This window comes from Crocuta crocuta, unplaced genomic scaffold (assembly GCF_008692635.1).
Source record: "Crocuta crocuta isolate KB4526 unplaced genomic scaffold, BGI_CrCroc_1.0 scaffold153, whole genome shotgun sequence".
NCBI lineage: Eukaryota > Metazoa > Chordata > Mammalia > Carnivora > Hyaenidae > Crocuta > Crocuta crocuta.
Window position 1 is genome coordinate 963785 of NW_027529525.1, and position 133622 is coordinate 1097406.

Consider the following 133622-nt stretch of genomic DNA (forward strand, 5'->3'; position numbering starts at 1 on the left):
CTAAGTGGATGTTGTACTGGTTGAATTTATATTCTATTTCTCTTATCTTCTCCATCATTTTATTCATCTTTATATTTCTGTTCTGAGAGATTTCCTCACTTTTATTTCCTAAAACCTGTAGTGAATATTTTGTTAAGTTTATTTATTTATCCATTTTGAGAGAGAGAGAGAGAGAGAGAGAGAGAGAATCCCAATCAGGCTCTGGACCATCAGCACAGAGCCCAGTGCAGGCCTTCAACTCATGAACCATGAGATCATGACCTGAGCCAAAACCAAGAGTCTGATGCTTAACTGCCTGAACCACCCTGGCACCCCTATAATGATTTTTTTAATTTGGCAATTATATTTTCAATATGTAAGGGTTTGTTTGAGCGTTACTTTTTCATAAACTGGTGTCTGAATTGTAGCAATATCCATCTGAATCTCACTGAGGATGCTAATTCAAGCTTTTTAATTTTTTTATTTGTTTTTCATTTTAACTTTATTGAGGTATAAATGACAAGTAAAATTGTAAGATATTTAAACTGTACATCATGGTGATTTGATATTCATGTACATTGTGGAAGGAGTCCTTCTATCTAGTTAATTAATGCATCCATCACCTCATTTCTCTTTTAGTGTGTGTTTGAGAACATTTAAATTCTACTCCTAGCAAATTTCAATTGATCCTCAGACCTTATTTAGCATGTAGCTGAAAGTTTGTACTCTTTACCAGCCTCTCCCTATGTCCCCGCAGCAACCACTTTTCTGTTCTGTTTCTAGGAGTTTGACTCTTTTTCCTCTTATTTTTTCCTTTGAGCCTTTACATACAAGTGATACTGTGCAGTATTTGTTTTTCTTTTCCTAGCTTATTTCACTTAGCATAATGCCCTAAAAGTGCATCCATATTTTTGCAAATGGCAGCGTTCCTTCTTTTTTATTGTTGAATTATACTCCCCTGTACATATATAACACAATGGCTTAACCATTAGTCCCTTGATGAACACTTAGGTTGTTTCCACATCTTAGCTATTGTAAATAATGCTGCAATGTACTGGGAGTGCAGATATCTCTTCAGTATATGTAGATACTGCATATGTAGCCAGAAGTGTGATTTCTGAATACAAGCTGTTTTTTAATGGTTCTCTTCTGCTCTCAGAATTATATCTATGGTCACTTTTTTTCTACTTTCCTTGACTGTCTTTTTTTCCTATTTATTTTTCTTAGTGTGTTTACTTTTTCTTGTATGCTTTAGGGTTTTGATTCTTCTTTTTTTAAAAAAAGATATTATTCTTGTCTACTGATTCTTTTTTTATATAACAGATGTAAGAACAAGGTAAGAATGGAGAAACCCTACTATTCAGGCAGGGCTTATTGGCTGGTGGGTTTGTTTACAGAAAAGAGGTCAGGAAGCCAATAAGCTGGAGGACTGGATCTGCTCTGTTGCACTAACTCCCAGTTAGTGCCTTTAGTACCCTCCATTAGTAGTTTAATATCTCTTAAAATTAAATCTCCTGTTGGGTCTCCTATTGGCTCAGTTGTTTAAGTGTCTGACTTCAGCTCAGGTCATGATCTCACAGTTTGTGAGTTCGAACCCAGGGTTGGGCTCTGTGCTGACACCTCAGAGCCCAGAGCCTGCTTCAGATTCTGTGTCTCCCTCTCTCTCCACCCATCCCCCACTCACACTTTGTCTCTCTGTCTCTCAAAAACAAATAAACATTAAAACAAATAAACCTATTTTTTGCCAGGACTAAATGCTCAGCTTCAGAATTGTTCTACATCTGGAGGTGAAGAGTCTATCTATCAATGTTCAAATTGTACCCTTTGTTGTAGCCCCATTTCTCTCTCCAACCTGAAGGGTAAATGCTATCTTAATTTTTGAACTATTTCCTGGAAGTTCCTTTCTAGGCGTGTCCAAGCAGTTGCTATTTCTTTTCTGTTTCATCCACTGATGATACTGTCTCCGTTCCCTCCATTATAGCATGTCTTATCCTTTCTTCCCTTTATAATCAGTCTAATGGAGTTTCAAAAGCAAAGAAATTAATGCATATGTTCAGCCTACCATCTTGAATTGGAAATTTCTTCAACTCTTTTCTAAAGTGTTTAGAATGTGACTCGGGATATTTCTCTCCTCTCCTCAAGTATTACCATAATTTGAGGTAAATTAAGCTCTCAGATAGATATGCCAAATGACACCATACTTTTTTTTTGCCAACTACTTCTCCAGTTATTTCTCTCCTTTCCTCGACCTTAGCCACCCACCTCTGTATCCACACAAGAATATAGGTCCTTGTCAGCACCTTGAACTGAATTCTTAAATGGAAACATTCTGCTTTCTGGTAACAACTTTTATTTTGCTTCCCACCCTATCACTCCATACCTGCTTTTGGCCTCATCAGTGTATGTGGCTTAGTGGCCCATTTAATTTCTTCCCTCTGTTTCACCTCCTCCTAGATCCAGCCTTGATTACACATCCCATCACTGTACCTATATATACTCTTCTGTCAGAATCTTAAACATGAACCCATCAAATTGTGTTATGGGTTCATGTCCCATCTCTACTGCCCACATAGAGCACATGGTCATAAACTGTGTGACTTTGGAGAAGTTGCCTAAATTTTCTGTGCACCCATGTTCTCTTCCTTAAAATGAGGGAAATGATAGTACTGATGTTCTGAGGATGAGAGATAACTCTCTGAAAGTTCATGGCATAAGTATTGCCCTAATTATCATATTTAGAACGTCTGACATCTAATTATAACATCTATTAAGGTAGTAGTTACCAATTATAAACTGGGAGGCATATTGCCTCATACTCTCCTGTATATAACAATTGTGGTTTTAGGAAATAGGCCAGATCCAAAAAGTGATTTAAACTCTGGCATTTCTCATTGATGCTATTATGCCGATGCTTTCAAATCTACAGTTATGGATAGTTACTATGAGCTTGGAAGATCTCAGGAATCTTTTAGCTTGGATTTCAAGATATCTTTGATGATGGGATTCTGATGAATCCCTTAATTTTAGCAGGTCCCTGAAGGAAGACCTTTCAGTGTCAGGCAATAATTATTGCTTTGATTACTAGATCTCCATTGTAACAAAACTCTAACCAAATTTATATCTTGGACACTATCGCTGTAGAGTGAGACTATGGCTTTTTAAGACATGCATAACAGTGTCCTCTAAAGATGTAAGGATTGTGCACATTTTAATGATAATGATTCTACTATCATACTCTTAATATATTTCTGAATAAAAATCAGTGAGATGTCAATTAAATTAAAAATATATTTATCACTACTGAATCCACTTCAGGGGTATTTTAAAAAGCTATGTAATATGTTGACACTGGGTCCTGTTGGAATCTTGGGTAAGTTAACTAATTTATCTGGGCTCCATTTCCTAGTCAGTAAAATGAGTTTTGATTATGAGTTAAATACAATTATGTATTAAAGCTCTTTCCATACACCACTGAACTAGAAATACTTATTGAATCTAAGGAATCAGATGGGTAGCGTGGCCTTCTTAAGAGAAAATTTTTATTTTATAAAAATCAAGGCTTATGTTGACCCCACCCTTGCCCTCATATCCCTTATTTATCATTTGCCCTTAAATGATCTGTCTTCGGTTTTGGTTAATGAATGTATCTTTCTTTTTCTTCCTACCCCGAAATAAAATGACAGCATCTCTATTTATGCCTTTGCCATGGTCTTACTGCCATTCACAGTCTACAAGTGTATCATGGGATGTGTTTTCTAGGAAAACATCTACATCAGAATCATTTTTGGGAGATGCACAGTGGCTACTGCTAAACAGGTCAATAAATCTGTCTTAGTAAGCTAACGGTTTACGTTACAGTCAACTTTCCCAGTGGGCTTATCAGAAGGTAGCTGTATTCCAAATTAAGCCTCAGAAGGCCCATCTTTGGGAAAAGCTCATTTGAGCCTCTATTATTCTAAGTCTTGCCCTAAGTTTTTTTATCAGCCAAAGTCATACTTTCCATTTTTGTCACATTTGAATGGATCCAGAGTCACTTTCTGAAAGAAGAAACAGTCTTGACAAAAACTAGACTAACTTTAAGGATGACAAACGTGGTGTGTGGACTTTCTGACTCTCCTCCTGGGTCTATGTGGAAGTCAACAGCCCATTCGGGATCTCTTTACTACGAAGCACAAACCCAGCCTGAGGCTCATTCTCAGCAAGAGCTCCAGAAAGGAAAAAGAAACAAATATTTAATAACTTGCCTGTCCTGTTTGTACTAGAAAGTTAACTCCCTGAGGACAAAGACCGTGGCTTATTCATACATGTCTTCCCGACAAATATGCTGACTGGATGTTAACTCACTGCATAAAATAAGATTTGTAGTCAGTTTCACTAATATTTAAAAAACGGTTAGCATAGGTGTTTTCACATTCACTCTAAAGAAGAAAAAGCCCATAAAGATGTTATAATACTAAAAGGATCCAAGTTTTGTGAAAGCATCTGGATGAAAGCAAGAACACTTACACAGTATCTCAAAGGGATGGACATGCGCAGTTCTGTTAAAGCAATATGTCCCTAACCCATGGATAGAATCACATGGGAAAAACTCTTGACATCTTTACTTCTTTAGTTGGGCTCATTTTTCTAAAAACAGTTTAAGCCGGTAAGAATCTTCCGGAAGTTGCAGTTTGAATCACCAACTTTCCAAGGAAAAAATAAACAAAACTAAATAAACATCTCAGCCTCATAATTCCCACCCACTAACAGTTTCAACTTAAATTTGTTCCTCTCAAAGCACCCCGATTTCTCCATAGAACCTACCAAATGGGTCTCTTGTGGATGCCTACCCCTGACTATAACCTTAAGTGGTACTCAGACTAGACAGATGTCAGTGCATTTTTAATTGCTAAAGCGAATAGTTTCCATTTTAATTACACCCTAATCATTTATGACAGTCAGTCTTCAGAATGTAAAGTCTTGGAAATAACACACTAAAAAGTACTTGTGGACTCTGGGACTTTGGCAGGCTGGAACAGAACTTCTGAGAACATGTTGTGTGAATTTTCCAAAGGAGGCAATCACAGAGGACCCACACGGGAGCTGTTCATTTGGAACCTAGCTGGTGGCTTTTATCTCAGATTTGAGGATCTCACAATCAAAGGACATGCTTGCAACTATAGAGCATAACCTGGATATTACTCTGAATCCTTGCTTCTGTTGGTAAAGGGCTCGCCCCATCAACTGCAAAAGAGGGCGGCTCGTCTAGAATCCGGGTGGCTACATCTCTCTGCCAGTAAGTGCTTAATGACTCATTTTCCTCAACAGAATTTTCATAAGACTGGAATTCAGGGAGGGATGTCTGGAGAATGTCTGAAAGGAAGTTCACAAGCCACTGTCCTGCTGTTTGCTGGAGAAAGCTTCCCATGGTAGCCAGGCCAGTTGACTAAAGCAAACAGCAACAGATTTCAGTATTGTTCCCTCATTACCTTTCATGAACAACCCATGAAATGTCACCATGAAGTTCGTTTGAGACAGGTTGAGAACATTATAAATTTCCAGAGAAGAAAATCATTAGTGGGAGTGGGAAAAAAGACACAGTAGGTTAACAACTGTGCTTACGTGGAACCATGGAATCTATCCGAATGGACTGCACTGAGCCAGCCAGAATACTCCAAGCAACTGTTGTATGTATGCATTTTTTAAAAATTCAGTCAACCATCTTTCTGATCTATTTGACCAGTTGCTTTGGAATTACATGGATTCAGCCAAAATGAAATTGTACTTAGGACATACTTCTATTTTCAAATGCTTTTTTATTTGTTTTAGAGGCTTTATAATTACTAAATGGTCTTCTCTCTCAGAATATATTCTGAGATGGAAGCAAAAATATCACTTTTGCAAAGCCATTTCCATTCTTCCAAAGGTCTGCTGGTAAATTATTCTTACTGATCTTTCCATCTTTCTGGCCTGTGCATACACACCTAACCCATACTAAATTTCACCAGATGGCATTTTATTTCTTTAAAGTAAAGCAGTCGTGGGTTTAGACAGTTGAATTTTTAAACTTCTGTATTTACTGAAAGTGCATATGGTGCTATATGGACAAAGAAATTGTGCTGAAAGAAAAACATTTCTGTCCGCAAGTACCTCATAATCTCCCAGAGGAAGAAAAATGTGCAGTTATGTGGTGTTTGTCTCACAAAATCTTATGTGGCTTTAATTTTCTTTCACTGCTAAAAAAAAAATAGATACATGTATATTGTGTGTACCTGGAAGTTATACTATTTTAAGTTCTTTTGGTTGCAAATTAAAAGGTTATACTTGCCAAAGTGATCCGTGAGTGATTTCTAGAAGAAAATGAAACATAAATCCAAACTTGTTAAAAAAAAAAAAAGAGCAACTAAAACCTCTGTATGTCAACGTAAGCAGATGTTGGTGTAGAATTTACAAGTATGAGAAGGCTATAAAACCTCCCTTGAGCCACTCACAGTTCATTTCAAGGCCAAGAACGCCCCCAAAATCTGTTTCTAATTTTACAGAAATCTTTTGAAATTTGGCACGGTATTCAAAAGTCCGTGGAAAGAAAAAAAAACCTTGTTTTAGCTTCAGCTTCCAACTCTGAAGACAGACTTGCTGCTTTTCAACGGTTTTCACAGATCTGGTGACCCACGCTGTGAAGTCAGCTAACTTTCAGAAACATCTGGAAAAATGAAGGTTAGTATATGCAGCCTCAGGTATTGCTAAAGAATGAGGACTGGCTGGGTTCAGTTCGATCAGAGTTTTCTGTTGTTTAGACGGTAAGGATTTATACATAAGTATGCACTTCCTGGAGTGGGTTGGGAAAGGGGAGATTGTTCTGAATATATTGTAGAAACATTTGTCCTGGCTGAGCTGGACAAATTCCAGCAATTATAGCCAGATCAGTGGAAAACAATCAAAAGCTTTGTGGGGAGTGAGAACTAGGATTTAGGTGTAAGCAAAATCTTGCCATTTCTACTACTTAGCAGAAACTGTGTATCTGTCAATTTTCTTTATTTTATGTAGATATGGTTAAAAATTGTATTTGGAATTGCCACCTCTGCCGTGCTTGCTTTGCTGGTGATGTGCATTGTCTTACGTCCTTCAAGAGGTAAGAATTTTCTCTGGTTTGCTTTCTCTCTGCCAAAGATAGCTCAGAAAGTGCACTAATGCATGGTCGCAAGCGATTGAACATTTCCTAAGTGCTTATTTCCCAAAGTAAGTCTGTTATTTCGAAGAAGACATGTAAGCTCACAGGGATGTTGTTGAGTAACCAGAAATACTGAGGAATTTAAGGCACGAGTAGGAAGGGATTTCCAGTATTACTTCAGCAATAGCAAAACCTAAGCACTATTCCGTATCACCCCCCCACACACACACCCGCCAACAATATATGCTAAGTTACAAGTTTGGACAGGCCTTTAGAGAAAATATTTTTAACTAACATTGCTTTTCATTATTGGATTGGCTTATGGAAAGTAAAGTAAGAACGGAAAAGTCAAAACAGAGCCTATGGTGTTTTGTATTATGAATCGTTCTAAAAATCTAGGGAGGCAGTGGAAAATAGATGTCCCAAGAATAGCTGTATAGAAAAGGTGAAATTGTTGCTCTGGATACAGTGGCAATGAGAAATCAGGTTAGAAGCCTATCATCAGGGGGAGCATTATGTTTAGTGATAAACTGATCCTTTTAAAAGATTAACAGTGATCTCAATTTGCTGTAAGTTGGAAGATACTGTGAACTGATATCGGGGCTAGTATGAATTTAAATTAAATTTAAATTAAAACTCTGTCTACACATAATCCAGTGATATTAGGGGAATAGGTTTTTATGAAACAATTGCTGAAGAGAAGCTCAAATTCTAAAACGGGAAAAAATCGCAGCAACAGCAGGTCTTAAGCCTGAGGATCTCAGGAAGGGAGAAAAGTGTGTACTAATAAATATTAAAAGCTTGTGATAGCTAAGGTGGGAAGTATTTTTGGTTACAGAGTAACTGACAATAGATGAAGACCCATGGTAAGCCTTTAGCTAAAAAAAAAATCTGTAGCTTTAAAAAAACCCAAAATACAGAAAAATATTTTGAAGAATTCAAAATGCTACTGGGATTTTCACAGAATTACAAAATGAAGAAGACAATCAACAAGATGAAAGCAGTGTTCTTAGGTCTTCGGTGTTAATCTCTAGTCCTTATCCCTGCTATCTGTTGGCACTTGATCATTCTTAGGCTGCTGAGATGTGTGTGTGGATCCATATTTTTCATATGTTTTTTCAAATTAAAATTGTTTTCAGAGCAGTGTCTCTCCTAAAAAGGTTTCGGGCCATATTTCCCTCATACTATTAATTGTCAGGTGGTGGATAGGGTCCAAGTGACCTGGTGAATGCTAATCCATTCAAAATTAACTCCTTATTTTGGAAGAAACTCACCAGTACTTGAAATCAATACTTTGCTCCCTCAAAATTTAGTGTTCTGAGAACAAAAGTGTGTGAATATTATTGTGAGCTTGCCGCCATGTCACAGGCAAGATTGGATCGCATTGGCACTTTGCAGTTTAAGCGATAATTTTTAATAACAAACGTACTATAGTGACACACTTATAAAAAGTATACAACACATAGACATCTGTGTAGTTGTATATGCTCTCAATCATTACCTTCTTCCCAAGGTTAGACATGTATGTTATACACATAAATATATGTTATAAACGACACATATATTTGAACTCCTATCACTTAAGACATAGTTTTCTATTTCGAACAAGATTAGTATCAGAGCAAAGTAATTTCTTGAAAGTGAAATAATCAAATTAAACCTCAGATGAAATTCTATTACACATTCAGCAACAGAAAAAATCACAAAAAAGCCGAGAACTGTATCGTTTACATCCATGATACCATCTCTTTCTATTCGAAGTTGGCTGAAGAACTTCTCAGAATTGCCACCTCAGTCACTTGTACGTGGGGTGACTCGTTGCCTTGCTTTTCTGAGCAGGACCAGGTTTGAAGTCTTCCTTCCCTCAAGTCAGTGTATAGGCAGCCCTGATGCTAAGCACATCCTTCTGACCTCCCTCCTGTCTTCTCACCTCACTCCTTAATCATCCCAGATCCAGAACTTCTCTCCCACGTCTGCCCAGTGCCTCGTGAGAATAGCATCTAAGGTAATAAGGCAGGAGTGGAAGAGAAGGAGGGACAGCAAATCCAATGCCAAGTAAGCTTCCAGTTAGCCTTCTCACACTTCCTCAGAAATCCCATTACCTCACATCGGCCTCAGGTGCCCTCGTATTCTTAGCCCAGGATTTCTGTGCCAGTATGAGAACAGTCTTCTTTTGAGAAACTTAAACACCCACTTAAGAAACGTTGGCTCGCTTATTTATTTATTACTGACTTGAGTCCCACCAATGACCTGCCCATCATTTTGCCAGTGGCTGGGGAAACAAAGATGCAGTGGTTTAGATTTCTTTCTGAAATGCAAGGTAAAATTTCACTGTGGATGCATAGCCATCACCACCAGAGGGGATTTCTGCCAATCCCCACCAGACCTCGGTGCAAGAAGGAGAGAGATGGGCTTTTCTACACAGGGAGGAGGTTCCAGGAACACCAACCTCAGTTCTAAAAGAGCTGTGGAGTAATTAGGCAGGATTTTAGGAACAAATAGAAAGTGTAGTAGTGAAATGAAAAAGATCCATTCAGATCACTCACATAATAATAAAAACAAGGGATAACATTTTTGGAACTTTCAAAATTTCCCATTTTTACTTTCACCAAATAGGAAACCCATATGGGTTTCTATCCCTTAGTCAAAGGCTATCCCTCTTGGCCTCAGCTGACTCTCCTTCCAGCGATGCCCTTCCCCCTTGGCCTCAGCTGACTCCCCTCCCTCCCCTTCTTCTCTCTTCTTCCCAAGCATTGCTCCACTTCTGTGAAGATGCAACAAGGCCAAGAATGGAAACTAACCACCACACCTTCTCCCCGTTTTTGCCAACTCCAAAGACAAATGCACAGACCTTGTTACAAGAGATTTCAGGAGATAAACACAAACCCACAGAAAACTAGAATTGGAAAGTGATAGAGGTTCCAGAATCCCAAAAGTAAATTCTATATGGCCTTGCCTCATGATTTGCAATCTCTGAATTCTTGTGCTTGAATTGTGAAAATCGTGTGTGAAAGGAAAGGTGGGCATGAACTGTCCCTCCCCTAAAACTTCTAATAAGTGTAGAGTTCCCCACATGATAAGGAGCAAATGGTCCATAAATATTAGCTATTATTTTTTGTCTATGATTTTAATGTAGTATAGCTACTAAAATAGTGACAGCTAGAATTTTATTGTGTTCTTCATCCTAATATGCACATAACACAAAGATAGCAAGTAGGCTATTGATGTATTCCAATTTCAACAGTGTTCCCAGTACTGAGAGTAGGGAGTCTACCCCTGGGTACCATCCCTGTTCTTATCCCTCACCTCCTTGAATGAAACACAAATATTTTCCAGAAATTTTTGGGTGAAATGCACTCATCTAGGACACTAGTAGCATTGACACAAAAGCAAAAAGAAAAAAAGGAAGAAGATAAAAGAAATTGGAATGAGGGTGGAGAATAAAACTGAGCCAAGAAGAGGAGAGGGGAATGCAGTGTGGAGAAATTGGAAGTTCTCCTGGGCAGTTCCTCCAGGATCCCTCAGAGAAAGGAGAACCACTGGAAGTCCAGCCTGAGATATCCCTGAAATCCTCTGTCTACCTTTAAAAATTTTGTCCTTTTTTTGTTTTTTGGCTTTGCAGTGTTTTCTACAAATTTGTATATGTCGCCAATTTTTTAAAATCAGAAGAATTCACATCAAAATCTTAGATTTTATACTCCACTTTAAATATTAGATCTGGCAACATTGGGCCCATGGTAATCGTCAGTTGAAAAGTAGGTGCTATCTTTAGACGGGCGATGCATTCTCCAGTCTGCCACAGACTCTACAACGTCCTATTTTATTGTGCTGTTCCTACAGCCTCCTGACTGATCTTCCGGCTTACCATATTCATTTTAATATCTTCCTGACTTCTGAAAACAGTTGGATTTCTAACCCTTGGACTGATTGAGGCATATGATTCCTCCTAGGATTAAAAATAACACTCTACAAGGAGCCTGGGTGGCTCAGTTGGTTAAGCATCAGACTCGTGGTTTTGGCTCAGGTATTTATCTCATGGTTCGTGAGTTCAAGCCCCACATCGGGCTTTGAGCTAACAACGCAGAGCCTGCTTGGGATTCTTTCCCTCCCTCTCTCTCTGTCAATCCCCTGCTCACTCTCCGTCTCTCTCTCAAAATAAATAAATAAACCTAAATTAAAAAAACCAATCTACTAAATATGAAAAACCTGCGATTAGCAGCCTACAGTTATCCAATATCCACAATGTCCAGTCCACTGTGGCTCCCTGACATGTTGATTATTTGTCCAGCAATTATTTGTTAAACACCTTCCAAATACTCACTACTAGTCTAAGGCATGAATGACAAGAAATCCATGCTTAAAAAAGAGCAGTCTGATAATAAGCAAATAAATATACACGATAGTTCAATTTCTTAAAAGTGTTCGCTAGAACAATTAGACTGAAGGCTGTATCAACATCTAGGGCTGCCATAACAAAATACCACAGATTGGGTGGCTTCAAAAACAGAACTTTTGTCACAGTTCTGGTGGCTGTAAGTGCAGGATCAAGGTGCAGACAGGTTTGGTTTCTTTGGAAGCTTTCCTTTGCTTATAGATGGCTGCCTTCTGGCTGTGTCCTCACATGGCATTTCCTGTATGCACACACGGTCCTGGTGTCTCTTCCTCTTCTTATAAGGACACCAGTTATATTGGATTAGGGCTCCACCATTATGATTTTATATAACTTTGATTACATACCTCTTTAAGGGCGCTGTCTCCAAATACAGTCACATAAAGGGTTAGAGCTTCAGTCTTTGAATTTTGGGGGACACAATTCAGTCTGTAATGAAGGTCATCAATGAGCCTCCTCTGAGACGATATTTGAGCTGCGATCTTATGGACCTGTTTGGGGGTTGGGGGGTGGTTACAGTCCTCAAGGCAGGCATAAATCCACAATGCAGAGGGAAATGCAGGCACAAAGTCCCTGAAGCATGAAAGTGTTTAAGAAATTCAAGGAACCAAAAAGAGAATGATAGCTGTGAAGGTCAAGTTGTGTAAACAAGATAGCACAGGAAGATATGTATATACATATATGTTTACAATTATACACTGACCTATGTCAAATTTATAATATTTGCTTATTTACCTAGGTAAAGCCTAATATAATTCATTTCAGAAGATATCTGAAGCCATAGACAATTTAGAAAGAACAGAAATCAATATTTTACGAAAGGAAATATAATTTAGGATGTCTACATTTTAGGCAAAAATCCACAGTTGGTATTATTACTATTACTACTACTATAACCTCTGTCATCACTGTTTGTAAAATCAGATACATGTGAGACAAAACCATCTTCAAAGGAGATGTGAATGTGTTTTTAGGGCTTGAAATTTTCCCAGTATCAACATTCAGAACTGTGAAACAGACTCCCTCAAACATCTAAGAGTTTTAAGCTTATTTTCACTGTTCTTTTGGAGGAAATATGGGCAAGTCTGAAGGGTTGAGGTAAAGGTTCATAAAGTTCATGGACATAAAAGAGCTTTTGAGTTGAGTGTAAATAAATCAACTTTGCAGATTACATTTCTGTAATTTACACTTGGATTTTTAAATCACAGAAGATGAATCTTGGCAAACTTTCAATGAGTTTTGCCAAATTCTAGATAATATAGAAAATAATCCGTATTTGGATGAGTCCCATCATGCAGAGTTTACCTGTCTCTGATTTCCAAAGCGAATTGTGTTACAACTTACACAAGAACATCTAGTCACAAATATACTAGGGGAAAAAAACCATTCTAAAGCTCAAATCAGATATGTGTATTTTGGGATAAAAGATTTTAAGAACCAGAGACAGTCAAACTGAGTCTTAAAATATATTGTAATAATTAGCACAGTAGACACAAATGGAAATAATTTTCCATAGGATAATCAAATACTAATCAGTCTTTTGTTTAAAATTTATTCTCTATATGTTAAGCAAAGAACTTATTTTTCACTTCAGTGAATTAACAAAAATTATGTAGTAAAAACAGAATAACTGACAACTCTTATTAACCTTTATTTCTATTAATCATAAAAAGAATATGATTGCTTAGTAGCTAAATTAAATTTTTTCATACAGTTTATGGTTTTATACTTGGTAGAAAAACTGATGTGACAGAATCTTTAAAGGGACCAGATAGAAAGACTGTATGTCAACAAATAGGATGACATATATGAAATAGAAAAATTTCTAAAAAGATACAAACTACCATAATTTACTCAAAAATAAATAGAAATATGAATAGAACTATAAAAACTAAACAGATTGATTTAATAATTTTAAAATTTCCACCAAAGAAAACCCCAGGCCCAGATGGCTTCACTGGTAAATGCTACCAAACATTTAAAAAAGAATTATTACCAGTCCTTCACAAACTCTTCCAGAAATAGAAAAGAATGCCTCTCAATTCATTCCCAAGGCCAGTATTAACATGACACCAAAACCCATACAAAGATGTCACAAGAAAAAAAGTTACAGACCAATATCTCTTAAGAATATAGAAGGAAAACTTCTCAACAAAATACTAGAAAACCAAATTCAGTGATATTTAAAGGGTTATACACCATTACCAAGTGGAATTTATCCCAAGAAAAATCAATTACTACAATAAACTGTATTAATGAAAAAAAAAAGACAAAAACCACGTGATTATCTCAATGGACACAGAAAAAGTTTAAGGGAATCTAGCACCCTTTCACGACAAAAACACTTACTAAACTAAAGATAGGACGAATTTCCTCTGTCTGGTAAAAGTCATCTACAAAACATTCACAGCTAACATCACAGTGATATAAGATTCAGTGCTTTCCCACTAAGATCAAGAACAACATAGCATGTCTTCTCTCACCACTTCTGTTCAATATTAATTGATGGTAGTAACCAGGTCAATTAAGGAAAAGAAACACAAAGTGTCCAGACTGGAAAGGAAGAAGTAAAATTACCTCTATTTGCAGATGACATAATATAGTTTACAGAAAATCTCAAGGAAGTCACCAAAAAATCTATTCAAACTAATAACAACTTTAGAAAAGTTGCAAGATACAAGATCAGTATATAAAAATCAATTGTATGTTAGCAATAAACATACATTAGCAATAAACAGTACAAAAAGATCCAAATAAATGGAAAGGCATCCTACATAAACTTTATATAGATCAGAAAACTAAATATTTTTAAGATGGCAATACTCACTAAATTTATCTACAGATTAAATGTAATTCCTATCCAAATCCCAGATAACTTGCAGAAATTGACAAGCTGAAAACTAAAATTCATATGGAAATGCAAAAGACCCAGAATAGTTATCTTGAAAAAGAACAAAGTTGGAGGAATCATACTTCCTTATTTCAAAACTTAGTACAAAACTTACACAGTCACAACAGTGTGCTGCCTGCATAAGGACACACATATAGATCAATGGAATACGATTTTGAGTCCAAAACTAAAGCCTTATCTATATGATTCATTGATTTTTTTTTGCAAGGGTGCCATAACAATTTAATGGGGAAAATGTTTCAACAAATGGTGTTTGGAGAACTGGGTATCCACATTGAAAAAAGATATTGGATTTCTTACCTCACACACACAAAAGAATTAACTCACAATGGATGAGAACTTAAATGTAAAAGACTTAAATGTAAGGGCTAAAACTATGTAAGTCTTAAAACAAAACATAGGAATGAATCTTTATTGTCTTGAATTAGTCAATGGTTTCATAGATACAAGCAACCAAAGGATAAGTACATAAATTGAATTTCATTGAAATTTAATGCTTTGGGGTTACAAAGGACTCCATCAAGAAAGTGAAAATACTACCCACAAGATGGGAAAAATATTTTCAAATCATATATCTGATTTGAATCCAGAATAAAGAACGCTTAAAAATCAATAATAAAATGGCAAATAAACCAATTTAAAAATAGACAAAAGATAGATATATCCCCCGCCCAAAGAAAGGTATGCAAATGACCAATAAGTACATGAAGAGATGCTCAACATCATTGGTCATTAGAAAAAATGTAAATCAAAATCTGAATGAAAAACCAGGAATGAAGTTACAGGTGGAGAAATTAGTGTCCATTATAGTGTACTAGTGAGAAATGGCTTGGTCTTGAGGGTGCAGTAGAAAGGGAGAAAAGCAGACAGAGTAGAAAGAGATTTTGGAGACAGAGTCATTAGGTTTAGATGTTGGACAAAGGTAGTGAGGGAAGAGGGAAGTCGAGGATAATTCCCAGGTATTTGAATTGAGGAACTACATGGATGGTAGTGTCACTAACTTGTAGGAGTCTGGAGCAGCAGCATGGAATTCTTTTATTCTTAGCTCTCAACATATTGATTTTGAAATACCTGAGAGGTGTGCAAGTGGAGATGCTAAGGAGGAAGGTTTGGTTTTTTTTTTTTTAAGTTTATTTATTCATTTTGAGAGAGAGAGAGAGAGAGAGAGAGAGAGTGTGTGTGTGTGTATGCACATGGGTGGGGAGGGGCAGAGAGAGAGGGGAAAAAGAGAGAATCCCAAGCAAGCTCTCCACTGCCAGCACAGAGCCCCACATGGGGCTCGAACCTACGAACCATGAGACCTGAGCCAAAACCAAGAGTCAGATGCTTAACTGACTGAGTCACCCAGGCTCCCCAAGGAAAAGGTTTAATATACAGGTCTGGAATCCAGAGAATAAATCTAATGGGGGCAGGTGTGGCAGTGGTGGTGGAGGAGAGTCAGCCCAATGATACGTAATAGAATCCTAAAATAAAATGGCTGAGGAAAGTGGCTCTCCTCAGACCCCAAGGAACACCAGTAGGTGCCACTCCAAAATCTAAAGCAGATATTAGAGAAAGATGAGCCGGCAAAGGAGACTGACTAAATGAACCTTCAAAAACAGACAAGGTATGCTTTCACCTTTAAGGTCTCCCAAATGGCACTTACTGTTCCTGCTCTTATGCATTATGTTACCATATCCTCTGGTCCTCAAAGCTTTAGAGATCATGGGAAAAATGCCCTAATTAAAATAACATAGCACAATAATGACATAATACACAAACAGGCTTTAAAAACTGACAATTCCTTTGACTTATGTTGTTTAGTGTTTGTTATTTGTAGCGAACATTGTGGAAAATTGCTTTCAGAACCGCGAACTACTACATTCTTCAGTGAGACAGTAAGACGTTTCTAGCGACCTCTTTGCTTTGACGAAGCTCAAATTGCCTCATTTTCTCTTAACCTACGTTTTGAGGTGTAATTATTCTACGCTCTTGTGTGTGGCTTGGATCTTGACCTTATTTTTGTGTTTGTTTTGTTCTGTTGTTGTTTTAACATGTGCTTTCACTTTAAATCACAGTATAGTAATAAAATGCCAGCCTCCAAGATCAGAGAGAACTAGATTTAAACTCCATCTCTGCTATGTATTAGGCAAGTTACTTTATCTCTCTAATTTCCATTTCCTAATCTGTAAAATGGTGTTAATAATAGTACTTATGTCTGAGAGTTGCTGTAAATATTTAATGGGACCAATGCGTGTAGTGTACTTAGTATTTATAAGAACCTAGTATTTTATTACTTGTCTAAAGCTGCCTCTGTTCTTTTTTTTTTTTTTTTTTCAGAGTTATCAGCCTTTCTTCAAATACAATGTTAGTCTGTGAATAGTATACTTCTCACCCTAGTATTTCCTACACTACCTTTGTGGCACTCACTCCAGAAACAAGCATGACATGATGTGATGGCTGAAAGTGACACTTCCTCATAGACAGTATCCCTTCAGAGCCCACAGAAACACAGGTGTGGTGTACGTGGGAGCCCAGGTCACTTCTCCTGAGGTGACTCATAAGATTGCTTCCAAATCAAGTTCAAAAGCAAGAACAAAATGACCCACTAGCCTTTTGTGTGCCCACTAAATAAACCATATTTTCTCATTTAGTTTATGATGAATATTACAGCTAACATCAGATGTCTCTACTCCAACACTTACACTCAGTTTTTCAGGACTGGAAAATTAAATGGCAGAAATAGAAACAGAATCCTGATAAAGAATACACAAAGTTTTAAGAAAGAATTAAGAAAATAGTGAATCATTACTTGTGAATCATTTCTGTGAATTGTAATTTCTTGGATTTGTAATTGAAGTAATTTTCAGCTTTGCTTTAATAAGTTGAAAATGCAAATAATTAAAGTACAGTTAATTAGAGTGTTTAAGCAATGTATGAGTAACTTGTGCTAAAGACGGGCCAAATTGAATTTAAGGGCACTATCAGGAATTAGGTGTTAATCAAGTGAGTGTCAGATATGTATAGAAGAGAGATACGCTTTCAGAATTCATTTGTGCTTCTGTTCAACTATTTAAAGTTTAAGAATTATGGATGCCAAAACTAAACTTCTAAAATAATCAAAATGTTATATTTCAAAATTAAAATGTTATTTGGAAAAGGGGATGAAAATCTATTTATTCATTCAGTAACTATTAGTGGAATATTTTTCAAGTGGCTGGAACTTGTTTAGTGTGAATGATGCCACAGAATTGCACTTTACACTTATTTACACACACACACACACACACACACACACACACCTTGCCTTTTCTCCATTCTTCAAAGATCAGCATAGGGAATGTACCTAAAGAGGAGTCCATTTAGACATAGCCTCAAAAGACAATGAGCAAGAGGACTGCATCGGGGCATAGACATTAAAGGAGACCATTAATATTTTGAAATCCACGATTAACACTCAGTTATAGAGTATCTTTATCTAGGAAGCATGGATTGCTATGCAGACCAGGAATTTATAGGCAAGGAGCGATTCCACTGATAGGCCCAGGAGTACATTGAATCAAGCAGATTCAATGAAATCACTAAATTTGGATTCTTTGCAGAAGCATCAACTGCAGGATTTGGTAAAAATGAAAGTTACCAGGGCCCCATGGCCTAGAGATTCTGAATCAGTAGGTTTGAGACAAGTACTAGGAATCTATTTTTCAAAAAGCAGTCCAAGTGACTCCAAGGACAAAATTTTTACACATTCTGTCAGTGAAGACATGTCCAGGGAGAAGATTGTACATGTGAAATTCACAACATGGGCAAGAGGGTAAAGAGTAAGGAGATGCAAACCTTTGAGGAAGAATTAATAAGAATAAGTTGACAGTGTAGTAAAACATAACTATGTTTCTGGTCTTTCAAGATGTACAAAGAACCAAAGCTTGGATTGGAAATTCTGAGTAGACTTCATGTTTCATAACTCATGTTATGTGACCTAATGCAGCTTCTCGGAACAGATCACTGCATTTGTGAACATGTGGTCCTTTTCAGCAGAAAGAAAAGAATGTCTAATTTAAATTCTTCCCATTGGATTTGGTAATCCTCTGAGCCCAGCCTGACTCTGGCATAATCACACCTTCTGAGCCTGGGCTGTACCCCAGCTAAGGTTAAGAGCAGTAGCCTACCCTAAATCTGTGCTGTGAACTTTATTTCCACACTAATATAGCTGGCTCCTCTGGACGTGTTTTTCGTGCATCCACTCAGCACTTCTTGGGTACTGGTAGGGCTTTTTACCATTATGCTGATCAGCAGCCTAATTAATACATGTTTAAAATTGCTTTTCAGATATTTTGAGTCATAATAGGACATATGCTAAGTTCTCTATGTAGATCATTGGCATTTATAGCTACTATATACCTATTTTAAAAAATGGCTAACTAAGGAGTAGTATGAAATACACTTTCATGTAACTTTCCTGAATAATCTGAATTAGAGGTTCTAAAAAAGTAAATAATGAATCCTTAAAATCTTTTTGAGAAATCTGACAAGGATCAGCATGATTGTTAAGGATATGAAAAGTAAAATGGGTAGGTATTTTAAAAATAATTTGCAACTTTTTAAATATAAATTTTGTTTATCCATGTATGTGATACTAGTACTAACTGTATTTATGATCATGATGGTGATATTTCAGTTGTGAAGCAGAAGGAGGACCAAAATGTTCCAAGCACAACTGAGAGACTTCATTATATTAAAATAAAAGTGAACATTAATTGTATATACTGATAGTCTAATCTGAAACTGCATTTCCCATCTGTGGTTTTAGTACATATTCAAAAACAAAGCAAAACAAAAACAGTGCCAGTGGTCAAATCAGTTTGGAAAACACTGATTGAGAATATTTATTTGGTAAGAGGTTGGGCACCATGGGTGAAAGGGAGTGGGAGATACAGGCTTCCAGTGAGAGAATGAATAAGTCACAGGAATAAAAGGCACAGCATAAGGAACATAGTCAGTGATATTGTAATAGCGATATAACAGGACAGATGGTAGCTACGCTTGTGGAGAACATAGCATAATGACTGTATAAACTTGCTGAATCACTATGTTGTACACCTGAAACTAACGTAACATTGTGTGTCAACTACACTCAAATTTTTTAAAAAGAAAAAAATGTTTAAAGAATACAGATACGTTAATAGCAAAAGCTAACATTTATTCACTGATTACCATGTTCCAAGCACAGAGCTAAGTATTTCATTTCAATTAGCTCACTTAATTTAACCTTCTACCGAAATGAAAATTAACTGTAGCTATGAATTTATCAATTAAGCATAATTGCAAGTAAGGAAAATTATATGCAAGGATATTTAAACAGGAAAATCTATTATGTAAGGCATTAACCATAATCAAAGCATTACTTATGCTAGACAGAAAAGTAAATAAATAGAAGTAAACAAATAAACTACCAACGTTATATTTATTTATTGAATTTATATCAAAAAAAGTTTTTTACAAAGCAATTATCTAGGGCTTTTTTTGGTAACCACAATAAAGGGATTCACTGAATTGGAAATGTATTCATCCATAGGTTCAGGATCATGTAGACACAAATTAAATGCATCTCAAAAACGAAAGTAATTTCCACTCCAAATAGTGTTAGAATTTCCCCTTGACTATATTAGAAACAGATTGCAGTTTGCTTTTAAAAAATTTAAGTAAAATTTAATTAAAATACTTAGCAAGTATTCTAATGTTATTGTAGTAAAATAGTCTTTGATTCATTGAATAGGAATTATAAAATCAGTGCTATAAATTTTAAGCAAGACATTTAATTAAATAGAATAATTTTATTATGAATAACTATCTGGCTTATAATTCAAGAAGAATGTAAGAAGATGAATATTTAAAATTTTTTTCAAAATGTTTATTTATTTTTGAGACACGGAAAGACAGAGTGCTAGCAGGGGAGGGGCAGAGAGAGAGGGAGGCACAGAATCTGAAACAGGCTCCAGGCTCTGAGCTGTCAGCACAGGACCCAATGCAGGGCTAGAACCCACAAACCGAAAGATCATGACCTGAGCTGAAGTCGGACGCTTAACCAACTGAGCCACCCAGGCACTCCAAAGATGAATATTTTAAAAAACAGAATAACTTAGTGTTATTATTTAGGGTCTACTTGCAAAAGGGTTCACCAGCCACCTGTTGTTCTTATAGCCACCAGCATAATTTTTAGTAAATTAAGAAAAGAATTCAGGGTCCTAATTAAGCATATGGAGCATACCTACATCAGTGTGAGTCAGTTAAAATAGCAGAAGGTGATATTATCCAGTTGGTCAATTAACTCTTATCACATGACAGTGTCAAATTTCAAAAGTTAGTGTGGTAGAAATATTATCAACATTTTCTAGCCCAGTTCTTTGTAATATTTTGGGTGAGCAAGTTATGATGCCAGAGATTCACTTACCAAAGCCATACAGGAAATTAGTAGTAGAATGATTCTGTGAAAAAGAGGGCATAGGTCTCATCCATCCATCCATCCATCCACTCATCCATTCTTCATTTCAGGTATTCATCCATTAAACAAACATTTATGAAATGCCTATTAAATTCTAGATTCAAGGGATGTGATGGTGAGCAAAACTAGAAACTGACTAGTTTAACTGATCTGAGCAAAACTAGCATAACTGACCTTACGGTGACTGTTTGAGAATATGGTAGAAGGTAAAGAAATAATAATAAAATAATCACTCAAATACATACATGATTACAAATCAAGACAAATGTTTTCAGACAAAAGAACATGGTCTATGATAATATAAAACAAGGGAACCAGATCTAAACCAGGGGTCAGAAGGGACTTCTCAGAGGAAGTAGCCTTTATATTAAGCAGTCAAGCCTGAATGAAAGCTATGGGAGAGGAGAAGGTGGAAAGAAGTGCAGAGTCCTGGAGAAAGAAATGAGTATTTGAAGAACAGAAAGCTCAGTGTGTTTGACATCTAAAAAAGTAATGACAGAGAGGCAAGAAGGGACTGGAAGGCCATCCCAGACCACGTAGGGCCAATAGTTTGGACTAACATTTTTGGTCCTTATCCTAAGAATTATGGAAAGCTATGAGACAGTTTAGCAGGAGGATAAAGTTATAGCTCTTATCTTCGACAGTTTTATTTTTACATGGGCAAATACCAGATTCACAAATGCTATTCAAGGTATAGGACATTTTTCTAAGTTTTGGTTCTGTAAGTGATGGCCTGGAGAAGGGGTAGGGTGGGAGGGATAGAGAATGGCAATATGGATATGAAGGAGGGCTGGAAGATGGTTGCCATACTATCCATCTGGAGTAGCTGACTGTTTAGGAGCTCTATAATGAATGTGTTCTGAGAATAGAGTCGTGTTTGAGAAACACAATTGTTTTGGAAGATTCAAATGTAGGTGAAATTTTCTTGTGGTTTGTCAGCTACCTTAGGTGAGGTTTTCTATGGAAATCCTCTACTTCTGGAATTTTTAAGATCATTTGTATAGATGACGTGGGTTTGGTTGTTGTTGTTGTTGTCGTTGTTTTTTCTTGCCCTACTTTCTGTTTATAAAAGTCCCAGTCAGGATAAGAAATTATCTACTTTCATTAATGCATTCTCTCTTGAGATGTCTGAAGGTAAGGATTTTGGCTGATCTTTTCTGACCAAATGGGATGCTAAAATATGTCCTTGACAAACCCATAGTAATCTAATCCAAGCATCTGTGACGAAATACAGTGAACTACTTAAAAGACAAGGTTGAGTTTTTTTTTTTTTAAGTTTATGTTGAGAGAGAGAGCGTGCACGTGTGCGCACATGAGCAGAGGAGGGGCAGAAAAAGAGGGAAAGAAGTTCTGCCCTGTCAGCACAGAGCCCCATGCAGGGGGGTCAAACCCACAAATCTTGAGATCATGACCTGAGCTGAAACCAAGAGTCAGGTGTTTGAGCCACCCAGGCGCCCAAAAGACGAAGTTTTTAAGCTAGGTCTGCAATCCCAGCTTTGCAAGGTTTAGAGTTGTTGAAAGATCATCTCATCTTTTTTTAAAGATATATTTTTTTAATGTTTATTTTTGAGAGAGAGAGCGCGCGCGCGCGCACAGGCGCGTCCGCGCGATTGGGGGAGGGGCAGAGAAAGAGGGAAACCGCATCGGAAGCAGCCTCCAGGCTCTGGGCTGTCAGCACAGAGCCCGACACGGGGCTCAGACCCACAAACTGTGAGATCCTGACCTGAACTGAACTGGATGCTTAACCGTCTGAGCCACCCAGGCGCCCCAGGTCATCTGTCATCTCATCTTCTATTAAAAACCTCTGACAACCCTGTGCAGCCTGAATAGCGTTCTTACTACTCAGCATGGCCCTCCTGGGCACCCATCGTCCTTCTTCCAGGAGTGCCTACTGCCTCTCTAGGCCTTGATTAGCCTGTCTATCAAGGAGATAACACTCACAGCTCTTAACAGGAGTCAAACAAGTGTTTAGCAATGGAAGGTCTTTTCATTACAGGAGACAGAACAGATGAGAGACAGGCGCAGAATTTATTTGAGTTATTAATCATCTTTTTAGTGATAATGTTTCCGTCTCTCCCAAAGTTCATGGCTCTGAAGGAAGTACAACAAGAACACTCACGCTGAAGGATATTTTAAATGGGACATTTTCCTATAAAACATTTTTTCCAAACTGGATTTCAGGTAAGTGGATTGTTTTTCTACTTTTTGGGGTTTTTAAAAATACGTGTATTTTGTTTTTATTTTTAGTGCCAATACATCTCAATGATAACAGAGGCCAAGAGTGTTTATTTAGATAAGTCAGTGGGAACCAAAGCACCTTTGACAGAACCATTTGGACCACATTTGCCCAATAATAATGATGCCAGTTAGATTTTCAGTAAAGAAGTGAAAGTTGAGAGTACATTGTTAGAATAATCTGAGCGTATTGTATGTCTCTTCGGAATATGCACCTAAGAGAGTCCATAAGAATTTTACCAACAGAGAAATTTCATTGCTAATCTAGATAATCTGAGAAATGGACAAATCCCGTCCTGACCAAAAAAAAAAAACAAAAACAAAAACAAAACCAAAAAAACCCCTCATAGGTCATAAAATTGATATTTGCATATATGTTTTCTAAATAAGATATTATCAAATAAGTCCAAACAAATAGTAAGGTCAACTAAATTATTTATGGTACTATATTTGTATCTAAAGTGTGACTAAACAAATCTAAATATTCTAAATTTTCTCTTTAAAATATTAAATGCACGTCAAATGAGTTTTAAACTAAAAGGCAACAAACAACTGTATTTTTTATTGCAAAACAAACACACCATTTTAAACTGGTTTATCCTCTTGGTAACACAGAGAAAACCCAATTTTATTCCCAAACACCCTGAACTGGTCATAATAGGGCAGCCTACTAGTGAAGGTGGCATTTTTGTGGAAAATAGAAACGAGGACCCTTTCCTCTCTTCCACTGTCAACTTATTATTTTAAATCTGACAAAACAATGTCCTGGACAGGGAAGAAAACCAAAGCAAATCTGTGAAGAAAGAAAGGTTTCTCTTTCTTATAAATGCATTTCCTACTAAGGGGGATCATTTCAAGTTTGTTTTCCTTCTTGTTTAAAGGACAAGAATATCTTCATCAGTCTACAAATAATGATATAGTATATTACAATATTGAAACAGGAGAGTCATATACCATTTTGAGTAATACCACCATGGTATGTATCCAGCTTCACCTTCCTCCTCAAACCTTTGCCACCTCTTCACTGACCGAGGAACAGAGTCTAAACTCTCAGCACTTGACCTGGACCCAACCTGCCTTCTTGGCTCCATCCCCCACTGAATTCTCCAATTCTCTCTTCTAGTCACACTATACTACTGCCTTTGCCTCCTCTCAACCACCTAGCATCTTTCTTTCCGTGAGAAACAAGTGCGGTAAGAGATAAGAGTTGAAAAATCAGTTCTTAAAACAGGCAAACTGAGGCTCAGATCTGGGTTCTGTCACTTCCTGGTTATGGAAAGTTAAGATTCCATACCACACCAGCCACCTTGTGCCTCATTTTCTCTCTCTGAAGAGTAGGAAGAATAATACCTGTCTGAGATTCTAGAAGAGGTAAGTAGTGTAACATTTGAATGTGGGAGGACAGCACTTAACATGGAATACATGGTTGACAAACAAGAACTATGAAATGTAGATGCCTACTCCTCTCTCTTCCTAGGCAATTCCCACTTTCTCCACTCTCAAAAGCCTACTAATGTTTTAAAGTCAAGCTCAAATAATACTCTCTTCCTCATGCAACCAATGATCCTCTCAACTGGATTTAATCACTTCTTTTAAATGCTTTTGCAACGCTAGATTTATATTTCTTTAATAGACCTTTCTAATTTGCAATATGTTACTTATTTTCAAGTTTTACATATTAAGCTTCCTGAAATCACAAAGTATACCTTATGTATCACATCTTCCTATCGTAGTGTTAATGAATTTGTTTGTATACAGTAAGTACCATGTAAACATTTTTTCAAATTGCATAGAAAGTGTATGTACATAGGCGTATATCAATTATGCCTAGGAGTATATCAATTATCCTTTTAGAAGTACACATTTACATGGCTATGGTTTTTCTTCTGTATTCTAATCGACTTTATAATTTCAGAAAAGCGTGAATGCTTCAAATTATGGCTTATCACCTGATCGGCAATTTGCCTATCTAGAAAGTGATTATTCGAAGGTATGGACTGTTTAATTTGGGTATATCTGTTTCTATCTGCTGCTAATTCACAGTTTGGTTTATAAATGTAAAAGGAAGTGAGAGTATATTTTTATCTCCAAATATTGAAGAAGTTAATGTGGGTTCTAGATGAGCCCAAAAAACATAACTGAAACACATACACATAATTCAGAATTTGGTGTACTTGTTGAGTTATCATCCAATAGTAGAAACCACTTTCCTCTGGAGAAGGTGGACTTCATTTGGGGGCACTGATATTTATCAGAAATGGAAGAATTACACTTATATTTCTAAAACTATTTGACTTCATAAGTCATTAGTTAATTTTCACATATTTTAACCTCATGGAAGTTTATCATTCTTGCAAATGGAAAAATCAAGGTGTAGCTTATTTAACTCACTTGCTCAAGCAAGGTAATATACAGTCAGTGGTAGACCAGAGTTTAAATCTGTGGCTTCAAAAAATTGAGCTAGGAGTATCCCACCAAACCAGATCATTTACCTTTACTTAGTTTCCCCTTCTTCAACAAAGTTGTAGAGGGAAGTTAATTATCTTATTTTTTCTACTTCTACAACTTCAAGATAATTATTTTTGGGAAGAAGGCAAAATAACTTATTATCAAATTAAACTTCTAGTGATTACCTTTAGAGAGAGAACCTTTTTACTGCCATTTTTTATATTCTATGTGAGATATAAAACAGAATGAATAGTTAATCTTGCCCCTCCCTAGTTGTTCAGTTTGCTGATTATTTTCCAGTAGACCAGGTCCTGGTCGCTAGCAGTCTTCAGGACGACATGTTTTAACCAGCTAGGGTTTCTTTGCCAAGAGTTTGAAAGCTCTTTTAAGAAACAAAATCCAAAATAATATTTGTATTATTCACTCACCACAGAACAAATACACTTAATGAGAAAAAGAGCAGTGTTTTTCTGGAGGAATTATAAACTATGTATCTTCTATTTATTTTTCAATTTCCATTATTTTCAAAATGTATTATATTTTTAAAAAGGCAAACATTTTATACCAAACTCTGTGTTGAATAAAATTCTCTATGTAATTTTAGAGGGTATCATTGTAATGAACTACACAGGTTCAGGTAATTCTTATGGCCATGGAGATCATAGTGGTTTTACTTCAAATCAAGGTAAAGCATTAAGGAAAAATTTTTAGGATAGAGTGTGTCAAAGAAAAGCTTTTTATATTAAGAAATGTCTTCGGATATGCTTTTTATGGAGTGAGGGTTGAATCACTGCTGAGATTAGTTCTGGAACTTAGACAAACAGCACAAAAGTCCACAGTAAAACTCTTTAAATGAAGTCTCTTTTGGAATTGAAACATATTCTTCCTAGTGCTTTGTGAAAATAGTCCTTTTATAATTCTGAAGCTTGAATTGAATCACTTGTTATTATACATTATTGATATAAGCTTTTTGAGAATCATAATTTGTCTCTGCCTCTCTTCTTTCTGACAGCTTTGGAGATACTCTTACACAGCAACATATCACATCTATGACCTCAATACTGGGTAAAACTTCATATCTATGTATTGACACTACTTATATCGACTATAGTTTTTAAGTCCACACTTTGGTTTAAGGTTAGGACTACATTATCTTGTTACCGATCTTAGTTTCTTCTTTACAGTATATGTGAACCCATACAAATTGAGAGATTTAGGAAAACACTTTTATGAAACATTTACCTTTTTTTTATTTCAATAATGTTTTGTATTTTCATTTAAAAGGCAGTTTTATTTTCCCTACTTTAGGACCAAATTATAAATATGCCATTTATGGACGTAAACCTATGTGCTGAAAGTACAAACATGCCCATGACAATGACACACTACTTAAAAGAGGGTGGCTGCTTCAGTGGAAGGAGACATAAGGGCAGAGGATGCGAATCTCCTTCAACTGTATCTGAACACAGATTCCATCAATTGATTTTAAGTTAATTGTTACCAGAATTGCAAAATGTTAACATTTCTTAAATCTGGGTTATAGATAAATTGTCATCTATCATATTACTTTCTTTCTTTATTTGTATGTTTCACTATTTGAAATATTTCAATTTAAATGAAAAAAAAAAAAAAAAGAATGAATAGGTAGGCAAAACACCTAGTGAGGGAATTCCTGGCAGAAGGAATAATCTGTAAAGGCTCCAAGGGAAGGGAGAGCATGGAGTGTTCCGGAAACTCAAAATAGGTCAGGTGAGTTGAAATTGGAGGAGGACATGCCAACTAGTGAGAGGTGGTGTAAGATTGGGAAGGAGTTGGGGCCAGGAAGCAGGGGCCAAATAATCATGAGGAAACCATTTAGAAGAGTTTAGATGTCGTTCTGATGACAATAGGGAATCAGATTTGCACTTTACAAAATCACTCTGACTCACTAGGGACAATGAATTGGTTTAGTTACTCATCTTAATGTGATATCCTATTTTCTGTTATATAAAAGGGAAAAATAATTATATGGGTTGAAGAGGCATTGAAAAATTTTATGGTCTATTTCCTCTTTTGTCTGGTAAGAACACGAAAATTCAAAAAAAAATCTACTTGTTTTAAGTGTACAGAAAAGAATGATTCTGATCTTAAACTGTCAATTTAGGAAATATGAACTACTATACTAAGTAGAAACTGAACTCATCTTAATATACTCTGGGTCTTTCTCTTCTCTGTATCCACATCATCATGAAATTCAAACATATTTTTTTCTCTTTTAAAGTTTATTTATTTATTATTTTGAAAGAGAGAGAGAGAGAGAGTAGGGGAAGGGCAGAGAGATGGAGAGAAAGAATCCCAAGGAGGCTCCACACTATCTGCTCAGAGCCCAACATGGGGCTTGAACTCACGAACCATGAGATCATGACCTGACCTGAAATCAAGTCAGACACTTGACCAACTGAGCCACCCAGGAGCCCCTCAAAAAGAATTTATTGAACACATATTATGTGAAAAGCATATGGAGGAGATACAAATGAACTTGAGGTACTGACCCTGCTCTCAAGAAAACTTTAAATTGGTGAAGTAAAAGCCTAACTTTTTCAGCACAATTTCTTAAGGCTTTAATCAATTTCTTATTTTTCTTTTAATTGTTTTGAAAATCTCCACATCCTACCTTAAGGTTCAACAAATTAAACAGCATTCCAAAAGAAAATGACAATACTAATATTTTATTTATGGCTTGTATAAGCCTTATGGCCTAGAATCATTTTAAATATTTAGCTTTTTACAGTGAATTTAGTCAAGCCACTGCTTGCTTCCTTGCTTGCTTGCTTGCTCTCTCTCTTTCTTGTCTTTTCTTATCTTATCTAAACAACTATCTAATTTGCCAAATTGTGTTTTTGTCAGGTAAATATAGCATAATTTAGGAAATGAGGGATGATGAATTTGTTGAGATTCAAAGCAAGACCAAATACCACTAATTCCAAGTTTTCTATGTGCTTCTGAAGGGTCTATAAAAATCTACCACAGAGCAAGTGAAGATAGTTCTGGTTTCAAGCATGGGGAGGAATACTGAGAGGAGATGACAGCCTTTGTAAGCAGCCTCCTCCACTTTCTCTCATAGTGTTAGTTATTTAGAAAACATAGAAAATGGCAGCTGTGGTGACTTGCCAGTCATGAAGAGACTCTGTGCTGAAATTTTCAGCTTGGCGCTGTCTGCACGCTTGCATAGATGATTCCACAGCATATGGAAACCTAAGACAGCGTTACAATGTCAAAGGTAACGCTGGCTTGAGATAGAAATGCCTTTTCTTCTGGATCATTCTTTTGCCTGTGCCTTCACATGTGTTTCAATATATTGTGGACCTTCCTGGCACCTGCTGCTCATATACTGCCCCCTGGCAGGCAGGCTTCTCACTGCTTCCCCAGTAGTCTCTCTCTTCCAAGGCCATTACTCTTTCTCCAGTCAAAGCTGATCTGCCTATGTTCCTCACAGTTTGCTAGGCCTCAGGCCGCATGATCTAATAAGGTACATCAAAGTAAAATGGTTACAATTCTTTACTAGTTCTAACTTTAAGAGAATGAGAAACGTAGAAATGTCAGACATTTTAGGTCCAGGTTGGAGTTAGTTTTTTGAGGGCAAGGACAAAGAGTCTTTCTTCTGGCTCCTCAGTTTATTCTTTGGAGGCAAGTCTTGTTTTGTGTCTCTACAAAAGCAGCCTTGATGGAACTATTTATGTAATCCTCACGAAGATAATAGTCAAAACTTAAGCATGGCATCCTATGACTCCTTAGCACTTATAAAAATCTGAACACATTCTTGCTGAAGAACTACAAAAGCCCCACAGTGCAAGTTAGTCAATTGAGTATTGCAGGGTGACTCTAGGCACCAAAGTGAGATTTTTGGCCAATAAGATATTTGAAATTTCCCCATGGGTGGAGAACTTTGCAAGCTTAAGGCATACTGCCCAGTGTATGATCTGTTTTTCAGTTTAGCTTGAGATCAGATGTTCCTTTCCTTTTCTGATTTCAAGTCAGATCCCTGGGGAGATTGTCAAATGGCATCTTATTTTCAAAAATTTGAAATGCATATGCATTCACAGAGATGGGGGTTGTAAATGAGAATGTGGAAGAGTACATACTAAACTTCAGCACAGCTATAGCATTTTAGAGCTGGAAGGCACTTCATCAACCATCTCAGCCTGAGGTGTACAAATTTTACAGTCCTGAGGGTTAGGAGACTTGAGTTTAATTAGGGGTCGGCCAAGAACCAACGATGTGATTTTCAAAAGTCTTATCTCTCTAACCTCACGTTTATTTTATTTTATTTTTTATAAAATGAGAGTGTTCCATCAGATAACTTCTAGATAGTCTCACTTTCACAGTCTATAAATCTTTAATAAACCTTTAATTCACTTCACTATAAGGGTCAAAACACTGAGACCCAGAGAAGTTAAGTGATTTAAGTAACTGGTGAAGAACTGCTACCGGAACCCGAAGTCTCTAATGCCGGGTTGTCACATTCTTTCTGTTAGGTTTGAGGAAGCTGACTATGATCCTTCATTTTTATTATTTATTTTTTATGTTTATAAAGATGGGTTTTTTCCCTTGAACAGCAAGATTTATTATTATTTTTTCTTTCTTTCTTCTTTTTTTTTTTTTTCCTTCTAGACAGTTTGTAAGAAGAAATGAGCTTCCCCGTCCAATTCAGTATTTATGCTGGTCGCCTGTTGGGAGTAAATTAGTAAGTGTTTAAATTATAGAAGTGTTTAATCATTTAAATAAAAGAGGAGCCATTTGATTTTGGCCTTTGTTAAATTTCCCTGCCTGAAAGGGAAAAAAAAATTCATGACTATTTTAGTGGTTAAAAACGGGAAGAGTTTTGATAAATTGAAACTCATCTGAGAATTCCGCAAAATCTCGAGCTCATGGATAGACTTCTTTAAATATCGCAGTCAAAAACTTTATCCTCATACTCAGCCAGAATGCGTTGTGCCAGAAAGCTGAGGAAAAATATGGTTTTCACAAGTTTCCCAGACTAGCTTCAGACAACATGAAATTTTGTCCAAGCTCTTATTTAAGGACTCTAAATAAAGATTAGATCTGGCTAGCTATTAATATTCAAAGATTTATTTGACTTTCTGTTAATATACACAATTATTTATTTGAGTAATAAAGCAATGAATATAATAGTAAACTTTATGCTTTATTTGATAGACTTTAAAAATCTTAATTGATGTTAATGGGAGTTGGTAGGTTTTTTGACCTATTAAAATACTTTAGTTGTGAGTCTTTTTTGCATCTGGATTACTACGCACTTTGAAGGTATTAGGTAAATAATTAACACAAATTTCAGACTTTATTGTATTTCTTGTGGAATTCTCCTTATTAACTAACTTACCACCACTTCTAGGCATATGTCTATCAAAACAATGTCTATTTGAAACAAAGGCCAGAAGACCCACCTTTTCAAATAACATATAATGGAAGAGAAAATAAAATATTCAATGGAATCCCAGACTGGGTTTATGAAGGTAAGCTGTCTTCTTTTTCTACCATTGCTGTTTTAGGCTTTTAATCGAAAATAATTGCATATATTTAGTAAAATGTAGATGAGTGGTATGTTACTGAGATGAATGGTGGCATTTCTGAAAGCTGTTATCAGGTTATGAACAGGATGTGCATGTTCTGAAAGAACAAAATCTAATGATCAGCCTGGTCGAGTTTATTTTCATAAGTGTTATAAAGTGGTAGTAATAATTTACATTTCAAGAAGTTTATGGTCCTCAGATGCTTTGTTAGTACATTTCCTCAGGTTTTCTTTTTTCTTGAGAAATAATCTTTCTTCCAAAACTAAACAACTGTCTTTATAATTGTGCAGAGAAATATTCTTAGTTTTTGATACTTTAATGAATTGTGCCCTATTTGTAGGCCATGTAGGATTCAGAACCTAGCCGGACTTTAAAAGGTCTTATAGTTCTTGCCTTTATTAAAAAATATATAACTGAACTGTTGTTGTTTTTTAAATATTCCTAGGAGAAAAAGTCAACACCTAACATTTATGTCACTGTTATAGTATAATTCCTTATTTGGGCTATATTAGGTGACTATAAAAACCAGAAGCTGTCCCAAGGGTAAAATTATTTATTGTTGAAATGTTTAATTAATTTACTTAAATAATTATATTTCTGATTAATATCAATTCCTAAGAAAACAGATTGATGTTTGATATGAAGTATAAGTTTAAGCTATTTCTTTAAACTCAGGTTATTTATCTATATTAATAACCAAGTTTTGACATACGTCACATCCACATTAAATAAATTATTGCAGTCAATAAATGCCTAATACAATATATTTTGAAAAATTTACAATGATTTTAAGAGTAGGCCATAACAGTTATTTATATACTTGTGATTATATTTCAGAGGAAATGCTTGCTACAAAATATGCTCTCTGGTGGTCTCCTAATGGAAAATTTTTGGCATATGCAGAATTTAATGATACGGAGATACCAGTTATCGCCTATTCCTATTATGGGGATGAACAATATCCTAGAACAATAAATATTCCATACCCAAAGGTATGTTGAGTACTTTTAGCAGATGCTTCCATTTCTCTGGTGTCAAAATGAGCAACCAACACCATGAATAGAGGTGGGATCAACAAGTTTGGAGAGCTTCTTATCCTTGTGCATTGTAAGGCAAACATTGTACTGTGCTCTATTATTTATGTGGACATCTGTTGCTTTGGACATCTGGTTGTGCTGGATGAAGTAGTCTTTGCAAAATCCATCGCAGAATCTTTGAAAAACATATGGTCTAGATTATGGAGGAAAAACAAGCTTAACTTAATTTTAATTTTTCATCTTTCATGCTCCAAATTCAGGGTAAAGTTCTGCTTTGCAATTCCTTCTTGAATTCTCATGTAAATGCAAACTAGAATGGAAAATACAAATGTGGAACTTGATGTTCCTGTCAGGTAGAAGCGGGCATGAGTTATGATCTTTTCCGGACATATAAGGTAGGTTAAGGGTGTGAACCTAGTGTCTTCCTTGAGGAAATTAGACATGGAATGAACCCAACATTTCTTGTATAACCATTCTAGAATTCTGAGTGAAACACTTTTCATTCAGTTTGAAGAGAGGGCTCCTGTATGTGTGGTAGGAGAACAGGAAGGTCATAGTGGAGAAGCAACATATCCTAGTTTGATTTAGGATATGAAAAAATCTGAAAGAGAATGAAATAATAAAGTCTCCTCTTTTACAAGGAACGGAAGTGGTTGTAGAAAATAGTTCTTTGTTCTTTGGTCCCTATTGTGTTTACTTGCCAAAGAGAACACAGTTACGGATGGACCTAGTGGGTCCTTTTATGGATATGCGTACAAATAAGTGGTTTCTGATGTAATTCAAAGTGGGTATAGTTAGAGAACTAGAAATTCCAGACAGTCTAAAATTTATGTTAAAAGTCATATGAGAAAAGACAATGGATAGGATATGCATGTTTAGGTAGGAGACCCCTCAGTGACTGTATATAAAGTCTGAAAGACTGGAGATGTTTGGAAGCGAGAGATGTGGCACTTGGGATCCAAGGTGTAAAAGAACTTTGATCGTCAGGAGAGCGCAAGGGAGCAGGAAGAAATGGAGGAACCCAGAGATGAGGACTAACTGACACTGACAGAGAAGTTGGGACCCAAAAAATTTTCATGTTTCCTTGAAGACTGGAGTTGTTGAAACATTTACACCAGGCTGAGAGGTGAGACAACTCAAAAGAAGCAAGAAGTCCCAGCTAAGCTTCATAGTGAAACAGGAGGTCAGAGAAGAGCCTGGACAGTTCTTTAGATAAATCCAAATGGCATGGAGTCATTTAAGGCTGTGAACTTAAACTTTATGGACTTAAATTGTTTAACAATTATAAGACTCTCTTTTTCTGTGTTAAAATAACAGGAACTCTAAGAAGCTGTCTGGGTGTGAACTACACTGTCATGTAAATTTAGGGTGTATAATAGCACAGAAAGTACAAAACAAGAAAAGTGCAAATTCAACGGGCACTTTATTTGGAGGTGACATTTCCCTAATTTGGGGGGATGATAACAGTAGTAATGAAACCAGCCAGGAGACCGAGTAGTGAATGTCCTAGACCATATTATAGGGCAAAAAGCAAAGAGTATCTTCCATTATTTATTCTTTACACTGTTCTCCCTTCTGCACTCCTTCTAGCACATGGAGAAGCGATTATAATAATTATCCTAATAATAATAGGAAATACCTGTCTTGAAAGTCAGAAAAGAGAATGTCAGTTATGGCACTGCATTTTCATATCCAAAAGATTTTTCCCCTATGAATCAAAGCTCTCTCATTAATCATTTAAAATATGTGTTTACCCTCTGGTTAACATAATATTTGTAATTGCCCTGCAAGTAAAATCGAATTGAAATTCCTGGTCATGTTATAATTAGAATGTTTTCAACAGTGATATACTTAATATTGTAAGCTTATAAAAAATGCCTAAATTTGTAAAGTGTCTTTAATACTTTGATCATAATTAAAATTTTATGAACATATGATCTCCATTTCTTTGGCAGGCTGGAGCTAAGAATCCTGTTGTGCGGTTATTCATTATCGACGCCACTCACCCTGAGCATATAGGTCCCATAGAAGTACCAGTTCCAGCAATGATAGCATCAAGGTAGAGTGAGCTCAGACGCTTTCCTTCCACCTTAACCTGAATTTTAACACTTAAATTTCTTAGCTGAGATTGACACTTCTTTTCTAGTGAGTTTATGATATGTATACTCGAGGCAGAAAAAAATAAATAAAATTGGCATGTAAACCTAAATATGTAACCAAATTAAAAACTACCTGTCTGAAATTGATTTTAAAGTATTGGCCTCTTTCACACCTATAAGGATGATCAGAGTGGTCAATCTAAGTGATACTCCCTCAGATGTGTGAATGTAAACTTGGGATCAGCAGGCAAATAATACAATTCATGTATGTTTTCAGCCTGGCTTCTCTCAAGTCTGGTCTACTTTCCCTTGAACCCAGGTTTCATAGATCCTGGTTGATCACATATGCATGACTAACAAGAGGCCAACCCTCTCCAAATATTAGCATTTTTTACTAGGATGCAGTCCATTCACAATTATCTGGTTGTACGGTTATCTGTTTGGGATTAACTCTAGGTAGACAGGGACATGAATCAGTCTCACTCCCTCAGTGTGGTGTTCTGTGTAGATCCTGTCTGATTAGTCCTGATGATAGCAACCCTCCAACCTTCCATCAGTTCTCCCTGGTCATTTTGGTTGAAGCAGATAAAGGTAAGAGGTCCCCTACACTCTGCCTGGTGGGCCTCCTCACTACTCCCCAAACGCTAACAGGCCAGGGCCTGCTGTCCCATGCAGGAGAGTCAGCCAGGGCCAAATGATTGGTCACTGACAGGGAAAAGAACCTAAGCAGAGGCCTCCACGGGGCTTTGCCAGGGTGAATCTACTCTTGGATAATTTAAAATGGCTTTATTTGGGATACTTACTTCCCCCAACTACTACCAATCTAGTTGATGGAAACTTTACTAAATACAACTTTCTTTCTTTTCTTTCCTCTTTTCTTTCTTTCTTTTCTTTTCTTTCTTTCTTTTCTTTTCTTTTCTTTCTTTTCTTTTCTTTTCTTTTCTTTTCTTTTCTTTCTTTCTTTCTTTCTTTCTTTCTTTCTTTTCTTTCTTTTCTTTCTTTCTTTCACTGTCATTCTCCTTAGGAGCCAAATAGAATGGTAGAAAGGGGTTGTTGGAGCATCTGTAAAATACTAACAATTTAATAATAATAGCTAACATTTTCTCAGCACTAACCATGGAGCAGGGAGAATTCTCACAAACTTTAAGCATGCTCAACAAATTCTACAGCAAGCTTTAATTTGGTAATACTATTATTCCCACTTTATAAAGAAACAGGGGCAAAGATATGTTAAGTAAGTCACTTTAAATAGTATAACTGGTAAGAGGTAAGACCAGAGTCTGAGCCAGAGACCCTTCCAGTTCTGTGATTTCTTGTATATCAAAGATTCTGTGGTTTATTTACATTGATGTTTTCCATCTAAAGGTTCATTCTTAGAGCCAAGTAATAATTGCTGCCATTTCATTGACACCAACTATGCACCGAGTACTAATAGAGTTACTTAGTGTACATCATCTCTGATTATGATACTAAACCTGAATTTCAACCCTTGACCCTGAATTTCAACCCTTGACCCTGGTCACAGTTAAAATATGGCTTCTGGCACAAACCTGCCTGGAAAGAAAGATAGGCGTTTATCATACTTGGCTCTCTCTCAACCACTTAAAAAGTGAAAAATTGAGTTTACCCATGCAAAATAGCCAGTTTAATGCTTTTTTTCCCTTCTAGATTGACCAATAGCTTTGGCTTCATGTCTTAACGTTTTTCCTAAGATATAAAAGTCCAAAATCAGGAGAAAGCTCAAATATAAAATAATTCCATTAGATGAATGAACTCTCTTATAGATATTCCTCAGAGGTCAGCAAGTATATTGAAACTTTCTCTGTAGAGAAGGGAAAGTTTTACCTTCCATATTTATGGAATAAATATTTTATAATAACAAAATACATCCTTGAGAAAACAGAATTGAGAAATTAGTTGATGTGATACTGGTTTATGGTAGTGACTGTCTGCTTTGGTTTATTTGCAGTGATTATTATTTCAGTTGGCTCACATGGGTTACTGATAAACGAATATGTTTCCAGTGGTTGAAAAGAATCCAGAATGTTTCAGTTCTGTCTATATGTGATTTCATGGAAGGCTGGCAGACATGGGATTGTCCAAAGGTAAGTCATGTTAAACCCACAGAAGTGTATTTCTGAAGAAGAAAGTATATGAGACGGGACTTATTTATCACTAACACTTTGTATTACAAAGCCAGAATTACTGCATTCAACTCCTGACTGCTTTGCAAAAAAAACTCCCCTTTATTCACAGTCCATTATTTAAAAAAATTAAATAAGTAGGACACCCCTTGTTTTCTTGAATGAGTTTAGCAGTAAAACTGAATGGAGAAAAAGACTAAATGAAACAATGTAATATTGGGAAAATAAGGTATCTGGTTCTGAGTTAGGATGAAAATCCACCCTTTTGAGAATATAAGATTGGCAGTCAAAAAAATCCAAAATAATGAAATGAGAACATAAATGGGTCTTTAGGGAAATAAATATAGTCTATTAAAAAATATAGAAAAATGCAAATGGTGGTATGTTCTATTCAATGTAAAAATAAAAAATAAATAGTTTGAAGGAAATTAATATTAAAAGAAAGCCAAACATTTCCATTTTAAAATTTAAAGTAGGTAATTGAGAATATGACATGAAATACCAGATCAAACTATCTTGCTATCCTGGTATCTTCCAGTAATTCAGTGGGTTAATACTGAATAGAAACATTGTGCTTATTTTAGGGAGGAAAAAAACTTGAAAATTAGGCACAGATTTATTGTTGGGTTTTAATCGTTTCTGTTGTTCATATCCAAACATAATCTGTTAAACTAATGAGTTAGAAAAGTACTTCATCAATCTAAAAGCTTTAAAATGAGCCTGTTCATAAGTACTCCTATTAGAGACCAAGACATAGAAAATGTTTTCTTTAAATAGGAAATTTGATGGATACATTTCATAAGGCTTCTAATTATGAAGACATGTTTAATTAAACCAAATATAGAATAAACCTTTTTTTTATCAAGTAAGAAAAAAAGCACAGAGGAATCAAAGCAAATCACTGAATTCCATCTTGAAATTAGGACACTATGTTTTGCAAGAAAGAGTCATATGAATCTATTTGGAAATATATCAGGACTATTATAGTCAACATTACTCGGGCTAAAAATATGTTTTTAAATCACTACTCTGTTAGAAGCTTGACTAATTTTGATGGAATATGCTAGAAGCCTTTTTTATATCTTATTTATATTTTGCTATACAAAACAGAAAGATTTTGGCTTCAATGCAGTACCATAGAGGGAAAAAAGGAATAAACTTGATAGTGGTAGTTAATTAGAAAATCAGTTTGGGATGAATATATCCACATTGTTTATACTGAATCTAGGTATTCAGAATTATTGATTTAATTTTATTAGTTCAAAACCATAAGGTCAGTCATTTAGACTAAGTTTTTAGTTCTAAAACCTAGGCATTAAAAACAGCAATTGCTTTGGAATCTGAAATTCAATTTATAAAAATCAGGGTCAACTTTAATCCAAACTGATAGAATATAAAAAATGTTTATTCAAGGAGATGTGGAATTCCTTGGAATATCAACTTTAAGTTTACGGCCCAAAAAACAGTGATCAAATTTAGAATACCAGGTAACCTTAAGATTTCAAAGCAACTTTGGTTTCAAAATAATTTGATAAATACATGGAACACGTTTTCAGATTTAAGAACAACAGTGTGCTGTTAAACAATAAAGCTGTGCCTTAAAATTTATTATTCCCTTGCTTTTTATGACACTGCCTTCTCTTATGGTTCTCTTTCTACTTCACTGACTTTTTGTTTCCAGCGCTTCTTTCTCAGATTTCTCTAGAAATCTTACTATTCTCCATATTAATGTACTTGCAAGGTAGGCTAACTGCTATGACAGCAATAAGACCCTTCCAGTAATTCAGTGGTTAATATAATAGAGATTTTGGGCAGTGCCTGGGTGGCTCAGTTAGTTAAGCATCTGACTTCGATTCAGGTCATGATCTCATGGCTTGTGGGTTCAAGCCCTACAACCAGCTCTGCACTGACAGCTCAGAGCTTAGAGCATGCTTCAGATTCTGTGTTTCCTTCTCTCTATGCCCCTCCCCCACTTGTGTTTTCTGTCTCTCTCTTTCTCTCTCTCTCAAAAATAAATGAATAAAATTTTTAAAAAAGAAGAAAGAAATTTTTTACACAATCACATAAACACCTAATACTGAGTCCAGGTCAGTGGGGAATTTTAATTGTTGGGATGCTCTGCTCTGCACAGTCACTCTAGGATCCTGGTTGATGGCATTTGTGGTGTCTTCATCTAGTGACTTCCAAAGCTAGTCCAAGGTTATTCAAACCTGATCACCAAAATCCCACTGGGGGATGGAAAAGAGAATGGAGGATCAGTATAAGAGGTTTTTATAGGTCAGGCCTAGATGTAGAATGAGTCACTTCTGCTCAGACACCATTGGTTAGAACTTATCACATGCCCACATCCTACTGGAAGTGGGCCTAGGAAATGTAGCCTAGCTACAGTCCTAGCAAACAGAGAAAATGATTACTAATAATCTTATAGTCTCTACCACAACTCACAACTTACTCTTTAGCCAATTTTTACATACCAGAGGATTTGGTTACCATTTGCCCTCAAATTTATTTTGAGGATTTGAACCTTTAAAAATCTCTGGCTACATCTTCTCTGGTTCATACTCACTATCCATAGTTAGAATAAGGCCTTTATCATCCTTTTTCCAAACATTACAAAAGCCTTCCAATTGAGCTCTCTTTCTCTTTCTGTCTTACTGACTTATAATCTGTTCGCTGTATCATGTTTGCAATTATATTTTCCATATCGTGATTTTTAACTCCTTCAAAGGATTTATGTAGAGCGGGGATCTAAACTTCCTGGGGTGACATAAAGTTTCTCCAAGATCATTCTGACACTCATACATCATCCCTCCTCTTGAACTCTTTTCCATTGTCACCCTCCACTCAGCCATTTGGAACCACTCTTGTGGTCTACCTCACTGGCCTGGTCTCGGTGTTGTTCATTTCACCTAGAATGATCTTTCTCTAATTATTTGTCTAGAAAAGCCTATTCATCCATTTAGGCTCACTAAATTTTGGTCAACAAATGATTGTACTATGCTAAAATATACACTAAAATAAGATTCATTGCACATTTTAAGATTCCTACCTACTTAATAAGATTAAGAAAATAAATTAGCCTAAACTCCACTGTGAAATGTCTTTTTTTTTTTAATGTTTATATGTTTAATTTTTGAAAAACATAGAGTAAGAGAGGGCATGTGAGTGGAAAAAGGGCAGACAAATTGATAGAGAGAGAGAAATCCCAAGCCAGGCTCTGCTTTGTCAGCACAGAGCCTGATGCGGGGCTTGAACTCACAAACCATGGGGGATCACAGTCTGAGCTGAAACCAAAAGTCAGACACTTAACTGACTGAGCCATCCAGACACCACTGAAATGTCTTTTTCTACATGACACCAATTGCTTGGGTTGTGCTAGGCTATTTATGGAAAGAAATGAAATAATTCTAGGCACTGCCTCATGGAAAATTAAACCAGAATTATTAAAGGTTTTCAGTAAGATCCATCCCTTAGATTACAAATATATATGCAACAGTGCTGATGTTTAGATTTTGAATATGGACACCTTAAATTCAAGTGTGAGGTTAGTCTATTAGCAATAGTACACCCTGAGTGGGCAGCTTAACAGGTTCAAATGCCCAGATTATGTTTAGGAAAAACTGTTCTCCTAATAGCATATTTGATGTGATCTTTCTTTCTTTTAGACCCAGGAGCATATAGAAGAAAGCAGAACTGGATGGGCTGGTGGAGTATGATTTTGCTATCTTTTCCTTATATTTTAATGACACTTGACAGATTCTCAGCCATCAAAGGAGTATTTTAAATCTATCCAAACTGACACTACTTGTTTCATAGAAAAAAAATCAAGGTGAAAAAACAAAACGGTAGGATCCTTTCAGCAATTTCATGCCAGACAATTAATGCTATATATTTAAAATTCTGTTGAGAAGAAATCATAGTCCTCAGGTAACAACCTTAACTTTTGCAACTGACTCTCTGATATTCATAGTTAATATTCTTATTAAACAAAAAAAGACTTTTTCAAAAGCAACTACCATTTCTGATAGACTTAAAATAATACTTACTAGCCAGTTGAATCAGAAAAACCAAATACATTGGGTATTCACAGTAATTTAAACACAATCTGCCTCTTATTTAGTTTCATATAAACTGAAATGAATAAATGAATTGTGTATTCGTTTCCCATTTTTAAGTAGTATCAAATAGGAAATTGTATATTTTGTTATGGTTTTTGATCACTAGATTTTTTTTGGATAGGTTTATTTAATGATTTGTGAGAATGTTCAGTGTAAAAACTCATGATTTACAAAATTATCAATTGTGTCCAATGTTCTATTTGAAGAATACAAAATAGAACAGAGTATAGTGAATGTTGCATGGATACTGTCACATATTACAAATGATGTGTGATTGAATTCAACTAGCATTTGGGTTTAAAAAAAAAAACAAACAGTTTCTCTGAGTAGCACAAACAAAGAAAAAGAAGACTCTTAGGACCTGACCTAACACATTAACCATGATACAAGGACAATAAAGAATTCAGAGTCAATTGTAAGATAATAATACATAAAAATTCAAAGTTAAAATGGGCATAAAGAAGGTAAATTGCAAAGCAAAAATCCTCGGATGTCAAAAACTCCTTGTACATTTTTCTGGAGTTAGCAATTTTAGCTTAAGTATATTTACTCTGTCTTTAGTAAAAGATATTTCTGTTCTAAATGACATAAGAACTCTACCACTGTACTAAATAACATAAGAAAAATCGGCAGTATTTGGTTAAAGGACAGAATTTTTTAAAGTTTTAGAACCTTGGTCAATCCATAGCTCATCTTCCAAAAAGACAATTCCTAGATCATTGTTTGAAAACTCGAGGAAAGGGGAAGTTAATCTATGAGTTCACTCTCATTATAAAATTTCCAGTAAAGATTTAGGCAAGGAATACTTGAAGATTTCCTTTGCTTGTATTCTCCATGATGATAATATAGCTAGAGTTACTACAGAATAATACGAGTGATATTATTTTACAAATAGGTAAACAATGATCCAACAATCTTCTCAAAGACATGATCTTAGGAATCCATACACATTTATTCTGAAAATACTGCATGCATTCAAAACACTCTGAAAAATTTTAGAATGCATCTTTTGAAATCTCTTAATTTATAAGTAACTTGGAGTCAACATTTATATCTTATCAATTTTTACAATCTGTATAGCACCAACCTTTTAATCTCAGCACACATTAGCTGAGTGGATTAATTAATTTATTAATGAAATGCCTTCTAAAGCTGTAGAACATTGTTTAAATACCCTCAGTGGAGCCACATACATACCCTTTGAGGGAAGATGAGATCCTTACATTAAATCAAAAATGATGCCAAAGTAAATCTTGTGAATATGTATTATTTATCTGCAAGCTATGATTTTGTGCTAGATCATTTTAACATCTGTAGCTTTGGAATTCTACTGGGAAAAGTCATTTTTTAATGTATCCATCTCAATCTCTTAAAATTTAAAATAGGCAGTAAAGTTTCTAAATACCCAAAGGGGTATTGTCAAAAATTTTTGTAGTGATAGCTTTCAAGAGTAAGTTCACATTCTCCCAAGGCAGCTGCTTTGAAGAAGTCATTAGATTTTACAACTTTTGACATGTTTTTTGAAAGTCAGACCAAGCTTTATATGCTTATAATTCATATGTCATAATATGCTGGATAGCTTCCTTTGACCTATAATCAAATCAGGGACTTAATAGAATTACCCAGAAATAACCTAGAAGAAATATGTATGTCTTTCAGACATTTGTTCAAGTAATATTTATGAACTTTTTAGAGAAACTGTACAGACTAGTCATATCAGTGTAAATTTAAAGAGTGATGGTAGAGAAATTATTCCTTTGGATTTCATTAAGGAGATTTAAACTGAAAAACACCTTTGGAAATCACCTGTGAATCAGAAAAGATTGAATGACTTGCTTAAAGCAATGGACCTGTTAGGTGCAGGCACAGAACTAGCAAATAGAAATTTACCTATCCCTCTCCGTCCTCCAGCATGAGCTACTCAGTGTCTTAACTTGGGGGATATAGCCTAACATCTCCTTTGGTAATTGATCAGAAAAATAACGACCATGAGTTCACTTTAAACAAATTTCTTTTTGCCGTGTAGGAAACCAACAAAAAGAACCATTTAATCGAAGAACCTAGTATTGAATCAGTAAACTTTGTAGAACAAACACTAAAAGCATAAAGCATAGACTACAAAGCTGCATTTGAATTATTTTAAAATAATTAAGGAATACATGGCCCCTCCCTTAGCTATTGGTAAAACCCCTTTTTTCAGAAAAATGGGGCTGTGGATGTCTTTGACTTTTAAGTAAGCCTTTCTTTCCTTGTTTCACAAATAAGCGTGGCTGACTTGGTTGCCAGAAAAATGAGTTTTCTCTCAGAAAAACGAGTTTGGTGCTTGGAAGTCTGCTTTTCATCCAATGTGGACTCAGCTTAGGCATCAGCCTCTGATAACTAGCACCTCGGGTTGTTTACCAGCCATGGGAAGAAATTATCGGGTGGTAAATAATCTCACCTTCCAAGTAAAACATTTTAAATGGCTTTGCACATAGAGGTGAGTAAATTATCAGAAAATCTAAGCATGATAAAGGGGCTGTGAAGAGGCCTTGTTAAAATTGAGGACCACCTCATTACGTGTGCTTTCTAGGGTCCAGGTGTGACTTACTGCAAGACACACTTAACTCAGGATGCATTATGGAGCCAGCTCTGGGAAAGTGAATGCGGAAATATTTCACACCCTCTTTAGCTCACCCAAGTTACCTGTTCATCCAAAGCAGGTGTCCTCAATGTGAGCAATGAAAGGGAAGAAGATAACAGTCTTTGCTTAGCAGAGATAGTCTTCCTGTTTGCCTGATTCTAATATCTTCAAATGGAACACTCTGCCCTGTTATTTTTTTTCCAATGAAAATGAAAGTTTTAAGTTTTAACCCAGAACAAAACCTTTTGTAAAGTTCCTTACTAACCAGAGGCATGAGGAGAATATGTTTTTACTCTGTCATCTTAAAACATTCCATGACCCTGGTTCCATTTTAGTGGTAAAAACAACACAGAGCTAGTTTATGTCTTTCACCCTAAGGAGTAAGAGGGAGGCGTTGGAAAGTGATTACTAGTAAGCAAGTATATCATCATTTGCCCAAGAAGGCAAAGCTTCATTCTCAAATGAAAGAATGGCTTGTCAGACTTATACTAACAAAATCCCATCCACAAAATGACAAACCAGAATTTCTTTTCCCTGGGCCTCTTTTTCACTCAATTCACTCTTAATTTTATTTAGAGGCACAAGTCTCAATACACAGAATCCTACCGAGGCTGGACTTATTATTAGTGAAACTCATAAAGGAACCATGCCAGGAGATAGCAGTTTCTCCTTATCCCATTTTTTATTTTGTGAAAGGCATCCATTCTTGGACATTCTTACCACTGTCCAAAGTGATAAGACTTAGGGCACAGTATTAGCTTCCTGGGACTGATATGACAAATTACCACAAACTTGGTGGCTTCAAACAACAGAAATCCATTGTGTCCCCATCCTGGAGGCTGTAAGTCCAAAGTCAATGTGTCAGCATGGTCCTGCTCTCTCTGAAGCCTCCAAAGGAGACTTCCTCTCTTTCACCTTTTGGTGGCTCTTGGCAGGACTCTGTTGGCTTGTAGCTACATCTCCCCAGTTTCTGCTCCCACTTCCATGTACCCTGCTACCTTGTGTCCCTCTGTGTTTCTTGGTATCCTCTCTTTTTTATAAGGACACCATTCATTGGACTTAGGGCCCACTCAAAGTCAGTATGATCACATCTCGATTCTTACTTTGATTATATCTGCAAATGGGGTCATCATCTTCCTTCATTTGGGCTGCTAAACAAAGTACCATAGACTGAGTGGCTTAAAAACCGCAGAAGTTGGGGGTGCCTGGGTGGCTCAGTCAGTTAAGCATCCGACTTTGGCTCAGGTCATGATCTCGCTGCTTGTAGGTTTGAGCCCCATGTCGGGCTCTGTGCTGACTGTGAGCTCAGAGTCTGTAGCCTGTTTCAGATTCTGTGTCTCCTTCTCTCTCTGACCCTCCCCTGCTCACACGGTCTCTCTCTCAGAAATAAATAAAACATTTAAAAAATTAAAAAAAAAAAACCAGCAGAAGTTGATTTCTCACACTTCTGGAGGCTGGAGGTCTTAGACCAGGGTGCCAGCATGGTTGGATTCTAGTGAGAGTTCTCATCTGGGTTGAAGACCACCAACTTCTTGTACCCTCATGTGGTGGAGAGCATAGCAAGGGAAGCAAGCTCTCTGGTGATTCTTATAGGGCACTAATCCCATAAAGCTCTACCCTTATGACCTCATCTAATCCTAATTACCTGCCCAAAGTTCCACTTCCTGACACCAACCTTAATTTATATGAGGGGTTCAAAATATGAATTTTAAGGAGATACACACATTTGGCCCATAATAGTCACATTCTGAGGTTCTGGGTTCAAATGAATTTTGGAGAACCCTATCCAAACCACTACAGATGCCACATCAAATAAGTTACATTTTAATCGCTTCTCAGCCTTTTGGCTAAGATCAAGTGAAGTTACATTTTATTTTATTTTATTATTTTACTATTTTTTTATTTATTTCTAGGAGAGAGAGAGAGAGAGAGACAGCGTGAGCAGGGAAGGGTCAGAGAGAGAGGGAGATACAGACTCTGAAATAGGCTCCAGGCTCTGAGCTGGCAGTCAGCACAGAGCCCGACGCGGGGCCTGAACCCACAAACTGCGAGATTATGACCTAAGCGAAAGTCGGACGCTTAACCGACTAAGCCACCCAGGCGCCCCAATGAAGTTACATTATAATAGCATGTAATCATAACCACCAATTTTTTCGAAAAGTATCAATTATCAAATCACACCTAGAGCCATCACTAAAAAGGTCTACAGCAACTAAAAGATAATGATAGTTTGGTTGTTGCTTGGTCAGTTCTGAAGGAGTTGAACATCTTGCTTCCTTGTTGTGTGGAAGCACTTCCAGCCAGAGAGAGCTGGTTTGGGATTATTTGTGGGAATATCTACTGGCTGTGATGTAGAGTAGCTCTATCCTCACATAGCTATTTTACCATTTTACCTTTCTTTTATAACCCAATGACCAGGGAAAAAAGCCAACAAATGTAAGATAAAGCTATTTTTTAAAATTTTTATGTTTATTTATTTTTGAGAGACAGAGAAACAAAGAGAGAGAGAGAGACAGAGAGAGAAAGAGGATCCGAAGTGGGCTCCACCCTGACAGCAGGGAGCCGGACATGGGGCTCGAACTCGTGAAATGAACGTGAGATCATGACCTGAGCAGAAGTCAGGGGCTTAACCAACTGAACCACCCAGGTGCCCCAAGACTATTTTTTTTAATGGGAGAAACTAGTAGCTAAAATTTGGTATAAAGACATTTGCAGGATTTTAGTTATCTGTATCATGAAGGATATAGGGTTATGGTTTGCTCTGTTCCAGGGCACACAAGAGCTGAATGTCAGGGCCTCCTTAGGTCATTCACCAGTTCCCAGTAAGCGGCCAGCGGGGGCCCTGGGAAGAGGTCACAGATGGGCAGTAAGGTCTGCTTCACTCCTTGAGTTCCAGGAGCAAACCCCCCACTTGTCCTGGGTCTAGAAATTTCTTTCCACCAGGAAAAACTGTGGCTAGCAGGGCATGACATTTTCATCTTTAAAATGTCTTCACTGAATCATTGGCATTAGCTGTTTGGCATCTGACAAATCAAAACTCAAAAAATCTATCAGCGTTCATGAGTCACTCTTTGGTCAAATGCCACGTTTTGAAGTTTGACTTGGCTACATAAATAACAACATTCATTTGTGATTCTCTTAACTCTATTTCAAACCACATTATCTCCAAGCATAGACATTCAATCAAATTAAACATTATAAACACAGGGGCATGCAATAGCAATTAAGCAGCAGTTGAAATGGGCAAATGTCTGTTAGAATTACTAGAAAAGCTGTCTAACTGAAAGAATGGCATTTCAGATGTGGTTGACGGATGGTAGGAGAGGCAAGGCATTCTGGTTCCGATAATCATGAACTATCCACTGCTTCTAAAAAATTCTATAGTTTTAGTTTGGTTTGTCTTTTGAACATAACCTCTGTTCATTTCTTTCAGTTCTTTGTTTCAACACCAGTTTTCAGCTATGATGCCATTTCGTACTACAAAATATTTAGCGACAAGGATGGCTACAAACATATTCACTATATCAAAGACACTGTGGTATGTTCCTTCCAAGATTTATCTCCTCAGAGATCATTCAGTTGAGGTTGCTCAAATAACGCTCAGCTTCACACAACATAATGTTTGTCTTTTTATAGGAAAATGCTATTCAAATTACAAGTGGCAAGTGGGAGGCCATAAATATATTCAGAGTAACACAGGATTCACTGTAAGTATTGCATGAAGCATGATGCACCATTCAGGTTTTAATTGGCACTGATGGACCCACAAATGATACTGTACCACCTCTTAGTTAAAAGCATTTTTTGTTACATACTCTGTAGTTTAGTTCAGATAGCTGTGGTTTCATTAAGATTGTGTGTTCTCTAATAGCTAGCTAACATGCTTTCTTTTAGGAAAGAACATTCAGTAAGCGGTTACTTCTCTTCTGATACCTGGCAGATAATTACATTAAAAGTATAAAATTTGACAAATAATAACTAGTTTTAGACACAAATTTTACTCTTTAGTACTTGAAATGAGCAAGCTTCAAAATTCCATGAAGGGCAGCCCATAGATACAGAATTTTTTTATAGCGATTCACTGTTATATAAGTTTAAGATTATTATATACAAGAGCTATCTTTTTAAAAAGTTTATTTATTTTGAGAGAGAGAGAAAGAAGAGAGTGGGAGCCAGTGGGGGAGGGGCAGAGAGAGAGTGAAAATCCCAAGCAGGCTCCGTGCTCTCAGTGCAGAGAGCCCCAACGTGGGGCTCGAATTCAAGAACCATGAGATCCTGACCTGAGCCAAAATCAAGAGTCAGACGCTTAACTAACTGAGCCACCCAGACTCCCCAGCTATTGTTTTTTGAGCAATTACTTCGTACCACATTCTGTAAAGTAGAAACAATTATCCTGGTTATACAGATGAGAAAGCTGACCCCTGGAAATTAACGTGGTCAACACCACATATTTAATTAGCAGCAGAACAAGGATTCAAACCTAAAACACATTAAATCGAAGGTTCTTAATCTTTTCTCAACATGGGACTTCTTCCTTCTAATTCTTTCCTCTTCACTCCATCCTGTGTACTATATAAATAAATCATCTTAAAATAATCATTTATGATCAAACTTCTGTAATCAAGAATGTACAGGTCCTTTCCCTTGCTTCTAATAAAGTCCAAATCCAGGGTACTTCCTTACAACCTGCCGATCATTACCCATAATTCTAAGAGCAAAGGAGGGGGATCATTAGTCCAGGCTCACTGCATAAAAACCTGCCAGAAACCAATTGCCAATTTAGGGCACTCTTGGAACATTTGACAAAGGAGTTTGGACATTGTATGGAGCAGTCATCACAGTCACCAGTGCTAAGAAGAATGACGAGATAAAGGCGGATGGGAAATTTCAGACATAATAAGGTTAGGACTTTGGGGGAAACCGAAGGCAGGAAGACCCAGCTATGGTCATAATCTAGGCCTGCAATGACAGAGGCCTGAACTAGAACAGTGGCAATAAAATATGGACTCTGAGGGAAGAGCTATGCCTCCTTTCTTTGTGTGTCCTTAGCACTTGACATAGTACCTGACACATAGCTGGAATTCGGTAAATATTTGTTAAGTGAATGAGAGGGAAGGTAGATAGACCATAAAGACAGATGGAGGGCGAACAAGACTGGTGACTTCATGGCCGTGAAGGAAAAGGGAAAGGCAAGGCAAAGTGGAGGCTGTTACAAGTGTGAGATGAAGGCAATCAATAGTGAAGCCTTTGACAGAATAAGAAAGCTGTGGGGTTGGGGGTAGGGGGTGATGGCTGTTTGGAAAAGATACTGAGTACTTTATTCACTGGTAGCTTGAGATTATGTGGGGGAAGGCAAGTGCAAGTGCCCATCAATCTATCAGAGTCCCGTGAAGTTAGTAAAGGCATGAAGAAGAATGCTGGGTTGAGACACATTTAATCCTGGGTGTGATTTGCATTCTGTAACCTTTTCTTTTTAAATGCGGATAACAGGGTTTTTATGACAGTGAACACATAGTAGTACCTGAGCCCCTGAACAATCTCAAGAATTAAAAATTGGTAATCAAACCTAACTTTCTACAGTCTATTATGCTCTTCCTGAAGGAGAAAAAAAAAGCAGTTACTTCGTGATATTCAGACGAACTCACAGAGGAGTGAAAATCATGCCACTAAATTGGATTTCCCACTTCATGGCTATATTAAGACAGGTTAGAACTGGGACCCAGATACTTAAGTAACAAGTATGTTCTCTTGTGACTTCTTTTGCATCTGGGTAAATTAACATGCCCCTTTGTGTGGTGTCGTAGTATGGATAAGTTTCTGGATTTGTAACAAACTTCTCTGTCAGGGCTTCTGTAAAACAAATTCAAAATATCTTCAGAATGACAGACAGAATTAAATAATATAACATAGAAAAACCAGTTAACTGGTTATCATGAGTAAGAAAGGGGGTGATATTAATCAATATCCTAGCTTATTTTGTATAACTCATAAATAATGAATCAGAATATAATATATCTATAATAAAAAAAGAGTATTTGGCACAATTCAATCCTTCTCCTATGATTTGAAAGTCAGAGAAAATATATAAAATTCAGTGTTATAAACAATGATCGGGGCACCTGGGTGGTTCAGTCAATTAAACATCCAACTTTGCCTCAGGTCGTGATCTCATGGTTTGTGAGTTCAAGCCCCACATTGGGCTCTGTGCTGACAGCACAAAGCCCACTTCAGATCCTCTATGCCCCTCTGTCTGCCCCTCCCCCACTTGTTCTCCTTCTCTCTCTCAAAAATAGACATTTAAAACTAAGTTAATAAAAAGCAATGATTTATCTACATTAGTTCCAATTAATATAGTTTCATTAGATGAACATTGGACTATATCGTTTACCCTATTAGTACTAAAAATTCTATCACCATTTAGTTATCAATATTTACTTAATTATCAATATTTATTTAATAACTTCTGAATGTGTTTTCAGGTTTTATTCTAGCAATGAATTTGAAGGCTACCCTGGAAGAAGAAATATCTATAGGTAATTTATGTCAATTCTAGTATTTGTATATATTAATATTTGAATGAAAATCTGTCAGAGTCCTTTAGATATATAGAATACTTTTAAAGCAGAAATGTAATAAAAATAATATACAAATTAAGGTAAAACATTTAGAGCATACTCTACACAACACCAGTATAAAACATACATCCCCAGAATACTAACTCACTCAAAATGTCTTCAGAAAGAAAAGCCAAGGAATTCTTATGTTGATAAAAACATGATGCTAAATACTTCAACTGGATTTAGAGGCAATTGAGGATGTTCATTCACTTAGCAGACACTAACTAAGCCTCTATATTGTACCAGGTATTGCTTTACTCCCATATTATGTAATTTCTTTTAACATAGTTCACCTTGGCATAAGCCTGTTATGATTGGAGAGAATTCCTCTCTGTTCCCAAATTAGTGTTTAAGTTAGTCCAGTTGTCCCCTTGGCAATTGGAATGGTGCCCTCACCCCACTAAACATTAAAAAAAGGGTGGGGGGAGAAGAATGGTGCCCTCAGCAGCCCTTTCTGAATATAGAAGTAAAAGTTATAGCTGCCATGGGCTGATACTCTGTTATATGCCAGGCACATTTTTATCCACTTTACATATGTAATTTCATTTAATCCCTACAACTTCAGGAGGTAGGCAATATTGCTACAGCCAGAATTTGTACCTGGGTATGCTGACCTAGCCCCCTTACTATTAACTGCCTTCCTAATGCTTCCAAGATTGTACCAAAATGTGAACATGAATGTGGACTGTAACCAAGGAAATCAGAAATTTTCCCTCTGCTGCATTCCTCTGCTCCCTCCTGGATCATGACTTATCTGTTGGGGAGAATCTCTCTATGACGCCAGAAATGTCTCTGGCTCATGCCCAAGGCCAGATCAAGGGCAGTAGCAGAAAGAATACTGCAGCAGCCACAGATTATTTTACCAGTTGCAACAGATTCTGACCCTGACCCATGTTGGCATCATACCATCTAGTCTGCCCCAAGTGAGATTCTGATTCTGAAAGTTTGGGGTAAGGTTTGGGAGTTTGTATATTAAAACCAACCACCTCCTTCAGGAGCCACACAGAAGGCTCTACTGGGGAGAGGGTGGTCCCAACCTGGTAGGTAAGTGTTGGCTTGTGTGGGAAAGCTGCTGGGGAAGCATTCCCAGGAAGAGCTTCTCTGAACCCAAACTCCCTTCTGAAAGGAATGAAGGGCATGGGAGGCACATAAAAACTGTGTTGTTGTTTTTTTTAAATTTCCAATTTGCCTATTACTGATTTGCCCATCCTGATATATGATAAGAACAGCGACCCTTTTCTTGGTGAGACTGCCAGATTTCCTTGCCTGTTTTACATGGGAGTACAAAAAGAGATGGGAAGATGAAGAACTATGCATTGCCAACCACTTTGTAAGATGTGAGAGATGAATGGCTATGAGAAGTGGTTACCTCCCTCCCATTCAAGGTGTCAGATATTTCTCCCACCCCAGAGAAACCAGAGGGCTTCTCCCTCAAGCCTTGTGCCTCTTCAAGCAAAGATGATTGAAAATCAGGCTACATCAAAATACTGTAATTCCCCTTCACTTTAAATGATATTGGCAAGAGAAAAATAGAGTGGGTTTGATGTCAATATGTAAATTAGTCATTTTACATGGAGTAGTACATTTTGATAAATACAATCTCAAAATTTCAGCTTAGTTTTATTTTCATTTTCCTCTAGAATTAGCATTGGAAGCTATCCTCCAAGCAAAAAGTGCATTACTTGCCATCTAAGGAAAGAAAGGTGCCAATATTACACAGCAAGTTTCAGTGACTACGCCAAGTACTATGCACTTGTCTGCTATGGTAGGTAATGGACCTAACACAAGCTCTGTCTACCAATGCCAATGTCGCCCTCATCACCACTATGCTATGATCAATTCTAACTACAAGTTATTGAGTACCTTTTATATGTGGGGATCTTACCTATGTTATCTTACCTGATGCTTATGGGGAAAAAATGAAAAGAAGATCAGAGAGCATTATTATCTCTATTTTTGCAGTTGAGGAAATAGAATAATTTGCAAAAGGTCCACACTGCTGGCAAGCATTAGAGTTAGGATGGGACCAAGGATCTAAATTACTAGATCTAAAGGACTGTAAATCCCAAGTTCTTACCTGCCACCTGCCACAGCACCATAATGTTATATACAAAAACCATCTACAAGCTACCACGGCAGGCCTCGAGCAATAGTATTAAAAGAAGCATTCTCTGTTAAAGTGGTTGCTGGACTTCGGTCCCATTTGCCTGGAAAACTGTGAAACTTCTATAGCCAGGAGGAAGAATACCATCCTAGAAACCTGGGCTCCTTCCCTTGGAGGCCAATAATTCTTTGAATTATAGTTTCAGTGAGAATGGAAAATAAAATTTTGTCACCTAGAATGTCCTTTCTAAATTTGGGAAACATAAGAATTCATTCAAATATTAAAAAGTCATAGGTAATAAAATACACCAATTACTTCCTGGTTTTTTAGGCCATGTGTTACATTTGGCTAATAATTTCTATCCAAAATATTTTATTTTATGAACAACATCTTATCTATACCCTGAACATCTGACCAGCACTGAAACAGATCAGGTCGGGCATCAGTAGATCAAAGAAATATGTTGGGGTCTTGGTAGGCATCATGGAGATTTGGAAAATTGACTTGAGAAATACCTACTTTTCCATTCTCTGTCCCATCCCCACAATTAATCCCAGAGTTGCCTGGTGGGGAACAGCAAACAAAAGATCTTATTACAAAATACATACCACTCTATTGTGTCTGGCATCCACTCCTTGAGGAAGGCAGCTCAGAGAACAAAAGGAATCTTTGCCTGATGGAGAACCTGAGCAGAAGACCCCAGGTTCTTTACCTCCTAGAAGAAAGGCTGCCCTGATACGCCATTTTCCTCATCCTGAACCAGAGCCGCAGCTCATCTGACTGCGGAAATGAATAAGCATCTTACCCCAAATACTCCCTTTATGATGGCACAAGATGTTGGTTTGATACAACTATTTTCACAAAATGTTGGGTCAGTGACATCTTTGAAAAGCCAAGAGATTTGTTGTTCATAATTGTATGTGCTGAATGTGGTTATGGTACTTAAAGGCATATATTAAATGTCCTTCTCAAATTATAACATTTTTCAACCCAAGCTATGTATTTATGCAGAACATATCAAATGTTTACATGCCAGGCATGTAATTCAATCAATGTCATTGAATTAACTCTACTGAGTCATGTTTGTCTTTCTCTCCTGATGGCGGAGGCTGCTTTCCTTTAACCTTTACATTCATAAGGCCAAGAAAAATGGCTAATGCATAATAATTACGTATAATATATAATGCATAATTGTTGAATGAACATAGGTCCTAAAGAAGAGCCAAGCATTACTGCCTTTTGCAAAGTCTAACAAAAAACTTTTTCTTATGCTTATTAGCATATTTATGGATAAAGCCATCAGTGACCCTACACTTGCATACACTCATTTGTGATTAAATGCATTCTGCGTTTGTATAACGCTTCAACCCTTTCTGAAGGCAGTATACCCCTTTTTATATCACTTTGTCTTCCTAATGTTTGCTCCAGTCTGAGTGCCCACTGAAAAGATAAGGAAGCAAAGATTAAGCTCTCCTCAAAAGTTGGTGGAAGAGTCCTTTCTAGAACTTGAATCGCCTGACTTTTCCACACTCACTCTTGCTCGGCAGTATGGTAATTTCCCATTTAGCAAAAAATATACTGTGTGGGAAGCATCACATCGTCTGGTGTTTTTGAAGCTCCAGTAAAATGAGTCACTGAGCCATCATAAGAAAAACCTTGAAATCTTTCCCTTTAGGACTAAGAGTAAAGCCTCATTATGTAACTTCAAACTCTCCAAGAGAGATGGTGAGTAAATCCCAGATAATAGGATTAAATAGGTGAAAATCCTCTTCATGATGCTGATGGAACGAAAGTAATGCAAAGGGGGGATTCCAGACAATTGATGCTTTTATGCCACTGTGACCACATGCACAGGACATTTGTATTTAGGGCAGTAAGTTATTAGTTAGTGTCATAATTTGGCCAGAAAAGATATGCTAGTTGTCACTACTGGCGCAGCATACCGTGAAAATTCCATAGGATGGATGCCAGTTGGGTCAAGTCAACAAATTTGGATTCGTATTTGTTTCCTTACATTCTGACCAAAAATATGATATGCCTTTGTCCCTTCTAATAACCTTGAGGAAAAGCTGGCCAAAATTACAATCTCTGAAATTAAATTCTATAAAATTGTGGTACTCCACACAATAAAGAACAATTGTTTTGGGATTTTTATTTTGAGGGAGTCTAATAAAGAATATCCCTTCTCCTCACTCTCAAGTTAGACTGAAGGGTTGAGAAGGAAATTAAAATATTTAGCTTTATTACTTGTAAAGGTTAATTGGAAGATGCGGTTAAATGTGTACAGTTTCCTAATGCTGTACCTCAGAATTACAATTACACAAATATGGGTATGACTGGACAGCCATTGGCTGCCCCCACGGGACCCGGCACTATCCTATTTAGAACACTGCAGACCAAACAAGAGCAGGCAGAATGATGCCAGGAACAAAGCAGAAGAAGGAGTTACTTAAATCTAGGTCTTCTCAGAACTCATCAGAAAGGTCACCCCCTCCTCTGCTTGCCTGGGATCTAGGGTGCTGCCCTGATGATGTTCCACACAAAAGGAAAAAGCATCAGAAGTGCAAACAAAGCTCTACTTCCAACCTCCATGTTGTTTCTTTTAACACATTAACTGCCTGAGCAAATTTATCCTTTAAAAGTATATTTCCAGTTATTATTTTATCCTATAGTTCAAGTAAGTGAGAGAAAATTAGTATTTAGTTGTTTGTTGGTCTTGTTAAAATGGCCGGTTTCTGCACAGAGGCCCTGAGTACCATGCTGGAATATGTGGTGGACACTGGTGTGCCACCTAGAACCTCCCACTTCAGGACTGAGCCCCTCATCCTGCCAGCTGCTGAGAGAGCCGGTGGCTGACATCTCACAGCCGAGCTCCTACCCTGGGATGCACCTCGCCACACCCAATGGCCACTCCATCCTGGGATGTAAAAGCCAGCCCCGCCAGTACTTGGGGACAACTCTGCAGGCCATCCAGCTCCAGAGCTCCCTGTGGGGTCGGCTGAGTTCTGTGTTTTGACCGCATCAAAGCCCACATTCCCTCAATGGCTCACACCCCTCCCTAGGTCTCCCCCAGAAGTGTGCATCCTAATACTACCTTCAGAAAAGCTTCTGCCCCACAAAACTCCTGCTGGGTCTGTTTCCCAGGGAATGTGACCTGCCACAGCACATTTGAACAGGCTGTACATAAATTGAACAGATTGTATATAAATTTATTTCTGCATTTATTAATTATATGGGGCGAAAGGGGGGCTGAGTTCTACCCACCAAAAAAAACTGAACACTGAACCAAGAAGCCAGACTGAAAGTATCATCTGGGTACTAGTGAAGGTTATTGGCTAATAAAGCCATAGCTAAGGCTAGCCCGTACAGCATGATGTCTTCTCAGAAAACCATTTGTCACAGCAGTTTCTGCAGTCCATTCCTGTAACTAGATTCGGACTATTCAGGATCACTCCTGGTAAAGTGCACCGGTGACTCTTCTTTCACATCTCTTCTTTGGGCTCTGATTTCTTATGTCACTTAAACTTAAAAGGTGATGTTTTCTTCTCTTTGGGGAAAAAAAATAGCTATAGAATTAAATGATATAGTTGAGCTTGACACTAACCACAAATATGACCAGCAGTACTTATTGGAAACTTAATGTTTATTGTAAAGCTAAAGCATTTTTTCATTTTCATCTTGTGCACAGGCCCAGGCCTCCCCATTTCCACCCTTCATGATGGCCGCACTGATCAAGGTATGCTCTTTTACATGCTGCTGTCTAAAGAAACCCTGAACTCTCAGTGACATCACACTAGAGGAAGCAAGATAGTTTCCCCATACCAACTAGGGGGACTGTGATGGACTCCTGTTATCATAAAGCTTATTGTTACATAGATTTGGATATTCCTTGAGTTAAACCAGACTCTGCAATTTAACAATTATTTGCAGTAAGAACCTGGCATAACATGGATGGGCTATATCACAGGGATTCATCCTGCCTTCCCCACTCAGCCTCATAAAAAACACAGCAGCTTAGCATTGGAAGGAAACTTAGGATATTTAGCACAACCTCCCTCCCAAATCAGAATTCCTGCTTTTTTTGTAACACCCCAAGCTGGAGACAAATTCCAGATATAAGTCCAGTTCAAAGCAGAGGGTGACTATCACGCTGGCTTTTTTGTTTTAACAGCTACATCACAGTGTTGCTACGTATGAAAGCCCTGAAATTCAGAGGCTTTTCCCATTTTCAACTATGATCAAGATAGTCCTCCTCCATCCCGTATTTGTGGTATAAGTTAAAAATAGTTCACAGACCAAAGATGACCGTCTTCACTCTTGGCAGAGTTATCCAAGTGTGTGATTGCCCCGTGCTCTCCTGGCCATTCCCCGTTGTCTTTCTGATTTACTATTAAAGGATATTTTAGGTTGAAGTTGACGGAGACGAGGGACAATGAGGGACTTGAGCACTCGTGCCCGCAATCCTAATCCCTGAACAGCTTTGATGACAAGTCAGAAGACTGCTTGGCCTTAGTCTGGCTGCAGCACAATGACTCAAGTATAATAAGTGAAAATAAGGTAATGAGGAAAAACAGAGCCAATGCAGGAGCTCTGGACAGGACAGGCATTGTAATGCAGGGACTATGAATTTAGTTTAATTTTGAATTTTTTTACAACCTTATGATTAATAATGAAATACTTTTAAGAATAAGCAATTGTATTTCTCAATATGGCTCAACCGTAAGTAAGAGACATTTTAAAGCAATACTACATTCAAGTCTGTAATTTTTTGCTTTCATGGAAATTCCCATAAATGTATAATTTCCATTTTATCATGACTGCTGAAGGTCAGCTTCCCTTTTTTCAGAGCATGAATTTCCACTCTCTTGTTATCCTTCTCCTATTCCTGCTGGATACTGACTTCTGTACTGCATACAAAAGTGTTATTACTTCACCCACTACTTACAAAACAGGTGCAGTAGTCATGTCATTCTCATTGGTCATATGTACTATATGTTTTCTAACTCTCTTAATAGAACACAAAATTTTTTAGAGCACAGTTATGCAAACTTGCCTAGTGATGAAATTCTTCAGACATATTTATCATAAACACAGTTCCTCAGGCCATCCCCAGAAATTCCACTTCAGACATCTTTGATGGGGCTAGAGAATCTGTATCTTTAATAAATTCCCAGATATGTTTTGAGCTGCTTTTTAGAACTGATGCCGTGTCTTCTATTCATTTGTAGTTTTTGTTTTGTTTTGTTGTGTTTTTAGCCGTTTTCCATTGCGTTTGGTGCCAGATATCTTTATTCAACATATATTTATTAAGCACCTATCCAGGCAGTGTGCTGGTTACTAGACACTAAAAATGAAGAGACACTGGAGTAGATATGGTGCCCTTCTTCAAGGAAATTAAAGATCAGTGGGGAATGCAAACATGTGAATGGGCAATACCCTCTAGTGCAGTAGAGGATTCAACTAGGGGAAATAGAGAGTGAATGCAGATAAACAGGGCACTGTATCTGGGTTTCGGAGGTTGCCAAATGTCTCGTAAAGATAGGTACGTCAAACTGGAAACCCACAAATATGCAGGAGGTATTAATGCTGCTTGGATGTGTGGCTTGTTCAGATGGACTGATATTGATGTTTTTTACTGGAAGAGGGATTCACAGCAGAGAGAATGTTTTTGTGGAGATGATGACTTTTATTTTCTTAATGTTGAGCTTGAGGCACTGTGATGATATCCAAATGGAGCTGTCTGGAGTGATAGAGTTTTGGATCTGGACACCGCGGGATCAGTTTGGACTGAAGATGAGGAACACAAAGTCATTACTTTGTGAAATATATGGTTATTAAGGCCATGGAAGTGGATGAGACCGCAGAGTAGGAAAGATTAGGGTGGGCGGAGGGAGTAGAAAGCGAGCCTATAATAAAACTATGCAGAGGGGCGCCTGGGTGGCTTAGTCGGTTAAGCGTCCAACTTTCGCTTAGGTCATGATCTCGCGGTTCGTGGGTTCGAGCCCCGCGTCGGGCTCTGTGCTGACTGCCGGCTCGGAGCCTGGAGCCTGTTTCAGTCTGTGACTCCCTCTCTCTCTGACCCTCCCCTGCTCACGCTGTCTCTCTCTCCTAGAAATAAATAAAACATTTAAAAAAAAAAAATAAAATAAAACTATGCAGAATACCAACACAAGAAATGGGAAGAGAAAAAGGAGCCTGTAAAGGAGACAGAGAGGGACTAGAAGGAGGACAACCTTGAGAACATGGTATCACAGAAGACAGGGAGGAGAGGACCTCAGGAAAGAGGGAGTGCTCACCTGCATCAAGTGCTGCAGAAAGTGAAGTGAGACCTGCTCTAAATCAATGAATTTAGCAAGAAGGGAATTAGCATTGTCTTGGTCAGAGCTCTTTCAGAAGGACAGTGGAGGTGGCAGCCAGAATAAAGCAAGTTTAGGCCTGCATAGGAGGTAAGTAAAAAGACAGTATTTTCAATAGGTCTGACTGAGGAGAGGAGGAAAGGGGTGGGGGTGGGGGTGATGGCTAGAAGCAGTTGATAGAGGTTTAATTTTGTCTTTGAAAGATAATAAACATTTGAGCATGATTAAATGCTGATGGAAGAAATTACGAGACCAAAGAGGTTGAAGGCATAAAGGAGGGGAGTCCCCAAGAAGTTGGGAAAAGATGGAGTCCAGAGACAGATGAAGAGATTCATCTCTGGCATTGTGCTGAACAAGAAAGAATGAAGAATTAATAATGAGATTGTATGAAAGTCTGTAGACGTTGCTGAAAACAGTGCAATGGCTTCGTTTTATCTGCAAAGTGGGGGAGAGACTTTTGAAAATAACATAATACCTGAACCATGTGCTTTAGGAACCCAGAAGAGTTGGCCTTTGATGTAGTCCAGTTGAGACTTAGTTGCCTCGGGCATAGCAGGTTACCCAACTGACTGAAGGACCTCACTTACAAGCTTTCCTGCAGATTCTTCACATAATTTAATTAAGGAGCAACAGTTAGTAGTTAATGCCATTGAAACAAAAATTTCTTACATGATCCATCCTTTTTCTGTTTTTTTTTATTTCATCATAATGAAGAGTCCACAAATAAATAGAGAGCACATCCCACATACCTATCATGTACTAGGCACTGCGTATACAGTGATGAGTGAAGTAAGTTTGAAAGGTGCAGTCTGGACTGTAGCACTCCTCCCCCGTTACCGGCTTTTAATGCAAAGCCACACAGAGAAGCCCAGTCGGCACCCTCCAACCACAGTCCTATGAAATCCCATTTTGCTCCAAGGGGTGGGAAAATTGCCAAGTTACCATATGTACAAATGCTTCTCTGCACTAGGGAGCATTAATAATCTTATAAATTAAATTTGGCATTCGGTAAGTCTTGAATCAGGAACGTTCAATAGCTAGGCAACAGTCTAACCAACTTGGCAACACTTGTGTATGGTCTTCCCGTACCTGTTGGTAAAATGATAAAAATAAATAGGCAAATAATAAATATAATAGTAACTAAGATGTAAAAAGAAATAAATAAGCAATTATAACACAGTCACCCTGTGACTCCACACAGGATTCCCTTTATCCACATACAGAACCCACACAAAGAGAATGAAGAGTTGACTCCATTGTACTTAGACTCCTATATTTGTTTTTTGGTTTTTTTGGTTTTTGGGGTTTTTTTTGTTTTTTTTAGTTTTAGCTTTTAAGATGCCACAAGTATTTCTTTCTTGATGGATTATCCAAAGTTAAAATGAAATTTATTATGTATCTTATACAACTCATACCAAAACATCTATACTTGTTCTAAGATTAAATATAACATGTTGGAACAAAATGCCATGAGTATATGAAAACTGAGAGTTACAAGGGAAGTGGTTTGGCAAACTTAGTGTAGTTACAAGTACTCCTCCAGTTCCCTATCTTCAAGGACCACTTTTTAAAAATGCACAAAAACAAGAAGTTCACAGGATGTCTTTTGTAATAACTGCCATCTCAGAAGTCATCCAGACCTTCTTTTAAGAAATAAATCTACAAACTCCACATGCTATATGAAAGTCTAACTTTTCTCTAGAAGATAGCTAGTATCAACTCCAGTTCAAAATAAAACTTGCAAAAAGCCCTCTATTGCTAGAAACCCATTTGCATATGCCACCAAACTACAGCTTCAGGAGATCAATGGATTGTTCAAAGATTCAAGTGTGAAACATAATTAATCTCACATATAAACAGCAGTTTTTAAGAAGATCCCTTAAGGTGAAAGACAGAAAGAGATCATACTGTTTATATACTGTTATTTTACTTAGGTGTATAATCACCTTGAGGGAAATGATCTGCAGGAATATAATGTGTAATAGTTCAATTACAAAAAAAGGAATAAGATCATATATTAATTAAGCAGAGCAGGAAGAGATTAAAGATAAACACATATTTAAAAAATCACAGAAATAATATTTGATTTTACACACTGAAAATTCTAAAAACAAAACTTTGTAACATATAATTATTTTAATTTGAAATTTCAGCAATATAGATTTTACTTCTACTTTTTTTTTCTTAGTAGACGATAAAAAAGTCACCTTCTCAGATCATACACAGTTTCATGTTAGAAAAGTTGGAGATGGGAAAATATGGTGAATAAATATTTCTGCCCGTGGGATTCTGCTCAAAATGTGTTGAGATGCCATAAGCATCAGTACAGAAGACAAGGACTGATGTCCTCATAGACTCATACCTGCTTCAAAGGCTGAGTTAAAAATATGCTTGTCAATATGAAACATCATACAGCTCCTTATACAGTTTCAGTTTCATCCATATTAAAACCAAAGGAATTTTAAGAAAGGTATTTTCTTATGGAAATGCTCTTCATTAAAAATGAACATTTCGTTTTTTAAGAAATTAAAATCCTGGAAGAAAACAAGGAATTGGAAAATGCTTTGAAAAATATCCAGCTGCCTAAAGAAGAAATTAAGAAACTTGAAGTGGATGAAATTAGTAAGATCTTTTAAAAATTTCTCATTTACAAATATGAAGCTGAACACTTACTTGCTTTAAAAAATATGTAGGGTAAATATTATAGTCCCAACACTACAATATTAACAGATTTTAATTCAAACAGTCTTACTACTATAATAGAGTTTCATAAAATGTCTTTAATATGTTTGTAAATAGAGTTGATCTTATACTTTTCTATAGCTCCATTTCAACACTGATATTTTTAAAAAGTTTATCTAATTTTAATTTTGCTATGTGTGCTTCTAGATAAGCAAGGAGCCAAGATTTCTAGTAATTTATAAACTTGACTAAAATACGTAATAAAAATCAGTTTAAAGCATATTCTTGACTCTTTACAGTTTACTAGTTATGAATTGATTTTATGTTTTGTTGTAATTAAGGAAAATAAATAATGACATATAGTAGAATAAAGGTTTTTCTTTCCTTTTTCCAAGCTTTATGGTACAAGATGATTCTTCCTCCTCAATTTGACAGATCAAAGAAGTATCCCTTGCTAATTCAAGTGTATGTAATATTTTCTTTGGTGTAAAAACTATTTACTGAAAATATGTTAAATTAAATACACATTTATGAGATAGAATGAACCATTCTCCTTGGTAACAGTTCCTATTGATGCTGTTTTTATATATTCCTCAACTAATCAGAGTAAATAAAATATGGCTATTTAAAATAGATTGAGGAAGTTTGGGGATTTTAGATGGACTGGCTTGCATTTGCTGTCTTGAATTTCCTTTGTATGGCAAATTGCCGAATGTGTCAGAATACCTTTGAGATAGAGAAATTGCAGCCAAAAAATATTGTAAATCATCTTAATGTCTTATGTAAGTGAGTTAGAAATGAAATAAGGGAATGGAATACATTTAGTGGAATCACACCCAAAATCAGTGCTGACCTACACACAATTTGCTTAAAACACCATGCATTTTTTTAGTATATCTTATGCCTGCTTTTAGCAAGTGGCAGGTGGCAGAAATGACGAAAAACCCACACATATTCCTTGAAATGCCAACCCTAGATGTATCCGTTTTGGGGAATAGGAGAGGCTGTGTCCCAAAACAACTTCCTTGTAGCAAACCTCTGGGAAAAGCCTGGTCCTCTCTTGATTTTGAGCCAGTTCTAATGCCACTGTTATTGAAATTTTATCATACAAATGTACTGGGAAATACTAAAGGCAATTCTTAGCTACGATGAGAAGTTGAGTTTTACAAAGGAATCCAAGATTCTTTTTTTTTTTTTCTTCCTTTAGGTATGGTGGTCCCTGTAGTCAGAGCGTAAGGTCTATATTCGCTATTAGTTGGATTTCTTATCTTGCAAGTAAGGAAGGGATAGTCATTGCCTTGGTGGATGGCCGAGGAACAGCTTTCCAAGGGGACAAACTCCTGTATGCAGTGTATCGAAAGCTGGGTGTTTATGAAGTTGAGGACCAGATCACAGCTGTCAGGTGAGCACCTTCTCATTCAAACAGAAATTGGTGTGCAACAAAAGTCATGCAATCACTGTTGGGTTTCTCCCTCTTTGATTATTTAATTCTTTTATCTGTTTTCCTAACTTCCTCTCAAGTTAACATTAATCTTAAAGAGATATTTTTGCCCAATAAGAGGAAAAAATACTGATAGACAAGAGCTAATAAATGTGTAGAAACATGATTTATAGTGATACATGACAAATACTCTGAGTGGTTCAGTCGTTCTGATATCCTTCGTTTATTCACTCGGCTCACAGCTAGCAAAAAAAAAAAAAAAAATTGTATAACTCTAGAGATGGTCTATCGGAAGCCAAACATCTGAATTTGTTCAAGCATTGTGGATTCTATCTCATACATTTAGAAATGTCTCAAGATTTTCTCAACACTCTACACTTATAGATACTGGGCATTCTTTTGTAATTAAGCTAGCTGTGAAGCTTAGCTGTGTTAGCATGAAAGTGTTTTCTTATTTTCATTTGACAAAAAAATCATTTTATGTAATACAAATTATACTATGAAAACATTCATGGGGAAGGCAGACCCATAATCTGGGTTCTTCCCACCTACATCCTCAACCATAATTTATGTCTCCATCATCGTTTCTGAAACAAAAAGAATATAGTCATCAAAAATTGTTGTTTATTTGGAAGCACTGTGCAGGAATCATTCAGGATATTTCTCTATAGTTGTTGGGTTTGTGTTATTATGTTGTGAGTATGTGAAGTTAGAGAACAGTTGTTCATAAATGTAAAAGCCAACACAGGCCAGTGGCATCCTTAGTCGTGGATGTATATGAGTACATAGTAGCTTAAGGTCAGACATTGTTTCACAACAAAGAGCAATTTAGAAAATTCATTAGTACATTCCCCTTATCATCTTACTGTTACTGATAGTTCCTGATTTCAATATAGCACACACAATGAAGATTGTATTTAACAGCAAGGAGGCAGGCCCAGACAACACTTTTCTGTGTTTTTGTCTCTAATCAAAGCAGAAGAGTTTAGACTCACAAGTAATTATTTTTAAAAATAGAAAAGTAATCATAACCCATATGTTTTCAAATTTCCCTTCCATTCTGTGAACAGTAATATACACACACTTCTATAATACAAAATATTCAATTAAAAACGGTCTATTTGAATAAAATCTGACAAACGAATAAGTACATTATTACATAACACTATGCAACCTGTAGGCGTTTTTCACACCCAGTTTCTAGGAAGCTCCATCTCTCTTGCAAATCCAGATTATTAGGCCTGACTGCTCTTAACCTATTTAGGATAATCTTCTGCCTGATGGAGAGACATAGAAGAGAGGGCTCAAAAAAAGTCCACCACGAGAACAGTTTCTCACATAAAGACGGTGGTGTGCCTCGATGGAAATATGAACACCACTGTCAGACCTAATTCTTTGAGGATTTTTTTTTTTTTTGGCACTGCAGGTCACATCTATTTTTATTTAAACCATGCAATAAACACCAAGGATGTGCAACAATGGGACCACATCAAAAGACAGATGTAGATTATACCTCATCTGTAATTCAATTAGATCTTTTCCAAAGCTGGTAGAGCTAAACAGTGGTTGTTTGGGCACTGGTTGAAACACAAACTCAGCAGCAGCAGCAGCTCATCATCCCAATCTATTGATAACAACAAAATGCATCATTATGGTTTTTGTACTTATTTACCACCAGAACTACAGCATTCGTATTTAAGAATACTTCAAGAAACAGAGCAGATAGCTTCTTATCATGTTTCTTGGATGAAATGAAAATTTAAACCTGAATCCCATGTACAGGCCTTAACAAAAATTGTTACTTCTGCTGTTCAATATATAGGACGTGAAGCCACAAATTGTACCAATTTTCACAATAATATAAATGTCTTTGGCATTTAGAATTGAAGATAGACCAGAGGCAGTTATTGGCTACCTTTACCTTCTCTGAGCCATTTTTAGGATGGAATCTAAAGAAAGTCTTCCTGCTATAGAGCAGGCATATGTTCACTCATTTGCTCAGCCATTCAACAACAGATCAAATATTAATGTATGCCATTGCAATCCACTCTGTATAAAATGGTGCAATTTTTATAATCTCCACTTTCAGTGCACTTACAATCTTTGTAAAACGGGTAAACCCCTGGCACTCTGAAGGGACAGCATTGCCATTAGATGGAACTTTAAGTAAAGACCCTAGTGAGCAAGGGGAGGCTGTGTGGCCTGTGCAAAGCATGTACACAACAGTGGAGATGCCAGTTGGGGCTGGTCTGGCTTTGCTGGAAAGCATCATTCTGCAAAAGTGAAAAGGAAGCCTTGGAACCTGATGCTTTGGGAAAACAAAAGCTAAAAAGGATAGATTTATAATGATGATCCTGGGAATAATTCAACCACATGTCTGCCAAGAAGTGGTTTTTAGGAATCAGACACTGAATGTCTGACATGGGAATTGGGATTGTAATCCCTTTATGGTAGCCCTCAAAATTACCTTCCCACAAAAGAATGAAATTTATCCCCTTAAATCTCATATAAAATGCAATCTGGGCAAACCACAAGAGACACTTAAATACAGAGAACAAAGTGAGGGTTGATGAGGGAGGTGGGGGAGAGGGGAAAATGGGTGATGGGCATTGAGGAGGCCACTTGTTGGGGTGAGCACTGGGTGTTGTATGTAAGCAATGAGCCACGGGAATCTCCCTGCAAAAGCCAAGAACACACTTTACACACTGTATGTTAGCCAATTTGACAATGAATTATATTTAAAAATACAAAATAAATAAAATGCAGTCTGGCTAAATTTTTCACATACCAAAAGAAAATCATGTCTACATATTTGGAAATGACAGTGAATGCTAGGATCAATAAAGAGACTTAAACGAAGAAAAGCAGAGTTAAAAAAAAAAAAAAAGAAGAAGAAGCCATACAACCTCACAACTTTGACTACACAAAAGAGAATGCTTCAGAGGAGATGCCTGTGAGGTCAAAGCACACATGAAACTGAGACCTGCTTTCGTCAGGCTTCTCTGCAAACAATATATATGTAGGTCCTATAAAACTTTCATTATTTATAGGATCAGTTCTACTAATTTGTGGTATACTGGGCACTTTTGACATTCCCACAATTTAAAATTTTTATATAACTTGAAGGCTACTGGTGAGTAAAATATATCATATTGTTTGAAGGCTACTGGTGAGTAAAATATATCATATTGTTATACATGGCATAAACAAGAACATTTCCCAAATAGGATAATAATTGATCCCTAGGATTCCAAATTGACCTTTGAAATAGGGCCATTTTTATGAGAGAAAAGTTATAAAGTTCCGTGCAGCCTCTAAAATGCTTTTTCATTTGTTCGTCACATTTTTCTTCATTTAACCACATTATCAACAGCGTTTCTGATAACCCTCCTGGAAGCACTTCAGAATTTGGAGGTAAATTTTATAGAGCCTTGTTGGCCTTAAAGTGCTCAGGTTATCTAGCTAACCTTTAACCTAGTCCTGCCACATTAAGTGTTAATGTTTCATTTCCATGTTAACTATTGCACTATCATTTCCTGTAAATGTCATCCTTTCAGAATAAACCGAGGAAGGGAGCTGTTAAGAATTTCCTGCTCCCATGTATCACCTGCTATTTGCTTTTACCCCAGATGCAAGGCAATATGATTGCTAGCTGCCGGGAGATCGTAAAATCGAAATTGATTTTATGGCTCAGAACCGTCTTCCAGCACTAGTCGCAAGATTTTTTTTTAAACAAAAAGTGAACCTTCTCTTCTTTCATTTGGTTTATGATGTTTGTGGAAGAATTGCTGAAATGCCACAGTTTGCTGCACATTTTCTCTGTTTTATCGCGAACAGCATCCACACAGGTAGCAACTTTCCGTTTGCTGCTGCATTTCTTCCTGTAGACTCTTCAGTGTCCCTCAGAATCGGTGTAGGGTAAGCTGTGACTGACGGGGCTTCTTCCCATCTGTCTGTCCCGGGCATTTGCCCAACTCCTCTGTGCATTGGAAAAGTGCATGTTGAATCAATGCAAGGAGCAAAATGGTTGCTGTGAAATCCCTTTAAGAAACTCCATTATTCACCTAATGAAACCACTACTTACTTCCAGGGAAGAATGAGAAAGGACATTAACATAACTAAAGGGAACGAAAAAACTGGTTTTTTTCTGGCTGCCTGTGCCGCTTCCTTCTTCTCCACCCCTTCCCATTGCCGTTGCATCCGGGTCTCTGCAATGGCTCATCCAGTTTGCTTTTTTCTTCCACTGCTCCTGCTTCTCTGAGAGTTGCTTGAGTTCTTATCAAACCATCCCCGAAATAAATCATAATTGCTCTAGAACACCAATCCTCAAAGGGCCATGGGGATAAATTGGCCTAAAACATTCCCATTTTTGTACTGATTTTGCAAAGTTATATTTCTGAAGGCTTCCCATGACTTTTTAAAGGTTATCCTTCAGCATGGTCTCTTGATCCTAAGAAGATATTTATTTTCAAAATAGTTGAACGATGGCTCTTCTGTGATGAAGCTCAAACGAATCATGTCCATGTCCTCAAATATACATATAATTATTCATGTTGGGACAAATCGAGGGTACCTAAGTATGGAATGGGAGGGGGATGGATATTTTTCCAGGATGAAAGCTATCGAAAATGAGATGGTCATTATCATTAACACCTAAGCATTTAAAATTGATAGAATTTGAAGCAGCAATAATGAAAATATTTTTTTTCCAAAATCTGGGGATTTGGAAATTTGGTCTTAGTTATGGTGCTTGTACTTCTTGTGTTTACTGTAAGCCTAGGTCTTGACCTCTCCGTGTCTCAAGTAACTCACTCACATGATTAGGATACCAGACCTTCAGCTCTGAAAGTGCAACTCAATAGATGTACAGTAGAGTCTAAAAGGTCCTTTGTATCCTTGCAAAAAACATGATCATATTCTTTTAATTATTTGTAAGTGCAGCATTATTATGCATGTGTTTAAACAAAGAAAATGGAGCGTTTCTATTAAATCTTTGGATTAAATATGCTTGTGTAATGAAGTAAATGTCATGTGTACACACTTAAAATTCTAAAAATTTGTTTCTTTTACTTTAGAAAATTCATAGAAATGGGTTTCATTGATGAAAAAAGAATAGCCATATGGGGCTGGGTGAGTTGTTTTATATGTTTTATGCCTGTTATTCAGTTCAGCAATCATAATTTTCTAAAGTGTTCGCTTATAAGGTTTCTCATGAAATGTTAATGTTGCAACATAATTTAATCTGTCAATGGAAACAGTCAATTTGGATAATCTAGGCCTCAAAGTGGTGGCTTTAAGTGTTCCTTTTTTCCAATCATTTAATTTCTTTCTCGTATAGCAAATTAACTCATAATTGACACATTTTCACTTAATATTTTGGTATTAGATTGTATTATCCTCAAATGAACTATACTCATCAAAGGTTTCATTTCCTTTGTTATTTAGAGTTAATAAAGATCTTTTTTAGTTCATCACTTCATTTTTTTATGAAAAGCTAAGCTAACATTTGAAATGATAGAAACTTTTAGAATACAAATTCCCGAGTACCTAGCCTATCCCAGTCATATCGTGGCTGTTTTGATTCTTTTTTCTTTTTCTTTTTTTTTTTTTTTTTAATCAAATTATTTTGCCAGACCTAACATTAATTTGCGCTAACTGGAGAGAAGTATAATTTAGTTTCCGAGTTATAGGTCATGGAGATAATTGCCCAAGTTTGAGGAGCTGTGCAGGTTCTCAAAATACACATTAAAAGGAAGAGGCAAAACTTCCCAATCATGGGCAATGAAGTCACTGGAAAGTTTAGAGAAATATTGGAAAGAGTTTAGATTTGCCCATTATAAATTATGATAATTACCCTTCAAAGAAGATTTCCTGTTTCACTTTTTGGTCTGAATTTGTACATTTGCAAGTCAATTTGCAGCCGTTTGTGCTTGGGTTGTTTTTCTTGGCTGTTTTCTCTGAGAGCGGCCTGCACAAGATGGAGGGAATGAAACCCAATATTGAAGGGAATCTGCAGGCTCCGACTCAGCTCTCAGCTCAGTGACCAGATGAAGAGCTGTTATGAATTTGTGGAAAGTTGTTACTTCAAGCCATTTGGTCCTTCTTAAAACTATCAAATGTTAAATATCTAAACAGAATGGAATTCAAATGGGTGGAAATAAATGAAATATTTTTATAGTGAAATATTTCAGATAAGATCCCTCCATCCATTTTTATGAAATTTCCTGAAGTAAATTTTCAAAAGATTCAAATTTCACGCTGAACACTTACATATAATCATTACCATTTCTCTTACAGTTTGACTTTGCTTTTTACTGCAAGCTCTGAAATAATCATAAAGTGGAATTTTTCATTTCATTTCTACAACATCCTGGTATTAGTTTGGTAGAGAACCATCTATGTGGGATGATTTAAAGAACCCACTCATCACCTCAAAATATATCCATATCAGTCTGAAATTCTTCAATAAGAGATTCTCACCATGTCTGTGCAAATGCTCCTAGAAGCAGCAGTATATTAGGTCCCCTTTATTGCTTACTTTCCAACATGGCAGTGATTCTGAGGTAAACCCTGAGAGTGTGCACAGAAGAGGGAAATAAGTGAACTGCCACTGGAGACAACATGTGAGCAGCCCCTTAATCAGCAGGACCCAGAAGATTCTGAAGGAAAAAGTCCTTAATACCATACTGTTTATTATCAATTATTTAAGAGTTATTTAATCCATCCATCTGATCACTGATTCATGCATTCTTTCATGCATGTAGTACATTTTTACTGGATCTCAACTAGGCCTTATATTAGGTTCTTTAGAAGATGAAAAGATGAATAAGTTATAACCCTGGCCCTCTATTAGATAAAACAAAGAGCAAAAAAGTAATTGCTCAGAGACGTTCCAAGTGTTAAGACAGACACAATTTGCCGCGAAGAATACCAGGGAGAAGAGTGGTTAATTCTAGCTATGAGAGCTAAAGGGAGATTCAGAAATGAGGTAGTGAAGAAAGGATAGTAATGGGGCATGCCAGAAAATGAAGACAACATTGCCAGGGTCTGAAGGTAAGAACGAGTAGGGGATGGTTGGTCTGGATGCCTGAAACTTCAGAAGTGGAACGTAGTAAAGAAGCACAACGTAGTACAGTAAAGAAAGTATAGGAAATGAATTTGGGTAGATAAATAGCCAGATAATAGGAAGACTTTTAGACTGCATAAAGAAGAATGGGGTCTATCCATGGCTTTGCACACATTTCTCTTATTTTTCTATGTCTCCATGATCATTACACTCCATTTCTTCAAGTGCTGGTGTTTTTCAGGATATGGCCTTGGCTCTCATTGTTTTTCACTTCCTTGGGGAAACCATGTAATTTCAAAGATGGTGATGATGGTCAGATCCCTGCCACTAGCCCCCACCTCTCTTCTCAGCTCCACATTTCAAATGCTCACTGGTCATCTATCCCAGTGAGTATCTTACATCTATCTATATATCAGTATCTTACAGGAGGCTCAGGCTTAACTCACACAAACTCAACTTGTTATAATCTACTTAAAACAAGTCCTCATCTTTATTAAAGGACTTCGCCACACATCTAGTCACCCAAATTACTAAATTCAGAGCTATTCTCAACCTCTCCTGCTCCCTAGCTCCAACACTCCAGTGGTTAGTAAGATCTGTCAATTCTACCTTCAAACGTCTAAATCTGTTCTCGTCATCTCTACAGCTAGTGCTTTAGTTCAGCTTTCTTTATATGTAATTTAGATCAGACCTTCTCAAACTTTAGCTTACATAAGCATCACCTGAAGAACTTACTGAAACAGGTTCTAGGGCCCTACCACCAGAGATTCTGATACAGTATTCTAGGGTGAGGCCCTAGGATTTCCATGTCTAGCAAGATTCACAGGTGATGCTAATTCCTTTGGTCCATGGACCCTAGGTTGGGTGGTACGGGTTTCACCATTCCAGTTGCCTGTGAACTAGCCTTCCTGCTTTGACTTCACAAGCTGCAGTGTTGCTAGTGAAGTTATTGTTCCAAAACAATAACTTACCATGTTGCTTTTCTGCTTATATGCTTGTACATTTTCTAAAGCCAGCACATAGACCTCGACCTGGTGCTGAAACATATTTCCTTGCATGCAAAGGTCATAACAATCTGGCTATAACCTGCTTTTACAGCCTCATCTCTTTCCACTTTTCCCCATGCCTTATGAATAATTTGACTTATGTCTTTGCTTCCTCCCTCCCAGGTTTCTGTGAATCCCGCTTCTTACACCTGTAATGTGTTCATCTTCTTCCATCCTCCTCCTCTTGCTCTGAAATGGAAAACTCCTACTTATTCTTTAAAGCTCAACTCAGACATGACTTTCTTTGTGCTCCAGTAGTTCTTTTTACTACTCTTCTGGGAATTACCATGTTTTAGCTTGTCTGTCTATTGGTTTCTCCCATGAAAATGTAAGCTCATCAAGCGAATGGAGTTCGTCTGTTTTTAGATTTGTTTCTCAAATGTGTAGCATAATACCTGGCCATCTCACACATCAACGATGTTGTTTAAACTAAATTTAATCCTATAAGTCAGTGTTTTCTCAAATATATCTTATTAGTACCAAGAGATTTTTCAGGAAACTTTTATCTGGTCTAAGAATTTGGTAAATCATGAAGTCTACATAATAGCATGTATTGGCTCTGTGAAGGAATAGTAAAAAATTCTGTTAGATTTCGATTAATACAGTATTAACAAAAAGTATTTGATCCCATGGATACTTTTTTGGGATGTGCTCTTGAAGTCAGTAGGGAATAGAATTGGTGTCTTAGGAAGATCCCCTTGGCTGCAGATGAAGGAAGATATGAGGTAGGGGAGGGAGGGAGCCAAGGAGTTAGGTGAAGCAGTAGTATGGGCAACAAATACCCAGGGCTTGAATTTAAGCAGTGAAGTATAAAGTGGGAAGAGGTTCAAGTGATCTTGTCTAGTATAATAAGCAGGGACCTGTGAGAAACTGAAGATGGCAAAGGGGAAGATATTGAGAATGACTATGAGCATTACTTAGCTATTATTGTGTTTCATATCAAGGAAGGATATATCTGTTTACATGAAATGTTAAGCACCATAGTGGTCTGAGAAATATACTGTAGCTAACCACATAAATTTTTGGTAGTCAGTTGGTGAATAAGCTGTAAATCCTGCCTTTCCCTCCATTACCCTGATTAAGAAGGGGAGAGGAGGCACTTTCATCTTACCCTTTTGTTTTTCTGGCTCATACAAACCAAAGTCCAGGAGCTGTGTTTTTTGCTTTTATTAGATATCCACTGTGCACCCAGCACTATGCCTAGGAAGTGTCTGTTAGAACCGGTTCTTAAGTAGGCAATTTTGTCCCTCAGGGGACATTTGGCAATGTCTGGAGTCATTTTTCATTGTCACAACTGGGAGAGTGCTACTGGCATCTAGTGAGTAGGGGCCAGAGATGCTGTTAAATATCTCACAATGCACAGGACAGCTCCCCCCTCCAAAAGAAAAAATTATCCAGCCCAAAATGTCAGCAGTGCTGAGGTTGCAAAACACTGGTTTATTTGAAGAAAAATCGAAGTAATTATTCTGACAATTGAGAGCAGCAGGGGTTTTGCCTAAATTATTAGAATAACAACCTCATTTATGGGCCTTGCTTTGTTAATATAGGCCTAGCCAGGTGGTGTTGAATAAGCATTAGTTCATGATTTAATCTTAGTTCTTTTCTCTTCCAGTGACTAATTATAAGCAATTTGAATTGCTATGTGCGATCAACGATGTAAAAGTAGGACAAATGCACCTCTAATGAGACTACATTAGACTCCAAACCAACAAACTCCAAACTCCCCAAAGAGGTTTGCCCTAGTGCAAGGACGGAGAGGAAAGTCATGGGGTGTAGAGGAAGGTGTCTTTGCTTTGAGTCCTGGTTCTGCTGCTTCATGACTCAGTCTTCAGTGTTTACTCCGAACCCCAGTTTCCTCATCATGAAATGCAGCAGTGATTTCCTCACCAAGTCACTGTGAGGATTAGCTGAGCTAATAGGAAAGTCATATATTCGACAAATATTTATTCTATTCCCTTCTGTGTTCCAGGCCATATTCTCAGGGCCGGGGATACCTTCAGTAATGAGACAGATGAAAATGTCCACCTTTAGGGAGTTGGGAATGGTTAGGAAGAAAGACAGTAAGCCAGATAAATAAATAAAATGAATAGGATGTTAAATGATAGGTTGCTCTGGTGAAAACCAAGCCAAAACAAGAAAGGAGCATGAAGCAGGGTTGGTGCAATTATAGATGGGAAGGATGGGTGAGACACCTTTTGAGTGAAGACTTGAAGTGGGGAGGAAGTGAGCCCTGCCCATATCCTGGGAAAGCGTGTTCTAGGCAGGGGTCAGCAGCTTTTGTGGAAGTCCTGGGACTAGATCATGCTTGGAGACTTCAGAGAACATTAGGAGAGCCAGCAAGCAGAAGGACACCTGAGGTGGGAGAAGGCAAGCAAAGTATGTGGGTCCTCAAAGAAGGTTGCAAGAGCCTTGGGCACACAAACGTTAACTATTATTATCGCCTGTAGGTAAAATGTTCCAATGTGCATTATGGCTCATATAAGAGCATTCTATAAACCCCTCAAAATTCTGTGCCCTTCTAAGAATGTTTTTAAAGATATCCTTCATTTAAACAAAATGGCAAGGCATCTAAGTGCAAAGGACAAAATTCTAGAATTCTCATGGCCAATCTGCTCCGTGGGTTCCTTTCTTGCGACAGCCACCCACTCTGCCTTGGAGCCCCACCCATGGGAGAGCAGAAAAAAGTCAACTCGGGTTTATTTTATTTCCTCTTCATTTCTACAATAGGAATAGCTTTTCTAAGCTGCCTGAGAATTTAAAGAACACCTACTTTTGTTGTGCTGCTGCTACACTAGTTTTGCTCTTACAAATTCCTAGAGACAATTTGTATTCATCCTGCAAACAAGGAAATTTTATAGAGATACAGCACTATTATCTAATCACTGAGTAGATACAGATTCATAATTTGTAAGGTTTCAAATAGAAACATTCAAAACCCTTTTCATTATATAAAGTGCTTTTGATTTCAAATCTCACTTCATGCTATTTCAGAGGGACCCACTGTTATTACTTGTAGTGAACACAGTTTTCCAATAAAACCACAAATGATAATATTTCTAACTCAGGCTTACTTTACTCTCATTTGAACCTAAAATGAAGAAAGAAGGAGAGAACTCCCATTTCAGTAATAGTCATTGCTAACCTACTAATTAAAGCCAATCATTTTTATAAGTGAAAATTTTCACTTACCCAAAAGATTTTTAAACCAAATGTTCCTTCCATTTTTAAAATACAGTTCCTCTATTAAAACATGGTTTAGTTCTCCTCTAAGGAGGCCATGGTATCATTGGAGATGCTTCTTCTATTCTGTGTTTTGTAGCCAAGGGTCCTCAATAAAACTCCCAGAATTGGAAACTGACAACTGTAAACTAGTTAAAGAATTCCTCCTTTAACTCATCAATTCAGCAAGATTGTTTTGCTTGCTCCCCCACCCCCATACCATGTATTTCATGGGTTAAAAATAAACCCTTGCTGGGGCACCTGCCTGGTGGCTCGGTCAGGTTAAGCATCTGACTATTGATTTTGGCTCAGGTCATGATCTTATAGTTTGTGAGTTCGAGCCTCATATCGGGCTCTGGGCTGAGAGCATGGAACCTGCTTGGGATTCTCTCTCTCCTTCTCTCTCTGCACCACCCCCCTCAAAATAAATAACTAAGCTTAAAAAAGAGAGAGAATAGACCCTTGCTAGTGACCTGTCTGTCTGTCTGCCTGTTGTCTCTCACTCTATAAAGCTCTCCCTCTCACTCTTTCATTCTCTTTCTAAAGATTGACTTTTCTGTGGCAAAGGGTGATAAGATCTCTGCTGATCGAAGGGAATAGCTCCCAGAGGTTTGTGGTAATAAGGTCCTAAATACAAGACACATTCCTTGTTGGAAAGCCCCACTGTTCTCTTGTGACTTGTGGGAAGCTTCCTGTGTTGGAGCAAGAATATGCACTGAGAATCACTTCGTAATCTAGCACACACATTTTGGGAGTTCAGGACCCAGGGCACTGTTTAGTCTACATTCCCAGAAGAAGCATCTCTCTCAAGCATGTTTCTACAGCCCAAATTTGACTTCCAGGGAGAAATTCCACCTTATTCTGTTCTTTTCTTCAGTTTTAGGTAAAGGTTCAAATTTCCAAGTGACATAGGCAGACATCTTCTATTATCAGGGTCACATTTCTGAACCATCTCTCTGATTCCTTGGGGAAGAAACTTGTTGAGAGCCAATCCTACTCCTGACTCTGCAATTTGTATCTCCTTTTGCATTTCTTTGTTCTTCGATTAATGTTGGGGGGCTATGTAAAACTCTACAGACACCAATGGCTTTTCCTCCTTTGAGCTGCTACCCCAGAAATCTTCAGAGCAGAATATATAACACTACATCATACACAAATTCTGGCCACGTCTTCAATATCCCGAAGGTTCTTATGTCCTTCCCTTATTGTCCTATTATGACAACAAATAAGTTAATACACAGATGTGAGTTCTGCCTTCTGGGACTTTTGCAAGCTGTGGGAAGTATCTTGCTTTTACATTTGGGGAATAATATCCTTTCCTTGTGCATTTCTTTCAAGTAAAATCCTGGTTTTGCTCTGGCAAGGTCCTCATTGGAAAAAATATAGAGGAAAAAATTTTGGCAGAAGAGTTACAATTATAAATATCTCTTAAACTGCCCCTGCCCTGCTCTGATTAGCACACCAAGTATTTTTAGTTTACTAGGGGTGAAATTATGCTGCGTCAGGTGGAGCTTGCTGCCAAGAGTGCAAGATAGACATTTAATCTCCCCCATGCGTATCCCCGGCGCCCATCAGTACTTCTTGTGAGAGGAGTTGCTGTAAAACCATGTCGAAGAGTTTCTGGAAGCAAATCTGGGACTGACTTGCAATGGTGTCTCCACAGTCCTACGGAGGCTATGTTTCGTCACTGGCCCTTGCTTCAGGGACCGGTCTTTTCAAATGCGGGATAGCAGTGGCTCCTGTCTCCAGCTGGGAATATTACGGTATGGAAACATTTCATAAATGTTGCTGCGAAAACATTTAACACATAATTACTCTATATTTGAGGTTGCTAGGAAAACAAATTATGCAGTAAAATTCACCCCAGCTTCACTGGGGAAAATATAATCTATAAACGAGATTGTTTATACGTTTCATTATAATCATGTTGTAGCGATCAAAGAAATCTTAAGAATGAGGAAGGACTCTTCTAAAACCCAATATATGTCAGTCTCTCCCCAAAGCCTTGTACCTCCTTCTAAACCAAACCTTTAGAACCCGAGCCAGCTCTGTGTCTGCACAGGCACACAGGTGCAGCATGCCTGGCTTTTAAGCACATTGTATGCAAAGTTAGGCAGAGCCAAGCTCTTCACATCCACACCAGTCTGCAGCTGCCAGCTCCATTGCTCCAGAAATTGAAACAGCAACAAAAAATTTGTTAAGAAGTATACCTCCGGGTGTGCCTATTTTTATGATTTATGCAGGACGATTATTTGGAATTAATTCTAATAATTGTACAAAACTTAGTTTTTATCAGATCCTCGTCCCTGTGTTGGGAGAGAAATGATATAACTGTAACTTGTAGGGAATCTTTATTCAGGAAAAAAAATGTGTGTGTGTGTGTGTGTGTGTGTGTGTGTGTGTTGGGAGAGGATTTGGGGGACATAGTTCCATCCGAGATTAAGACACCAATAAAAGTACTAGAGGTGGTTGCATTTGTAATTTCTTTTAAAATATAATGAGGTTATCCCATAAGGTCCTCCCTTGTTCATCATACCNTTCTAATGTTAGCTGTTCCTGTTTCCTCCTTTGCGTCTCCAGCCCTCTTGAGGCACATTGCAGAGCAAATGACTCGGGTGGAGCACTACGGTAAAGGAAGGCAAGAACCTTCTGCAGCAGCTCCACAGGGGAAAGTGACAAGCAGTTCTCAAAACCTAGGGGTCTTGTTGGTTAATGAAAGGGCCCATTTCACATGCAAACAACATATTCTTATCTATTTTATAGCATCTATCTACACGGAGCGATTCATGGGCCTCCCGACAAAGGACGATAATCTCGAGCACTATAAAGTAAGCATGTTCTGTTTAATTTAGGCCATTAGTTTATTTCCAATGTGCTACATAATTTTGAAGCAGTCGTTCAGAGTTTACACTTCTGCTGGGGCCCCAAGCAAATGTGATGATCTTTTGTTAGCTGCAAAACACCTCCCTAGAAAGAAATGTACTCTCTTTGGATTCTCTTCTTTCTTTCCGCATCCTCCCTTCCCTCACCTCCCTTTTCCCCACCCTGCTGCCCTCCCCCAACCCCCACACAGCTTGAGCGGGCATCATCTATGCCTAAGGTCTCACTCATATGTAACATATGACACATAAACTTTCCGTTTTTCAAACTAGGAATCAGATGGAAGTAATGCAAATGATGATGAAAATGTGTTGCTCTGACTCTTAAATATTTATCAACCAAAGCAATACATAATTTCAGTATTGGTGCTAAGTCCATCGCACAATGATTTAGCTAGTTTTCTATTAGAACTTGCAGCAACTAAAATGTTAATTTTTCCTCTTTTCCAGAATTCAACTGTGATGGCAAGAGCAGAATATTTCAGAAATGTAGACTATCTTCTCATCCACGGAACAGCAGATGGTGAGGTTTAAGCAAGACTCTTACACATAAAAATACTGAGCCAACATCACTTTGTTTAAGAAACATTAAGCATCCTCCTATGCCTATGCTCAGGGTCAGTACCTAAGAGTCAGGGACATTTCCATAAATGAGTGTGATTACTCACTGCTGACAATGTCAACGGCATGACTAGATAATTGTCGGTGTTCATTTCCAGGCGGTACATTGTCACTCTGTGCTTTCTGGTATTTAGCAGCACTTTAACTCTCTCTCTTTGTTGCAGATAATGTGCACTTTCAAAACTCAGCACAGATTGCTAAAGCTCTGGTTAATGCACAAGTGGATTTCCAGGCAATGGTACATAATTTCGTTTTACTCATGTTCACGGCCTTAGACCCGTAAGCTAAAAGGAGGAATCTGATTTAATTATTATTACTTTTCGCTAAAACCTGGCAAACAGGCTGTAGGGTAGAGTGGGCAGAACATTAGCAGATGATTCTCGGATCTTTCATGAACTCCCTGAAGGACACTAAGCAAGCCATGTCGCCTCCGGGAATCCCAGTTGAGCCATATATGAGATAAAGGTATCCGAGAGATTAGCTGATCTTCTAGCTCGAACATCCAATAGTTGTGCGATCCTGCTTGCATAAGTGTAGCTGCATACTTAGAGTCTCCACAGAGGCCGGGAGCTCCAAAGCAGCTGAATGTCTCTGTTTGCCCAGTAAGAAGCAATCATGGAATGTTACCAGAGGCCTGTGAGGCTCCCAGAAGTCGGGCCGCTCCACTGAGTTAGAGAACCCTTTCATCTGTGTGTTCTCAGAGCCTGACACATGCCTGGCCCCACACAGGAGCTCATGTTTTCACTGAGCTAGGGAATGAATGAGCTGGCTGTAAAATCCAGGTTGCGTGAGGAATAGGAAAGGACAACAGAGAAAAAAGTAAGGTGAAAGCCACAGCAAGGGAGTCAACCCCTGACAGCTGCTTCCCCACCTTCGGTGAGCATCAGTTCCCCCCTCACTTGCTTTTCCTGAGCAAGAGCCTAGAAAAGGAAATCCTCATTTTTGGAAATTTGGTTTTTAAAAATAATTTACGAAAGCGACGTGAGATTTTTCTGGCCTTTTTTATTGTGACCCCCCCTCTCCCCAATGTAAATTCACCTGATAAGTAAATATAGCATTCCATCACGACCACTATCCACTTTCTTCAGTAAAAACAATCATCTTACCAGCGTCTCCCCAACAATGAAGTTTAAATTTGTAATGCCGTCTTCCCGAGTGTTTTTAATGATACTATGTTTAACTCCTCTAAAAGGTGTTTACGGTTATATGTGTTGTGGATTTCCTGCAGCAGACAGGAATTGGATTCAGAGGCTAAAAGCCTCGTGGAATTTTTGAGCTAGAAGGAGCCTTAGAGGAAATCAAATCCAACCTCCTCATTTTTCAAACGAGGAAACCAAGCTCCAGAGAAGCAAAGTAATAGACCCAACATACCAGCTCTGGAGCCCATGCCTGCCTCCGGGTCCCCCCAGGATGCTGGCCACCCTTAACGCTCAGCCACCAAGATCTAAAATCTCAGCTTAAGGAATGTGAAAGAATAGTGAGGGCTAGTAGAAGGCTTTCATACCTTCCTGTTCTAAATGTTTACGTGTAAGCTAGTTTAGTTATTTAAGTGTTCTTAAGTAGAATTTCAACCACAATATTAGAAAACTTACCAGGACCTGAGAGCACGAGAAAGTCAAAGCTAGATGCATTGTGTGCCTGTAGTGGTAACATAAGCCTCTGCCTTTTGTGTTTTAGTGGTACTCTGACCAGAACCATGGCATATCCGGCCTGTCCACGAAGCACTTATATACCCACATGACCCACTTCCTAAAGCAGTGTTTTTCTTTGTCCGACTAAAAGTGATGCAGACGCAAGCCTGTATCACAGTCTGAACAGTTCATATAAATGCCTCCGACCATTTGCTTGTTTTACTCTTTCTGCTATTAAGTCTCGGTACAGACAAACAAATGAATGATGTTCTAAAGGCTAGCAGAAAATTAAAACTCAGAAGTTCAACCTCCTAAACTTTGTTTACATTTTCTGGCACTCTGTGAAAGAAGAGGAAAAAGAGCCATGCTTTTTGCTTTGGACACAGACAATGTTTCATCACCTGTTTATTTGTGGAAAATAATAAAGTCAGAAGTTAAAGTGCTATCTTTTTGTCTGTGTGAATTAATTTCAGACTCCGGTTTTATCACAGAAAAAAAATGCTTATACTAAGCAGACACATGAATAATATCAGGTGGTTATGCAGGAGAAGAATCCAGAAAGGTTTGGAATTTTTGTAATCAGAATTCCAGATGCTGGAATGAGTAGCTCAGGGTATGCAAAAGCATTGTTTGGAAACCACGTTTGAGATGCAGGGGCGTCCCGATGTTTGCACTCCATGCTGTCCCTCCAAGAAATGTTTCTTAAATTTCTCCCAGATTTCTTCAGCATGGCCAAAAGCATTTGATAAGGATAAAGTCAGAAATTTGAATTCAGTCTCCTTTTAATAAATGCTTCAAATTCGGAATCATTTCTATTTTGTATTCCTATTAAGCATTAGTAATGGTAACTGCTTTCAGATTGCTAAGGCACACAAAACTAAAAAAGCAAAAAACTTAAGTGAAATGAAATAGCCACAGCAAGGAAAAATGTTGTATCTATGAGGTTTTTCTAAGGTTTGAGTTCTACATTATCCAGCTCATTTTGAATAAAGAAAAAAAAAGCCATGATGCTTGCAGTCCCAAAGGTGATGCTCCCCAGTAATGATGCTCATCAATTAGAAACTTATGGGCAGCGTCTTATTGCTGTGATTGCCAGAGTTAAAAAGATCCAGTCACCAGAAGATATTTCTTAAATGAATGTTGGAACTGGCCATGAAGCCACTCCCTAGGGGACTTTCATTGGTGTGTTCCCTGGCACTAGATTCCTCTAGATGATATCTCCCTAGCCCTAGCTTGATTCTTCCTCGTTGCAGGTGGAAGAAGACCCTTGCCCCTTCTCTCATGTTCTGTAGCCAGAAGAACCAATCCAAGTATGGAGCATTGCAGCAGGAAGGGACCTCAAAGACCAAACACCACAGACCCTTCTAGAATTGTCAGACATTTCTTTGTCCAGCTCTCTCTCCACTACTGCTTTCTGAAACCATACTTCCCATGAAGGCTACATAGTGCCACCTCACCTGTCAGGAAGGAGTGCTTTGTCATGGAGCTTGAGTAACACCCACATACCTTCAGAACGGGCCATCGCCCCTCCTCCCACATCTATGCAACTGCTGATGCCCTGAGGGGCAGACTGAAGCTATTACCTCCCCATTTTGTTTTGAATGGAACAGCCTCTGAAGTAAGCCAAGACTTCCTCATAATATTCTTGTCATCCATTCTCCTCTGCTGGGGAGAAAAGAATAAGCAACGGTTCTTTCCTAATACTCTATCAAGGGGGACAACAAAGCAAATGCAAATAATAATAAGAAGAAAATCTTGTTCCTTCAACGTCTTTTCTGCCTTTTTGGAATTTGCAAAGCTGTCATTTAATATCAACATGCAATAAGTGGTCTCCCACCTCATACCCCTGTCCCCACTGCTGCAGAGGTCATTTCTTTAAAAAAAAAAATCTTAAAAAATGTTTGTTTATTTTTGAGAGAGATAGGGACAGAGTGCAAGTGGGGGAGGGGCAGAAGAGAGGGACACACACAAAGAATCTGAAGAGGCTCTAGGCTCTGAGACGTCAGCACAGAGCCCAATGTGGAGCTCGAACTCACAAATGGAGAGATCATGACCTGAGCTGAGGTCGGATGCTTAACCTACTGAGCCACCCAGGTGCCCCTACAGAGGCCACTTTTAAAAGACAAATCAAATTGTGTCATTCTTCCAGCTGAAAGCTTCCAGTAGTCTCCATGGTCTACGAAATAATATTGTAGATAATAAATGTAGAATATCTCCATCATCACAGAAAGTGCTATTGGATGATGCTATCCTCAGAATCTTCACAGACCATATCTGGGAACATAGCATATGGTAGAAGCTCACTGATTGATAAATGAGCGAATTCCTCTGTGTTCATGGAAGATTCAGTTTTCTCCATTACTGTTGCTAAAGCCTTCCCTGACCTCCTCAGATAGATTCATCCAGGTGCTCCTCAGGACATTCAGCATATATTTATGTGTTTATTCATTCATTCATTCAACAAATATTTGTTGAGTCTTTCTGTATACCAGACACCGTGCAAGACTTCAAAGATACAGCAAAAAGCAAGGCAGTAATTTGAGATGCAGGTGCTTTTTGTTTGTTTGTTTAATGTTCACATTGTTTACAGGTTTACTAGTTTCTTCTTTTGGCATGGAAGATAAAAGATACATAAGTTACCAAGGGGAAAGATTTAATAGGAAATACCAACCCAAAAGGGAGGATTAAAAACATCTTTCCTTTTCTATTTGTAGGAAGCAAATTGTAGTAGTAACTATCCCTTGACCACATTTTGTTCTTACATATGAGACTTGGGGAGACTTGGGGAGGAGGGTGTCCCAACACCCTAATTAATGCTGCAAACTATCATCATGCTTCATAGATCACAAACCTGAGATTTTAATTCATCCATTCACCAGATAAAATTGCAAGCCACTGTTTTAGGTACTAAAGGTGACCCTCCACCTCCCAAAGACATATGTATATTAAACAAAATGCAGGTTTATGGGCAAAACCTAAAGTCTTGTAAAGATGAAAAATGAATGTAACTACAATGCAAGTTCAAATGATATCAGTGCTATAGGGGAAGGATTCTAACATGTGTAAGAAGGACACGGTAAAAAATTTTATCATCTCGAAATGACCTCACACGGTAGCCCTGCAATGCTAGCCTGAGAGCTATTTTAAAAGGTTTCGACATTCTAGGTGACCATCTCATATATCCTGAAGTGAATGAGAAAGAATGAGAAAGAAAATGGGTATTTTGTTAAATTTAACATAAATGAGGAAACTTGTATAGAGGTTTAAAAAAAAATTGAAGTCTACCCGAAAGCATAAAATGTATGAATTAGTTCCTTTCAGAAACACTTTTTGAATACTTATGCTTTGCATGGCAGCACTCTAGGTGCTGCAGGGCTTACAAAGAGGAATGTATGTACAATTTCTCCATTTCTAGACTGTTTCAGTAAAGGCGACTTCACGAATCTGATTTTCCCAACATTTGAGCATTTTTCAGAAACTGACAGATCTTTATGCAAATGTTGTTGCCAAGCTGTTTGTAATGGTGAAATTATACTTTGACAGTAACTCTTTAAAATATATTAAACCCAGCTAAGGTTTTTTTGGAAATGTTGCCAATTAAGTGACTTTAATGAGCTTCTTGATGGTAATGTAATTAAAATTCAGATGTTCTAATTGTAAAAAAAATTACAGTTCTGGGAAAGTTAACAGTAAAATAAGCAAATGCAAAATGAATTAGGACTAATTTAAATGATGATTATGTGGTCTTCTGGGAAGATTTTACCAAAACAATGCTTTCAATTATGCTGTTTGTAAAGAAGAAAGAAGACACCTAACAGATATTTTAAATTTATCCAATAAAGCAGAGATTTTGAGTTCACCCAATAAGACAGATTAAAAGATTCTGAGCACGGGGAATCATCCTCAGCTGTGAAAGAATTGCTAAAACACCCCACTGGCATTATGGACAAGCACCTTGACAATCTGAAGTAGAATGTGTAATTCAGGGAGAAATAAGTGATTGGACCTTACCAAGCTATTCATAGGGAAAACGATCTGGCTCCTAGCAAAAGTCTGTAATGACCACCTGCTCAGATTATTGGCAAGCAATACTAACATGCTGGTCATAAACTCTTCTTTTTGACACACAGGTAGTATATTTGGCAAGCTAGTGCAGCATAATTTCACTCTATTGGCCTCCAATTAATTGATACTCCATTACTTACTCTATTCATTAAAAGCAATTGCTTTGACAGTATATGTTTTAACAAATATTTGTTGGTACAGCATTTCATACCTTGTTCTATGGTTCCGCAGAATCTATAACTTGTGAATAAAAAAGAGCAGTAATCTACCAAAGGGCACACCACCACGGTTTCCCAACTCATCTTTCTTCTTTCTTAAGTAATGTCCATTAGCAAGCAAAGATAGGAGCATCTTCGCTAGCCATTAATTATTAGGAGCAGGAATTTTTCTCACAGCGACAGAGGGTGAAGTTTTGAAATGAATGTCTTAATGAAACATTTAAGATGATATGGAAATCATTGATACGTTAAAACTACTATCCATTCACACATATTCCATTTGTTACTGAAACATCCTTTCAAATATTCATGGACATAATAGAAATTTTAGATATGTCATAAAATTTGCTTATATCACACCAGCATTAAGCTAAATTTTCAGTTTTGAGAGATGATAAAAAGCAATGATGCTTTAATAAATGTAAGCACTTCATACAGCAAAAGGAAATAATGCTACTGTCTGAAGATAAAAGTAATACTTTGCAGTATTACAAATTCCTTCCTATGAAATAAAATACAAGATAGCTCATATGTCAATTCTTTGAAATATAATATGTTCATTATAACTTATTTTAAAGACAGTGGGCTTTAATAGGCAAGGGCACAGATACAAAAGTAGATTACCTGGTTTGCATCCCAACTCAGAAACATATTAGCTGAGTAACATTGCTCAGTTTTTGTAAGTTCTTTCCGCTTCAGTTTCCTTATATATGAAGTTCAAGGGTAATAATAGTCCCTACCTCACAGGGTTGTTTGGAGGTTTAAGTTAGTTTTTATTCATAGAGCTAACAGTGTCTGACATACAGTAAGCATTTTGTAAGAGTTTGCTAGATACATAAGGTAACCACTTTTTAGTTGGTATTTTCAATAAATTAAATTTTTTAAATTTTTTATGTTTATTTTTGAGAGAGAGAGAGAGAGGGAAAGAGAGACAGTGTGAGTGGGGGAGACACAGACACAGAATGGGAAGCAGGCTCCAGGCTCTGAGCTGTCAGCACAGAGCTTGATGTGGGGCTCGAACTCACGAACCGTGAGATCATAACTTGAGCCAAAGTCAGACGCGTAACCGACTGAGCCACCCAGGTGCCCCAATAAATTAATTTAAAGGAATTCATAGTTTGATGTTTATTGCGGCATTATTTATAATAGCCAAATTATGGAAGCAGCCCAAGAATTCACTGACAAATAAATGGATCAAGAAGATGTGGTGCGTATAATGGGATATTACTCAGCCATAAAAAGCGATGAAATCTTGCCATTTGCAACACCATGGGTGGATCTAGAGGGTATAATCCTAAGTGAAGTAAGTCAGTCAGAGAAAGAAAAATACCATATGATTTCACTCATATGTGGAATTTAAGAAACAAAACAAAAGAACAACAGAAAAAGAGACAAACCAAAAAACAGACTCTTAAATACAGAAATCAAACTGATGGTTACCAGAGGGGAGGTGGGTGGGGGAAATAGGTGAAAGGGATTAAGAGTACATTTATCATGATGAACACGGAGTAATGTATGGAATTGTTGAATCACTAAATTGCACACCTCAAACTAATAGTAAATAAAAAGAAATTAATAGTCTAAATAAGAAGCCAATAGTTTCTTTTCCATATCAGTGAATTTAGTGTAAGTGTGAGAATCATCAGCTCCTTATAAAGGAATCTCTACATTTTCTGAAAAAATGTGACCTTCTAGGAATAACTGATGTAGAAATCATGAATGTCCAAGGAAGCTCATCGACCTTGGTACTTTCTCTTGAATGAGTTGTTTAACCCCATATCTTAATACCTATCTGAGGAGTTGAATATTTCCCAGCAGTGATGGAAACACTGTTGGAGAAGACCTATGGCCTGGGAAACGTGCAGTTGAAAGACATGAACAGGTTTGTTTACCCAGGATTAAGGCTCAGCCCCGAAAGCACCACACAGGCCTTCCACTCTGGCCCTTTCTCTCCCATGCTCCCATTGTCATCCAGACTCCAGCCCCATAATTCTCCTTTTTGATTTTTTTTTGTTGTTGTTAAGCCAATCTCATTTCCATTTCAGGAATTGGAATGTGGTTTTCACTTGGCTGTGACCTTGTCATCTAAGGTGTTGCCTCCTTAGAGACAATATCTCTCATCACTAGATTTAATGCTGCCTCTCCCATAACCAGAGACTTCCAAATACCTTATCTAAATCTGCTTTCCTGACAGCATTTATTAGCATCAGAAATTATTTTATTTATGGATGTGCTCCTCTGGAACATATTTCTCCCATTTGAATATATAATCCCTTTGAGCAGTGATTCTGTCCTTTTACCTTTCTGCATCCAGGGCCTAGACAGCCCTGGAATAAGGTAGGAGGAGTTTGGCAAATATTTGCTGAATGTATTCTCATATTTTGTGGATAGGAGGGCCCATGTAACTGGGATCCTTATGTGTGATCTCACAGTGGAAACATATCACGTTCTTTCTGGAACTTAGCATTTGATAAGCACTTACTGTTTCCCCCTCAAAGTGAAGAGAAAGTAAAATCCCTGAGCACTGAGTGGCCCACAGCCAGAAGTATGGGGTTAGGAAGAACTTAACCTTCCCAACGGTTCTAAAAGAGGGTGGCCTATGAAATAAGAATAATTTGAGTCAGGAAATGGAAGCACAGTCCACTGACTGCTCTACCCCTGATATCACTCTTCTAGATCAATCACCATGACACTGCAGACTGAGGAAATTTGGCACAAAATGTTCAGGCTGGAAAAAGTCAAATGATTCTCTGAAATGCTATTGATTACTCTAGAATCTTTTGTTTTTTTTTTTTTTAAAGGTAGTTTTTAAAAGGTATTTTACTTAATATGTTTCAAGTACTAATAGTTTCTTTCATGTGATAAAACAAGAATCCCTGTGCTTTATACTGTGCTTTATACTGTTTAGATAGGTCTTAAGTCTTAAGTTCAAACCTTGGAAGTTTGATTGGTTGATTCTTTTTTATTTTCCAAATGTATTTATTTGAATTCAAGTTAGTTAACATACAGTGTAATATTGGTTTCAGGAGTACAACCTAGTGATCCATTTCTTATATACAACACCCAGTGCTCATCCCAACAAGTGCTCTCCTCAATGCCCATCAGCCATTTAGCCCATTCCCCACCCATCTTCCCTCTAACAGGTTGATGCTTTCAAAAGAAGAATACAAACTTGCAGTAATCAAAAATAAGCCAATGAAATATATCTTCCAAAAGTCAAACATTTTAGATCATATTCTTCTGACAATTTAACATGGATGAACTGAACTTTCTAGGGTCTCACTGTTGCAGCTGAGTGTAGCCCTATGCATCTGCAAGATTGCCAAACAGAATTCAAGAAAATTGAATTCTAGTTCTAGTGATTTTGTAAAGCTCCATATGTTCCTGAGATTCCATTACACCCTCCATGTGCCACACTTACTGGGCTAGATTCAGGACTTTGCAAGCCCTACGAATTCTTCTGTGTCCCAGAAGGTGATAATGCAAGGTAACTCCTTAGCCCTAAATCACCTTCCCAAAACCTATAGGTCACATTATAGGAGCTAATCCCATGTTTTGATTCACTCTTCTCTCCTCTGGATCTCATCACCTTCTGGGATTATAGTGGCTATACAATGAAGATTTGTTTCCTCTTCATACAGAGCTCTCTCTCATGAGTCTCTTGGGCATTATTTATAGAGATGGAATGGAACAGCAGTCTTAGATCCCCCAGAAACACAGTGGCTGAAGTATCCTCCCTAACTCAGAGGGTAAAAGTGAGGCCAGGGATCCACCATGGTAGCTTGCTTGATGCTGGTATGAGAACATTCTCAAAGGAATTGTCATCGGCATCATTATCCATCATCTTTTTTGGTGAAACTGACTTTATATGAATTAAATTGAGAATCTTGTATGAGAATCTTGTATGAGACAAATGTAAGGGACACCTTGGAGTAGAGTTCCCCATCTCAATCAACTGTTGAGGCAAGCCAGGTCATCAGAATGAATGAAGCAAACCAAGGAGGGGCTAGCAAGGTCTCAGGTAACCTAAGGCTGGGACTCTGGCAAGCTGGTGAGTATATGTGAAGGCATAACAACCACTGGCACAAACTGTTGGCATGTGGAAACACAGGCCTATTATTTCTCAGCTTGATTTTTATCAAAAGAAAGCAGAAAAAATGGATTTTTAAATGGAAACTCCCTCTCAATTGTGAACCTTTGACAAGTAATTTATAAGTAAAAAAATCTTATCTATTTGGCCTATGGATATTAATTTCTATTTTAAGTGATAATTTAATTGCCCTTTTTTGGGGGATTTCAATTAAACACCAAGTACTCCACACACATTATTCCACTTAAATCTCTAAACTCCATAAATTAGAAATTAAAGTATGTGTATTTCTGGTTAGGAAAATGAGGTAAAACTGTGGAACTTGCCTAAGTTTCCATGGGTTCAACCATGGTCTTCCCACCACTACCATACCTCCATGTAACACAGGCAATGCCATTCCAGAAGGAGTGTGTGGAATGCCTTTTATTTTGTTATATTATTGTCATTACTCAAATGTTCAATACAAAGTATAAATAAACACAACCCCAGTGGCAGGCTCTTATCAGTCATTATTAGAATTTAAGTACAGTTAATGAAGTAGCCATTAAGTGGCTGCTTAAATAAATATTTGCAGGGTGACTTTGAAAATGGAGTTTTGTGCCTCCCTCTATAACTTGGTAACTTCTACAGGGTTTGCATCTTGTTTCTGGCCCTACTAAAATTTTGTGTATGTACAGGCAAACCATCCAATATGTAAATCTAATTCGTGTCTGGACTCAGAATGATGTTAGCTTTCCAATCTTCCCATCACCTCGTCTCCACTCATCAGTATTTCTTCTAGATGACTTTAATGTTACCCCTGCTCTGTGTCTTCCCACACCTGTTCTCCTACCAACTCCTACATCATGATCATGGAGCTACAGAAGGGGGCAGGATGGTAGGGAAACTTCTAAAATATCACACAAGAATGGTCTCCAAGTAGGCATCAGTTGTGTCTTGCCAACACTACAGAGGCTGCCAAAGCAGAGGCTCCAGAAATAAAGAACAATGAAAGTGTAAACCTGAGGCTTTATTCCTCCAGATGAGGTTTTTAGAAAAGCAAAAAGTACAATTTTCAAAAGCCAATGTAAAATAAGTATTTTTGAATCTCTCTCATTTTTAGTTAGTAGCTATCAACGTATGCTGTCAAAAAGTCATGTGTGCCTCCAGGTTGCCAAACACTGTCAGCGTATCTGGAGTACTTTTATTATTTGCTTTCTCAAGATACAGTATCAGGAACCATAAAATATTGTTTACATAATCTTTGATGAAAAAACCATGCCTAGTGAAACCCTACTATCAGTTATTTGACGTAGACTCTTTTGCATGGTATTTCCTCTTAACAAATATTAGGAATTTATCATTATCAAAGTGTTTAAAAATTATGGAACACCTTATAAATAATATTTGCATCATCCATGTGCCATATTTCCCTGGAAATAAGTCATGGGAATCATGGATGCAATTGTTAAGATGTGTAATTTATTAAAATGTTTAATTTTTTCATTAAAATTTTACTCATTTTTGAAAAAGAATTATATATATTATATACATTTTCTATAAATATATGTTTTATAAGCATACTGTGGATGTTTATATATGTATATATTATAAATATAATGTGTACATATATAACTATTTGTAGGACCCAGTATCTACAATATATAAAGAACTCTTTTTTCTTAAGTTTATTTATTTATTTTAAGAGAAGAGAGAGAGAGAGAGTTAAGTGAGCAGGAGAGGAGCAGAGAGAGGTGAGAGGGAGAGAGAATCCCAAGCAGGTTCTGCACTGACAGCAAAGCAGAAGTCAAGAGTCAGACGCTTAACCAACTGAGCCTTCCAGGTACCCTTAGAACTCTTAAAATTTGTTAACAATTTAAAAATGGGCAAAGGACTTGAATAGACATTTCTCCAAATACTGGCCAACAAGCACATGAAAAGATGCTCAAAATCCCAAGTCATTAGGGAAATGCAAATCAAAACCACAATGAAATACCATTTTACACCAACAAAGATGACTATTAAAAAAAAAAAGAATATACTTTGCTGGTGGCTCAGCTGCTGTGGATAATATTAAACATAGCAGCTCTTCAAAATATTAAACATAGGGGTGCCTGGGTGGCTTAGTCAGTTAAGCATCCAACTTTCACTTAGGTCATGATCTCGCGGTTCGTGGGTTCGAGCCCCGCGTCAGGCTCTGTGCTGACTGCCAGCTCAGAGCCTGGAGCCTGTTTCAGAGTCTGTGACTCCCTCTCTCTGACCCTCCTCGGCTCACGCTGTCTCTCTCTCCTAGAAATAAATTAAAAAAAAACATTAAAAAAACCCCCAAAATATTAAACATAGAACTGTCATACAACCCAGCAACTCTACTCCTAGGTATATACCCAAAATTACTGAAAACAGGTTCTCAAATAAACACACGTACAAGCATATCACAGCAACACTATTTACAATAGTCAAAGGGGGAAACAGCTCAAGTGTCCATCAGTGAATGAATGCAGGAACAAATTGTGGTAGATATATACCATGGAATACTATTCAGTTATAAAAAGGACTGAAGTACTAATACATGCTACAATATGAATAAACCACAAAACCATGTTAAATGACAGAAGCCAGACAGGAAAGGCTATTGTATGATTCTATTTATGTGAAATATCCATGATGGGTAAGTCCACAGAGACAGAATGCAGACTGGTGGTTGCCAGAGGATGGAGGAAGAGAGAAATGAGGAGTCACTGCTTATTAATAGAGTTTTATTTTGGAGTGATAGAAAAGTTTGGGTACTAGACGGAGGTAGTTGGATGAACATTGTGAACGTACTAAAATGCCACTAAATTATTCACTATAAAAGATTTGATTTTGTTATGTGAATTTCCTCTCCTTTAAATTCATTTGTAATGATTTTTAGTATAAGTAATCTATAAAAATTATGGTGTCATTTCTAGAATCAGTAGACTCAGGCATTTCAGAGAAGAGTATATTCCAGGAAATTAGGCTCTTGGGTGTCTTATAAATATTTATTTTGATCCATCCTCATTGCTAATGAAAGGGATATTTTCATTCTCAATTAAAGAAAATTAAAATTTATTAAACCTCTTTTAACTGGTTGACACTCATAGTACCACACATCTGTGTACAAACGAGAGGAAATCCATAGGATTCACCCCCCTCAGTCATTACAGATCCAAACCTCACACCTCATGAGCAGTCAAACCATTTAGACCTCTCACATATCAAAGATTCCTTTGTCTGACTTTTAAATTCTGTTCTTCCAGCTTCTTGCTCAACTGCATGAGGCACAATCGCTCTTCCAAAGCAACATTTTCAAATACCCAACCTCAGGCTTCTGCTTTCTTAGTCTTTCCTTCCTGCCTCCTCAGTTTTCAAGAAAACAGTAAGAATGGGCTCTTCTCCTTACCAAGACCTGTCTCACACCTATGCCCTGCTCTGAATCCTTTGCTCTTTTAATACCCCCAGCTTCTTCACCAGAAAGTGAAATATGCAGCACTTGAAAAGGGTAAAACCCTACTGTGTGACACATCCTAAACTATGGATCTAATTCTTAAATAATGAAGTTTCCACAGATTTTTTTTGGAAAGCAGTTTAGAAGGCTCTCAAAATATTAAAGAGTTATCATATAACCCAGAAATTTTACTTCTAGAATTCTTCTTTAGATTTCTTCTAGAATTCTACTTCACCTAAGAGAATTAAAAGTATAGTCCAGGGGCACCTGGGTGGCTCAATAAGTTAAACGTCCAACTCTTGATTTTGGCTCAGGTGATGCTCTGGTGGTCAGTGAGATGGAGCCCCATGGAGGCCTCTGCACTGACAATATGAAGCCTGCTTGGGATTCTCTCTCTCTCTCTCTCCCTTTCTCTCTGCTCTTCCACCACTCGCGCATGTACACTCTCTGTCTCAAAATAAATAAACTTAAAAAAAAACATAGTCCAGACAAAAACTTGTATTGAATGTTTACAGCAGCATTATACATAATAGCCAACAGTGGAAACAACCCAAATGTCCACCAATTGACAAATAGTTAAACAAAATGTAGTATATACATATAATAGAATACTACTCAGTCATATAAAGAAATGAAATACTGATACACACTACAACATTGATGAACCTTGGAAATATTATGCTAAGTTAAAGAAGCCAGATGCAAAAGGTGACATACTGAGTGATTCCATTTGCATGAAATGTTCACAAAATGCAAAATCTACATAGAGAGTAGATCAGTGGTCATCAAGACTTGAGAAAGGGGCACTGGGGAGCAACTGTTAATGGGTACAGGGTTTCTTTCAGGGGTGACAAAACAGTTCTGAAGTAGACAGTGATGATAGTTATACAACATTGTAAATACACTAAAAACTACTCAATCGTACACTTTAAAAGCTAAACTATAAAATACCTGGAATTGCCAATTGCTTAATTTCTAGATGTCTTGCTATCATAGCCATCTGGTAACTGTGAATGGATTCAGACAGCAGTCAAGGCAGATTCTGAGGAGGTTAGAAGATTATCCTGGAATTCCACAGGATTCTCTAGAGCAGTCTTGCTCTAGAAAGGCAGTGTGGTCTGGATTCAGAACCAAACAGGTGACTTTAATGAATTTGATTTTCTGTTCTAAGCCCTCATCTCATTATTTCTAAGACAGAGGCAAAAAAAATTTTAACAGATTGTGTCTTGTAAAAATTGGACAGCAATATATTCAGAGAGCTTTGCCCTTAGTAGGCAATCAGTAAATAGTAGCGATTTCTATTATCTTAGGGGGCTGGCTTGCTCCTCATTTCTGAAGTATAAAATAATCTGGCTTTAACCAATAGAAATATTTTCTATTTCATTCAAACTATTGTTATTTCTGAAACTGGTTGCTTTAAGTCTCTAAGAGTTCCAGGTGAAATTGTTTTTAAAAAAGTAATCACCTAATAAGGTGCTTGGTGCTACATGCTAACCACTGGAATGGATCGCTGTGACACTTTCATTCAAGCGCTCAGTCAAATGTAGCCCTGAAATTAATTTAGACTTGATTGTTTTCATAAACATCAACTGTCTTAAATGATACATTTATGTAGAACAAGTGCCCAGAAAAACATTAGATGTAAACTGGTGCTTAAGAAATCAAACCAAGTGTTAAGATATTCATTGAATCATCTTTTTTTTTTTTTTGGCTACACATTGTGCCCAGCAGTGAGAGGAAGAGGTGTTGATAAAAGGTGTAAGAACCACAGGCTTTGACTTCCAGACTTTAGCTGATCACTGTTTATGGAGAAGGATACTAGTGATCATGGACCAGATCTATGAGATGGGGAGAATCCATCTTTCTGCAGTGTTAGAACGGGCCCACTATTAATACTCTGGTAGGCTCTATGAAGAGAAAAACATTTTTATTAAAGTAGAAATGAAATATTAGCCTTTACTTCCTCTGATAATATGCCAACAAAAACATGATTTACTTTTCAGCAAGAGGGAGTCAGAATTAGAACACAGTACTGAGGCCTTGTGGGCTGTAGAACTGTTTCTAGGTGCAGAAACAAATTATTTTTGGTAATTTCTTACAAAATAAAATTGTGGATATTAATTCTCTGTGTCTGAAGAATAAAATAGCTAAACAATAAATTATAACAAAGTAAATGAAATTTTGTTTTAAAATAGGGTAACAGCCTAGAAAGCTTTATAAATTATCCTCCACTCTATGATTCTATTATTTCAATATCACCAAAAATCAGGGCATATCCTTACAATACATCACATAAAATGTGAATTGGTAGCATTGAGCAAGTTTCAGGCAAGGGGAAGTCTGATTATAAGGCATAATGAAGAGGAAGAAAAGTGTTTATAACTCCATTTCAAATTTTCTGCATTTTTTTGATATCAAGATTTCAAATTTTAATTTTCTAATGGCTGAAGTTACTTCCTTTTACAGAAGCCTTTGAAAAATTGCAATGTTTTAATTGGTTCACATTAAAAACTCTTAGAAGCTTGAAGAAAAAGTCTTTCCAGATGAGCAAGAGGTTGGATAAATGTAATGACATATGGTTTGTTTTTTATAGCTACAATATGCGAAAAATAGAAGCATAACACATGTATTCAATGATATATATGTATTTATACATATAAATATATATTCTGCTTATAAATTATGAGATAAGATTATTTTGTACAAATGCAATTTTGTTTTCTTTCTCTTCCTTGTTCCCTTTATGAATAAAAATAACAACTGAAACTTAGAACAATTTTAAACATCTCATTATACCAGAGATCTAGCAAAAGATAAAATCAATGTATGCAAAGCCATGATGCCACACAGTCCCCTGCTCAGACTTGTGAGCAGGGCTCTCTACAGGGTCTCAGAGCCTCAGGGCAGGAAGACGTCCGATGATCTTATTACTGAATATTTCCTGACCCAGCAGGCTTCCTCTGAATCATTCCAGATGGATGGGTCACAAACTGTTCCTTAAATGTTTCTCAGTAAGGGTACTTCTCACATCCTCTGGCAAACTCAGAACATCCCCTGGAAGTTCTTCCTTTATTGTCCCTGGATGCCTGAGCCCATCAGGCCACTTATAAACAGGTTTTTATACTCATAGCTCATAAGCGTTAGATTTTTATATTCTGTGGACTCAGTGTTTAAATTTTCAAAGGCTATTGTTAAAGGACTATGCCTTTGTCATCAAAGCTAAAAGAAATCTCAAGTAATGTAAACTTTCTCTCACATACTATACTTTGTATTATGTATGTATGTATGTATATGTGGATGTATTTATTTTTGAAGGTCCACACCTTTTCAGAAGGTTGTGGAGAAGAGTGTTCTAATCAAGGAAGAGCATGGCATATTGAGAAGATTAGCTCTGGGAAACAAAAATGAGCTTCAAATTCACAAAGCAATTTTACCCTCATGCCTAAGTCACACGCAGCAGAGCACAGGCATAGTCTCAGAACAGGCCTGGAAGAATGTAGAGGAAGGATAAGGGAGCTACAATGATCATTCCCCTGCCTCTGAATGACGGTCCCCTTTCCCTGCCTTCACTGCAGTTGTTTCCCATTCTACCCAGGTGCTGTCCTGTGCTACGACTTCACCTCCAGTCTTCATTGCTGACCATGTGTTTCCAAACTACATTTATTTTACCTAATTCATACTTAGTAACTAGAGGGTCAGACTCTTTATTTATGTATCTGTCTATCATCTATCTATCTATCTATCTATCTATCTATCTATCTATCTATCTATCTATTATCTATCATCTATCTATCTATTTATTTGATATTTTTATTTATTTTTGAGAGAGAGAGACAGAGTGTGAGCAGGGGAGGAACAGAGTGAGAGAGAGGGAGACACAGAATTTGAAGCAGGCTCCAGGCTCTGAGCTGTCAGCACAGAACCCCACACGCAGCTCAAGCCCACAAACTGTAAGATCATGACTTGAGCCACAGTCGGACACCTAACCAACTGAGCAACCCAGATACCCCTCAAACTCTTTTCTTGTTTTTTAAGGTAAAATTGGTATAATATTTTTAAAAGGTAAAATTGGTGTAATTATGTAATTTTTAAGCATACAACAGGGTAGTTTAATATTTGTATATACTACACAGTGAACATAAGTCTGGTTACCATTCATTACCATAAAACTGAGCCCCTATACTCCTCTGCCTACCTCCCACTCTCACCACCTCTGTAAAACGACAAATATATTCTCTGTATCAATGAGTTTGTTTCTGTTTTCTTTGTTCCTTGGTTTTGTTTTTCAGATTTCACATATAAGTGGAATCATATAGTATTTCTTTCTCCACCTGACTTATTTCACTGAGTATAATACCCTGAAAGTCCATCCATGTTGTCACAAATGGCAAGATTTTCTTCTTGTTTTTTTTATAACTGAGTAGTATTCCATTGTGCGTGTGTGTATTCAACTGTGTGTGTGTGTGTGTGTGTGTGTGTGTGTAATCAATTCACTTACAATGGACACTTAGGTTGTTTCCATATCTTGGTTATTGTGAAATAATAATCAGTATACGGGTGCATATATGTTCTCAAATTAATGTTTTCATATTCATTGGATACTCATAAGTGGGATAGCTGTACCATATGGTGTTTCTATTTTTAATTTCTTGAGGAATCTCCATACTCTTTTTCATAATGGTTGTACCAATTTACATTCCCAGCAAACAGTGTACTTTTCTCCACATTCTCTCTAACACTGTTGTTTCTTATTTTTTTGATAATAGCCAGTCTGATAGATGTGAAGTCATATCTTATTACAGTTTTGATTTGCATTTCCATAATAATTAGTGATGTTAAACATCTTTTCATGTACCTGTTGTCCATCTTTATGTTTTCTTGGGAAAAATGTCTGTTCAGATACTCTGCCCATTTTTTAAATAGAGTTGCTCTTTTGTTTTTGAGTTGTGTGAGTTGCTTATGTATTTTAAATATTAGCCCCTTATCAGATATATCATTTGCAAATATCTTCTTCTATTTGGTAGTTGCTTTTTTGTTTTGTTGATGGTTTCTTTCAGTGTGCAAAGGTTTTATAGTTTGATATAGTCTCAGGCAGTCCCATTTGTTTATTTTTGCTTTTGTTTCCTTGGTCTTTGGAGTCAGGTGGAAAAAAAAAAAAGAAAGAAAGAAAAAAGAAAAAAAAAACATCATTAAGACCAACATAAGGGAGCTCACCACCTGTATTTTTTCTATGATATTCATGATTTCAGGTCTTATATTCAAGTCTTAAGTTCATTTTGGAGTTAATTTTTGTGTATGGTGTAAGATAGTGGTCCAGTTTTATTCTTTGTACGTGACTGTCCAGTTTTCCAACACCCTTTTTTGAAGAGACTTTTTGTCACTGTATATTCTTGCCTCCTTTGTCATAGATTAATTGACCATATACAAATGGATTTTTCTGGACTCTATTCTTTTCCAGTGAGCTATGTGTCTGTTTTTATGCCAATACTGTACTTTTTGATAGTTTTGTAGTATACTTTGAAATGAGGGAGATGGTGTCACCAGCTTTGTTCTTTCTCAAGATTTCTTTTGCTGTTCAGAATCTTTTATAGTTCCATACAAATTTTGAAACTATTTTTTCTAAGTCTGTGAAAAATGCCATTGGAATGCCACTGGAATCTTGTGAAGATTTCATTGAATCCGTAGATTGCTTTGGATAGTATGAACATTTTAATAATATTAATTTTATAAGTCCACAAACACAGAATATCTTTCCATTTATTTGTGTCTTCTTTTTTTTTTACTATTTTACATCTTCTCTTTCATTTCTGATTTTATATGAGCTCTCTTTTTTTTGGTTGATGAATCTAGTTAAAGTATTGTCAATTCTGCTTATCTTTTCAAAGACCAGCTCTTAGTTGTATTCATCTTTTCTGTTGACCTTTTTAGTCTCTATTTCACTTATCTCTTCTCTGACTTTTATTATTTCCTTCCTTGTACTAACTTTGTGCTTTGTTTATTCTTTTTTGCCCTAGTTCCTTGAGGTAGTAGAGCTAGATTGTTAATTTGAATCTTTTCTTATTTCTCAGGTAGGCTATATTTAAATTACCGTCTTAAAACTGCTTTTGCTGTGTTCCATAGATTTTGGACTGTTGTATTTCCATTTTTATTTGTCTTCAGATATATTTTCATTTCTCCTTTCACTTCTTTGTTGAACATTGGCTGTTCAGTACCATGTTGTTTAATCTCCACATATTTGTGATCTTTCCAGTTTTCTTTCTATAATTGATTTTTAGTTTTATACCACTGTGGTCCAAAAAGATATTTGATATGATTTCAATATTCTTAAATTTACTGAGACTTGTTTTCTGGCCTAACATATTTTCTACTTATCCTGGGGAATGTTCCATGTGCACTAGAGAAGAATATATATTCTGCTACTTTTGGATGGAATGTTCTGTATATATCCACTAAGTCAATATGATCTAATGTGTCTTTTAAGGCCAATGTTTCCTTATTGCTTTTCTGTCTGGGTGATCTATCCATTGATATAAGTGGGGTATTAAAGTCCCATACTATTATTGCATTGCTGTCCATTTCTTCTTCTGTGTTTGTTAATATTTTTATTTATAGATTTAGATGCTTCTATACTGGGTGCATAAATATTTACAAATGTTATATTCTTTTGTAGGATTGACTCCTTTATCATTATGTAATGCCCTTCTTTGTCTCTTACGATAGTCTTTATTTTAAAATCAATTTTGTCTAATATAAATATAGCTATACCAGTTTTCTTTTTGCTTCCATTTGCATGGACTATCTTTTTTTCACCCCTTCACTTTTAGTCTGTGTGTGTTGGCAGATCTGAGGTGAGTGTTTTGCAGGCAACATATAGATGTTTATTTGTGTTTGTTTGTTTTTTGTCCATTCAGCCACCCTATGTCTTTTAATCGGAAAATTTAGTTCATTTACATTTAAAGTAATTATTGACAGGTATGTACTTAGTATCATTTTGCTGATTGTTTTCTGGCTGCTTTTGTAGTTCTTCTGCTTCTTTCTTCCCTTGTTTTCTTTCTTTGTGGTTTGGTTTTCTTTAGTATTATGTTTGGATTCCTTTCTCATTGTCATTTGTGTACCTACTATAAATTTTTGCTTTGTATGTATGTACATATAGATTTCTATTTTGTCTCTTAACTAATTATTATACTTACAATTTTACTATTTTTAAGCTTTATAAGTGATTTAACTAATTTTATTATATATTTGCATTTGTCAGTAAGATCTTTACCTTCATATGTTTGTTGTTACTAGTTTGTGCTTTTTCTTTTCAGCTTGAAGAAGTCCGCCTGACATTTCTTGCAAGGTCATTTTAGTGATGAGAAACTCATTTTTTTGCTTGTCTGGAGAATTCTTCATTTCTCCTTCAATATTGAATGATAATCTTGTCAGGTAGAGTATTCTTGGTTGCAAGTTTATTCCTTTCTGCATTTTGAATATATCATGCCACTCCCTCTGACCTACAAAGTTCCTGCTGAAAAATCAGCTGATCATCTTATGGGGAGGTTCCCTGGCATATAACAAGTTGTTTTTTTCTTAACTGCTTTTGATATTCTCTCTTTCTTTTTAACTTTTGACATTTTGATTATAATGTGTCTTGGTGTGGACCTCTTTAGGTTCATCTTATTTAGAACTCTCCATGATTTCTGGAGCTGGATGTCTGTTTCCTTCCCCAGTTTAGGGAAGTTTTAAGCCATTATTTCTTCAAATAAGTTTTCTATCCCTTTGTCTCTCATCTTCTTCTTCTGGGACCCCTATAATGTAGATATTATTTCACTTGATGTTGTCCTACAGGTTAAATGGTCAAGCTTTTTAGCTTTCAGAGTAACTGATTAATTGGTGTGAATGCCCCATCTCCAAACTTATTTTATTATAGCTTTAATTTAACTTACTGTTTTGGAAAATTTCAAACTTTATAGTATAAGCAAAATCACATAATAATCCCTATTTACTCATCAGCCAGTTTCAGCAATTATCAGTATTCAGCCACACTTGCATTATTTATACTTCCAACAACATCTCTTTCTAAATTTTATAATTTTTTCCTTTTAGTTAAATTTTATATAAATTGAAATCACAAATCTTGGCTGCACCATTTTGACAATTGGACAAACCTGGATAACATACACCCTGTTAACAATATAGAATATTTCTATCTCCTGGAAAGTTTCCTTCTAGACTCTCTTCCCCTACTCTTCCAAGGACAACCCCAGTTCTGATTTTTTTTAACCTTCGCTTTGCCCGTTCTTGAACTTCTAAAAATGGATTCATACAATATCCGGTGTTTTTGTGTATACAGCTTCTTTCACTCAGCATATCTGTAAAACCCACCCATATTGCTGCCAATATCAGTTATTCATTCTTTTTTTTTATTAGAAGTGTTCTATTGTATAAATTCCATATGACAATTTGACTAGTATTTTGCTTACTGATAGACAATTTAGTTGTTTCCAGTTTTTAGCTATTATAAATAAAGCCACTGTGAATATTTTTGTACAAGTCTTTTTGTAGATATATGTTTTCATTTCAGGTGGGTGAAGTTACTAGGTCAAAGGGTAGTTGTTCATTTAGCTTTTAAAGTTTAATCTTTTCCCAAAATGGTTGCAGTGTCACTTCTTTTTAAATTGCTTTTTTTGTTGTTGTTATTTTGAAAAGGATAATTAAACCAAGTGAACAAAAAACCCCCCAAAGTATAACAAATGTATGTTAAGAAGTATTCTTGACACTCGATTTGTCTACCTCACTGCTCCATACTGCCTCCTGCAGGTAAGTGCTTCCATTAATTTCTTTGGCATTCTTCCAATTATTTTAAATGCATTTTGATGGCTCCTTGGATTGGCTCCAAGTTGTTACTGTTATACATAATCCTGCAATGAAGAACTGTACCCACATCATTACATATATATGTAGGAATAACATTGGGACAAATTTTCAGAATGGTACTTTAGCCTTACTAGCTCAAGGGTTAAAAGTATTTGTATTTTGTAATATTGCCAAATTTTGCCTACAAACATTTTGTAACATGTTGTGCTCCCATCAGCAATACAAGAGAATTCCCTTTGTCCATAGTCTTGCTACCCGAGTGTACCATGAACCTAGATCTTTGCCATTCTCAACACTCCAACACAACTATTCTGAACAGTTGAGGAAAATCAACATGCAAAATTCCCATACTCCATGATTTTGTCAAGTGAGGTCCTAAGAAGAACCCAACATATAATTTGTGAGGCCAAGTACAAAATAAAAATAAAGAGCCCTTGATCAAAAGTTATTAAGAATTTCAAGATGATCAGAGCAGAGTATTAAGCCAAGTATTAAGCCAGTATTAATAGGTTTTAGGTTTTAAGCCCATAAAAGTTATCCCTGGCCTTAATCATCATAAAGAAAGCAAGGAGTCTTTGAATAAATACCTTATTTTACCCTAAAACTTGCACATTTTTGTACTGTACTCCATATAATAATTTTGTTTTATATTATGTATATCAAGTCTAATTGACCTTTCAGGAAGGCGTATCATAGCTGTTATGTGGCAATGCCTCATGGCAGCCACCAGGCACCTTCCATATAGTCTGATGGGAGAACTGATGGCATATCCCAGAACTTCCCTGCTCCTCGACAAGCTAGTTAACACTAGTCATATAAATACAAGGACACCACTTTCTCTGCCTCACATATAAATAACCAAATAGCTGCAATGATGGGAATTGAAGGCCAAGTGAAGGCTGGTGTTGGGAGGGTCATTGGAAGAAGATCCAGAAGTCCACCTTGCCCTTGATGTTTGTCTTCTTCTTTTATGATAATACAATGTCCATTAGGGAGCCTGCTGTGCCCCTGCTAGGTAGGAGAGCAGTGCTTATACAATGAGACTCATAATGCTTCTTCATTTTCAGAATGCTTATTATTATGCTGTTGGGGGACTACCCAGAATCAGTGTTGGTGGGTTGGAGATGAAACTAGAGGAAATTTCCTGGAAGAATTTGGGATAGTCACTTCTGAAATAATAGAAAGCAAGTGCAGCAGAGGGAAACGAGTTTTGTAGCAAGGTATTGAGAGACACTGGGGGAGAACAAAGCCAGGAGCTGTGTTAAGGATTTTACATACATCATCCATAGAGCTCCCTTTTTAGGACTCCTCCACAAGCAGGTAACATCTGAAAAGGAGACCAACACAGAGGGATGAAAAGACATCTATTCAAATAGGCAAAGACAAAAAATAGGACCGAATGTCAAACAATAAATACAAATATATCCAATATACTCATGAGGACTGAGTCAAGACAGAAGTAAGCTAATCCACACTTTCAAGCTATCGCTGTATTTATAAGTGTTAATCCACATGTCCTGAGGAAGGCCACCTTTCTCTGCTCTTTCACCCCCTCTGCTGGTAGTGCTAAGAAGCAGTCCTCAGGTGAAAATACCAGCATGCACCAGAGAGAAGGTGAAGAAAATGAGACGGGTATTTTATACAACCATGCTTCTCAGACTTTAACATGCATATGAATTGCCTGGGAATCTTACCAAAATGTAGATTCTTACTGGGTACGTCTGGACTTGGGCCTGAGAGTCAGCATTTCTAGCAAGCTCCCAGGTGATGCTGGTTTTTGGACCATACTTTGATTAGCAAGGCATTATACCATCAGTAATCCTTCTTGAGGTCTCCCAATTTCACATAGAACTGACCTCTGTGGCCTTTAACCAGCTTTACATCCAATAGTGGGTCCAATCCATGATCGAACAGTTTAAGTTCCCTGGGAATATTTCTCCAGCTGCTTCCATGACTTGTTTCCATATACGTCATCAGCATTGTCATGCAGTTGATGGTATTTGAATATTGGAATCTAGCTAGGAAATGTTGCAATGATTTTGTCATATGGAACCACATTTTTATTTTACAACAGTCGTTTAACCAACCCAGTAATTTCACAAATTAGGAAGCTGAGGTACAAAGAGAGTATGCGACTTGCCCATGGTCACACAGCTTGATGATGGCAGCCAGACTAAAATCTAATTACATCGACCCTGTTCTCATGCCGCCTGTCCAGGTCATTTCACATTTTTCTCTTTCTCTAAGGTGACCAGACACATATCCGCTAAATCGTGTATATCATTACAGTCCTAAGTGGTGGGTCACAAAGCTCAGGAAATGTGACAATATGCATCTGATCTCAACAGTTTCCCTCACATCTGCTCTTTTGTGAATTAGTGTCCAAGTCTCTTATCAACAGAGTTGGTCTTTATATATCCATTAGAAGAAAAAAGAAATACTAGTTCCTGTCTTATTATCATTACCTATCTTAGATGTTTAATCCTCATTTTGCTTTATCCTTTCTGCCTGCATCCACTCTACCACATTAAGTCTTAATTAATATTTTAAAAAATTCCTCTAGAAAATAAATCAAATTCTGTAGGGTGGGGATGAGAAGATTCTTATTAAGTATGTGTTGAGCAAATGAATTATTATTTGGGTAGATTAGAGAATGAACTGTTTATTGCATTCAGATAAATGCATCATAACTAACCAGCAAATGGGAGGACTTGTAAGCTCCCCAAATGAGGCTCTGTTCAAAGTGGGGTTAGCCATAGTCTGTGTAATTTCATGGGGTTTTTGTCTTGGGCATCAAAATTCACTTCAATGTACTTAAGTGATTTTCATGCCTGACTGAGGGTGGAGGGTGAATTTCCAAACTGCCCTTTCCATTCCCAACAAAAAAAGCGAGAGAGTAAATAAAAAGTTTCCTGGTCTCAGAGGTCCCACCCAATATAAGCTTAGAATGCAGATGAGCAAAGTGAGTAGGCGAGTGAAATCGTTTGTAACAAAAACTCATTATTTACAGATGAGAAATTTATACTGTCAGCGTAATATCTGTGAGGCTAAACAACGCTGAGAGTATATAAATACAGTGCGCTGTGCGGCAGAAGTACAGAGCTCAGGACACAGCACATCCCAAGTTCCGGAAAGAGGGCTCGCTCTCTGCCCACCTGCTCTGTTCCAGTCAACAGCGTCTGAAGGTAAGACGAATTGGGAGTGATCCCAAGACTGTAAATCCCGTTTGGGGTACAGTTAAGTATTTTTTAGGGGAAATGTATTATGAATTAAGTGCTGTTCTTTCATCGTATACTTTATTAATCATAATACACGGGGCAGAATCAAGATGAAAAAGTGATATAAAATGCATTTACATATACTTATTTCAACCTAATGAAGCTGAAAAACAAATTGGATAAATAATTCAATGCAAAGATATAAAATAGAAAAACAAAGATTCAAATCAATGCCCTTGTTATAAGATTTAACAGTTATGAGAATGGCATTTTAAAAATAAGGGGTTCACATTTTGAAAAATAAAAATTTTGCTAAGGTTTGATAAATGTATATACTACTTTGAATAGAAGACGCCTTTTAAGTGCAGCAGAAATGTGTCCATTAGAGAAGCTATAGCAGCAATTGCTCCTTACCAATGAAAACTTATGGCCTTCCAGAAGAGCAGAGTCAATATCGTCTTTCAAATATTCACATTTCTGACAAGTCTATCAAAAATCAAAGTCCGTGAAATTGGTTCATTGTAAATGAGACATAGCATATTTGGTGCAGAGAAAAATATAGTCAATTATTGGGAAGTCTTTGGATGGAACTGAGTAAAACCATTGATTAATAATTACCTATGAGGTACTGAAGACCCATAATAATAAATAATATATCTAAAATGTCCACATTCTGAAATGAAATTTTAGTAAATCTCTTCAAAAAGTATGAGATGTCAAAACTACCCATTTAAGCTCTTAAGGGCAAAGAACAGTGTTACAAAGATCCTCAAAGGAGAAAATGATCAAGTGGTGTGTTTGGGCCATGCATACAAAGGACCTGTGAGAGCAAATGAGCAGACCAGTTTGAAAAGTACTTACTTGGCCTATAACACCAATATATTTAGGGATATGACATAATGTCACCTTACCTAGGTCTAGGGTCAATCTTTCTGAAAGGCTTCCTACACAGAGAATACTATTATCATATTTTCCTTTAAATTTGAATGGCAACATGTGGTTCTTTAAAAAACCTGCAGATTCTCTCCTTGGACTGCCTAACGGGGGGGTAATTAAAATTTTTCTCTTATTGAATAGGAGCTTGAGCTAAAATAGCATAAATATTTGCTTTCTCGGGAGTGGTATTCAAACAATTAACCTTGTTCTTTAAATGTTCACAATTCTATAGACTTCCACTAAATGAATAAATGACATTTTAAGAATCAGTTCCTTTTTCAGTTGAACTTATTTTGTTGACTGTATAGAGAACTTAAGATACTCACTTCTGTACAGTCGCTTCTCTTTCAATTCCCACAGTGGCAAAATCCCACCTGTTCTAAACCTGCCTCTGTAGAACATACTAGAAAATATTGTAAAATTATTGGAACTATGCATAGAAGGAATTATTTAGGACTAAACTGACTTTTTAAAAATATTTTAAATGTTTATTTATTTATTTTGAGAGACAGAGAGCACTCATGAGCAGGGGAGGGGCAGAGAGAGGGAGAGCTGTCAGCTCAGTCAGTGTCTGCACTATCAGCACAGAGCCTGAATGTAGGGCTCAAACTCATGAACCCCCAGATCATGACCTGAGCTGAGATCAAGAGTCAGACACTTATCCAAATGAACCATCCAGATGCCCCTAGGACTAAACTGACTTTTAACAGTGAGGTAATCCTAAAAAGAAATGCTTGCCTTAGTTTCTAAAAAATTCACCAAAGAATGAATTTACAATTGAGAATTATAATCAGAAGACACTACTTGCATATGTGATGTTTCCAAAGTTTGCCAACTAGATAAACTGAAGCAGATCAAAGTGCCAAATTAGAAACTTAATATTGATGAATGAAGAAGGGTGAACATGTAATTCCTAATGTGTTACTTTGTCTAATTGACTACTTAATCTAAAAAGACAGTATTTCAAAGAAAAAAAAATCACTGCAGGTACTGTAGTCTCTGTGTTTTAATGCCAAAGACAGATAGTAAATATGGCTAGGATGTTAAAGAAAAGATTGATAGTTTAAAACAATAATATTTATAAAATCCTTATTTCAAACCAAATGCCATTTGTTAAAGTACTCATTCAAATTGTTCATGGAAAAGCATAATCAAACTTGGATTGAAATCCCCACTTCTCAAAGTAAACACGGTCAATCTTGAAAGTAGCAGAGAGAAGTCCATGCCAGATACTGAACTCAAAGTTTCTATTTGGTAAATAGAGGAGCTGCCCTTATGCGGTCATGCTGCCTCACATTCATACTGATCCCCACCCCGTCCACACTGCTTCACTATGTCCTTGGCATCCAATGGCTTCACAGGGCATCTGCTTGAGATACGAAGACAAGCAACCAGGTGTATCCCACAATCAAGCCCAGAGTGTCAGTAGCAATGAATGACGTATCCTGGACTAAGTCCAATTATAAAACAACCTGGGGACTTCCGAGACTTCAGAAGCAAGCATTGATTTTCTGTATGACAGCGATCTCTTCGTTTCTTGGTTGTGATTGTTCAAGTTGCCAGAAGCATTAGTTCTTGTTGCAAATTGCTTGTCTTTAAAATGATTTTTCCCTTTAATTTAGAACAGGTCAAAGCACCCTAAAATACCTCAAATCTGTTGGCCGCTTTATAATTACGAAGTCTAGACCAAGTTACACTATTTAAAATATAAATGAATAATACATCTGAACCGACAGCTGGTATGCCAAGTTGTAGCCTGAGGCTGCTTTAAGATGGTTGAAATGCAGTATAATGTAAATGCTTGGAAGTGAAGGACTATTAATTGAAAGCCAGACTGATAGTGAAGGGGGTGGCATTATGGATAAGGTGCCATTCAGGCTAACCATATGTAGCATATCATCTACAGTAGATATTTTAAATGTTTATCATGGACATTTTTAATTTCAAGTCTGGAAATGAGCCTTCTAATCATTAACACAAGTGTCCTACACTAATAAAAAAGCTTAGTTGGTGGTACATTATCTTTTTTTTAATTGGGTAGAACACATCTTTTCTATCCTTTTTTGTCACCCCCAAAATCTGGGGAAAAATATAATCTACTCTCTGAAAGGAAGCTGGAAATATAATCAGAGTAAAACTGATGACTAGCTTATATGTTCTATTTGTAATATTTACGGGGTCAAAATTGAACTAACCGAATCTGACAGGTTTAAATGTGGTTGCCCGTCTCCCCCCATCGCAACACCCTCATCCCTGACTCTGTGTTCCCACAGGCAGCAAAAATGAAAAGCATTTACTTTGTGGCTGGATTGTTTGTAATGCTGGTGCAAGGCAGCTGGCAACGTTCCCTTCAAGACACAGAGGAGAAATCCAGGTATTAAATCTCTAGACTTGAACTAGCATAATATTATGGTTAGAATAGAGCCTGCTAAAACTAGGATTAGTGAATAGGTCTCAGTAAAGTGCTCTGCACATTTTCCAAACGTTCAAGGTATCAATGTGATAAAGGCTTTTCTGCAGTGTAGATCAGAGTAGGTGCTGTTTCATAACCAGAGGGGTGGGCAATGTTGAAAACTGATTACACAGTCAATTACAGCTCCTTGAAATCTTCAGCTGATCCTATCTATCCATTCATTACACACTTCGGGATAGATTATTTTACTTATTCTTACCAACTTTGTGTCTTTTTAATTCCTTTAAAAAAATAACGGTTAGTAGCTAATTGTAAAAGTCATATGTGCTCATGATAGAAACTATTTTAAAAACATGCAAAATTTTGTCAAATGCTCAAACTTCATTATTCAGAGAAAACTGTTAATAATTTTAAAATTTGGTACATTATTTTCCTGTATCTTATGTGTACTCTATATAAACATATCCCAGATATTAGGTGTTTTCTCTTAGCATTATGTTGTTAGTGTTTCCTTATATCATTAAAAACACCTATTATATGTAAGACCTTTAAGGCTTGCATACTATCTCATCTCATAAATGTACAATATTTATTTAGCTATTCCTCCTTTATTGAGCACTTAAGAATTCTTCAAATTTTCCCACAAAGCATACTGCAACTGACATTTCCCCCCCTCTAGATTTCTTACTATTTTCTGAGGACAGATTTCTAGTAGTAGAATTACTATGTCAAAGGGTTTGCATGAGTCTAATTTTTTTATACTGTCTTGCCAACTTGCTTTCCAGAAAAGTCACACACATACACACTCCTATCAGCAGTGTAGAAATACTTCTCTCACAGTATCCTCCCCAGTATTTAATCTTTGCTAATTTGACAGGTAAAAACAGGATCTCATTTCTATTTCTGAGTATTAATCACATTGAATATTTCCCCATATTTACCATGTCAATGAACTGTTGATTACAGGCATGCATATCTACTATACAGTTTCAAATTACCAAGCACACTTTTTCTAGTCTTTTTTTTTAAGTTTTTAAATTTATTTTTGAGAGAGAGAGAGAGAATGGGGTGGGAGGCAGAGAGAGAGAGAACCTCACGCAGGCTCTACCCTGTCAGTGCAGAGCCTTATGTGGGGATCAACCCCATGAACCACGAGATCATGACCTGAGCCGTAATCGAGATTTGGATGCTCAATCAACTGAGCCACCTATGTACCCCTCTTGTCTTTCTTTGAATATTTAATTGTCTTTCTTCCACCATTAGCTACCATATACACAGGTAACTGAACTTTTTTATATTACTAGATGCAAAACAGAATTAGGAACATAAGTCTGCTGCCCAAGAAATGATGTGGATTTCTTTTACTCTTAAAATATTCAAGCCATTGATCTCTTCTGTCATTATTAGCACAATCACATGTAGAAGAATTAAGTGAGAAAAGATTTATTTAATCCCATTTCAGAAAAAAAGAAGCCAGATGAAAAATCTATTACTAGAATCAGAATCAGAGTGTATTCAATTCCAGTAAAACTATGGAATTCCCATGGCAAGCTAAGGTGTCTCTGAGCTACCCAGTGAAATACTCAAGGCACCTGCCTTCCAGCTTCATGTAGTGCAGTATTTTGTAGAGAAGATACTGTTTGAGTGCTTCTACTCTTGAGGAGAGATTTAGTTGTACCACTACTGTTCTTCACAGATCATTCCCAGCTCCTCAGACAGACCCGCTCAATGATCCGGATCAGATGAATGAGGACAAACGCCATTCCCAGGGCACATTCACCAGCGACTACAGCAAGTATCTGGACTCCAGGCGTGCACAGGATTTCGTGCAGTGGCTGATGAACACCAAGAGGAACAAGTAAGAGTCTGAACCCAGGCCAAAATTTGCACACAAACATATTACATGACTATGTCTCAGATTTCTTTGATTTTTTTTATCACGCTCATCAATTAGTGCCCATAAGCTCTTCCAATTTTGATGATTTTCAAGACCGCTAGTACTATCCTCTGTATTATTCCTTGAATGTCCCACCCCTTCACCTCTTCAGCCCCCTTACCTACCCTCCAATGGAACATATACTTTGTATTCCCGTCTGTGGTATTAGCAATATTTACCCTCTTGGCCCACTTTCCTTTAAAATCAAAAGTTGAAAAAAACTAAAAAAATTGAAAATAAAAATAAATAATAAATAAAACCAAAAGTTGCCCTCTGTGAGCCTGCAAGATGAGGAACCTAATTTCTGACCAAAAGACAGAGAAAATTCAACACTCCCTTGTAGGGTTCAAACTCATGATTGTGATCACATTCAAAGTATCCTCTAGCCAAGTTAATCATGGTAGGGAATGGAAACAGATGCAGTCTTTTTCTTGTAGAATACAATCCAAGATACACATTTAAAATTACAGCCTAGCTGCACAGCATAAAGAGAGAAGAAGGCAAATAAGAACACAAGCCTATCGTAAGGCATAAATTTTAATGTTGGATTTTCTTTGACAGTGTTGGGTTTTTTGCTACATCTAGGCTACTGGAGGAAATTATCTGCAAGGGTTTCACAGAGATGGTGGAATTTCACAATTTCTTTGGAGAATGGCCCACAAGGGGAAGGGAGTTATGCATACAAAGTAGCTAAAGGAAGCTAAAAATCAGGGAAAGGGCATAGATTTGTCTGGAGGGAATAGAGGTGTGCCCGGGTAGCTCAGTCGCTTAAGCGTCCAGCTCAGGTCATGATCTCACAGTTCTTGAGATCCAGCCCCACCATCGGGCTCTTTGCTGACAGCATGGAGCCTGCTTGGGATTCTCTCTCTCCGTCTCTCACTGCCCCTTCCCTGCTCATGTTCTCTCTCTCTCAAAAAGAAAAATAAATAAACATACAAAAAGGAAAAGAGGAGGGAGAGAGGAAGGAAGAGCAAGAGAGTAGACACAAGCCAGCAGGAGAAACAGGAAAGACTGTGCGATTGACCTAACGTTCTTATTTTTTTTTTTTAATGTTTTATTTATTTCTAGGAGAGAGAGAGAGACAGCGTGAGCAGGGGAGGGTCAGAGAGAGAGGGAGTCACAGACTGAAACAGGCTCCAGGCTCTGAGCTGGCAGTCAGCACAGAGCCCAATGCGGGGCTCGAACCCATGAACCGCGAGATCATGACCTAAGCGAAAGTCGGACGCTTAACCGACTAAGCCACCCAGGCGCCCCTGACCTAACCTTCTTAAGTGAATGTTACAGCTGCAGAAATGATGGTCATGGCCAGAACAGACACTGGGAAAAGTCCCTGCCAAGCACTACAGATGAGGCCATTGGTAAAATGTGGAAAATCACTAATTTGAAAAAATGCAAACTGTCCTCATTTCTAGAAAAAGAATGCCACAGCTTGGTAAACTAATGTGAGATGACTACTTTCCCAGGAAGTTTCTGTTGTGTGTTTCAGTTAAACCTTCTGGGGTAATATACGTCGGGGAGACTGAGGGTGGCTTGTCACCCACTTACATAGAACACTCTGCACACACTTGAGGGTGAAATTGACTCCTCTTCTTAGCTTTCCTCATTTCTGGCCTCTCACATGTTTCCTTTAGTCCATTAATATGTGGTTCTTTTGCTGATATTTTGAGATGGCCCTTGGCTTTCCCTAGAAGTATTTCATTAACTCTGACCTCATATGGACTAATAACAAACAGCTGCCTTACCTGCGAGTATCACAGCACAGTGCAGAGCCCACACATAAGTGACTGCAGCTATAATAATCAATGGCACAGACAAGCAAGGGAGCTGAAAATAAGTACGCTGAGTGGAGGGGCTTTAGCCCGCCTCCATTGTTACTAGCCCTCTCCCATCATCCTTCACTCCAGGTAATTGATGTAGCTTCAGGATGATCCCTCGGCCACCCTCATCTCCCAAATCTCCCTCAGCCCCTTCTACATAGGATCCTGAACCCCAAGCTGCACTGTTTAAAGGTGAGAACCATATTGCTAAAGAGACAGATCTTCAACTTAACTTTCACATTTCGTTCAGGAATAACATTGCCAAACGTCATGATGAATTTGAGAGACATGCTGAAGGGACCTTTACCAGTGATGTAAGTTCTTATTTGGAAGGCCAAGCTGCCAAGGAATTCATTGCTTGGCTGGTGAAAGGCCGGGGAAGGCGAGAGTAAGTCTGTACATTCTTATTTAACATTTTTTTTTTTGCATGATGCTGAAAACTTAGACTACAGTTATCTATATATGGATCTGGATTACAGAAGCAATTAGTATAGTCTAACAAAGTGAGGAAATAACTCATATTGGTGGGAGACAGTCTACAAAAGTCTAGTCTGTTTTACTTTTGATAGCAAGGATTAATAATATTTGTAATTAATTATTATTCTTTATTAGAGTGGCGTTATAATTAGTGCATTCATTTGTCAATCCAGAACATTTTTGATCATACATAGAGTGCTTTTTTGATAACTGTACCAAGACAACCAGCTTTAACTAGAGCTGCCCTGGGAAAACTAGGTTTAAGGAAAAAGGAGACATAATGGTGAAAACAGAAAGTCTGACTGTAAATATTTACACATGGGGTCACATATATGTGTGTCAGGATTCAGGTAAAAATGTGATGAAGACTAAAAGGAAGAAAATTTAATATGTGTAATGAAATGACACTCAAAGCACAGATATGCGGAAACAGCCATAGATGTAGCAATATGCCCATTTTTTTAATAGGGCTGTCATATAGACAATCACTAAATTGTCAAAGTTGAAAATGAAGCTAAAGCCTTTGGGGACTTCTTGGAACTTACCACAACCAAACAGATTCCTGAACCATCTCATTTTCTCCTGATCATTTTGATTGACATTTGAAATATGAGAGGCAGGAAATTCATGTTCAACTCTGGTTTTTGTTTTTGTTTTTGTTTTAGAGAGATTTAAAACAAGCCCACTGAGACTTAAAGAGAGCTTAAAACAAAAGTAAACTATATTGTTACTGACTTAAAATATGAATGATCAAACTGAAGAAACTAATTGGTAAAATAGTCACTTACACTTGAGGATACTTTGTTGTGTTTTAATGTAATGCCAAAATTCATGCTACATGAAACCATTCAAGGAGAAAATGTTATATGGACTAAGCTTTCATCTGCTAACACTGAACTTTGCGATGCTGTTCAGATAATAACTAGTTTTACGAGACATAATACATTTCTCTGATTTATAGACAAATTAAGTCTCAGTAACAACATTTGTGCTGCCAGTACACAAAAATCTTTGAAGCAGCCTGGAATATTGAGAAGGGCATGAAGCTCCTACTTAGGTTTGGTTTCAGATCCCAGCTCTGCTCTTTCCTAAATCACTCCGTTTCCCACGTGCAAACCTGTGAGGCTTTTCATAGCAGGTCCCTGGGAAATAGAAACTTAACTGTTTTCTCAGTGACCCTCACACATGTTGCCAGGGAGAAGCAATCAATAAGCACTTACTTCAAATATTTAACCAAATACTCATTTGACCCTTATTCCTCAGTTTCCCAGAAGAAGTCACCATTGTTGAAGAATTACGCCGTAGACACGCCGACGGCTCTTTCTCTGATGAGATGAACACAATTCTTGACAATCTTGCCACCCGGGACTTTATAAACTGGCTGCTTCAGACCAAAATTACTGAGAGGTGACAGCATTTTATTTAATTTAGAAAACCATCAAAACTTTCATAAATATTATCATACAGGCTACAGGTGGCTCCCTATATGGGGGAGAGGGTCCTTATTTAGTCTCTTGGTATATAATCAAAATTATGAATCATTTAAGAAAACATTATTATATTCATTTTTGATCAGCAAGATTTATTCATTTACCCACCTATTCCAAAAGCATTTCCTGAGTGTCAATAAGGGATAGGCATTAGGAACACAGATATGAATGAAAGATGCAGATGTTAAATCATTTGCATATTAATATCACTTAAAAAATTGCTATTTATGATGACACTTTAGCACAAAGTAAAGTACCAGTATACATAGTATTATATATTTACTGTAATCAGCATAGTAGTAAAAATTTAACCACTTATTTTTATAGGTTATAATTGCTTTTTATAATTTTTCATAAACTTTATATTTCATCATAGGGGAACTTTAGGATAACTCATCTCTGAATGCAAATGTTTGAAGAGTTGAAAAGACTGAGGGATTTAAAAGATGAAAAGATTGATGGACAAATTTTATCAAAGTAAATCACTGAAATATTTCCTGGATAAGTTAACTACTAAGTGTCATCTTAGTGTTACAGTTATTGTTAAATCACTACCTTTTTTTTCTTTTTTAATTTCTAGGAAGTAAGTATGTCACTATTCAAGACCATCTACACATCACCTGCCAGCCACATGGAATATTTGAAATTTTAAGTTCTGTAAATTTAAAAGATGTATCTTGAAGCCATATTGCTTTACCTGCCAATACATAAATTTTCTTTTAATATTGTGTGGCCAAAGATTGTAAATGGAATAAACCATTGTCAAAAAGTTGTTAAAATATCAGTTTTAAAATGTGGAAGTGCAGAATTCTCTCCTTTTCTTATTTTGGATGAAGTACCTAACATGCTTACATTTAGCAATGAAATTATTTTTCTCTGATGTAATTTGTACATATAAATTATTTCAATCACAACATATCTGCATTGTAATGGGAACATAAGGGAAGGATTAGTAGCCACAGCGGTAGGAAAGAGATTCCTTCTTGAAACGTTTGTCATGAAAATGCTCTGCTTTCAATATATAAAAGGTAGATAAATAAAAATTTCAAGCTTCTTTACCATTGTCTGTCTTCTCTCTTCTTCATGACCCCACTCCTTCCAAACACCCATTCTTAAGCTCATAGACCATGAGCCACATCTGCTGCCCAGACATGGCTTCATGATTTGAATGGCTGCACAGTGCTTTGGGGGCAACATTGAAAAAGTATATAAACATACTGATTTCTGGCTTGCCTTAAAAAATTAGATCATCAGGCAGTATTAGATCTGCAAGACAAATCTCATCTGGAGCTAAGTACCACCTGTCTCCTGGTGGGTGGGGGGGGGAGGGAAAGCTCTTAATTTTGCTTATCTCTTCTATTGTTTTTCTGGTCTATATTTCATTTATTTCCACTCTGGTCTTTTTATTTCCTACCTTCTGCTGACTTTAGGCTTAATTGTTCTTGTTTGTCTAGATCTTGACATGTGAAGCTAGGTTTTTTGAGATCTTTTGATTTTCTCAATATATGAATTTATCACTTTAAACTTCCCCCTAAGAACTGCACTTGCAACATCCTCTCCATTTTGGTGTGCTATGTTTCCATGTTCATTTGTTTCAAGATTTTTTAAATTTCCTTTTCGATGTCTTCTTTGATCTATTGGTTGTTCAGGAATGTGTGCCTGTAAATTTTTCAGGTCTCCTTTTGTTGATTCTTAGATACATACCACTGTGGTCAGAAAAGATAGTTGGTAGTTGATATGATTTCTATCTTCTTAAATTTAGTGAGACTGCTTTGTGGCCTATCATGTGACCTATTTTCCAGAATAGGAAATGTGTATGCTGCTTCTGTTGGGTGAAATGTCCTAGAAATGTCTGTTAGATTAATTTAGTCTAATGTATGATTCAAGTACAACATTTCCTAGTTGATTATCTGTTTGGATAATCTGTCCAATGTTGAAACTTGGGTATTACAGTCTCCTACCACTATGATTATATTATTGTCCATTTCTGCCTTTAGATATGTTAATATCTGCTTAATATATTTAGTCATATGTATATATATATATGACTGTTAAATCTTTTGATGAATTGACTCCTTTATCAACATATGATCTTCTTTCTCTCCTGTTAGTGCTTTGGCTTAAAGTATGTTTTGTTTGATGTAGATATAGCTACCCCTACTTTCTTTTGGATTCTACTTGCAGGGAATATCTTTTTCCATCCCTTTGGTTTGAGCCCATGTGTGTCCTTAAAGCTAAAGTGAATCTCTTACAGGCAGCATAAAATTAGGTCTTGGTTTTTTATCCATTCAACTACTCCATGTCTTTTGGTTGGTGAATTCAATCTACTCATATTTAGAGTAATTACTGACATGTAATTCCATCTTATTCATTGTTTTCCGGTTGTTTTGTAATTCACCATTTTTTCCCTCTGTTTCTGCTTCCCTTTGTTAATTGGTGATTTTACATGTATTTTTTCTGTTAAACAATGGCTTTATTAGCATAAAAGCATGCATGCACACAAACTATAAAGTGTTAAGAAACTTAAATATTTAAGTCATAGCAAGCAGGTGGCAATTCAACATCCAGGGCCCACAGAATGCTTGAAGGAGATCACAACAGATTATACTTCCAGAGTGAAGAGAGCATTTTCAGAGAGAAAGAGGGGCCAGGTGTAATAGTTTTTCAAGTTTCCTATTCTCATCAAGGCTCATGGGAAGCATTCTATTCAAGGGGAGGTATGCAATTTCATATCTAAAAGCAGGTCAAAACTCTTGAAACCTAGGAGATTTAAGGAAAGAATTTTTCTGCTTCTGGATCAGCATCATCCAAGGCAGGAATGGAACTTTTTACTTTAACAGTCTTCCCAGTCATCTGTTTCACAGAGAAGTTTATCTATTTCTATCTGAGGGGTCCATGAGTCTTTAGTGACTTTTCTGTAGTTATGTTAACAGTTCTCAAAGCTTTTCTGGAAGCATTAGGTAAGGCTGGTGAAGCATCAAACATTTTGCCAATATGTGGCATTGAAACCTGAGATCTCCCATCTAAGGCTCTGACTGAAGTCCAGATTCCAGCTGTAGCCCATCCTTCGGTGCTACACAGGTACCTGGATCACCATTTTTCTTAACAACAAAGATCACAGTAACCATTCTGGATGAGGCAAGGCGCGGCCTCTTTTTTTGCTCTTGGTTCCCTTTTCTTTATCTTTTGTGAATCTACTCTAGATTTTTGCTTTGTGGTTGCTCTATGGCTTACATAAAAACATCTTATAGATAAGCAGTACATTTTAACTTGATGGTGACCTAAATTCAATTGCATACAAAAGCTCCACCGAAAGCTCCACAAAAGCTCCAAATATACACATATTTTAGAGGGAAAGAGTGTGCATGCAAACAGGGAAGAGGGACAGAGGACAGAGAGAGGATCTTAAGCAGGCTCCAAGCTGAGCATGGAACCTGATATGGGGCTTGATCCCACGATCCTGGGATCACAACTTAAGAGTGTAAATCAAGAGTCAGACATTCAGCCGACTGAGCTACCCAGGTGCCCCTTTTATGTTTTTGATGTCACAATCTACCTCTCTTTATATTTTGTATTTGTTAACAAATTATAGTCCCCAATATAGATGGACAATCTAGAGAGATTATTTTCCACTAAATAAACAGAGAAAGGTCTTAAAGATGCCCCTATGAAAAAACATATGGACCATGTGATTTTGTAATGGATTTGGCCTAACTTAAATCCAAACATGCTTACAAAAACCCTAGACTGCCTCTGAATTCAATGTGATAAAAGCAAAACTCCCAACAAAGAAATTATTGGAAAATATTCAGATAAGACTCATATAATCATTTTATATATTTAATCATAAAACTAACTTTAAATAATGGGAATAAAGGAGTAAAGGATTCAGGTTGAGTTAACCAGGCAGATATAAAAGAAAGTGATATGGATTATGCTTTGGATGTGAAGCAGTTCAATATTAGAAAGTCCTTTAATATAATTCATCATATTGATAGTCATGAGAAAACCATAATCTCATCTCCATAGATGCTAAAAAGGCACACCACAATATTGAATCCTAAATCATGATAAGAATGAAATTGATGGATACTTTTTAAATATGATAGAACATATATGGGCCCAAAGGTCTGCAGTTTACTTAATGCAATGTATTAGAGAAATTCCCATTAGAGTCAGAAACAAGGAAAAGACACCATTATTTTGGTTACTATTTAAGATTGTCTTGAAGGTACTAAGAAGAAATTAAGGTACTTAATTGAAGAAATTAAGGTAATTAAATAAGAGAAAGTACACAGTCAGAAAGAATCTACTAAAACTATATCTACTTAAAGACGATATGTTTTTTATGTCTGAATAACTCAAAAGAAAAATGGAAAAATACTACAAAAAATAAGGTAATTTAGTATACTGGAAACATACAGAATAAATATACAAAATCAATAGCCTTCAGAAAGAAAAGGAAACAAAATGAGCACATAAATTCTTGTTAATTCCTAGTAGTTATGTTACACAAAACCACTGTGAACACTGAGTTAATGAATATTGAACTCCTAGAGGAAATACAGAGCTAAGTTCCCACAAACCTCCATTTTAGTCAACCAAACACCATCTGCCTAAAATAGGTTTCTTTGCCGTTGTCTTTGTAAAACATACCAGTCTCATAGCATTCAAAACCTCCTCTTTCACATAGCACTTTTCCTTATAACACTTAGCAGGTATTTTAAAAAATTCTTCTGTAGCTCCCTGATCTACACAACCTGCCTTGTTTGCCTGCAAGTTTACCATTTTCCACACCATATCGCCTTCTGAAAGGAGCTGGCACTGCTGAGAAGGATTTAACAATTTTTTTTTTAACCCTGAGTAACCTGACTGTACAGCTCTTTAGCTTTCAGCCTCCCAACAGTGCGTCCCCTGTGGGTTTTGTTGTTGTTCTGTCTGTTTGTTTTTTGTTTTTGTTTTTTAAAGAGAAGTCACCAGAAAAAGTACAAAAATGTGAAAAGTATGACACTAAATAGACCACAAAAGAAGACACTCATTTACAATATAAGAGCTGAAACAAGTTAAAGAGATGGAGGGAGGCCAGCCATAAGAGACTCTGAAATACCGATAATGGACACAGGGTTAATGGAGGGTGGGGCAGAGGAGAGGGTGGGTGATGGGCACTGAGGCGGGTGCTCGTTGGAATGAACACTGGGTGTTGTATGGAATCCAGTTTGACAATAATTATATTTTTTAAAAAGCTGAAACAAGAAGGTGGAACATCACTTTTTTTTTTATCTGAGCTGGGAATGTGCATAGAGGCACTCGATTTTTAACAATTCTGTGAATGTCCATGAATAACCATCAAATTGCTAAGAGTATTGATTTTGGGATTACAAACAAAATTTAGTTGGTAGGTGAATTTGCAAATATGAAATCAAGAAATAATGAAATCACCTCTAATAGAACCACAATAAGATGGCAGATATAATCCCAAATATACTAGTTTTACATTAAATGCTAATAAACTAAATATTCATATTGAGGACTAAGGTTATCTAATTGGATTTTAAAAATGTCCAACCATTACCAGCAACATATTCTATACATAAAGACATAGGAAGTTAAAATAAAAAGACTATAAAAGTCATAACATGCAAATATTCAAACAAGAAAGCTTGTTGTGTTGATATATTAATAGCAGGAAGTAGACTCTAAAACTAGCATTACTAGAGATAAAGAGGAGCATTAAATATGATAAAGTAATCAATCCATTGGGGATATATAATGGCTCATATATAGCTTCAAAAATAGATGGAGTCTAAAATGACAGAATTAAAAGTATAGAAAAGTTTAATCACAGTGAAAGACATAAGCAATGTGGCCAAGAGTTGACATAGCAATAGTTGAAAAATCAATAAAATCTGATAAACTCTATCAACAAAATAATTTTAACATTTATGGAATAACATACCCAGTAACAATAGATGAATATTCTTTCTAAGTGCATATACAATGTTTATCAAGACTAACTTTTTGCTGATCAAAAGTCATCAACAAATTTCAAAGATTCTAACCACAGTAGAGTTAAGATAGAAACCAAAAACAAAGGCATCTTAAAAATTCTTAAAACCGGGCAATCACTTCTAAATGACCCATAAGTTAAAGGAGAACTCATAAAGGAAATCTAAAAATACTTTTGAACTCTATGGTAATGAATATACAATAAATACAAACTGGAAAGATAACTAAAGCAGTGTTTAACTGCCTCTCTCTCCCTTTCAAAAATAAATAAGCATTAAAATTTTTTCAATAAAGTTAAAATACAGGTTTAAATGGGTTTGTTTAGAAAGAACAGGTTTGAAAATCACTAGCCTCAGGTTTTACCTCAAAAAGCTGGAAAAAACCGACAGCAATTCTCAGAAAGGAAAGGAAAGGAGAATTAAAAAGATGGGAGAAAATAAATAAATAAAATTGGCAATAAAAAATAACAAAGCCAGGGGTGCCTGGGTGCCTCAGTAAGTTAAGCATCTGACTTCGGCTCAGGTCATGATCTCCCAGTTCGTGAGTTCAAGCCCAGCATGAGTTTGACCCTTGTGAGCTCTGTGAATCCGCTTCAAGTTCTGTTTCTCCCTCTCTCTGCCCCTCCCTCACTCATGCTCTGTCTCTCTCCCTCTCTAAAAAATAAATAAACGTTAAAAAAAACATTTTTTATAAAAAGCCAAAATTGGTTCTTTGACTAGATCACTAAAAGTAATAAATCTCTAGCAAGACTAAGCAAGGTGAAAAAAAAAAGGAGAAAAATTACCTGAAATAAAAGAGTACCTCTCTAAAAAGATGTTATAGACAATAAAAGAGTAATAACAATATATTATGTAAAATTATATGCCTGATAATTTTGACAACTAAATGAAATGGACACATGTCTTCTAAAAATGTCACTAAAACAGACACAAATAATTGGAAACTCTTAATAGTCCTCTGTGTTTTGGAAATTGGACCTAGTATTTAAAAAACTTTTCCATAAAAGAACTCCCAGACCAGATGGCTTAACAAGTGAGTTCTTCTAAACATTTAAGGAAGAAAAAATACCAATATTATATAAACTCATCAAAATAAGGAAAAAATAAGTAATATTTCCCTGCTCATTTTAGGAGAAAAGAACAACCCTGATACAAAAATATGATGGGGAGCCTGGGTGGCTCAGTCAGTTAAGCATCTGACTTCAGCTCAGGTCATGATCTCATGGTTCATGGGTTCGATCCCCACATCAGGCTCTGTGCTGACAGCTAGCTCAGAGCCTGGAGACTGTTTCAGATTCTGTGTCTCCTTCTCTCTCTGACCCTCCCCTGCTCACGCTGCCTCTCTCTCTCTCTCTCTCAGAAATAAATTTAAGAAAAAAGAAAAAAACCAGTAAGAAATTTTACAGAAACAAACAAGAAACCATACATATATTAAATCAAAGTTATTATTTTAAGAAAAGATAAGGCAAAGTAGAAAACCACCAGCTACTCTTAACAAAAACTAAAAGGAAGCAATATGTAAAATAAAATGAATTGGGAAATAATCCACTGAAACTGACCAAATTAAAAGGACTATTGAATTAAAGGACTATGAGATTATTGAAAATGCTAAACAAATATATTTGAAAATCTGGAAGAGATGGATAAAACTTTAAAGAAAATATAATTTTAAGCATTGACAAGTGGTAGAGATTTAAAAAGCTTAAATAAATCAATTTCCATAAAAGAAATAAGGAAATGTCTTAAAGAACTACCTCATAAAAAGGCACCGGGTCCAGATGGTTTCATGTGAAAACTTCTGTCAAACTTTCAAAGAGTGGGTAATCATAATGCTTCATAAATTATGGGGAATTATGAGGCTGGGAGAATAAAGGAAAAGAATGTCCTATTTTCATTTACATAGGGGGTGTAACATTGATATCTAAACTTGTTAAAGAGAGAAAAAAATAAAAAATTATGGACTAATTTCACTTTGAATATTGATTTCAAAATCCTAAAAATATATCAGCAAATAGAATTCAATAAAAAATATTAAATCACTGTGACCAAATCCCAAAATTGGCAAGAGTGGCTAAATATTAAGAAATCAATTCATGTAATACAGCATATTAGGATATCTAAAAAGAAAAAAATATATCATTATCTCAACACACCCTGCACAGACTTTGAACAAAAATCAACTCCCATTTCTCAAATAAAAATTCAATAAAATGGAATTAATGCATTATGCATTTATATCAAATTTGTAAAATCAGCAGGCTAAATGGTACCAAAGACATAGAACAGCTAGAATTCTCATACATTTCTGGCAGTAGTATCAGATGGGACAACTATTTAGGAAAACTGGCAGTGCCTTATAAAATTAGACCTACATCTGCTTTATGTATATTAATGAAAAAGAACTGATTATTATAAACAACCTAAGTACATATATATCTCTCCATAGGATACTGGTAGAAAGAAGCAAGTTACATTGACAAAATGGAGAACCACATAGCCATTAGAAAAAAAAAAAAAGTGTATGTATATGAATGAATATGATTTAAACAAGTGACTTCTAGAATAGTCAAAAAATGAGAAACAACCCAAATGTCCATCAACAGGGGAATGAACAGAAAAACTGGTGTATTCATGCAATGAAATTTTACACAGCAATAAAAAGGACAAGTTAGTTAATACATGCAGCAACACAGGTAAATCTTACAAATAACATGTTGCACAAAAGAAGCCAGATACTTAATAGAACATACTACTTATACAAGGTTTAAGAAGAGAACAAAGTAAGCAATGGTGGCAGATTAGCTTACTGGTTGCCTCTGGAGGAGATGGTGTGGGATTTGAGTAGAATGGGCACAAGACCGCTTTCTGGAGTGATGGACATGTCCTATTTCTTGAATGAGATGTGGTTACATAGGTGTATACATTTATCAAAAATCAGCAAAATGCACATTTAAGATCTGTACATTTCATTGTATATAAATTTTGCCTTAATGAATTTAAACATGCAAATTTTATTAGAATAACTAAATAGTTGGTGAAAGACTTTTTTAATAAAATTCTTGTTAAAAATTTTTTTAAATTATAGAATTAGAAAAATCACCATGTTGGAGTGCCTGAGTGGATCAGTTGGTTAGATGTCCAACTTCGGCTCAGGTCAGGATCTCACAGTTCATGGGTTCAAGCCTCGTATTGGGCTCTTGCTGACCGCTCAGAGCCTGGAGCATGCTTCAGATTCTGTTTCCTTCTCTCTTTGCCACTCCTGTTCTCACACTCTGTCTCTCTCAAAAATAAATAAACATTAAAACATTTTTTAAAAGAAAAATCACCATGTTTCAGTCTAATGAAATAACAGATCTAGACAATAGTCATCATCAAAAGATACTAAAACCATGAATTGAAAATGCAGTGATGCACAGGTCAGGCCAACAACATCTGAACCCACTAACCATGATGTGATGTAGTAGAAAGAACCACCCTGAACTGGAATTAACTAAAAACCGAGCCTGAGTCTATGAGACCTCTAAATCTAAATACCAGTTACTAAGAAATATGGGGGGAACTGTGCATTAAGTGCAAAATAAGACAAATTATTCAGTGTCTATGTCAGATATATTTTTTTAAAGAACAGATTTGTTACAGAATAGAAAGATGTAATAAAGACATAGTAATTGAATACAGTTGTGGTCTTCATTTGGATTCTGATTCAAAAGATAGAAAGACATTTTAATAAAATTGGGAACATTTGAAAATAATTGGATGTTAAGTAATATTAAGGAATACTTGCTCGCATGGGAGAAAGTGATAATGACAGTATAAGTGTGTGTACATATAATTTAGATATGCATATTGAGAATTTATGGGTGAATGACATGGTATTTGCACAAAGTTCTCTAGCCTTCCCGCACTGAAAACAAACACATAAACAAACAATAACAAGAAGGAGGATAAATAACACTGGCAAAGTATTGATAATTCTTGAGGTTGTGTGACAGGTGGATAGGGGTTTCTTACACTGTTCTTTCTACTTTTCTTGTGCTTGAAAATTCCTATAATAAAAAAATGCAATATAAAAGAGGATTGGCTAGGGAGATAGCAATGGTTCTGAGATCCACCGGCAGATCTGAAACGAAATCTGGAGGGATAACTAAGAGCAGTAATTGAATGTGGGAGATGCAGTAGCATGTTGGTAAATGTGTGAGGACCTGTTCTCTAGGGCACAGGGGGACAGGGAATGTAGGGAAGATGCCCCTGGATTTGTAGCTATTGCCAATGTTGAATCCATGATGAATCAGGGATTACTGCTAAGTTTCTATCTTCAGCAATTGGTCAGTACAGCTGAGATACAATGCTAGGTGAGTGAGAGCTATTGTTCTTCGGTCATTAAAAGTAAATACATGTGCGGATGAAACAATCCCAACTTTGGAATCATGAGTTACCTCTGGCTGGGAGTCCAGAGAAGTGGGAACTGGACTAGCGCTTCCACTTCTACGGTGTTTGCAATTTTATGTTTTAAGATTGGTGGTAAGTTCATTGTTTCCATAACTTTTTGAATCTCTTAAACATCTTAAATTTATTCATAATAAATTATCGATGAAATGAAGATAAGAAAAGCGAATGAGATGGGGCGCCTGGGTGGCTTAGTCGGTTGAGCATCCGACTTTCGCTTAGGTCATGATCTCGCGGTTCGTGGGTTCGAGCCCCGCGTCGGGCTCTGTGCTGACTGCCGGCTCAGAGCCTGGAGCCTATTTCAGAGTCTGTGACTCCCTCTCTCTCTGACCCTCCCCTGCTCACGCTGTTTCTCTCTCTCTCTCTCTCTCTCCTAGAAATAAATAAAAAACATTTAAAAAAAAGAAAAGAAAAGAAAAGCAAATGAGAAGGAAAGCTATTGTGTTCCCAATTCCTGATCAAATACCCATGGAAACAAAATAGTGATAATACTCAATAATAATAATAGTAAATCCATTATTTGGTAGCCAATGCTGGTGATTTCAGGTACATTTCTACCAACTCAGCTCCTCTCGCCACCTTAACAACTCTCACTGTGTTCATCTACTCCTGCTCAATTATACCAGAATGTTCTGGGAGATGGAGAGTGTTTAGGAGCATGCTAGGCCCTTTGTATTTTTAGTAGGCACCGTGACCCTCACATTTTAGCTCCTTTCTTCTTTTCACTTTCTGTTTCTCTCTTATCATTCTCTTTAATTCTCCCTTTGGCCTTCTTATTGCTCTGGATGTCTTCTGCTTTGAACACAGACAGCTATGTTTCCTTCACCTGAGGACTCTCCTCTCTTTTCTTCTTTTAGGTGGAATGAACTATTAATGTCATAAAACAACTTTAAAGATCGGAGGGAAGCGGCAATTTGGAAGGGCATTTCACTTGAATGACGCTGAAGACTTGAAATGAAATACTGAGAGTACACAGATAGGAAGAGGTAAGCATAGTATGATGCAGACGGCAGGGCTAGAGGGTGGTAAGAGCTTGACTCCCAGAATTCTAGTCTGGCACGTAGGTAGTGTGATGCACTGAAGAGTAAATGCTGGATGAAGAGCAGGTTTTAGGAGCTGGAGAGAGGCTTGTAGGTTTAGTTTAGGAAATGGGAAAGCTATCCAGTTGGCTTCTGTACCCACCGGAACCCCAGAAGAGCCCACCAAAACCTGTCCCACAAAGGAAGGATGGAACAGATCGAATTACACTGCACAAGAAGAGACAGGAAAATGAGGGATGCAGATAACAGGCGCAGACCACTGTGATCTCTCAAGTTCTGCCTGAAAGAAAGGAGTAAGGAGCAGCTCTAAGGTTCATGCGTGAGAAGGACATAGCGGCAGCGTGGTTGGACGAGCAGTGGGATTGACGCCACATTTGCATAATGATTTGTATCAAATTGAGAAAACTTACTAATTGTTCTGGTGAGAAAACAAGGGGGAACAAGAGAGGTGATTGGTAGGAGCAAGGGGTGGCTGTCCGGTGACGGGATCGGTCCCTCTGTTAAGATGAGAGGACTTGAGAACAAATCGGTACCTCCTCCCAGCCTTGGTAGACACACGGTCAGCAGTTTGGGAAAGTTGTCACTGAGATGGAGATGCACTTTCTTCTCTTTCCAAGGGAAGGACCCAGAAAAAAGGGGCCACAAGACTGACGGCCTCAGTCCCTACCTGGCATGTCAGGTCACATAGGTAACAAAAATCAACTGAGGAACAACAGGGCTTCAAGAACTTTCAGAAGCCAGAATATGAGTTTAAACCATAACTTTGTTGGAAAGTAATTCTAAAGTTGTGCTCTTTAGAAGCGACATTTCCCCCAGGGGAAATTGCAGGTTCCTGCCAAGACAAAGAGAGTTCTTAGTTTTTCCCCAATGTTGCTGAGTGATCCCTCTCACTTTTCCAACAATTACCATTTCATTTTTGATGTTTGAAATCATTTCCGTCTGACATCTGGAGCAAATACATGGCATTTCTAGGAAACGAGCTCCTTTTTTTCCCCCTAAGAAACTTACATTTATAGTAACACATCTTCCTTGAAAATTCATGGTGCTTCAGATTCTTAACAACTGTATACCCCAGCTAGGGAAACTGAGCGTAAACAGTGGCAGGTCAATATGGTAGAGAGGAGACAGGCTTTAGAATCAGGCAGAGTGGGGCTTACATGCCAGTTCTGTCCATGACTAGCTGTACTGTTTACCTCTCCAAACCCCAGTAAAGTAAGGAGAATTATCCTTACCTCATAATTTTGTTGTGCTATGTAAGTGACATAGCACATTCCAGGCTTACGGTGCACTAGCTGGCACATAGAATCCTTTCAAGATGGAATCTTCTATTCCATAAATTATTTTATTTTTTTAATCTTTCTTTATTTAGAGAGAGTGTGTGTGTGCACGAGCAGGGGAGAGGCAGAGAGAGAGGGAGACAGAGAATCCCAAGCAGGCTCCATGCTCAGTACAGAGCCCAACGTTGGGCTCTGAGTTCAGGACCTGAGCCAAAATCAAGAGTAGGAGGCTTAACCAACTAAGCCACCCAGGCGCCCCTACATAAATTGTTTTAAAACACTTGAGAAGCAGTTAATGTTATCAATGGTTTGTAAATACACACTAGTTTTGTTATGGCTTTTATGATGAGAGCATAATAGTAAATAACTGTTGTAAATCCAAAAATTGCCTGTGAAATAAAGTCATGAAGTTCAAGACAAGCACAGACATGTTCATGAATGAGACTAGATGAATTCTTTATTGCTGCCAACAAATCGCCACAAACTCAGTTGCTTAAAAGAGCACAAATCTATTACCTTGCTGTTCTGCAGGTCAAAAACCCAAAATGAGTTTCAACGGGCTGAAATCGATGTGTTGGCAGGGGTACCCTCTCTCCAGAGCTCCAGGAAAGAATCTGTCTTCTTGTGTTTTCCAACTTCTCAGAGGCTGCCTCCATCCCTGGCTGTTGACCTTTTCCCCTACCTTCCCAGTGTGTCTCTCCAATCTCAGCTCCCAGCCTTGTATCTCTTTTCTCTCCTACCCTAATCCTCCATCTCCCTCCAAGGACACTGGCAATGACATTGGGTCTGCCTGGCTAACCCAGGAGAATCTCCCCATCTCGAGATCTTTAACTCAACCACAGCTGCAAAGTCCCCTTTTCCACGTAGGGTGATATCCTCACAGGTTCTGGATGTCCAGATAAGGGCATTTCTTGGGGCCTTTATTTAACCTGCTGTGAAACCCAAGACTTATCACACAGATACGACAGGTAGAAAGTATCAGTTTTATGGTAAAAGGCTTGAGATTTACGGTGGGGCGTAATCTGTGCCGGAAACAAAAAAGAAATGCTATCATTTAAACAGTAATTATGTTACTGGGTAAGATAAGAAGAAAATGTTGCTGTTTATTGACAGCTGATTAGAACTTGAGCAGAAACACCATTACCAGTTTTGTATAGTGAACTGTGTGGAACAGATGCAAAGGAGGAACACTTTAAATTACAAAAAAAAAATATTGTGGGGGGGAAGTCTTCTGAAAAATAAAGTACTTGCAAACGTGTAGCTTGGGGCGGGGGAGGGGAACAGCATAAGTCTTAATAATTAATTGCAAGGGAGTGGAGTGTGGGCCAGAGATAATTAGCAGGAAGGTTTGCTCTTGTCTTTTCCATAGTCACAGAGAGCTGTAAAGAGGAAATGGGCCAAGCTGCAGTGAGAAGCTGGGTTTTTAAAAAAGGAAGTTCTTGACCATGAAGATCAGACTACCAAGGGAAGCTGTGTAATCTCCATCCTTAAAGAGCTTTAAAAATAGTATAAACAGCCATCTGCACAAGATGATTTATGCATTGACCTTCAGGAGGCGGGCCCAGATCATCTCATGAAGTCCCTTCCAAGTGTGGGATTCTATGATTTAATCAGTATGTGATTTTTCTCAGCTCCACATTTTGTGAGATAACCAGCAGATGGAAGCCACAAATTCCCCAACATCATACCAAAATCATGGTTCCTCACACTGGTAGGGCCCGGTCAAGCTTGCCAAATTGGCATCAGTTGTAAAAATCATTGAAGGACCCACCTCAAACATTTATTTATCTCCTCGTGGGTGTCTGGACCACCCATGTCCACAAAATACAGATAATCCTTATACTGATTCATGTGCATTTTGCTTTGATTTAGCACAAGAGAAAGTTGCATACATTAGAAATATTTGTCTGTTTTTGAAACCCAATGCAATACCTCTCAAAAAATGCTATTAGAAATTTCCAGACCCTAGTCTAAGCAGAAATGAGGCCAATTGGACACTTTGCTTTGAAACGATTCACAGCTCACTTGGGCCTGAGTGCTTCTCACTTAGATGACAGATACGGTTTCTCCATGTACATTCATTTGTTCACTGAACAAATATTTGAGTGCTGACTGCATCCTAGATTATGTACAAAGCATTGGGATGCAACAGTGAGTCAGACTCTGCCCTTCTCTCATGCAGCTTGGAGTCAACTGGGAGAGACAAACAAACAAACAGGGCATTTTGATGCAAAGGGATAAAAGCTGCAATGGAGTTAGGGATGCGGTGCTAACATGGAGGAGCAACCAACCCAGTTGGAGGGGACCCAAGACGATTTCTGGAGGAGGTGGTGCCTAAGCTAGGGTGTCAAGGATGAATGGACATTGCCGGGGAAAGTGGGTGGTAAGAAGGAGCATTTCGTGGAGAGGGAACGGCCTGGTCGAGAGGCTGGTGGGATGCATGGTATCGGAACTGAGAGTCTGTGGGTATGGGCCGAGCACGGCAGGCAGAGAAGGGTGAAAAGTAGCTGGGAGGAAGGGACCGAGGGAATGTCAGCAATGAGGCCTGACAGATCCACGAGAGGCCTCATCGGCTTGTTAAAAAATTGGGACTTGGCGTGAGGATAGTGAGCAGCCATTGAAAGATCTAGATCCAGTCTGTCCTTTTAAGAGGTATATCAGTGCAATTTTGAATTCAAGGGAATGAAAAACATTTACGTTTGTCTCAGAAAAAGGAAGAATTTATTGAAAATATAAGGAATCAGGGTAAGATCTGAATGTCCAAGCTGAGTGAAAAGGCAACAATATTTGCTGGGAGCTACTGAGTCAGGCATGGGAGCATCATGGTGTCACGTTCATCTTTCACTGCTGCTCCTTGTCCTTCATCCCTTCCACGTGCTCTTCCTGTTTCTCCAGTTCTATTAGTGGTCACCAGAAATTTCTGAACATTAAGCTCTCAGTTTTGACAACCCAGAACAGACTGGTCCAGCTCTCTCATTCCTAGATCCAAATGCTGATGGGAGGGACTTCCAGGCCTCACTTCAGTCTAGGAGTTCATCTCTTGACTAAAGAGCCAGGCCAGGGAGCAGAGATACAGGACAACAGGGCAGCCATGCAGCAGCAGCAAGTTGGATGGGAGAGGAGGGCTTCTTTCCCGAAATGGAAGGGGCTGCTTTGCAGATTTGCCTGTGTGGCCTTGCTGCAGCCTGAATTCATGGAAACCTGGAGGCAGAGCCCCTGGGGAGATGGTTGTACGTGTGTGTATAAGCCCAGCTTATACCTGGGCTCAGTGAGGAGAGGGGGAAGCCCCCATTAAGCCCAAAAACTACACAGCCACACTAGCCACAAGCCCAGGGCAAGCTCTGGGCTTCCCATTAGGCTCTACAATCCAGAGAACAGTTTTCTGGGAATGTGTTCTTATTCAAAACTGTAACTACTGGCAAGTTCTACTCACATACATGAATTTCCAATCAGCATGCTTTTACTCAAATTGTTCTTTTGTTTCATCGTGTTACTAAAAAAAGTATGACAGGTTGGAATGCTTGTTTAATGTGAATGTCTGCAACCGTAATTTCTTACATGATAATTTGGAATCATTATATAGGCTACCATTTATAATATTCTCTGAAACAATAAAATCATCTTATAAGCATTAATAAAACATTCTTTAAATTTGTGAAGTGTGAGGTATACACATTTTCATTAATGAATAATTTACCTCTCTAGAACTCCATCCGTTTTAAGTTTTGGCCAGCAGATGCTACATTAAGCAATGTGTATGCAGTTACCCATTTAACCACTAGATGGCACCATACGTCTTTCCTTCTAATTTTCTCTCAAACTAGCTTCTCAGAAATGGGATTTGCTTTTTTGTTTTTATTGTCTTCCAAATAGTTAATCGTATTTTTTGCACTATTTACTGAATAGTCATCAGTGTCACTAACTTTTTGTGATACTACCTTTAACCATGTGCTAAATTTCTATATCTGCTACAACTGTGTTTCTAGGCAATTTTATTATGTTATCTGTCAATGCTTGTGACAAAACCATGCTGTTTTAATTACTTTAGTTTTACAATACATTTTAGTATCTTCTATCAGCATCACTTTTCCTCACTTGTGTCTTCAATTTCAAAATCTTTTTCATCCGTTAATTCACCTACATGAAACTTAGGCTCGTTTTATCATCTTTAAAAAATCCACTGGCACTATAATTGAAATTATCAATAAATTTAGCAATAAATTTATCAGTTACACCTTTGAAATATTCATTTCCTTCTGAAGAATGAACGCCTTTGAACTAGTGATGTGGACAAGGACATACACAAAATTCTTGCCACGTACATGGGTGTCTGTGTGCAGGTGTAAGAATAAACGAGTATATACAGAGGGACACAGTCAAATATTCCTTATAAAAGAGAAAAACTGGGGAGAACATCTCATGTCCTACGGTAGCAGACTCACTAAATAAAATACATAATCTCAACAGAATATTGCTCCACTACATGTAGTGATTTCAAATGACTGCTGAATGAGAAAATACTCATAATAAAAGGCCAAGTAAGTATATGTAAATATATATACAACATGATAACAATTTTGTTTAGAAATAGATACGGGGAGAAATAGGTAATATACAAACTCTTTCTCATTGGGAGTGGCATTACAACAAATTTGTATTTTCCCATTTTTTATTTCAAAAATTTTTAATGTTTATTTACTTTTGAGACAGAGATAAAGAGAGAAAGAGAGAGAGAACGTGAGTGAGGGAGGGGCAGAAAGAGAGGGAGACACAGAATCTGCAGCAGGCTTCAGGCTCTGCGATAGCGCAGCTATCATTGGACTCCAGCCTACAAACCGTGAGATCATGACCTGAGCTGACAGACTGAGCCACCCAGGCACCCCTAATTTGTATTTTTTTACAACAAGGTTAGAATTTAGTACAGTAAACATGTATTGCTTTCATAATCAGAAAAGCAAAACAAACTTTTAAACCTTTAAGACAAATAAGCTTCATGGAGATTGCACAAATAAACCATTTTCTTATACACAGGTAGACATATACCTATGCTTTAGATTGATTGGTTGCTTAATTTTTTTATGAAAATTACTTATTAAATACACACTTTTGTATTATTCGAGTCAGAAAGTCTCCCATAGCTCAAAAGGTACCTTTTTGATACGTTTTGTACTTCTGTTCCCTACTATTCCCTGTGACTTATCTCAGGTTGTAAGTCACAGTAGCCAGAAAGTGTGTTGTTGTAAGATTCTCCACCATGACTTCTTTTGCTCAATGTCTAACCTCTCAACTTTTTTCCTGAGAACAAGTCTTCATCTTCCAGTAAGTTATAAAAATCAGTGGGTCTCAAACTCTCTGGTCTCAGGGGCTTCCTATCTTCCTAAAAATTCTTGACTACCCCCAAAGACCTTTGTTGATTTAGGTTATGGTTATTAATATTTAACATATTTAAAATGAAAGCAGAGATTTCTAAATATTTAATTTATTTAAAATAACAGAATAAGGAGGGGCTGACCAAAATGGATTTCTCCATTCCCCTCCTCCCATGGACATAGAGAATGCACAGCTACCTACAGAGAAATTACCTCTGAAGGAACCAGCTGAGCAGCTCTCACATATCAGGTGAACAAGAAAATCGCTACCCTGAAACAGGTAGAAATGGCCGAGATACGCTGTCACTGTAAGCCCCACGCCTGGCACCGTGCATACAATCTGGGGTACTCTCAACTCCTAGCTTCTCCCTGAGGAGTCAAGGGTTTGGACCCCACATTTAGTGCTACAACTTTTAAGATTCCCACTGTAGGGATGAACCCCTAAACAATTAGCTCTGAAAGCCACTGAGGTTTGCATTCCTGAGACTCTCAAGACTACAGCAAACAAGGTAACAGTTCTTAACAGAAGCGGCATGCATTCACTGCAGCTGTCTCCACAGGGCTCTTCACAGAGGGAGCAAGGAAAACTGCCCAACTCGCAGTCTTTCCCAAACAGGTCCATCTGTAAACTTTGAAAGCTGTGGATCAGTCTTCTAATTTAACATACATCTAAGGGCTGACTGTGTTCTTCTCCAGAGAATGCCCACTCTCACCACTTTTATTCAACATAGTACTGGAAGTCCTAGCCAGAGCAATTATGCAAGAAAAAGAAATAAAAGTCATCCAAATTGGATAGGAAGAAGTAAAATTGTCTCTATTTGCAGATGACATGGTATTATATATAGAAAATCCTAAAGATTCCACCAAAAAACTGTTGGAACTAGTAAAGAAATTCAGTAAAATTGCAAGATACAGAAATCAATATACAAAAAGTGGTTACATTTCTATACATTAACAACAAACTATCAGAAAGAGAAATTAAGATAGCAGTCTCATTTATAAGAGCATCAGAAAGAATGGGTCACTTAGGAATAAATCTAAACAAGGAGTTAAAGATCTATACACTGAAACTAGAAGATACTGATGAAAGAAACCGAAGAAAACAAAAACATATGGACAGATATTTTGTGCTTATAGATGGAAGAATTGATATTGTTAAAATGTCTGTGTTATCCAAAGCAATCTACAGATTTACTGCAATATCTATCAAGTGACAATGGTATTTTTCACAGAAATTTTTAAAAAAGCAATCCTACAATTTGTATGGAACCACAAACACCTTGAATAACTAAAGCAATCTTAAGAAGAAGAAAGCTGGAGGCATCACACTTCCTGATCTCAAGCTATATTACAAAGCTATAGTAACCAAAACTGTGTAATATTGACATAACAGCAGATACATAGATCAGTGTAACAGAATAGAGAGACCAGAAATAAACTCGTGCATATATGGACAATTAATTTTTGAAAAAGGAGTCAAGAATATGCAACAGAGAAAGGATAGTCTCTTCAATAAAGAGTGTTGGGAAAACAATATTGTCATATATGGGAGGTGAAACTGGGCACTTATCTTGTACTGATCACAAAAGTCAACTCACAATGGACTAAAAACTTTAAGGTAAGACCTGAAACAGTAAACCTTCTAGAAGAAAACTCAAAATGCTCCTTGACATTGGTTTTGGTGATGAGTTTTTAGATTTGACACCACAAACAAAGGCAAAAAAAGCACAAATAAAGTTGGGCTACATCAAAGTGAGAAGTTTCTGCTCAGTAGGGGAAACCATCAACAAAATGAAGGAAAAGAAAGTGTATGGAATGGGGGAAAATATTTGCAAGGCACATATCCAATAAGGGATTAATGTCTGAAATATACTAGAAACTCATACAATTCAATAGCAAAACAAAACAAAAACACAAATAACTCAGGTAAAAATTGGTTAAGGGACCTAAATAGGCATTTTTCCAAGAAGACATACAAATGGCCAAAAGGTGCTGAAGAGATGCTCAATATCACTAATCATCAGGGAAAAGCAAATCAAAATCACAATGAGATACCACCTCATATCTCTTAGGATGGCTATTATTAAATAGATAAGAGATTTAAAAAAAAGTGTTGGCAAGGCTGTGGGGGAAAGGGAACCCCTTTACATTGTTGATGGGAATATAAATTGCCATGTAAAACATTATGGAGGTTTACAAGTAGAACTACCATGTGATCCACAAATCCCACTTCTGGTTATACATCCAAAGTAAATGAAACCTATCTCAAAGAGATGTCTATATTCCCATGGTCATTCAAGCTTTAGTCACAATAACCAAGTTATGGACACAATCTAGGTATCCCATCAAAGGATGAATGGATCAAGCATATACGGTATCTGTATACCACAGGGTATTATTCAGCCTTAAAAAATGGGGATTGCTATCATCTGTGACATGTATGTACCTTGCGGACATTATGCTAAGTGAAATAAGCCAGACACAGTAAGACAAATATTGCGTACTATCACTTTTATGTGTAATTTAAAAGAAAAACAAGATCAAATTCTTAGAAACAGAGAGTAGAGAAGTGGTTGCCAGGGCCTGGGGGTGGGTAAAGTAGATAGAAGTTGGTAAACAGATACGGAGTTTCGGTTATAAAATGAATAAGTTCTGAGGATCTAATGTATATGTTTCATTGTGACTATAGCTGATAACACTGGATTGTATAACTGAAATTTGCTAGTGGAAGAGAACTTAAATATTCTCTCTCACACACATATACACAAAAGTAATATATATAGTTATGTATATGTTTGGTAACTTCATGGGCTAATTCTTTTGTAATGTATATGCACATCAAATCATCATGTTGTAGACATATGTTGTCAATTATACCTCAATAAAGCTGAAAAAGAAAGACTTTGTCTGAGACTTTACATCATTTGAACTTCTACTGGGGCAGGATATGCTTCCATTCTCACTCAGCTTGTTGACAGAACTAAGTTTCTTGCAGTGGTAGGTCTGAGGGATTTGGTTTCTTGCTGGCTGTGAGTTGGAAGCCATCCTTAGTTCCTTGAAGTCACCTGTAATTCCTTGTCACATAGGGTTCCCCAACATGGCTACTTACTTTCTCAGAGCTAGCAAGTGACTCTAGCAAAATGAGCATTACATTTTTTTTGTAAGAGAAATACTAATCACACATATCCCATTACATTTGACATAATTTATTGGTTAGTGTCCTAAAATGTGTTTATGGAGGGGACTGACTATAGAAAACCAAATAATTTGTCTGACAGAATGAGAAAAAAAAAACCTTCCTAAGGAGGAGATATTTTAGCTGAGACCTCAAATGAGAAGGAACCAGTTGTGAGAAGATGGGGGATGGAGGTGAGGAGCATTCTGAGGAAAAGGAATAGAAAGTAGGAAATGTAGCTATACCCATAGGCAGAAAATACTATCGTACTATTATAACATTGTGTTTTATTTATTTCTGTGTCTGTGTTTGCCATCATCTGGAGAGCTATATAAATTATCTCAGAATCTTCAACATCTATTACATACTATAGGCACTCAGTAAGTTTAATAAATGGGTGGATTTAAAAACAAACAAACCCATTATAAGTTAACAATAACAATTTTTATGGAAAAAATTGCATTTTCCAAAACAGAAAAAAGAAAGCAAAAAATTGGCA

The 133622-nt window shown here is 37.1% G+C and overlaps 2 protein-coding genes and 1 pseudogene across 2 annotated transcripts; 2 read left to right on the plus strand and 1 right to left on the minus strand.

The window, feature by feature from the left end:
• The first annotated feature begins 6487 nt into the window (after positions 1-6487).
• Positions 6488-79285, plus strand: FAP (fibroblast activation protein alpha). The gene is made up of 27 exons (XM_077760990.1): positions 6488-6675; positions 7006-7090; positions 22994-23092; positions 24028-24122; positions 25062-25136; positions 26607-26659; positions 30245-30317; positions 30987-31107; positions 32002-32156; positions 34157-34260; positions 36270-36405; positions 40110-40154; positions 46619-46723; positions 46822-46892; positions 49665-49718; positions 51443-51567; positions 55595-55642; positions 60786-60884; positions 61340-61409; positions 62152-62346; positions 66223-66303; positions 67461-67515; positions 75380-75479; positions 76480-76544; positions 77046-77118; positions 77381-77454; positions 78894-79285. The coding sequence occupies exons 1-27, from the start codon at positions 6670-6672 to the stop codon at positions 78993-78995; spliced, it is 2364 nt and encodes a 787-aa protein (XP_077617116.1). The 5' UTR covers positions 6488-6669; the 3' UTR covers positions 78996-79285.
• A 26675-nt stretch (positions 79286-105960) lies between these two features.
• On the plus strand, positions 105961-111732 carry GCG (glucagon). Its single transcript, XM_077760967.1, has 4 exons — positions 105961-106052; positions 107788-107949; positions 110095-110232; positions 111585-111732. Exons 1-4 carry the CDS (start codon positions 105961-105963, stop codon positions 111730-111732), a joined length of 540 nt encoding a protein of 179 aa, XP_077617093.1.
• A 2636-nt stretch (positions 111733-114368) lies between these two features.
• LOC144229026 (securin pseudogene) lies at positions 114369-114939 on the minus strand (annotated as a pseudogene).
• Positions 114940-133622: the final 18683 nt, after the last annotated feature.

Excerpts from the sequence above, each read along its gene's own strand:
- FAP (XM_077760990.1), top strand. Across the intron at positions 32,157-34,156 it reads TAAATATTCCATACCCAAAG|GCTGGAGCTAAGAATCCTGT; the intron begins GTATGTTGAGTA and ends TTTCTTTGGCAG. Across the intron at positions 75,480-76,479 it reads CTCCAGCTGGGAATATTACG|CATCTATCTACACGGAGCGA; the intron begins GTATGGAAACAT and ends TCTATTTTATAG.
- GCG (XM_077760967.1), top strand. The coding sequence starts at position 105,961 with ATGAAAAGCATTTACTTTGTGGCTGGATTGTTTGTAATGCTGGTGCAA. Across the intron at positions 106,053-107,787 it reads GACACAGAGGAGAAATCCAG|ATCATTCCCAGCTCCTCAGA; the intron begins GTATTAAATCTC and ends TGTTCTTCACAG. Across the intron at positions 107,950-110,094 it reads ATGAACACCAAGAGGAACAA|GAATAACATTGCCAAACGTC; the intron begins GTAAGAGTCTGA and ends CATTTCGTTCAG.